Genomic DNA, 144,179 nt, shown 5'->3' on the forward strand with positions numbered 1-144,179 from the left:
TTGGATCAAGGCCTGGTTTTACCGTGAGCAGGCCCAGGTGGCAAGGATAAATGTGCAAGACCCTTTTCTTTCTTAAAAGATGATTTTAATTTCATATTTGGATTTTTAACAAAATATATTTGTAACCTTTTTTTTTTGTTTCATCAAACACAATAAATGTGTTAGCCATTTTTATCCGTATTTGCAACCTGGTTATAGGAGTTATAAATTCTAAATACTTTGGGTGAGTAAATAAAGCCCTGAAAAATGAAATGGTTACCTTGACAATTTGAATAATTCTTGAGTGTAATAGCAGCTAAGTTGCCATTATATTTGAGTAAATTAGCTTCAAGCATCTATGATAGTAATGAAATAAATAAAATGACCGTGTGGTACATTGAAATCTGAACACTCCCTAATTCAATAATGAATGAAGGCTGAGTGACTGAAATAAATTCTTATTTCGATATATTAAAGCAGACACAATTACTTATAAAACAAAGCAAATTTGATCTCTCTAACTTACATACAAGTTGAAAAATGACACTTTTCAGTGATCGATGAGTTTCTATTTCTGCACTACAAGCAATTGAGCGTCTCCAGGATACCCGTCTACACCGTTAACAACTCCGAAACGTTGTAGAGGAAGAAAAGCTCTGTCAAAAAGGCAATACTGCACCCGGAGGAGATAAAGGAAACAGGCCAGGCCAGTGCCCTCAAGCCCATGAGGGCCCATGCAAGAGATCAGGGGATTACACAACAGACTGTCCGGAGAACTATCAAAAAGTGGGTTGTAAGAGCCTTGAGAGGGCGGAGAGGCCACTTTTGAATCCAGCAATGAAAGAAAGTTGCAAGGACTGATAAGACTGATAATAGGAATAGACTGACGACTCACAAACTATAGTGTGTTACTATCTTCTTTTAGAACCGATATTGTACCGAGTGGTCCATTAAAATCTGAACACTTTAAATGAGAAGTTTAAAATGAATAGAATTTATTAATTAACCATATAATTTCAATCAAATTAATACTTTAAATAGATGTGTGTCTGAGCTCTTTTAATAATTAATGTATCCGCCCTGAGCAGCAATGATGCTTTTCAGGTAGTGCCAGAAGGTCTGACACACGATGCGGATGTAATCCTCTATCGGGCTGTCTCAGTGCTAGAAGTCGAGGGGCCGAGCCCCTCAAAGAAACCTTTTGGTCGCATGTCAAGGAAAAGCCTGCAGCAAACACCGAGGCCCTCAATACCATTGTCAGCTAGGAATGGGACACCATGACATAGGACTAATCTGCAGTGGGTTCCAGGCCTTTCGTCACTGCCTGGTAGCCATCATTACCGCATTAATGATTAAAAGAGCTCACATCTATTTATAGTATTAATTTTGTTGAAATTATATTGCTAATTTATAAATTATTTGTTGTTGAAGTTTAACATTCAAAGTATTTTTGGATTTTTATGGACCACTCCGTATAGTCATGAATTACTCTGTCATTGATCCTAAATTATATTATCACATTTTGAATACTTCAAAAAATCCTCAGTATTACTTTCCATCATTTAGATTTAGATGTTCAAGAATTATCATAAGAGTTTATTAATTAGAAAACTACTCTTTAGATTGTCAATAAGAGCAAATATTTGATATTCGCACGTGTTCCAGGTCATATTTGATACAACTCTACTAATAATCTCCCTTCTTTTTTTTTCAAATCCTCCATTTTACTCTGAGTTTTTTATTTTTATATATACTAATATGGTATTTTCTCAATAATTGAAGTTAAGGACAACAGATTGTGAAATAAAGAGCACTTCTCAGATTTCCAACTAAAAAAATTTTGGCACACGATAAAATGCTTAGAATTTTACAAATCAAGTTAATATTCTTTTTCAGTCGTTTATTTGCATAGTTACTTAGATGAAATCAAAGGCATTTATTGTACATATTAATCAATATATCAGATGTATGCTATTATAATTAGTATGTTCATAAATATACACTAACTTACACAGTATACCCCAGTCAAAATATATATATACTATGTTACTACTACACGTAAAGTTGATAACGACTCGTCATCATTATATTGTATTCAAAACACAATTGAACATGTGATGAATAAATATATTTTTGATCAAGTGTTTTAAATTGAAACAACTTCAGACTTTTTTATTTTACATAGTTATAATAAGTGAAGTAATTTAATTTCATTTGATTTTAATTATTATATGTTATGAAGAGCAGTGACTCTCAAAACATTTTACATTGTGTAACTCCTGATAATATATCAAATATCAGGGACGAGTCCGCAGGATTATATATGTATATATAAATATACTTTTTTTTTTTTTTAGGCTTGGCTTTTAGATTTTTTTTTTTAGATCCATACTAATTCACAAAATATTGGAAAATTAAATTTTTTGAAAAAAAAATTCGAGATTTAATTTCAAATATTAAATTAAAAAAAGAAAAATTCAAATATTAAATTTTTTTTTGTAAAAAATTTCAAAAATGTGTAGATATTCACAAAAAATAGATTTTTTTGGGGAAAAAAAATCAAAAGTCCACAATTATTCACAAAAAAAATGAAATTTCAAATATTAAAATTTTCAAAAACCCATAGCTATTCACAAAAAAATTATTTTTTTGGAAAGAAAAATCAAAAGTCCACAACTATTCACAAAAATGAAATTTCAAATTCTAATAATTTCAAAAACCCATAGCTAATTAAAAGAAATGATTTTTTTGGAAAGAAAAATCAAAAGTCCACAGTTATTCACAAAAAATGACATTTCAAATATTAAACATTTCAAAAATCCACATCATTTTTAACAAATTAAATTTTATGGAAAAATATTTCAATAATAAAATTTCAAATATTAAATTTTTTGAAAAATAATTTCAAAAATACATAGTTATTCATGAAAAATGTAATTGCTTCGAAAAAAAAATTCAAAAATAAACAGCTGGTTACCAAAAATTTAATTTTTTGGAAAAAATTGCAAATTTTAAATTTTTTAACTCTATTTTTGCATAATTTTTTTCATCCAGAACAAAATAAATTTAGGGAAGAAGCAAAAGTTCCTTAATTTAGAGGGGGGTGCTACAGCCCCTCCAGTCCATCCCCTGCAGAAGCCTTTGTAATAAAAAAACTATCTTTTTAAAATTAGAATGGAATAATTGTTGAAATGTTTATTTTGTCTTTTCTGTTTATTATTTAATAGGTTGGTGGGTATTAATACAAGCCTCTAAAACAGTGGAGGACCTCCACTTTGGAATTTCCTACACTGGTGAGAAATGTCAGAGTTGCTAAGTAGGGGGTGACCGGTCGTACAGAAGAAACACTTCCTTATCTTATCACTAAATAGAATTTCTAACAATTTTTACAAAATTTTCGAATAAATTTCAAATACAACCATTTACAGACGGTTTGAATAACGAAAATAACCTTTATATGAAGAATTGTAAGTCAATTTTTTGTAAAAGAGCCGGCACAGTGTTTTCGATCATGGTTGAGATAAAAAAACATCGTCAAAACCGCCTGATTGACCTTGAATCTGATGTGTCTGTCCCGATTTCAAAATGTGAACCGAGTAATCAGCATGACTAGTCAGGGAAAAACAAATGCAAAAGTTTCATTAACCTGGATGAGACTAGTGTTGCATTGTTTGTATGTTTTTTATGTTTAAATTCTAAAATAAACAAAATGAATCTTTTCATATGTACTTTATTTATGTACATGTAATCCCTATTTGTTAAAAATATAATTTTGGTAACCAAAAATTAAGGCCTATAAAATGGCACAAAATAAAAAGCATATATTTACCTAGTAAAGACTGCATGAGTTAAAATCAAATATGTGAATTTGAAATTTTATTTTTCAAAAAAAACTTCTTCCCTGTAAATAGCTATGAACTTTTGAAATTTTTTTCCAAAAATGTAATATTATTTTTTTAATTATTGAATTTTTTTCCAAAAAATTTTAATTTCAAAAAATAGGTTTGAATTTTGAAATTTTTTTTTTCCAAAAAAATTAATTTTTTGATAATAACTGTGGTGTTTTGATCTTTTTTTTTTTGTGAATAGCTATGCAACAGATTTTTGAAATATTTTTTTCAACAAAATTAATATATTAAAAATTGATTTTTTTAAAATTTTTTTTAAATAAAATATTTATTTTCTCTGAATATCTTAGAATTTTTGATTTTTTTTCCAAAAAATTTAATAATTGAAGCTTAAATTTTGAATTTTTGTTCGAAAAAAATTATTTTCTACGAACAATTATAGATTTTTTAAAGTTTTTCTACAAAATTTAGTATTGTGTGAATAGTTATGGATTTTTGCAAAAAAAATCCAACCCCTGATCCAAGAAAATGAAGATAGTACATCTTTAATACATGACAGTAGCTCAGTATTTTCCTTGATCCTAATTATATTAGTTTTTTTATTCTTAAAAATGGTGGTTGCTTAGGTCTCCAAGATGACAGACCACAGATACCAGGGGCGTCCACATGGGGGGGCTGGAGGGGCTGTGGCCCTCCCCGCCAAAAATTAAGGATTGTTTACTTTTTTATACGCAAAATAGGGGAATTTTTTTTTTTTTTTTAAATATTACTTTTCTTAAGAAAAATGTCCGTCAGGCAAATTATGCAGCAGAGCAAACAAATTTAATATATTTTTCGTAAATAGCTGTAGATTTTCGAAAAAATTTTCAAAAAAAAAATTAATAGTTTAAATTTTTTTCAAAAAATAATTAATATTTTAATTTTTTTTCTTATTTCATATTTGAAATATTTTTTCAAAAAATTTGAATTTTTTTGTGAATAGCTATAATTTAATATTTGTTATTTTATTAAAAATCAGTGACTTTCGAAATTTTTTCAGAAATTTTATATTTTTTTTTCCAAAAAATTTCAAAAATCGCCTCACTAAATACAATCCTGCGGACACTTCTGCATACGTCATTTCTTCAAAGGTCAACAAGATTAATAAATACCTATTTTCAATAGGTCATTGAATTCCTATGGTCCACAATCTTACATTTCTTTTGTTCTTTTTGAAAGATCAAATAGAATGGATAAATCAATCAAGGCTTCCCTTCCCTGGCCAATACAAATCAACTTTCCTCCCAAGTGCTATCCATCACAATTAGAGGAATGCTTCCTATCTATGTACACATTATATCCTATTCGAATATATTTCTTTATTAAGTTCAATCAGGGATGCATCAGTATAATCGTTTGATGACCTTAAATAAAGTTATTACAATATATTTTAATACATAAAAACGAACATTTGTGAACGATATTTGGACAAGTGTGTTTTAATAACTTTTAAAAACAATAATACGTATAAAAAAATGAAGAGAGTTGATTACACATTCATGTCAATATTTTATACATGAAGGTTTAGTCCTCAGATATGAAATAGAACAATACTTATAGGAGGGTTATAATCACTTTGGCCATAACGTTTTTCTTTGTTAATTCATAATAACAGATTGGGAAAAAGTAATTTCGCATTTTACAATCATTCGATTTAAGACAATTAGGCCCTATTCTGTTTGATAACTTATTGCCAACGAGAATCCAACTTCATGTAGAAGCCCTTCCCTTTATTGGCAAAAAATTCGGAAACCAATTTTCACTGGCCCCTAATGTTACCAAATTTGTACGCTCAAGGGTGTTGTCCATAGAAAGGAACAGGTAAATGCCACTTGGTGTCATGTCTGGACTGTACATAATCCATTAGAACTTCTCATCCGAGCTCTTGGAGCTCAAAGATGTATGCAGTCTGGCGTTGTCTTGATAAAACAAGATTCCTCTCCTATTCACCCATGCTAGCCGCTTCTGTGCGATCACCAGCTTCAAACTGTGGAGTTGTTCACAGTAGAGGACAGAATTTGAGTCCTCCATACTTGACGTACGATAATTCATGACTGAACAGGCCAAGCGGAATATTGTTCAAAAAGTGTTTGTAGTATACACTTATAACTTTACAATGGCTCGTCATATGATTCGATTTAAATAATAGTGAACAAGATATACTTAGTTAAAACAAAAGGCGCGGACAAAACGAAATTACTTTTTCCCCAACTCAATATGTAAATATATGAGTAATTCAACACGAAATTCAAATATAAAAAGAAGGATTAACAAAAATTTACTTTTTTTTTTCTTCTTTCCAATATTTTAAATACAAACACCTTTGTCTATTGGGGTTCCACATACAATGTGATATCTTTATTGACTCTCTCAACCTATCTTCCAAAAGAAAAATTATATAGTTAGCTTGACAATTATTTCCAACTACTACGAAATTATTATTTATGATTATCGGGGATTGTTCACGACTTAGCCAGAGTTAATTCAAACAACACCGGTAGGGCTTAGTGTTGTTTATATATATATTGGTTTGTAAACAAAGTGAAATAGAGTGGCGCCATCTGGCGAGAAAAATAATAGAACTGCCTTAATTATAATAGAGTCAAATTCAAATATGTAGAAGAAAAATACTCTTAAAGTCAACTTTCTCCCAGATATTAATTTTTTTAATCAATTAAATACTTTGTATAAATAAAATATGAAGTAAAAAATCCATAATCAATCATAACTTTGGAACGAATTGAGATACACGGCACAATTTAATTTTAAATGGAGGTTTAAGCTCAACCGTTTGTCCATTCTAGTTTAATACATAAACTAATTTACATGGAAGAGACTCGCAGTCAAATGAACTTTTTCTTCCCCTTTTAGGTATGTGCATCATAAAAACTCATGAGAATGCAGAATTCCCATAAGGATTGGCCTTTTTATAGGTACATATAGTAAGCTCGCGCCAACAATTTTTAAAAATGTATATTTACATTTGAACTCCTTTCACATTGCCAACATATTTTTAAAAATGTATATTTACATTTGAACTCCTTTCACATTGCTTTTCTATGAGCACATATCATGAATGTCCCTCAATAAATACTTTTACTGACAGATAAGCTAAAGTTAAAAGGTAAAATTGATCCCTCGTGACGTATATGCTCGTATTTTAATGAAAAAAATAATATTTTTTTGCAAGATATGTGCAATAATCTTAATACAAATTTCATATATCTTATTTGTCTTCATAAACCATTGATATTTTTATGAACAATCCCAAGGACTGGGCCCACGGATCGACAGTCCTAAAGACCGGTCTTAAGACTGAACTAGACCGAATAATTAAGGATAAACTCGAAAATAGCTAGAACGTATTAATCGGGATGAGGGAATCGACAGTTGAGAGCAAAATACAATGGGTATTTTTGTGTTAATGTGTGAGATACTAACGCTATGGGAGTTGACCAGCTATTTTCACCAAAAGTTTGACTATTATTTATTGTCTTTAAATTCAAATTCCAAAAACTAACAAACAGAACAACATTATAGTTGATAGATCAACAGCTTACAATAAAATGCTTAGTAAATGTTCAGATAAGTGGAATAATGCGTGTCTAATTAATAATTATTTATTAATCTCCCTATTCTACTTTCATGAAAAAAAAGGTAGGTAGTTTGACAATGACGTCATTTTCCTGAAATATACAGCTAATATTCTTTATTTTATAATACATATTATTTACTTAAAGCTTAGCAATATGTAATTCGAATTCGACGGATCAACGTTTCGAACACTAAGAAAACGGCAATGTTTGATTTTAATTTGTTTCGAGACCTTCTAGAGATGATAATATTTACGTCTCCTCTATGACCACTATCAAGAGCGTCAAATGATCTTCTTTACGCTCAGTATAATGGTCACAAAAGTGAAATAAATACGGAGGCACGGACGGACAGGAATGGACATGTACAAGCTCTCTTTTGGACTAGTTCTAAAATAATAAAAAATACACATTTGACTTTTCCAAACCCCTAGGTCTTTGACATGAGTACTAATACACATTTCAATTGAATGCTGATACTTTCAAGAGATAGCGGACGATTAATTAAGGTTTTTATATGTACTCCTGTAGTCAAGAGGAATATACATCTGTTTACGATACAAATTAAGTGTGTTGAGCAATTTGGGACGGGAATGCTATTTATTTGTCTTTTTAATGTGTGATTATTTTTGAACAAAGACTCCAAATGGAATTACGAACTGGATTATTACAAAATAACACCTTTAAAAAAGTGATTAAAAGAGAGGAAAGTCACGCAACCTGGGTCCAACAATCAATTATAGTGTTTTTTTTTTGGGACAATTGCCTTTAGTTATTGAAATCAAGTGTATAATAAAATACATGAATCATACTCCCCACTTAAGTGTTTAAACAGTTGTACTTACTTGTAGGTACTATGTTTTTTGACAGTTTTAAAATGATGTGGATTTTAAGTGGAATGATAGATGTCACAACGAAGTGAAACATTTGGAACATGCAGAGTAGGCCATCGTTTTTTTTTAAACTTTTTTTGTATTGACTACTGTTACCCCAAAGATTTAACAAATTTTATTACACGATCCACAGTCCACATTTTCTGAAGTCTAATATTTTAATAACTATTTCATACATTTTGACTTGCTCGTAAATATCACTTTAAATGCTAAACATATTTGTATGATCTCAAAACACGGAGAAAAATTCTTTTTTGAAATCAATTTTAACAATAATTCAGATTATCAAGAGAATAACATTTGTTATTATTATAGATAAAAGATTACAATTTCATTTCGATAAACACTTTGATGAAATAATTATTACTTTTAACGAATTTTAAGTACATAAAATGTACCCATTAAGTTAAATAAGGTTGATTTTGTGATATAAAGAATAATAGCACATATTCTTACATTTGTAGCAACGCATGTACCTTAAATAGAACAAAGGGAAATAAGATAAGCTACAGAATGACTTAAAGGCGAACAAATTAATCAAATGTACGAAAGTTAATAAAAAATACAAGGTTATACCATAACGTGTTTACGACTGATGTTTGACTTCGAACACGCTTTTAATAGTGACGTCATAGTGTATACGTAGTTGCGTGTTTTGTTTACATTTTCAATCGTATAAAAAAAGAAACAGTCTACATTCTTGATTTTACAATTTGACAAGGTCTTCATTTGATTAAAAAATATTAAAACACATTAAGGAACTTCCAAGTCGTAGTGAAGCATTTGAAGCTAAGTCTCAGTTTCTACAGAGGATCACTTTGCCATAGTGGACTACAGAGAAGGACGAAGAAGATTGTTGGATTTCACTGAAATCCGTTTAGGAAAATTAAATTGAAGGATTATTAGTTATTCTCTGTTAAGTCTTCACCCTTGTCATCATCAATTCTATATTTCAATCCAAGAACAATACATTCAATCCATATATACTGTAATTACTTATAAGTTATTTGTATTGACTGGCATTTATAAAATAGAAATTGCATGATGAAGACTCCATGGAGAATGTGTGGAGTTCAATCTATCAAAAGGTCGTGTTACTTCGTCACTCCCAGCATTAAAGAATAGGTCATTGTGATAAAGTGCAACATAATCACATATACTAGGGATCATGAATTTAAAAAATAAATAATGTGCATTGTTATGTAATGATTTAATTAAACTTGTGTATCTTAAAACGAATACTTTCTTGAAATAGAACTGAGTAATCCATAGTCAAACAGTTCCCATATTGACTCTTTCTGGATTTGACACAAAAAGAAAACTTCGCTCCCAATAGCATTACAGTTATGTTAAAGAAGAACTCTTTTACTTGGGAAAGAATGTTGGCCATCCAATTTCCGAGGAATCGATTGACACGGTTTTTAGACTTAGCTAGAACACAGGTGCTCACATTTCGAAAGTTTATTGTTTAAAATTAAATAATGAGCCTCAAAAAAAAAATTATAATTTCCGTCTCTATTTTTTAACGAGTATCCGAAATCGATCTATGACCTCTATGACATTAGGATGGAAGTGGATTCGTCCAAAATATCTTATTCTTGAAAAAAAGTACTCAATATATTCTTGATTTAAACAAGATGTCAATATATATTGAAGGCCAATTTCATTATTTATATATTGATACAAGGATATCAAAGATTTTGAAGAAATAAAACACCACTTCACCATTTTTATTTCTCTTAATTTGCTTCATTGTTCCAATCACATTGATCATGCTTTAGAAAACATCCTTTTGTTTATCCAAATTTACTCCTTAGGCACATACAAAGTACTTTTTTGATATTGGTATGGAGCTTCATCTTATCAAAGCACAAGACAGCTATTTAGAGTTTCGTTAGATTTGATTTGTTGAGCGATACTTTTAATAATAATTCACTGTTTGACGGTTGTTAACGGAAGTAGACCATTGGATTGAATGTAACGATAGGCGTTTGAGGAAAACGACTTCAGTATCAGTTCTTTAACAAAATTTTCCTCAATCCATTTTCCAAACCTCTTCCACTGATAATGACTTTACATTGAGATCTAGTAAATCTCTTTTCCAGTTCTCCTTTCATCGCTTCCTTAAAATTAGATTTGGATTTTAATAATCTATATTCCGATTGAAGGAGTTTCCTTTTTTCGTGTAAATCTGTATTCTGTTTCCTTTGTGACTCGAGTTCTAGAATGAGTGGATCTTTTCTGCTATTAAAAGGCCTAATAATTTGTATAATCCGGGATACACATGCTTGATTAGATGCGTCAAGCTGTCCTAACACAAGTGTTTCCATTGATTTTATGTTGGGTTTGGATGATTTGTCTAATGTCTCCAAATATATTTCATTAGAATCTTTTTCAAAATGGTATACTATCTTAATTCATTTCGTTTTCCTTGGAGCTTGCTCAAATCTTTCTCCAGGTATGAGACCTCTGGAAGGGATAGCATCTTCTTTCAATTTCCTTTTTTAAAGTTGTCTCAGCAATTCACCTTTTAAATCCCTTTTATAAGCATTTTCCTCAAAATGATTCTCACTAATTCTAGGGTATTTTCCTAAAGGATCCTTTCGATGACAAGCACTTTCCCATTTTTTCCTCCTTGAGGGATCCTTTGGAAGATGATGATATGTTATATTGTAAAGAGAATCACAAATGGTAACTGCACAGCTGACAGTTTCATTACGTGAATACATTATACTTTTTCTGAATTGCGATTAAGTATTATCACCATAATAATAATAATCAGTTAGTAATAATATATTTATTGTAAAATGTAAATAACATATAATATTATACTCCAAGGATACCAAACTTCTCTCTCTTGGGCCACAACGTAGTCCCAGTTCTTAATTTTGGCCTTATGTGAATTTGTATTTGGTACCCTTTCTATTCACTATGACGTCAAAATCTCCTTCTCTTGCCCAGCAGTCGGTACGATTCATCAAATTGAAAATTCTAGCAAGCCCAATTACATGATGGTCTAACCTTGAATTTTTATTAACCTTCAAATGTACCAAACCTTCATACAAAATTGAAAAATCACTAATAATTCCAACTAAGTATATTTTAACAAACACAACAAGTTGCAACTATTCTGAAGGATGTTCTAAAAACAAGGTGAAAAGTTCCGACAACAAAATCTATTTTAATGAGAATTGGGGGAGATTTTTCAAAAAGGAAAATCAAAAAAAATTAAATACGATCAAAGCCTTGAATGTCAAGGAGCTCTGAGTATGATAGTCAATTTTCAGAATCAGGTTAGAAGTTAAACAATAAAGGATTTGTGTCCCCTAATATCGACAAAGTGTTAATTTCATGGTAGTTATTGAGGGACTTTTGTATGATCATACGACCCTCAATTAACTTCAAATAACATACCAACATATATAAAAAAAATCTCAAGATGTGAAGTTCATTTTTTATTTTATTGAAAAAATTCCCAAATTTAAATTAGTGAAAAAATTGAAAAACTGTAAGTTCGCAAATTTTGCAAAAAAAAAAAAAGAATAGAATTTGGATATTTCCATTATAAAGAAAAACACTTTCAAATTCCGTATTTTTTTGTACCTGCAGTAAAAAAAAAGTTATAAACAGTATTTTTTTTTGTAGAAATCTACCATTTCACTAACGAAAGGCTCAGCCGATTTTACTAAAAACTAAGCGTAAAACGGAAAGAATAATTTCCATTTTTCCTACTACACGAATTTAAAAATAAAATCAAAAATCAATGATCATTGTTTATTTAACTGTTCATACTTTCGTTTCTTTTTCGATTGTTTCTCTTCTTATTTTACTACTCTCCTCGTAAAAAGTTCCACAAGTAAGGAGCTCCCTTCTAAAACATAACTGGATCTTGACAGTAAGAGGCTGCATATTTCAGACAACAACTTTTACACGAACTCCTGCTGAATTTTAATATTTTTTTTAAGTAATTGTCCCGGGCCAGTCTGTTGGGGGATGAATAATGATAGTATATATATTCATGAGTCAATTTAGCAACATACTTTATTTTAACTTTTTGAATTCAAAATTTTTTGAAATGAATTTATCATGCTCAAAAATTATGTAATGAACAGGAAAAGTATACACAATTCCAAGCCTATCACAGTGTCATTTTTTAGAAATGAAAATGAATAGCTACGCTTTTAATAAACTATTATTAACCAATATAAGAATGTACAGGATAAACAAGGTAAATACGGAATAACTTTAACAGCTAATTATGACTCTTGTATAGGTTACGTGATAAAATTTTTATTATTTGTGACAAGCTAAAGGTGTTTGCTATTGAATTTAATAACAAGGTTTTTTTAGTATCTCGTCGTTTAAGTATGGAAAAAGTCAGTAGAATATCTATCATTGAAGCTCGCCACGCGGGACACTCTGCTTAGGAGATCATTTCCTTCTTCAAATATCCAAAATCAACTGTTTATGACGTGATTGAGGCCTTGGATGAGGAGGAAAAGACTGAGAGAGCAGCTCATTCGACAAGATCTGATAAAATCTGGACTAAAAGGGTCATAGCTGGCTTGAAACGATTTGACACGCATCCAGACACGTCAATTGCTAAGCTGGCGAAGGACCGTAACGTGATCAATACCACCATCAAAAATGGCATCAGGATTGACCTGGGTTACTTTTCGAGGGTCAGAGCCTCAAAGTATCTGCTAACAGAGCAGAATCAGGGACACAGAATCAACAAAGGTAAAATTCTTAGTAACAAAATAAAGTACAAAGGTGGTTATTTGCGTTTTGTTATTTTTTTCAGACGAGAAAATCTTTCCTATTGACGCCAACCATAACCGTAGAACTGATAGATGGATCTGTTTGGACCCTGATGATTTCCAGCCAGTTATGAAAATAAAAAAATCCGGCTTCGGTTATGGTCCTGGTGGTCATCAGTACGGAAGGACAAGTTATCCCCCACTTCTTCCAACAGGGCCAGAAGGAGACCAATGAGGCTTACAAGGGCGTTCTCAAGGCCGTGGTCATCCCATGGATGAATGAAGTCACTGATGGGAAGCCATATACATTCCAGTAAGACTCAGCACCTGCTCATAAGGCCAAGATTGTCCAAGAGTTATTAGGACAATATGTCCCGGATTGTTGGCCTCCATTATATTGGCCAGCCAACAGCCCGCATCTCAATCCATGTGATTTTACTTGTAGGGCAGGGTGGAGAGGATCGCCTTTATAATAATCTCGCCTCATTTAAGGCCTTGAAGGCCTAAATCGTCCATACAATGAAGGACAGGGATCCGCATAAAGTTTCAAGGCATGCAAGGCATTCAGGTGCCATGTAGAGATCGGGATCGAGAACAAAGGCTTGTCTCATAATTAGCCATTAAAGTTATTCTGGGTTTACCTTGTCCAACCCGTATATATATAACACTAACGATATATAAAATTATGTTTGAAATGCATTTATTACTAATTAAGAATGCTACCAATAACTTCATTCCATAAAAAAGAGTTATTAATATTAATAAATATTACTAATGAATAATTTACTTACAATTTCCGAGACATAATTATATAAAGGATATTGAGACTGAAAGGATTGAAACAATCGTCAAACAGGTAAACTCCGGTATTTCCGATGCTAAAATGCATGAATATTTATTTTTAAACACATATTAACCCAATAATTCTTGCAGTTCATCCTTTTATATATATTTTTTTGATAATGAAGCCTATTTTCTGATTTGTTCCTCCTGGGCAACGTTATGAGAGAAAGGGTTAAATAAATATAAGTTTTGCATTTTATAAGTTACGGAGAAATAATATGACTGTGATAATCTGGAAATGCTTAAGAGATAAGTAGCGGTTGTCTAACGCCCTTCTTTCGGTTTCTACCAAATAATTGGGGCCTTTTTTTTTTTATATTTTACTTTAATTGGTCAGATGGAGTGGAACTGATTAAGTATAATTAACCATTATATTATTACAATTACTCAATCTAACCTTGCAAATATCTTTTAAGTACTATACATTAAGTGCTTCTCTTCGAAAAACATCGAGACGCTAACTTAGATACATTGAGTTCAAGAGAATAAGCTCCTCAGAGTGCGTTCTCTATTTAGCTACGTCGTTCCATAACTCACCGTTATTTCTGTTTACGTTTTGAGGAAAAGTTGCGTGATTTATAAGGCTGGACGTACAAGAGACCACAAGGAGAGTGAGTGTTTGATACAAATGGCACTATTGATTAATGTTTATGTTTAAAAAAAATCAGCTTCCTTTGATACTAAGATTTTTGTACATAGAATATGATGTGTTCCCGCTTTATAATTAATATTTCTATATTATAGATCTTAAAACATTGAGATCTCTTCAATTTCTTCCCTTAAAGTTGCCAACATTATAATATGTATATTATAGGACGAGAAATCAAAAACTAATAACCATGACTGTTTTTATTTTTCCAATGTTTCATCCATTTCTATAAAAAATACTTCAAAATAACTAAAATGATTAATAATTAATAGAAAATATGACAGCTTTAAATAATAAAAGAGGGATTCACACTTTCTCATTGGAATGATTCTGTACTTCTTCTGGAATTATTTGAACCAAATTAGTGTTTTTTAAGAAGCTTTGTAAAATTGGGTTGTCAAGTAGGAACCATATTCCTTTATTAAAATATCCAATTGATATGAAGTAAAAAGCAGGTGACATTTCAGCGGCTCCAAAGGCCTCGTGTATCCATCCATTTATTTTTATTTTATATATATTAGTCTTTATTTGATTTAATTATTACCTAAATGTGACTATTATTCGGTCATTAATCACTAGGTGAAGTTAAAAATAACCACAATTTGTTTTAAATATTGATATTCAGCTTGTTTAGCATTTTCACAATTTGATCCTCTTCGCCAAAATCTCCTCCACCCTCACAAACAAAGGGGGTCGTCTTCTTGCACTTTTTGGACCATATAAAGGTTTCTTCCAAAATGCAGAATGTTCTCGTCCTACAATCCCAACGATAAAAAAATGTTCTCAGAACCAAATAAAATTATTCTAAAATAATGTTTGTTTTTAAAATTTGTCATCCAAGGTCCATCCTCTTGTAAAATACGTAGAAGCCTTTTAGAAAAGATCTTTGCAATTATTATTTTTAGAAAATTGAGCCCAAAACTGCCCAGGCTTTTAGGAAGATTCAATTTTTTAATATTTTATAGAGGAAATATTTTTAATTAAGACCTATGTTAATATCAGCTACCTGTTTCATGATTTTGGAGGGAACTTTCTACATTTATAAAAACATTAGTGCAGAGAAAATATTATAATTATACTTTTATATATTACGCAATTTTAAATCTATTTACACCCAATATTGGCGATAATTCTTCTTTTAGCAACCACACACGACTTATTAAAACTGATTACAAAAAAAGGAAATCGACGAAGCTCATGGACAACGCACTCGGGTGAAATTATTTTCTTGAACTTAATGTGTGTATGTTCGCGCTCAGGGGATTCCTAGAGAAAGAAAAATACTTTATGTATATGGATTTCACCAAAAAAAGAAGAAGATTCTTAGGTTAGATGGAGTAAATGTAATACTATAACGTTAACATAGACATAATCAGTGCAACTCTGCATAACCAATTAAAGGAAAAAGAAGAAAGAACTCACACGTCAACCGTTTTTCCTTTTCTGATAGCTGTACCTTTTTTTTCTTTACACACATCCCTATCCCTTCCTTATATATTGCATAATACTTTAAATGGAATATAAGTTCAGGAGGAACATTGACTTGTGGGCTTGGTCCTCACAACTCTGGTCCACTTTAAAGCAGACACTGTGATAACCAAAAAAATGTGCAAAATATAAGTCAACCAAACAACAGTTAAGAACGTCTGACTTCGACAACTTTATAAATAGATATCTAAAAATATTACTTTCGGTTTGTAACAAAAAAATTTAAAAAAATCCTTCGTTCACCGTGTGGATACTCTTTTTTGAATGTTGCAAAGATTTTATGAAGACCGTCAAAGTCTTATCAAAGATAACACAGTCCTAAATGATTATTTTCCCTCTGAGTATTTAATTAGAAGCATTGTTTACGAACTTTAAACACTCACTTGACCGAAATTTAGTATAAAACTATTTTGTTCTTTCTTTGGTAATCTGAAACTCTAATCCAAAAATGATCTGTTGTTATATCAAGTACATAGCCTCTTATTCATGTGTTAGATTGATTTAAAATGAAATTATATTAATTTTCTATTTGATATCCTTAAATGTGGATTGTATTGTAATAAACATATAACAAAAAAAAGTCAATAAAGATTCTACAAAATAAACCAATCAAATGATTTAATAATACTGACTACATTTCTTAATGTAATTGGTGCAAATATCCAGTTAAAAGTTTCTATTCCTAATTAGCATGGAATGGAATAATCAACATGTGGAATTCGTCTAATATGGGATCAACGTATTTTACTTATATTAGTGTGTAAACAAAGCGACAGAGAGTGGCGCCGTCTTGCGGAAGATTAATACAACTCCCTAAATGATAATGTTATTCAATATAATACAAAAGTATTTTACCTACATCTTAAGCTACAGACAGTCACACCACCTTGCAGATAATATATTTTTTTCTTTTTGCTCATTTTTTTAATGTTCCTTTAATAGGTCAGATGGGGGTGCACTGATTAAGTATCAGAAAACATTATAGTATTCCAATTATTCAATTGGTCCTAGGAATTGTCTTTGAAGTATATATATATTAAGTCCTTCTCTAGGAACGATCGGGGCGTGAAACTACGCACATTGATTTCAAGAGAATAATTTCTTCCGAGTGCGGTTTCCATTTAGCTGTGACGTTCCATTTGCTCATGCCCTATTGTAAGGATTTTTTAATATTTTGATCTCTATTTATCAAGGTTTTTATTCATAGAGCGGACGGCCATTCCAGGGTTGAGAGCTAAATTATCGTACTTCAAATATAAAATTACATAATTCAGCTGGGAAACTCCATTTTTCATTATGAATAATATTGTTTTCTAAATTTTTCAATAAAATAGATCTAAGATGCAATATACAGGGGATCACCTCTATTTAGCAATCAATAAAACAAAACAAAACAAAATATTTTCTCTTCAACTAATAACACAATTTTAGTAATAAACAATCCTGAAAGAAAAGTGAATCCAAAAAAATATTATAATTCAATATAATCGCCTTCACTAACGGTGTCAACTTGACCTCAAGAACCGCAGCAGGTCTTGATGAGAGTCTTCTTTGGCAGATTCTGGAATCCCTTCCGTATCCTGGAGATCAGCTTGCATTTTGGTTTGCAGGATAACCTTTTGGTGTCTTGCTCAATTGCAGCTCACACTAAAAGTCCATGCCGTTGGGATATGCTGAGCTTGGAGGACAAACACTTGATCCAACAATGTAAAAAAAAATATCACTTCATCTTATGATCCACATACCTTTCTGTTGATTCATCATCACCTGCAGACTCTTCTAGTACCTTCCTGGCTCTCCAGACAAAGGACTTGTCCAGATCTAAGAAGTTTGAAATCTCGACAATCCCTCTTCCGGCAAGAATCTCAATAAGGACACTCAGTCGTTTCCACGATGATGAAATAAATACTTTCTTGATCAATGTCATTTTTGTCCGCCGATTAGTTTGTGGTAACCACTGCCAAGTTACGACCTCGTGTGGGGGTTGTGATAGAGGATGGAGGCGCCCATATTGAATAGTTATTGCCGAGATTGATAGCTAAAAATATTTTCTATAGCATTTCTCCTTATAATTTTCCAATTAAAAGTTATTAAGGTTTTGGTTTTGCTTCTTGATCGTTGAAAATTTCCTTGTCGCAATCTGTAGATTATAACAATATCTATAATCATTAATTAATGTAAAATAAGGATTAATGATGTATTTTAATCTTTATTCACGAAAAAAAAGAACTTTTGTATCTTTTAAAACATGAACTAGATGTGTTCCCTAAAGAAGAGGTTATAGGGAAAGAAAATTTTGCATAGGTTATGTCAAATCCTAAATTTTCCAAATTTGTCGTAATCGAAATTCGAAAAAAGTTGAAAGACAAACCGACCTAATAAAGAGCTCTAACATTGATCTACAAATATTTCAGCTGTTTTCACTTTTCAGACATTAGCTTTTAGAGATAAAATCATTTCATGGCACTATAGTATTTAAAGGTCAACCATCTCAATATATATATTTACATATTTATATACATATTTAAGGTTGACCATGAAAAAACAATCCAAATACCTCTTGAATAATAAAATGTGATGGAAAATGTGTTTCCTTTCCTTTGTTAGGGATTGTCCTGAAGGAAAAAATGTACATGTATTTTGATGTCGTTTCTTTTATTGTATCACGCAACCTTTCCTCCCAAAAGAAGTATAAAAAATGCCCAAAAGTATCTGGTAGTTAGATAGATAAGTCAATCATACCAACTGCAATTAATCTCTTAGTTACTCATTTCTGTCATTATCCAGGAGTGTCTGCAGCATCATAAAATAAATATATATACATATTTTTTTTTTTTTTTTGGGGGGTTTGGATTTTTTTTTTTAAATCCACAGCTGGTCATGAAAAAAATTAATTTGGAAATAAATAAATTTTAAATAAATAATTTTTTCAGAAAATTTAAAAATTTTTAGGGGATAAATTTGAAAAATTTATGTAACTCTACGGGCAAACTACCCTCAGCGATGCTTTCATCTCTGTAACCTGTCCAAATAGTACTTGATGTTTTCTCTGCAAAATCATAATTTTCACAAGACACTTCTTGGCTCAATTACTCTGAGTTTGATTGACTTAGACGAGTCAAATTTTAACACAACAAGCCTTGGATGTGTTTAACTTTTATTTACGAGTAATGCCATCTACATATCGTTTTGCTGATGGGGAGAACCTCAAGGGCAAACCCAAGAGTGCAAGGCCCACCATAGTGAAGCCGGAAGACATCATCGAGGCTTTTAAGGTCAACCCAACGATGAAGATGTCAGAATACGCCAAGAAGAAGAAGGTGCAACGGTCTACTGTGGCAAGGCCATCCGAAAGGCAGGAGTAAGGTCGCTTAGAAGAATTGAGAGGCAACTCTTGTCCCAACGTCAAAAACAACTCCGTCTTCAGCGATGTCAACAATTCTTGAATTATCTGAAGTACAACAGCAACTGGATAATTTTTTATCTCTGAGGAAACGACCTTTACTGTTGACCCCATCAATAACAAGGAAGATGATCGGGTAGTATGCATTTGAAAGCATCAGGACAGTCACCAAGATCAAATATCTATCATCTGTTATAATGTTGGGAGTTGTAGCATAAACTAGAGAAGAAATGCTTCCCACTGGGTTTCCTAATGGATATCGCTTACCCGAGGCCGACTACTTGATAGTATTGAAGGAAAATGTGGTTCCATAGATCACTTAGACTATGAAGAAGTCCAACAATGCCACGTATGTATTTCAGCAGGACGGTGCTCCGACCCATAGTGATAATATTGTACAAGAGTGGATTGTTAGCTACATGAATTTCTGGTCCAAGAACCTTTGGCCCCCTCAGAGCCCCGATTTTTATTCACTGGATTACTCCATTTGGTGGCAAATTGAGAAGAAGGCCTGCAAAGTCCACCAACCGAATATTAATGACCTGAAGACCTGTGTTAACCACTAGTGGAGGATCATGGACTACGCTGCCATAGTGTGCAAGGGGTTCTGGAGGCGATCATTGAGGCTGATGATGGCCAGATTCATAATCAATGTGTAATGTTATAGTTAAAAATATTATAAAATAAAATTTAGTATATAGAACATCATCTTGATCAATTATGAGTATTTTAATGACTACGTATGTTAGAGGCAGGTCTCAGTACTTTTTCTACAGCAGGTAGGGTTCAAGACAATCCCAAACAGTATCCTCATAACCCATACTTATAATATTATTATTTCTTTGAACATGTTTTCACATAATTTATTCTTCTTTTTTGTTTTAAAAGTGTTTATTGAAATCCTCTACACAACAATGGATTCTTATAGTTATATACTTATAATGTATAGATGTCAGCTATAATTAGGATCAAAGTTCAACTTGGGTGAAATTCTGGGATATCTTTTTATTTCTACCCCAACATAGGAAATGGAATTTTTATGGTTACCTATTGAAAATATTATGATATTCTTGTATATACTTGCTATGGTCGGGCTTTAAAAATATCAAAATAATACTTTTATTGTTAATTGATAATCAATGTGCTATAATTAATCACTCCCCCATTATAAGAGCCCGTCTATTATAAGTGATGATAGTTTTATGATTCAATGACTCCAATAAATATATTATATAAATAAGGTCCAATAGAATTGTCGCATCAGACTTGATCATGAGCTCTTGACAGACGTCAATCATAATCCTGATTTTCTCAAAGGGGTCATAAAGGATGAGGAATCATAGTTACATGGTTATGATATCAAAAGACCTATAAAAGGACGAAGATTTGCTACGGTTGAGGAGATAAAAACTGCATTGCTGGAAGAGCTCAAGGCTATAACGAAAAGTACTTGTGAGAAGTGCTTCAAGGATTGGAAAAGCGTTGGTACAAGTGTATTGCATCTAAGGGGGATTACTTTGAATGGGACAACATATATATCGATGAATACGTAAATACTTTTTCCTAAACATACCTCGTAGAATAGCTCTAATGATAATTTTGTGTGGGGGTAATATTGGGTAATGTATAGACATGTGATGAAAATGGAGGATATGATCCAATTCCGGTAAAAAAATTAATGGCATTTGATTCACACGCTCCCGCCAGGATTATTGGGTAGTACATGTCGTTCATGTCATAAAACTAAACTTAGGCTAATAATTCCAAGATCAAATGCATTTATTTTATTATCGTAATTAAATCAGTTTCGCCGTTGTATTAGATATACTCCCCACCCGTTGAGAATCTCTAGATGACAGTGTCCCTGATAAATGATCAGTAAGTTAAGTAGTTTGTTAATATAAAAAAACTGCCTTTAAAAATTAGAAAAGGATAAACAGTTTTTCACAATTTTATGTTCGTTTTAAAATCTTTTAATGTTCTTATCAAATATGTTCTATTTTTATTTACAACAATATTAGGTTAAGTAAAAAGTTCGGATTGTTTTTCGCTAGATGTACTTAGTGGGATAATACGATTAATACTTTGGATTAAATTAAGGTTAAAGTATGCTTAAAACTTTAGCATACACTTAAAAAGTACATTTACAGTTTTGTGTTTGGTGAAGCCAGTTGTTACTGTGTTCCAAAATGTAGGTAAAAAAGAGAAAATTCGATGCATTCTGCATTGGTTAAAGGTTAAAAGGCATTGCTGTTTGTGAATCCAATACAGTATCAATTGCAAAAGCAAAGTATTGGTTCCAACGATTATATTCTGTTAATATGGACGTCGTAGATGACTCACGATCTGTTATGTAAATCATCGAAAATGTCCATAAAGTAATGGAAATCGTCGAGTTGGACCGGTATGTGAGTACTTATTACATTACCCAGGAGTTTAAGATTAGCCAGAAGCCCGTTTGGAAGCATTTGCATAAGGCTGGTCTTGAGAAGAAGGTCGATGTATGGGTGTCAGAAGAGTTAGTTGACGCAAAAAAACCCTTTTGGATCGAACTGAGGTTTGTGACTCTTTGCTGAAACGTAACGAAATCAATCCATTTTTGAAGTTAATGGTAACTGACGATGAAAAATGGGTCTCTTTCCAGAACAACAGCCTATAAAGGTCGTAACCAAAGCAAAAGGAAGCGGCTTAAACGATCGCTAAGCCCGAATTAAGTGCCAAGAAGGTTATACTTTGTGTTTGTTGAGATTGGAAAGGAATTATCCACTTTGAGCTACTCCCATCGGGCAAAATGCTAAAATCCGACTTATATTGTCAAAAACTGACTAGATTGAAGGGTTTGATGGATCAGAAGCTCCTACAGCTTGGATGGGAGGTTCTATCACACACTCCGTATAGTCCAGATCTGTCATCAAGCAATTATCATCTTTTCTAGCATTTGCAAAATTTTCTTGATGGTACAAAATAGACTTAAAGAGAGGCTTTTGAAAATGAGGTGGACAAGATTTTTACCAATTGGAACGAAGTATTCTCCAATTGCGGAACTATGAAATTCCCTTCAAAATGGGCAAAATTTATCCAACAGAACGGCGTATATTTGATCTAAATCGGATCATTCTAACTATTTCAATTTTATTTTAAAAATAAAGAGAAAAAAACGCTTAGACTAGTTAACTTCACCTATAATATGAATATTTATTTATTTCGACCAGCGGCGAATAGAAAAGACTAAAATATATTAAAATGTGACAATGCAGAGGAAAAAAAACAAAAAAAGAATTTACTAAAAATCGCTTGAAGTCAGCTTCACTTCCCTGGCGAAAACAAAAAGGTATTGTGTTCCAAAGAATAATAGATCTATAATAGAAACTATGCTTAAAAATCTTTGGTTTTGGTAGGTAGATATTGTTTTGAGTGGAGAGTCTCGTTATGTGGAACAGATAGCCTTTATTTAGCATCCGGATTGGGGGAGATAGGTTAATCTTTTTGCTTAAAATTCGGTGTAGGATAATCATATATCTAATTGCAGGTCTATGAGTCAAATTGATGAAGCCCAGTCTTTTGATTTTGCATTCGTAGTTCTCGTTATCTCCCAATGAAGGAAAAAATGACACAAACCTGACTTGTACCTCTTTTAATGAATCAATCAAATAGTTTCTTGAAGGATTCCAGATCTCATATCCGTACATTGAATTCGGAAGGGCATAAAGCTTATATAGTTTCAGGATAAACAAAGGGTCACGAGTTTTGAACCTTCTTATAATAATTCCCAGATTTCGATTAACCTTCTTTATAATGTATTGTATATGCCTCTTTAATTTCAAATCACGAGAAATGTAGATTCCTAATTCCAAGTAATAATCTACCACCATGTAGAAGGTTCTCCTCTTTAAAGTAGTAATTAATTATCCCTTTAAAATTTGCCCAAATATATTTTCTAATTCTAAAATATCATTGTTGTTAGTTTTATTATAACACTCACCTTCCTTTTGAGCAAAAAGAGAAAAAAAGCAAAAAATAAGTTGGTAGTTAGCCAATTCTACCCGACTATGAAACTATTATGCAATAATACATAGTTTTGAACAACATCCAAATCAACTTTTCAACATTCAGAAATCTGATTAAAGGAAAAGGAAAAGAAACATCCACAGCCGATAGCTAAATACCCGGGATTTTTTTGTGTCTGTGAAATCATGTAACAAAGTGCTGAACGCCATATGTATTGTAAATCACTAAACCTTTATAAAATAGGTAGGTTTTTTAGGTTATCGCATCCAAAAGTCCATAGAGTTAAGGATGATTCTTGATAATATGTTACTGTTAGTACCAGAGGGCTCTGTATATGAGTTTTAATAATCAACATTCAACAGGTAGTGCATGAGCAAATATATCCAAAGAAGTGAAAGATTATTTAAGAGAAGTAACATCCAATTGGTTATCCCTGAAATAGATAGTGCCGGTTGTGAACTACAGGCTAATGAAAGAGTGGAATATAAAAGAAAATGTATCCCTATGTCTTTTGATTCGATACAACAGCATCAAATATTGGAGTTGATTAAGGAGCATGTCTTCTAATTGAAAAAGTTCTCGAGATACCTTTTAACTATTTAGCCTGAAAACCTCATATTTGAAAATGAATAATTAAATATGCATGGCTGCCTATTTATGATAAGAGTACAAGTCCAGAATATCCGATGTTCATGGAACTTTAAAAAATAAGTAACCAATCTGTATTCGGTATTTGGATGACTGTTGACCTTCGCCTCGATATGCACCAAAAAGGTGAAGTCCTGGGGGTTTGCATCAGGGCTGTATGAGGCCAAAAGTGGTTGGGCCAGAATTGAATATTGTTCATCAACCATTCCTGTGCCTTTTTTGAGGTGTGTGCGGGCGCACAATCTTGCTGGAAACCCATATTTCCATAAGGATAGTTTCCCTGCAACTACGGCAAAAGGTTATCCTCCAAGGCAGTCGCATAGTCAGACCCTGTACCCGACCGGGAACCACACACTATGGGGTGCCTTGTCGTCCGAGTCCACGGATATGTTGGGGGCAGGGTGTATTGTGGTACTAAGTATACTCATTGATTCATCTATGTCTCTAATGCTAAAGTAATTGTTATTCTAACTGTTCCTAGCGGAGTCGACGGTCCAGGTCTTCTCGTCGCTGGAGAGGATGACCCTTTTGGCTTGGACCTTCTTGAGGTCATTCAAAAGAGTCTTGCAATCTGCCATCGCTGATGTCAAAATTAGCTTCTTCACCCTCAGAATGATGGACCATCTCGTACAATCTACTTATTCAAGTTACAACTTGTACGCAACATTTATTTTAAAAAGAGTAAGATATATGTAGGTGATTCTTTTGTTATTTCGTTCTCTGGTTATTAATGTTTATAGGACGTTTTTGTTTTTTTTTATAAAAAGTTATGTTGTTTTTAATTAGTTTGATATTGGCTACATTATATATTTTTCCTTATATTTGTTTTCAGATATTTTTAGTGTTTGATGTGTCTTCATTCCAATTTGATTGTTAAAGGGGGAAAAAAGAATGGAGGTGGATCGTACCCCAAACAAAAAAAAAAAAAAAACTTCAAGCTGGTGTGACAGTTTCTATGTGTTAGGGGGCGCAACATAAATAAATTAAAAAGGGGTATAGGGGTCATCGTTAACTTTATTCTATAACGCAACCTTTCTTCCAAAAAGAAACAGAAAAAAGGTCAAAAATCATCTCTTAGTTCGCCAAATAACTCAATCATACAAATTGATATTTATCACTAAAATAACAATAAAGGACTCAAATGAGTCCTTAAGTAATCCGAGGCTATCATTTTCATATTATTAATCCATAACTTTTAAAAATAATTACATATATCACACAATTACCTTTATTCCATCACGCAACCTTTCATACAAAAGAAACAGAACCATTATCTGAAATCGTCTGGTAGTTATCTAAATAAGTCAATCACACCAATTATTATTGATCTTGTAAGTACTCCTTGACTATCGTTGACATATTATTATTAGATAATTTTTAAAATGAATGACCTATTTATATGTTATGGGCACTCTGCAAAAAGCCAGTTAGAGGGTGCAAAATGGGCGAGCAATTTATAAAACTTTTACCCGAATGGTAATTTTTCGATTACTTAAATTGTCAGGTGAAATGATTGAGGATAATTGTATTGTAAAACAACTTAATTTCAAGCAATTTGAGTTTTTTTTAAATGTTACTTAACAACATAATAACATATGTCAACAATGATAAAACAATTAATAATTATATATCATTAACTTTATTGTATCACGCAACTTTTCCTTCGAAAAGAAACAGAAAATCTCTTTATTTCTAATGTTCTTCCCTATATTTTAATAATAATATTAAACCTAACAGGATTCATTCATCCAAAAAATGGAGTATCTGAATTATTTTTAATTACTTATTACTAATTTAATTAATTCAAAAGAGTATATGGTTTCATTTTGCAATTCGCTTTAAGTATATTTCAAAAAAAAAGTATATATTATTTTGATATTTGACCATCTATTTGTCTTTGAAATATCATGTCTAATACCAGCCTATCAAGGTTGTAATATGCATAATATTTTTGTAATTTAGAAGAAAAGAAAGAAAAACTAGATTTCACAGTCTAATATTTCTTAACATTTTTATTCGACAATTGAACATGCATCTGATTTTTTTTTTTTTTTTTTTTTTGGACACACAATGTAAACTTTGGAGCTACTTGGGAATATGCAGTAAAATTCAATGGGGGATCGTAAAACCATGAAGAAATGCATTGATACGGGAAATAATTATAAGATGATGACCTTTTAATCTTGTAGAAATGAATTTCTTCCAATCCATTTCTATCCTTGACCAAGTATAAAGTCAATATCTTGCCAGAAATTAAGGGTAAAATATGTTTTATTAAAAGCATGGAGGCTAGAAAAAAAAATCTTCAATCTTGCTAGATTTTGTGATAGCTTATATATCACATATACCAATGGTGAACAATTTTTTTTCCTTGCATGATCATTGACAAGGTATTCTTTTAGAATTCAGGATGCTGATTCCGAATATATGCTTAGATTTGCCCCATCACATCATGTTTTTCTGCTATCTGATATTTAATATTCATGGAGGTACATAAAAAGGCTATAATGATACGACACGTTCCTGTTCTGTATCTATGTCTTCAAAATAGTACTTGAAGGATTGAAATACCACAATCACCAGAGGTTAATCTTTATTGATTTAAAAATGGTGAACTTCCTTTTGGGTCAACAAGGAGGTCACACAAAATATCCTTGTTTCCTTTGCTACTGGAACAGTAGAGCTGATAAAGATCACTGAGTTATAATTGAATGAAATTTAACATTTTAATCCGTGACTGGAAGTTACGCCCTCTGTAGTTTCGCCCTGGGAAGTTTCGCCCTCATACGTATATTATAGCATAAATATATCTTCGGCATATAATTTAAGGTCTTCTTCCTATACTTCAACTTGAAGTCCTTTGTAATTAATTATAAAATTATGGAATTTGAGTAACTAATTTGAAATAATTGTTGTTTCTTATTATAATGAATTCGAACACTTTAATATTCTCTATTTAAAAAAATATACAAATTGGATTAAATGCACTCATTTTACACTACTGAATGCAAAAATGCATTACAAATGACTTCAATTAGGGGGGGGGGAGACTAATTTTAGGGCGTAATATCCTGGAACCCTTTTAATCAAGGATTTAATCGTGTGATAACCAACATCTATTGACACATTGAAATCAGTAGTAAATATGCAAATAAAACTACTTAAAGCAAAAAAAAAAATGTATTATTTTTCTCTCGTAAATGAAAGATTTTTGGAATGTGTTGTAGTATTTTTCATCACCCCGTTATTCAAAAACTTGGTGTGATAGGCAAAAACTAATAACATATTTGGAATTAACACCCAAAATGCAGTTAGATTCACTTTAAAAAAACCAAGCAAGAAAAATTGTGTTGTGCAGTGTAACGGATTTGACATGCTTTATCACAAAACGGTGTCATGATGAACTTCTGGAGTCTGATGACAAAGAAAAATATTTATTGAGTGCAATTTTTTTATATTTACAGGGTGGTCTAGATAAATTGGGAAAATCTTTAGAGGCTTATAATCTGAGAACTAGATACGGTAAAACTTTTTTTTTTTATATTTGAAACCTGCATTTAATGAAATTCACTAAATTTATAATTACATCCATCTCTTTTGATAACCTCAGCCACACGAAGCTGGAAGCTTTGACGACCTCGTGCAGATCCAGCTTTACCGTTGTACTTGATTCTGTGTTTGTACTTTTAATTTACGTTCTCTTGGGAGATGGAGTAGCCCAATAAATAAATTACACCTTCCAAGAAGACTGGCCCACTAGGGTAAAAAAAAGTGTGAAGTATCTTGGAGACAAAATGTCCTCACTTTTGGAGTCCGGATTTTTGGCCTGCAAACATCTCAGACCGGATCCCATGCTAAGATCAAGTACGAGGCCTGGCCAATTACCATTCGTTTATGGAGGCCCTCAAGAAGTCAATTTCCAGTACAATTGCAAAGGATGATCCACACAATGTCATCTGGGACTGGCAAAACCTCCAGCACCGTGTGGCCAAGGTTATCAATGAATGTGGAATTTCATTAAATATAGCTTTCAAATAATAAAAAAAATATGGTTCTAGTTCGTTCACAATTAGCCTTTATAGATTTTCCCAATTTATTTATATATTAAGTCTGTGTTGCATCAAAAAAGTGCACCCTCTTTAGTCAAAATAAAACATTGGCGCTGCATTTAAATGCATTTCTGTTTTCGTTGACATCCGTTTCATTTTACTGGATGGACAAAATTCATTGTACGCTAAGTAGTTTATGAAAGTATCCATTTATGCCACTAATATAAGTATTATCATGGAATTAAGACAAAAAGAGTATCTATCCACACCCTAATATTAATATCTAAATAATTTAAAAAACAATTCTCACTTAAAATTTAATTCAGGGCGTAAAGGGTTGACACCTCTCTCTACAAATAATTATGTAAATTGATTTAAAAATGTGTCAAATAATATAAAAATATAATCCTAATATTTTCCGGGAATTAATGCCATTTTAAATGTAGAAGGTTCTCCTCTTTATAGGAATAATTCATTTTCTCCATCTAATATCATATAAAGGGCAGCTGATATTTACAGGGGTCTTAATTCAGTAGTACTATACATCTCACTCATTCCTTCCCTTATGCTTTTAAGAATAAACCATCTCCAGACTGTCAAAGAATGAGCATAACTTTAAAAAAAAGTTATTACTAACCATTTTTTCATTTTTTATCCTATAACGGTTATTTTTCTCTACTTTTTGCCCATCCCTTTATTTGGCACTCTTATCTATAACTGCCAAACATGTGTATCATCAATGCATATCCACAGTGATGTAAGGGACGACTATTATTTTGTTTATTACAACTAACATTCCTGGATTAGAAGAACATGAAAAGACCTTCACAAAATCGATTTATAAAAAAAACAAAATATATAAATTATCGTCTATATATAGGAAAAAAATAGAATTAGAAAAAAAATATTCATACTTAAAATAAATATAAAATTGAGTGAAATTACGTGTTGTGTTAAAGGTTTTAAAAATGGGATTTTTTATTTGGGAAAAAGGATCTATATTTTGATCCTTCTCAAGGATTTTAAAGATAAGTCTTATTGTATTAAATGAATCAATGAACCATGAATAAGTATACATAGACCAAGAGAGTCTTGTAATGGTTAATAATTCAAATTAATTAATAAACTATTATCTATGATTGGCTATGAAATATCGGCCTGTATGTAGGTATATTAGGGTGGTTTGTTTTTCAACTTTTTTCGAATTTTGATTACAGCTAGTTCATTAAAGTTGTAATATAGTAAATATTGTTAAATAATTTTTAAAGCCGTTTTCATTTGTCCATATTTTTATTTTTTGCCGTATTTATGGCAAAAAAAAATTGAAGCAAATGTTGGTAATTCAACAATTTTCTACATTTTTTATTCAATATGCTCCCCATCATTCTGAATGATGGCTTCAATACGTGGACGAATAGATGTTCAACTGGCCTTGATGGAGTTCAAGGACAAGTTTTTCCACTCCTCCGTGATCACAACCTTCAGGTTATTGACATCCGTGTGTTAAGTCTTTTTCACCTTAACCTCCAAAACGCATCAAACAGCAAAGTCCAGGGGTTAACGTCGGCTGAGGACGAAGGTCAGATGTCGACCGTCCAAAATGAAGCCATGTTCTCCGTGCAAGAATATACAGCTTCTTAGACGTGTGTGCCGGGGTGCTGAATTTGATCCCCGCTCCCTGTAGTTGTCCCTAAGGAACGTGCTCTTCAACCATGGTAAGACATGGTATCTGAGCACCTTGCTACTGTCAGACACCACGACATTACACCCACACACCCCTCTACCCATAATTTACCCCAAATGGGGTAATTTGCTTCTATTCCTCGACCACTGTTCTAACTTATAATAAATATTTCGGCAGTTTCTTTTCTAAAGCTACTTTATGGAGCAATAAGATAGAATATCATTGGAAAAACTTTTTTCGAATTAAAAGTTACGCAACTCACTTAAAAATTAAATATCAGCCTCTCAGTTTAAAATTGTAATAACCGAGGTAAATGCTTTTGTTATTGTTTAGAATGTAGTTAAATATGGTCCAGATTTATCTGAACGACCCTGTATATATGTGTATATACAATATAAAAACTCAAAATGGCATCAAGAATATATTTATTGGAGTCACTTTGAATCTGTTATTTCAAGCATTTCATAAATAAAATGGTTCAAGGAGAATCCTTGTGGGTGACCAATCGCATTGGAACATTTTAAAGTCCTAACTATTATGACCAAATGACACTCATAATCCTTCATAACCTCCAAAGTAACGCTTGAATCAATGAAAATTGTAACTTATAAGTAGATAAGTTGTTGTAGTGTTTTTCAGCTGCCTGTTAGATGATTTTGTTAGAAGAAAAGGAATAAATTTCTGTTATAAAGAGGAGATTCTTTTACATAGAAGATAACTTTAGAAGAAAGAAAATATTATCATTATATTTAAATTAATATAAAGGGTAGGACAGCTAAACATTAACTCGATAGATGGATTTAGAAATATATATTAAAAAATTTCAATTTTCAATTAGAGACAAAAAAAAAAAAAATAATATTAGCAAAACACGTAAACAAGATTCTTGCAAAACTTTTTTCATTCTGTAGGGCCAACTTCATTATCAATCACAGCCTTTATATGTCACCTGAAGATCATGCAGGAGTTGATGACAAATTGTCCCATAGAGCCGCTATGGAGGACTTCAGTTAGCTCACATTGGGGTGTGAGATCCTGTTGGTTTCCCTCTCCAATGTGCCCATATACAAAAGTCAAGTGGGTACACATCTGGTGAGGAAGGGACCACATCTCTTTGGACCAGAATCGAACCATGTTATCTACACAAAACCTTTGGCACTTGGAAGACGTGTGGGAGGTTGCGCCGTCCTGAGTCAACACGTAGTTTTCTCCGAGTAGTTGGTTTTCACCCATGGCAAGATTTTGTAGCTAGGCACTTTATAGTAGGCTTCCTGGCCAATTTTCTATCGAGCGTTGAAAAAGAACGGAGGCATCGAGGGATCCGGTGAAAACCACGTCTGTTCTCTTTGGGAAAGGAAGAAGATTAGATTAAAACCTCGTAGACTTAGCATTCTTTCCATCAGAGGACATAACACCTAGCACCATTACTTGGGCCAGATATTAGGTATGGTAAACCTCTTGGACCTCTTCTTTTGCTTCCGCAAGCTAGCGGTCGTTCCGGTGGTTGTGGACTTGATCAACTGTGAAAATTTTCTTGTCCCAGAAATATTTTACAATTGGCCCATTTGCCTTGATCCATGTGCTTTATAGCCTTCCTGATGGTCCTAGGAGCGGAGAAGTCGTTTAAGAGGCGATTCATAGACTTAGTGAGATCGTCTTTTACATACCTCTCAAAACTTTACGTTATTACTTTAAATTATACCCCCACTTCCTGACATCCTGGAGAGGTCTTCTACAACTCCAGCATTTAGGAGATCTAAGTTGCACTACCTTTTTACTTGTTGCTCACTCATAATGATGAAATGACTAAATGATTAGTATAGATTGTTTATATATAAAGGACAGTGGAAACAGAATATCAAAAAAAATAATCAGTTAACATTTTCAAAGTCATGAGAAAATAAACATTGATTGTCAGGCCACGTTTTGCAGCCCTATTAATCTTATTATGCATTTTTTAAACAATATAAACCAAAGATATATGAGTTTAAAATGCGAGCGTATTTTTCTTCCACTAATGTTATTTAAATTAATTCAGTTTCTCCCCTTCATAATCAGTTAACAGGTAGCTAATATTAACAATGGTCTTAATTCATTAATACACTATGTCTCGCTCAACCTTCTTCTTGTATTCTTACACAAATCCCATCCCTAATTATAAGGGACTGTGAGGACTTTATCCCCTCGTTATTACTGAACATTGTCTAGTATATTCTTCTTCTTATTCGACTAGGGCCATGATCAAACCAAAAAAGTATATATAATACGCAAGGTTGAGTGATAGTCTGTAGCTGGTTGTTTAGCGCCCTCCATCTATAACAAATACTGTATTTATATAAGAGACGGAGGCATCAAAATTAGTCCGATCTATCTCCATTTAAAAATTTTATGACGTCATTCTTCTTGAAAAAACATATGAAGTCATGTTATAAACAATTTATCTGTAAAATCGGTCAAGACCAATTTTTTTGGACCGAACTAGACCAAATTTTTCCCTTGAAAAAATATGTACTTGTTTTTACTACATCTATTATTTTGTACTTTAGTCTACCATTTATGTTAAACATAGATAGCTGAATTTATTCTTGGAATCCAAAAATTCGTTATGTTTGTTTCAAATCCCTTTTTGAGAGCATGAATTCAATGATAAGGTCTTGTATTAGTGTTATGATCGAATGCAATCTTTTAATGGGAAACATTTTACGGGAAATTTGATGTTAAAAACATTTTAAATGCGCATCAAATAAGAAATATAACCACAATATATTTTATTTCTGCTTCATTTAAGACCAGGAATAGGACTTAGAATACAATAATGGGGACAAATATTGAAACAATTTATATTATCCAGTTGAAGGACTCATTTACAAAACAACTTATATGTTCGTCGTTAGTAGTTGGAAAGTATCCCATCAAATACTTTGTATATACATTAGACCAAAAAAAAAGATGCGTACCTAAAAAGTAGTCTAGAGGGCTCTCATGTGTTGAAATCAGTACACTGATCTCAAGTTTTTAAAATAAAAGAAGTGTTGTAATAATAAAATTATTTTCCAATAGATGGCTTGAGTAATGTGTATCTCGCGTTGTATAAGTACGATTTGTATACACTAGACGGTGTTAGAAGGATTATATTTAATAGTAAAAAAGTTTCTCAGACAATTTTGTGATTGATTCACTCATTTTTGTTTGAGCGCGCGCCAAAGATCGACGCCAGTAAAGAAACAATATGCTATATTTAAGGGTGATAATTTTGGTAAGAATAGAAAAGCGTGCGAGGAGAAAAGAAGAATTACTTATGGCATCATTGATTAAATAATATACATCTTCTTCAATCCATCATGAACGTTATCATTCCCGCCTTTATTATTCAATATTAATATAATATGAGATGGTGATAGTCGATAGAGAACTGAATAAAATCCCCAAAATGACGTCGCCTTCTGTCTGGATTTATGAAAATGGAGGCCCAGGAATTTGGAAAATACTTACCGGATGAGAAACAGATGGTTTGTCGGATTTGTCGATATAAATGTGCCTTTAGTCCCCTGTCTAGAATTACACGCCACTCATTATCCTCATCTCATAACAAGAGTATGGATATTCATCTATAAAATCAATTTGACGATGAATACATCAAGTCAGACTTTAACTTTGATATCACAACGATGCTTATTGCATGTAATATAACCTTATCCATTGCTAATCATCTACGTTCAAAAAATTTATGGAGAAATACAAGGGTAAACATATCCCTTCCCGAGGAACCATCATTAAATTAATGGAAGATGTTGGTACTGATGTCATATATAGAAATACATATAAAAATGTTTTGAGTCATCCACACCAAATGATGATCAAGTTATCAGTAAAAAGTATTTACGAATATCGAAATGGAACTCTGAATTTTGTACTATCTCACAGTAAGTATTCAATTTTTTTCAATCTAACCATAAAATATGATTCTATTTTAGCTAAATATATCAAGAATTATGATACACAACTCAGTAAAGGGCAAAAACAACTGCTTAAATGGTCACAACAACGGGGAAGTAGCTTTGGATGGTTTGCAACTAGTTTGTCTGAGACTACTTACTTCGCTTTAAGACTTGGGTATGATAATTAGGTTTTCCAATATTACATAGTCAATAAATATTACTTTTTTATCACTAAAGGCTTAGCTATGGTTGATGGGCTCCAAGAAATGGTGTTCAGAAAACTCATAAAAGGCAAAAACAACTGTTTAAATGGTCACAACAACGAGGGTAGTTACATTGGGTGTTGCATTAAACAATTGTGTATATCCATCATGATAATAGTATGTTGTTATATAAGCATGCCTAAATAACGGGTGGAAATCTTTTTTGATGCTCTTAATAGGGAGTAATATCGCCGGACATTACTACATAATTAGCTTTTGGTCTAAATCTTTACGATGAATTTATTTATAAAAATTTTTTATTAGTATATTTATTGTCTAATTTTATGATTTTGACATTTACTTTATTATTAATAATTAGTTAGATCTCATCGGTAGAGATATATCTATCCTGTGCACAATTGTATATAGCAACTTCCACATGAAGAAGAGGGGTGATTATCTTTTTGATTAAACTCCACGTCTCGCTTGTGTATTGCAACCTAAAGTTATGACATATTTAACTGAATTCCGATGTCAGAACAAGAAAATATTATTTGGATCAATCTATTATTTCAATATTCTGTATTTATAATTTATTATTATTAATAGTTATATGATTTTAATTGTTTAATTTTGTATATTTAACTTAAATGTTTAATGGTTTATTTTTTAGTATGTAGATTATATTTAATTAAAGCCTTCTTTTTTAAACTTTGAGCTTCAAATATATTTCAAATACTCTACTTTGTCGTTTCATTAGCTATTATTCTGAGAATAAGGTTCATAATGAATTACAATTTCATGGAGTGTGACGTTTTCAAATCTACTGTAACGGATAAAAAACGTCGAAGTCAATTATACGTAGTATATCTTCATTAAACATTTTGCTAATAAATACATTAGTTATACCCTCAAAAATCATAATAAAGCAGGCAGATGATAATCACATCAGTATTTTAAACAATGATACCATATGTCTTTTTTTCCCCCTCCTCCTCGCACGCGTTTTTCTCTACAATATTATCAACTATAGCTATATTATACAGTTTTTATTCGAACAAGGGGAGAACGTAAGCCAGGTGACAGAAAATGTGAACTCTTGGTGATACCAAAAAACAAAAGGAATTGAACCTCATTATCCATACAAATTTTATAATCATATTTCGATATTGTTGATAAAAATTAACTGTAATAATGGATAGAAAACAATTATTTTCCCAAATTATCCTAATTTTCTCGTCCCTAATGGATCAACAAAAAATCAAACAAAATGTACCGATGTAGCCATTTTTATTGATTTTCAGTACATATTACTTTCATTAAATTAAATTATGAACATTTTTCATTGGCCTCAAATATTATTTAATGCAAGTGTTTTGTCTTTTTTTTTTTTATTCTTTAAGCCATTTCATGAAATTTTATCGAGACTGATTAGAAATTTGCCCATTTTAAATAGTAACTTATCAACTATGTGCCCCCAAGATGGCACTGCCTTCAAGTATGATGCTATTTATGACATCAATGAAAAAACATTCTATAGATCAAAATGAAATGCCCGCATCCATCAATAGTTGGTAATTAAAATGATTGATTTTGTAATTGAATAAGGCGTTCTGTCGACTCCAAGACGTGAAAATTTGAACTTGTATTGAATCTCAACTTATGCACAACATACTGGGATTTTAAAATAAAGCAACATACGAATTTGCCTACAGCATGAAACCTACGTGTATAGTATAAATACAAGCTAACAAGTTTTAACTTAACAAAGCCACAATTAATGAAGCAAATCTGTACATCGTTTTTTATAATATATCCATGTTAAAAAATAATAAAAAATACACGACTTTAACGACGCATGGTTAATCGAGGAGTTTGCATATTACGTATATATATCGAAGAAATAATAATTATCTTTGCATCGTATTTTTCGATTGAATTTTCACATGGGTAAAAAATGCGATATAAATTAAACCCAATAATTTGCATCTTTCAATTCAATTTTCAGATACAAAAAAAAAAAAAAAAAAGAGAAGAAAATGACCATCCTGGTTGGATATCAACAGAGTAATTGCAATTTTTTTTTGTCATAAAAAAACATTTTACCAGCCAGAATCGTCAGACTTTTCATTAGTATTTGTTTGTTAAGTCTATTTGAACACTAGATGGCGTATCGCCTTTCAAAACATCGTCATAATAAACATATCAACGCAATCTTATTAATAATAAATAACTCATCTTGAAGTTGACATTATGACAATTGTAATTCAGTATAACATCATAAAATTTGGCCACTTAATATATTAAAAAACCATAGTGAACCTCAGATATATTCAAATATTCCTCGGATCAACCAGAGAGACTTGGAAGTCGAAAAATATAGGCAATGAGCAACTAAATATTAAAACATTCAATGAATTACTAGCTTAAAAATGTATCATATGGTAGAGCTACTTAATCCGACAGTGAATTTTTTTGTAGTGGTGCCATCTACATTTTTAACATACCTATATAAGTTTTGTTCTCTAATAATATCTTTATTGTCTATTATAATTATAATTCGACTACACAAGACAATGCATTGGTATTTAGATTTACGGATTGCATATATTTTTATCAATTATACGCTGTCACGTTATGAATTTGTAAACCATCTTGCAAAGGGGGGTACTGATAGCCAAAACCAGTTTACTATTGGTACGCCTCCAACCTACATAAAGAAGGTAATTCAAGACTTCTTCTTTCAATATTGGTGTGACCGATACAAAAAAGATCAAGGTATGAAACATACACATATGCCGAAGTCGAAGTGTATGCAGCTCGGAAGAGAACCATTGAGACTCATTGTATAAGCCTACACTGGACATGGCCCTTTTCAAGCCCACCTAAGCAAGTGGAAGGCCACAAGGTCAACGTGTTATGTATGTATGGAAGAATTGCAAAGTGCAGACCATCTCATCAATAGATGCCCCGCTCTATCTTACGAGAGACATCAAGCAATGAATGCAAAAAACGAAGACATTCGTTTTTTAAAATTTATGAAGTGTAAAAAAATATTTTTTTTAGAACTGCAGAAATTACTGAGGCCGAAATGAAAGAAAAAGTTCAGTTGGAAGGGTCTGCGTGCAGAATACTTAAGAATTTTTTGAAGGAAGATAGATTTTCTGCCCCCACTTTTAAAAAAATTATTCATGAAGGAAAAGTTATAACTAAACCCGTAGATGTGTTCGACTACTTTCATTCCCATTTCCAAAACATTGTTTGGCACAAAAAGAGGCCAATTTCCGAAAAGAGATGAAATATCCACTGTTCAAGGGAATTATATCTTCTCTAAAGATATTATATTTAACTTTTTAGGAAAGTATTATAAGAATGATAAAGCCTGTATTCCAGATGGAGTCTCGGGTAAAGTCTATTCGAATTTAAGCGATGAAGTTTTTCCGAATCTTTTAAAAATTGGACGTTCCATGGAAAAGTTTGGACGACTATCCAAGTCACAAACAAAAGGGACAATTGCATTGATTCCGAAAAAAGGAGAAACTATAGCCATTGGAGACCAATTATGGTTCTCAATGAATCATATAGGAGTCTTTCTAGAATATTGGCTAAACAGATCCAACCAATTCTCAACAAAAGAATTGGGATTGAACAAAAATTATTTTTAAAGAATAAGAAAATTCCGATGTTTCACGCAATATTCAAGCTGCAATTGACACAGTGGAAAGTAGGAAGAAGTTTGGAGCAATAATAGTAATAGACTTCTCCAAAGCTTTCATCTCTATTTCACATTGGCAAATTCTTAGATCTGTAAAAAAGTTACTTCCGAAACGTTTTTTTAATCCCGTGCGTGCCTTGCTATATAACAGCACTTCAAGGATCTCATTGAATAGACTAGAAAGCCAGACAATCATCTTAGAAAAGAGCTGTCCTCAGGGATGCCCCTTGGCTCCACTTCTTTTCATAGCTGCAATAGAAGAATTCGTTTTAGGTGTTACAAAGAGGTACAGAGGATTTGGGATTAGCTTTGAGGGATCACAGCATATTATTGATTTGTATGGAGATGATGTAACTTTAACGGTAGAGGGGAATTCTGAGTCTCAATAAATTAAATAAATTATACAAATACTAAGTTTGATAACATGATTTTTAGACTGACGAGTTTGTACATGAGCAAGAAGGGTTAGGGCGAGTAACGAGTAAAGCTCGTTATTCCTAGAGTCTTTTTTAGAAACTCGAAAATACACGAGCAGCAAAAATCAGCTCGCAGCACATCACTAAAGAAAGGACGGATGCATATTTTCCCGGATCCGGGTCCGTTCGGATCTTTATACGTAAATATTTGAGTAAACTTCGCGTAGTTGAACTTTTGCATTCAAATCGGAACACAAAATTAGACGGAAACTTGGCTCGAACTTATTACCATTTTACATAAAGTTCGGACTTAAATATAATAGAATCCGGATTATGCTTGCACTTTCACTGATTACTAATGCCGAAAAAATAAACAACCCAATGTTATTACTATTAGAAGATAATTATTAGTTATCATTAGAACTATTGTTAGTATAACATTGAGCATCTTTATTGTATCTCGGAACCTCTCCTCATAAAAGAAATAGAAAAAAGTCCAAAATTGGTTGATAGTCTGCCAATTATTCCAACAATGGAATAATTATTGAATTATCATTGGTAACTATTCAAACCTTAATTAGAAATCATTCGTATCCAAACAATCAATGTTAGCAATTTTAATTAGAGAGACAGAAAAAGAAACTTAGACAGCTGACAACCAAATAGAGTATCCATTTTGATGTTGCTCCAACAATATTCATGATAAATAGAATGTACATTCGAAATAGATATTATCTTTTTTTTATAACAAGGATTAAGTACAAAGCAATAAAATAAGATATTTTTTTAGATAGCTTTTTTAGATTCGAAAAATCCCTCGAATCTTTTTTATGATCTGTAAAAGTTTGGTTACCCGAAGCCGGTTTTGTTGTATCTTGACGAGGATGAGGAGGCACAAACTATTTATATTGTGGAGAGATCCAAGACGACCGAGAGAAGTGAGGAGAAGGAAAGGCGTGGAGGAATAATATAAAGGTTTGTTTATAAGAACATCTATATTATTAGTTAAGCAAAAATCTACTCTAATACATACATAAAATACACAACTATTTATACTTAAAATCAGGTAAAAGACTGTAATTTACCTTGCTCGTCCCTGGGAGACATATCGATCTCAGTCGAAGTACTCTCATCCAACTCTGGATGATCCAAAAGAGAAACCATTGCACATTCATAGCCCAATGATGAGAACGGGAGAGTAGGAACAACGGAGAACCAGAACTTCATAGGTTGAAATCCACTTTGAATGATGTAGTCCCTGACACGGACACACACTTCACTTCTTGTAAGTGACCATGGTTCTATTCCTTCCTCCACTAGGCCCAAACTGAGGCCGTATTGTTCCGCCTTCTGTAGACGAACGAGCGTTCTCCATGTCGACGAAAAAGGGCTACCCAACTCCAGCAGGGCTAGCTTCGCCGACGATCCGTATTATTATGAATACAATATCCTACTCCAATACATATATAAAATACATAACTATTTATACTTAAAATCAGGTAAAAGACTGTACTTTACACATATAGGTATATATGTATATACAAGAAAATAGGAGAAGAGAACAAGGGGGGAAAAAACACTAATACATTACAGTTTTGGTCTCAGATTTTTTTCGGGTAACGCAAGTTTACATATACTGTGCCCGGGTACTTCAGATCTGGGTCCAAGATACGTCCTATCTCTACACATCACTAGTCATAAGTATTAGGTTAAGTAAAAAGCTCTGAGCGTTTTTCGCTAGATGTCTTTAGTGAGCTATATCTCACGACTAATACATTACATCAACAAAAGCTTAACGTATCTAAGGAATATTCAGCAATTATTACATTTAACCTCATCACAAGTATTCTAAATTATTCATTTCCTTTTTTGTATTTTATACAAGTTAGAACTTGAACAAAATCGCACCTTGTACACAATATTTATTTCAAGAACATAGTTAATTGATTATTTGGTATATTATATGTAGATCAAATTTAAAAGGACTTCAAAACCGTATCGAACGAGTAAAAAAGTTACAAAAATTAATATTAGGAAATGGTTTTACAGAATTATCAAAAAAAAAAAAAATTGTGAGTTTATGTTTTGATTTTTTAAGGCTTCCTTAAAATCAGAGTTGATTTTTTTTCCATAAAAACACCCCTATATTTGTAATAATGCAAAATCCATGAGTTAATACGTTATGGGAGTTGAATTAATTTGTCTAATATAGGATGTTCTCTCATCTTGAAAGAGCAATGTTGATAGCAAGGTATTATATTGCAATGTGAGAATGATTCAAATTGACATTTAAAAACTACGACGCTTTTATACAACCTTGAAATTACAATAGATTAGAGAAATAGCTCTTTAAGTCAAATAGAAAATTAAAGTTTAACTCATTTGTATAAAATAAACTACATTACTGAACCCACCGGCTTCCTTCGTCAATTGTTTTTTTTTTCATGTTTTATATTGATTTCTAAAGTATTTTTATGATTCATATTAAATTTACTATACAGGGCTTTGCACATAAATTGGGAATTTTATTGATCAAAACTGATGAAAAAGTTGTTGACAGTGATGTAGTCTTTTGATTCATTAAATTTGACCTCCCCCAGCTTCAATAACCTTTGTGATCCTTGGCCTGAATCCTTCTGCAGCCTCGATTACATTATCATCTGAGATCATCCTACAGTTCTTGGTGAGGCTAGCCTGTAGTAAGCTAACAATGCTGTTGGAGAATTTGTTGACCTGCTCTTGATACCCTACAGAAAGAAATGAACAATGTTTAAATCTGGATTATTTCTAGACAAGAATCCAGCCTTCAAGAATAACAGGATATTCTCAGATAGGAATAACTGAGTTTCCCTAAAAGGATGGCATGGAAAAGGCTTCCACAAGATTATATTTGAGGGGTGGCACTTGGTTTTTGTATTATTTTTTTTTTTGAAAATACTCCAAAAATTAAATTTTTTTAGAAAAAAACTTCAAAATCCATAATATTTCCAAAAAATTACATTTTTGGGAAAATAAATTCGGAAATCCATAGCTATTAACAGAAAAATTATTTTTTTTGGAAAAAAGTTACACAAATCTATAGCGATTCAAAGAAAATTAATTTCTTTGAAAAAGAAATTGAAAAATTCAAATTCAAGTATTATAGTTTTCACTCTGTTGCATAATTTTCCCGAATAAAAAATAAAAATTCCTCAATTTTGTGCCCTACAGACCCTCCAGTCCCGCTTCTGCAGACGCTCCAGCACGGAGCAGTGTCGTCGTATCTGTCAAAGGGTAAAAAAATATCTGGCCGATAATAAAAAAGACTGAAGGAAAGGGACTAATTTGTCAATCTGTCCTAGGACCAATCAAACATAGAAAGCCAAAAAATATTAAAACACCAGTTAGGTCATTTTTGAATTGAACACTTCCAATAATAAGGTTAAAATTGATTTTTTTTTTATATTTATCAATGTTTAACCATGTGTCTTGTGGTGTTTATATCCAAAGAAATTGATCTATTCATTGAGCCGATTTGGAGCACTTATACAAATAAACATAAGATAATATAAAAAATTAAAATCTTAAAAATTATTTATTGGCAAAGAAGGATTAAATATTTTTAATGATTAATTAGTTAATTATTGATGGAATTAATACAACGTCGTTTTACTGCATGAAATCATTTTGCACATTTTAAGTCATATAGTATGATGAACATTTACAACATGTTTAATTTTTTGGTATTTGGACCGTGAATCCTTTTGGTGAATTGTTCTTGAGAATGATTTTTATATTATACGTATATTAATTATATAATTTATGAAAATGTCATATATGCAACAAGATGGGATCAAAGTTAAATTTTGTGTGTAATTGAATCAAGCTGTTAAGGATCGACTCGAGCTGAAAAAGTAGCTAATCATGCCCAATTAGGTAATTACTATTTTTTATTCATCTGAAACCCCTCACAAGTGATTGACTTTTATTTGTAATTTAAGAACATGCGTAGTATTTGTGAAATTAAAAGAAAAAACTCTTCCTTCACGTAATGTAAAATGTTGTATAGATCTATAATTTTCAAATATACGATGGTCGTCTGAAAAGTTTCCAACCTCAACGTGAAGATGGGAACACGCCTTGGGTAACTAAAAGCTTGTCACATCTAACTAACATCTGTTGACAGTTACTCAGCAAAGTTTCAGTCATTTTGGAGGTGCAGTTGTTATGTAACCGTCGTTTGATGTGAGTGGATGCGAGTATTGCTCTGTTGGTGCATTTTAGGGGTAATAAATCCGAGTTTTGGCGCTTTTAATTACGGTAAATGAAACTTGGGTACACCATTATACGGCCAAAACAAAAATAAAGTCCACACAGTGGACTGGAAAGATTTGTAATGTAAATAAAAGTAAAGAAGAAGATAATTCTTGAACAATTACTTAGTAGAAAAAAACCCACCGAGTACTATTTGCATGGGAGACGTGACTCGATGAATTTTACAGAGTTTTCTCCATCTTGGTTTGATCTGGGAATGCCATTCATCAATTTCTCACATCTCCAATGGGGTTTCAGGCTCTTTATTGCCTCACTACATAGTTCGGAAGCTCCTTCTACTTGATTTGATGCCGATGAGAAGTTCTTTTATAGTGACAATATATCTGGCATCAATCATATAATTACTTGAAATCCTCTCGCCATCTAGGGGGTTCCCTTCTGTTAACATCATCCATTGCAACATGATTCAAAACTTTTTGAATATATGAATTTGCATTGAATCAAATAGTTTGTGTCTTCCTTATATACTTTTCATGTGGAACTGTTACATCAAATTTTTTTCTTGCATAATCAGCACAAATGAGATAATATTTATATCTAGTAAAAAATTGTGATGCATCAGTTAATCAGGACAACAACAAAAAACTCAAAACATTTATTGAAATTGACTGATCAAACATAAATTTGGCCGGGTTGTTTTAAATTTAAAAACCAGCTTAACATTTGAGTTGTGTCAAACCGAATAGTATTTTTACCTTTTTTGAAAGGAAATATATTATATTTTCAAGTGGCCATGTTTACTAATATTTTACATATATTTATCAAATGGCATTCTTCTAATTTTCAGCTGTTCTTTTTTCAGAAAAAGACCAGTCTTCTTATCACCTATTTAAACTTGTACGTTATATAGGGTCTACGTGGTTTTAAGTTAACTGTCTCCATAGTTTCCATGAGGTCTGTAAATCCCCTATGAGATACACTAAGAAAGAATGGAATAGCAAAATGAAACTAATGTCGTCATAATAAGCATAGCAACGTGCACTAAATAAATCCTTCAAATGTTTTCGAAATTTAGAGAATTATAAATTATTTGAGATTAATAATATGGTCGATAATGATTTGTAACAAATCAAAATATTTAAATGACAGAAAAAACTGTGAAAACAGCATTAAAATAAACGATTTTATTATTAATATTAGACTTATCTTTAATACACTATTTAATCACAGTGTATCATTCCATTTCGATATTTTTCTTTGAGGAATATTTCTTATCAAAGTTTTTTGCGTAATTACTTTACCGAACATGATTTCTTCAATCTGTAATAATTCTTTTAGTAGTACGGAGACATTTTCCCATCAACGATGCTTTTTTTGCTATCTTGTAGTTATTAACATTCAATATTTATAAGAATGTTAATACTCTAATTCTGCATTAATTAAAAATAGAGGCAAGCACCAAGAAACTATGAGCAAATTTGCATTCGTCTTCTATTTTATATTTATTAAGTCTTAAACCTCCATTTTCTAAATAGTGGGAACAGCAAATATGGATGGATTGCTTTCTGAATTTATAATTAATTTTCTTGATAGAAATTGCTTTTAAATAAAATTACTATATGTTAATTTTATTTTTGGCGAAGCTTCGCGAACAGTAGAACTATACCTAAATGTCCTATGGACCTTTACCCTATAGTTTGTATCGTTGTTCGTGGATTTTGTGGAGTATAATTTCATAGTTATACCTTGCCTTTGTTATACGATACTCAACAAAAAATAAACCTAATGTCTCAACAACAAACGATACCGATAATTGGGAAGGTTCAATATAGCAATCAGGCATAGTTCTACTTTGCCCGTTGCTTCACCAAAAAATTACCTAAGATATAGTAGTTTTATTAATAAGCATTGTCTATGAAGAAATATATAAAAAGGATGTTCTCCAAAAATTAATATACATTTTTTAAGGTTAAAGGGAGTTGGAGTTGTCTTAACATTCGAAAGATAAGTCCAATCCGCACTAAATTTTCAATCCCTTTATCCATTTCACTCTCTCCTTGAGGTTCCGAGGAATTTATTTTAACTAATATATTTTCCGTTTTTTTATATACCGTATGACACTCAAACGTAACTTACCTAGATCAAGTCATATGACCTGTGTTTTCCTCTAGAGTGAAAGAATAATTATAAGAGTTTGAGAAAAAAAAAAGAATATATTGGGAGGACTGAGGAGTACTTTAATGTTAAGAGTGCTCACTAGTAAAACAGACTAAATTAATTTTAACATGCCAGGTTTTATATTTTATTCAAATATTAGCATATTCTAAAAATGCACAAGATTTATTATTTGGATAAGAGACCAATAATAACAAAAACAATTAGAAACAGTGATGCTATTGTTTGAATTCTTAGATACCTTCCTCTCTAACTCCCCCTAAAAGATCCATAGGATTCATATAGGGTGGGTTAGAGGGCCAGATGTGGAGGTGTAAAAATGACACCTTCCTTTCTATGAAAAAGTTTTGGGTCTTGCGGACCTTGTGAGAAATAGGAACTCGACATCATTGGCCTCAGCTTTCATCCAAGATATCACTTGATCAGACATGAGTTCACAGTACCTTTTGGCCCCCACCCTCTCCTTTGACTCAAGATCATATGGTGCATGGTACTATCGTGCCCCCAATGACCCCAAGGGGCATGATGCTGGCTGGGAACTTGGTTTTAAAGACATGGGGAACATTATTTCTCTTTGTGGCCAAACATTTATCGTTCTCAGTGTTGTAGGATCTGTCGATAGTCCATTGCTTCTCATCCGAATAAAAGAAGATTCGGTTAACATGGGACTTGAAATCTTTCCTGTAGTTGTAGACGTCGTAGACTCTCCTCTTTGGATATCTGAGCATATTCTTGATATACGTTGGGCTAAGTTCTAAGTAACAAATTCGATGATGGTGTTCCTCCGGGTCTCCTACATTGTAAATCCTTGTTTTGAATTGAAAGTTGTAGAACTAACTTTGAGTTAACGTTCAACCTCTCACTTTAAAATTGAAATAATTGAGTTAAATGCTTTCCGTATTGTTCAGGGTTTAGGTAAAGATGGTCTGGATTTACCTAAGCTACCATATACATGTTCAATTCTACTCCTGCCATAATTCATTAATACGACTATAATGTTATTTCTTCGATGAAAATATGTTTGTAATAACATCATGGAGTGTTATAATCAATCCACACAGAGATTCGTTTTCATATATTCATATAGACATACAAACTTTGCTTTATTAATTAGATTACCTAATACATTTATAGTACAGTACAGATAGAACTGCCCCTTCTTTTAACGTATAGAGGTGTCCATCAAAATCTGAACACTCTGAATTTCAAACTTTAACAAGATAAAGTTTATTAATTATTAATAGAATATCATCAAAATTAATAATAAAAATAGATGTGTGTATAAGCACCCTTAATCTCTTAGCGGCAATGATGGCTTCCAGGAGGCGACGGGAGCATGGCACCCGCTGCAGATATAGTCATTTGTCACAGCGTCCAAATGCTGGCTGACGGTTGCTTTGAGGATCTTTGAGAGACACTGCAGGCCTTTCCCTCGACATTCACCTAAAAGGTGTAGTCGAAGGGGGTTGGGATCGGAGCTGTAGGGGCCCAAAAAGAGTCAAGAAGAGTCATGCAACAGTGGTAATGGGGTTCTTTCATTGCTAGTATCAAAAGTGTGTCAAAAAGGACGGTCTTGTGTGAAACTCCAAGATCTCTTGCATGGTCTCTCATGGACTTGAGAGGATTGGCCTTGGCTGTTTTATTTAACTCATGGGGATTCAGTTTGGACTTTTTGACAGAGCTATTCTTCCTCTCCAACGTTTCGGACTTGCTGAGGGTGTATGCGGTCGTACTGGAGACGCCCAACTGCTTGGAGTGCAAGAATGGAAAGTGTCATTTTCTCATCTTCTACGTAAGCTAGAGAGATCAAATTTGTTTTTGTTTTCTTCGTAACATATTGTTTATGCTTTAATATATCAAAATATGAATTAACTTCAATCACTCAACCTTCATTAATTATTGAATTAGTATGTGTTTAGATTTTCATGCTTTTTAAATTCCCATCACTCAACCTCATCCCCTTTCGGAATCCAATAATTGAATGGATTTAAATATAAATTAATTATATAATATAATTGTATACTTTGATTGACCACATGGGGTCAAATATGTACCCTCTATTTCTTTAGACCATTAAAACAAAAAACGATTAAGATAAAACCATCCTTGAAATACTACTTACTTAAATAGCATCTAAGTAGCATTTCATTTGTTTCGTTGAGACACTTATGTAGTAGTACATAGGTATGAATGTGTTGAAATCTCAACACGCAAAAAGCAGTGTGTACGTTAGATTTATAAACACAATATACATGCATAGAACCATGTAGGAACCAACGCTGGTTCGGAAATAAGGGCAAAGCGCACTCTTGAATATACATACATACATATTGACGTTTAATAAATAAAATAACTTGGATATCAGTTTTATCCTGAATTCTTTTTGATGAGGAGCAGAGACTTTTAAAAAGAGACTCCAAGGGATTCACTTTAATTAATTCGACATAAGTATAATATGTTGTTATCATTTTTTGAATAAAAAATTGATGTATACTTCACAAATTTTACAGTCAATTAATAACCCGTGTTCTCCAAACCCAAGTTTTTCATCATAGAATATGTATCGAATACTTGCTTTTAAGGTAAATATATCCTTTTACAATAATCATATTATAATGGAGGTTAGTTAATTATGTGTAGCTGTTGTTTATCTAACAATTAACTTAATTAGTTAATTATGAAATTATTTATTAAAGAGATAAATGAGTTATTAATTAATACACTCAATATGATTTGTAAATAAATAAGTTGAATTACTATTAAATGATAAACTTTCCATGCTGTAACCAAACCTTTATCTAAGAAGGGACACTCTGAATTCTAGATGGGATTAAGGCTGTTCCTTTTGGGTTCATTAGCTTGATATGACATTTTTATTTGATTATATAATGAAATTTAATTTAGAAATGACATTTTTTAACAGCCTAAAATTTGATTTATTTTTTGTTAGAAAAGACAATTTAACAATTACGTTATTATAACACCACCTATAAGAACAGCTCATAGGTATGTGAATTATAATAATTTAGAATTTGGTGACAATTCTGTAGTTTTAGAAGAATATAATTCAAAATTATTTTATAAATATTTCGCTTGAGGACTACAAGCATCGTTTTGATCCCCATTGATCCCTCTAGTGCTAAACTTACTTTTATGTTTTGAAAATCCCAAACAAATATGAGTCTTTATCTCCATCGATATTGGGATATTCACGAGCTTAATAATTAGTTATTCTCATAAATAGATTTAACTGATGCAAAATGACTTATTCATCTGTCCATCGATTGGAGACATGCCCAGCATATAATTGATTAAATGTTTATTTATGTTGTTAATAAGAGGGATTTCTTTATTGAGATGTGAGATTTCACAAAATACTAATCGCTTTAAATGCATCAAATATTGCTCTGTTTATTTCGTTTAAGCAGGATTATGATCTTCTTATTAGACATAATTCAACGATGGAACTAAATGTATTTGAAGTTTTAAGATTGTGGAAACATATGAAAATACAGTTAAACTTGCTTATATCATAGAGATCCATATTTAAATCAATTTTTTTTACTTTCTTTTATAGGGATTAGTGATCCACCTAGTCATTTTAACAGCAGTAGAGTCAAAACGAGTGCATAAAAGACATAATCCCCATCTCTTAGTCAACAATGACTTAACATGGACTTCAGATACAAATACCTTCTCAATCATCACTCCATATCCTCGCACAAAAACTCAGCCCCTTCCAAATCTGGAGCCATCCTTGCCCACTACTCCTACCAGTACTAAAACAACAGCTCATCTTCCAATCAAAAAAGAGAGTTATGTTGAGCGAATCATGAAAATAAGAGCTCAAAAAGCACAAAAAGCAGCTCTCAACTATAAACTCAAAAAACATGTGGAGGACATCTATTGGCTCACAAGACTCAAGCGTGGCTCTCGTAATGTTCCAGAAGGTACACTTTATCGTAAAGATACTCGAAAAACGACACCTCCTCCGGAACGTCGATATAACTCAGCAATTTATAAGCCAACAACTCTACTTCCAGCTACAAGTAAGTGAGACAATAAATGAATTGGAGTCGTTAACGGCTCCATCCATGTATGAAAGAATCGGTGGTGGTTGAAAAGCATGGCAAGTGTGTGTATGAATTATTGTAGTTGATGATAGGCAGATTTTTTGTTTGGTAAAAAATCTCATATTCTTTCATTCTAATTTGAGAGAACTCCTTTGATTCCATTCAGTTTAAAAATGCTTTAAAAAGATAATGTGAAATGATAATGAGTAATTTAATAAGATTTTAAATATTATGAGATGTAATATTAGTTAATTAATGTGAAGAGAAATTCCTCTTTCATTGATCAAGTTTGAATAAAGGATTATGATCATGCTTTGTTCAAGGTGATCTATATTGGTATGATTGTAGAGTATAGATAATTAGCTAATATTCATTAAAACTCCATATAAATCATGGATAGATTACAATCACCCAATAGAGAAAAGAAACCAATACATCATTGATAAAATACTCGTATATACAGTGTGCAGCAGCGAATCCTACAGTAATTGATTCCCGTGTACAATTTCGCCCAGATTTTTGAAAATTAAAGAGTTTGGGAATTGAAATTTTTAGTGGTTTATTGGGATGTCACAAAATGGCCTCCCTTGGCCACCACTATGACCTCGATCCTGGGACACAAGACAGAGCACGTTTTCCTCACAAAGTCATCGCTCATGTCCTCACACTTATTGTCCACCGCAAGACTTCAGGGACTTGGGTTGATAGGTCACTCAAGCCTTCCTCTCAATAGCGCCCTACACCCCCATAGTCCAGGGAGTTCAGGTCCGGGCTTGACGGCGGTCAAAAGTCATCTTACCAAAATCCCTTCAGAGGCGTCCGTAGGATTATAATTTGCAGGGAGCTAGCTGGTTTTTGTATATTTTTTTAAATCAAAAAAATTTATTCTTTGGGAAAAAAAAGTTAAAAAAGGATATTTCAAATATTCAATTTTGTGGAAAAAAAAAAGTTTAAAAATACATAGCTTTTTATAGAATTTTTTTTTTTTTTTTGGAAATAAAAATTTCAAATATTAAACTTATTTTTTAAATTTTAAAAATTGGCCATCTTTCTCATGCACTTCATCGGTTCATGTCTATCATCTCCTCCACCGAGTCCAAAAAGGCTGGATACCAAATTTAGTAGAGATTACCTCTTCCAGGACTCCTCAGCTTCTTCACCTTGAAGACGAGCCTCTCCGAACAGCCGACGATCCTGAAAATTTCTGCCACCTAGACATGGGCGTCGAACAAGTAGGATATCTTTTTTCTTTGAGCCTCCATCATCGCTCTCGATCGTAATACCAATGTTTTTTGTTGTTTCTAATGGTTCTAATTGGATTATAGAATAAGCTCATATAAGTTAAAATAGTTTGAAATAAGGGTACGAGCTCTAAACAAGTTTAAAACCTACTGCATGATTCCTTGTCCCACACTCTATATAGACATTAAAATAAGAGCGAGTTATCCAAAGAAAGGAATTGTTAAATCACAAAACCTTACAATGAAATGATATAATTAACTTTTATATATTTTGACACTCCATCTGTTTTTTTAATGTTCAGCCTTTGATCGATGTACTGTTAGAAATATATTTATAATTTATTAAAGTCATGAAGCAACAAAAATGATTTCCTGAATATATATAATGGAAACAAAAGTGTAGAAGTGAAGAAAAGTTTCGTCTCACGATCCCTTTTATTTCCTATTTTTTTATTTAAACTCTTTAGAAAGATTTTCACTTTTTTTTTTTGAAAAACAAAATGTTATGAAGGATCTAAGTAAGGAATATAACATATTAAAGTAATTCAACAACCATAAATCCTCTTTGAACAATGATTTATTCCATGACAATCCTTTTTTTTTTTTGTTTCTCGATATACATACATATAAAGAAAAGAATTCAAATCAGCTGGAATACAAAACAGGGCTTTACTCGTGTGGCATGAATTATATTGAATGATTCTATTATAATTCTGTCAACAGATTGCTCTTCAAGGCTCTTTTAAACACCTTATAATGGTGTTGTTATTTTAATCCTCTAGTTAACTTTGTACAAATAAGAGGTTCCTACATGCATATTACATTAGGCCTTGACGCTGATAAAGGTTCTCAAAAATTAAACTAAATATAATAATTTACTTGAGGGAATAATGTGTATTTTAATCACATTACCCTTTCAATTCCCTTGTAAATTCAAAAATAATTGATTTATAAAGTTGACAAATTGCGAATTCTATTTAAGTAATGAACCATTTATTTAAGTATTATTACGTATGTCTAGTAGATCTAAACGGAGTCTACTTCTCGGTTTTACATATGTTTTAATATGTCTCTGAGAACCTCCTTTAATTTAAATTTATTCTGCCTTATTTTACTACTCCGCAGTGCTATCCAAAAATACATAAGGTATTAAAACACTGCAATTTATGTCTGTATTACTTAGACTTGAACCCGTTCACACTTTTACCGGTCATACTTTATTTTCTTCATTGTTTTTTTTTGTTTTTTTTAAACGAAATAAATGATCAATTTTTGACCAAATTTATATGGCAATTGCAAAACTTATTTCCTATCCTGATATCTCTTTTGAGGTGTACCAAAAAGTTGACGTATGAAATTTTTATTCTCCTTGCAGAATTCAGATTTTGAATTAATTGAGGAGGTTGTGTAGTCAGATATAGAAGATTTTCCCTGATGACATAAATTGTATTATAATTTTGGGGGCTCAAAGTGGATATTTAACAATATATTTGCAAAAGTATGGCATGTACAATTTTCCTATAAATCCTGATGAAACTTCACCCAATGGGTTTATGAATTTAAAAAAAGACTTAATCATGCATTGAATGCTACTTGATGCAAATAAAAATACTAGTTCATTTAATTAAATTTAAGTAATTTGTACTAGAAATCAATAAAAATGGTTAGATTGGTACTTTTTTATTTATCCATTAAGGACGAGAAAATTAGGATAATTTCAGAAAAATATCTTAGTCTTTCCACAATAATAGTTAATTTTTATCTACAATAATGAAATAAGATTATAAAACTGTCTAATAGATATTTTTAATACAATTGAGGGTCAAATATATAATATAACTAGGCAATATCTGAATAAAATTTTAAATAGAATGTAGTGTTAAAGTCCTTTTCTTTAATTGTCGCATTATGACAACCAATAGTCTACTATTTTCCTTAATATCAATGAAAAAAGGGTTTTATACTGTTATAAAACAAGGCCCACAAAATGACCAACATGAACAATGTTGACGCTACGTGAAAACGCATTGTAGAGCAGTTCATGATACCCTAGCACTCTCTATTGAAGAAAAAAGTAATTTCGTAGCCAACTGAAAGTGGGAAAAAATTGATTACGTGAGTTTCGTTTCACTACTTGATTTTAGCTTTGATTCTCTCCTAAAATATATTTTTGGAGAACAATGAAAAAAGAGATCAGAATTTAATTTCTACGTGAACGCTATTAAAAAAAAATCCGTTGAGGCACTCAAAAATAAGTAGCAAACATGGACAACGCTTATTTTCTACTCAATCAACAAGTCTAATATTAATATAAATCGTTAAAACTTTTTATATTCATAGTCTTTTTGTCAAATCTGAATGTGTTTCATGTCCTTGATTAAAGAGTACATGAAAAAAGGGGATTTATACCCAATATTAAGAGTGATTGTTATTTAGAATGCATTGTTTGATGACATCATTATATCCTAATAACCCTTCTACAGTCATGTAAATGCTATTAGAAATACAAATGACCACTTGAGACAACACCCATTTACTTATATGTATACCCCCCTTTACTCCATTTTACTGTTGTCATAACGGATTGCTGTTATATTAAGTGCTTCAAGCCTCATTCATCAAGTCTTTATTTCATTGTTCAAGTACATAATTTACTGGTTATGTTACTTGCCAATTATAAATATTTTACTGGCCGTATTTGCTAAAATATTACATGTTTTTGTATTCCCTGATCATTTGATCGTAATGAAAGGAGTGGAATTTGAATCCTTTATGACATGAGTAGATGTGATCCTTTTATGTCAAATCCCTTTTTTACTCATATATCATTGCCAAATTCAAATGATATCAGATTTGTATCTTTTAATAAAAATTTAGAGCTGAAACAAACCCTTCATTTTAAAACAATGGATTTAAATTCAAGATCGTTATTTACCTTTCATTCATATGCTAAAAAGTCCTGCAAGGCCAAGTTAAGGATCAAGTCTAAGTCCTTGAATATTTTCCTCGAGTCCAGTTCAAGTCCTCAAAAAATAAAGTATTATTTAAAGAGTTTACTTTATATCATGTGAAAAAATGTCAAACCAATGTTTCCTTAAAACTGTCGGTCCTTTTGACTGTATGTACTAGAACTGATTTAAAAAAGAAAAATTAATTTGAGTGGACCAAACTTTATAAGTTTTTAGGACTGATATGCAGGACTGAACTGGACCAGACCGAGAGTGACCTGTACAAGACTGTAGTCTTCAGTCCCAAATAAGAACTGACACAGCACTAGTGACAGGCCTTTTTGAAGTGTCAGTAGGGAAAAATGGGTACTAGTTGGAAAATTTGATGTGATGTACGGAAGTTTTGTAATATTTTTGGTGCAAAATACAGGCAAATATTATTCAATAAAATAGTGTATCTCAAAACTTTGAAAAGGTTAAACCTCCCAAAGAAAAATCCTTTGTACGGTCCTGACTATATTCCATTCAATGGCTTAATAATTTATTTCTCAATATATTTCTATAGTTTATAATTTAGATAACTTATATAATATAATAGGGTGATAAATTTATATTTGGATTCTCAAAAATGGGGACACTTGACTTGAGGAGATGGAAGATATTCTTAATATTCCTTTTCAGTAATACATTGTTCTTAAATTTATTAATAAGTAGCGTTAGTGCCCGAAGTAGCCCGAGTTACTAGGCGTGAACGAACATACAAATCAGAAAGGTTCTCCTCTTTGAAGGAGTAATTCATTTTCTCTGCCCAAAATCATATAACAAGGAGCTGATATTGACAAGGGTCTAAATTAAGTAATACTTTATGTCTTCTCCCGCCTTCTCCTCCCTACCTTACGTAAATCCCATCTCTGCTTATAGTTAATCATTGCAACTCCATCTAAGCAATTAAACTTCAAGGAACATAAAAAAAGGTTTATGTTCGTCAATTTTTGGCATTTTTCTGCTTCTCATTTTCCAAATTTTCGCATTTCGTACACATTTCATTACAGTCATCTCCATATAAAGTATGTATATTATAGCTTGTATTCGCAATTTCAAAAAAACATCCTTAAGTAGATCCCCTCATCCCCTAGAAAAGTGATGCATAGAGCAGAAAAAATAATTGACTGCAGACTAAACATTAAACTGTACTTGTGGGTTGTTTTAAAAGCTGCATGCCCGGGTGTGTCTGGATTATTTCCATTTGAAACATTGTATATATAAGATATTTTGAAGTTTTTTGATTGATTTAGTGAGATAAATGAAAAAATATGGAACACCAATGGTAGTCTCCCGCCAATTGTTCTGAGACTTGAGAGCCCTTTAATTAGTGTTGTATCCGTCCTTATTTAGTAATGAAGACTCTCCAGCTCAGTCCTGGATATCAGTCGTAAAAGTTTTAAAGTTCAATCCTTGATGACGTTACTTCATTTTATTTCTTCTCTTTTTGACCAGTTCTAGTACCCACAGTCCGAAGGACTGGTCCTAAGACTGAAGTGAACCATGAATTAGGATTGATACATCACTTTCTTAAATTCATTTTGAAAGGGATCTCCAGGGTCCTTCCGATTAAAATTTCAGAAAAAAGGGCTTATCATAACTGTAATAAAAACTACGTAATCATCCTTTTATTTAGCATGTAATTAATTAATACATGACAAAGGATATTTATATCTATCATTATTTCTACGTAATTATATATCGAGGTCTTGAACGGGGATACGGACTCATTAAGAGAGTTTTTTTTTTTTTTAATGGATTTATGAACATAGTAATCAAAATGGAGGTAAACGTAGGAACTTGGAGTTTCAAACTTGTTCTAATGAATAATGATCATTATTTCATTCACTTCTTCCCACTTTTTCAAAAGTTTAAATATAGATGATTTTACATATTTAGCATCCATGACATTCTATAAATAAATATTTTCTTTTTTTAAATTACGTATCCATGTTCTTTATTTTGTCAACCTTGCTTCTTCCAAATAAATGATGTGTTGTTGTGTTGAGTCGAACCGAGTCCATAACTTAGAAAAAGGAAAATATTTTTACTTAATTACTTGCTCATCATAAATGGGTTGCTTTATTGTTTCGATCCTGGTATCTCATTCCCAAGGAAGGAGCCCACTCTACTCTCTTATGAGGTCTGGTAGTTTTCTTCGGAGGAATTCTCCTCCCGTTGTTACTCATAAAATTCGGAATTTGAGATGGATGATCAAGTTATTTGCTAGTACACCCCTATAAAAATTGGATCACTAGCATATGGAACAAAAATCCTTGGAGATGCAAAATTGAGTATCAAGCTGTCATTAAATATTTGTTTTTGAAAGTGTAACCTTTAAAAAGATTCAAACAATGGCACACATATAGAGACTTGTTGTGTTAGAATTTGACACATCTAAGTCAATCCAAATCGGAGTAGTTGAACCAAAAACAAAAGGTGTCTTGTGATCAATTATTTTGCTGAGAAAAACGCATAGTACTACCTCTTTGGACGGGATGCAGAGATGGGAGCATCGCTCGGAGAAGTGTGTTTAGTTAAAAGTAGACTATTTTGAAAAATAAAAAAACAGAAAAAATATCCTGGTTCTTTGTCAGTTGGGAAACTTTTCAGACCACTTATTTATGTATATATATAGGATGTGTACAAGATGTCACTTCATAAACAAATTATACAATGTGGAACTAAAAATTGAGATGAATATTTTTAACTAAGGCTTCACCGTATTTGGGAAGAGAGTAATGCAATAATTGAATTGAAGACTCCATATATATGCACGTTCGCGCCCCGGTGATTCCTAGAGAAAGAAATATACTATATGTATGTATATGGATTTCACCAAAAGATTCCTAGGTTAGATGGAGTAATTGCAATACTATAATGTTTACTTATACTTAATCAGTGCAACTCCATCTAACCAATTAAAGGAACATTTAAAAAAAACCAAAAAAACTTTAGATTATTTTTTAAAAAAAGCCCACTAAAATGTAAGTATTATCACATTATAAAGGTCAAATGCCCACAGTAATATTACTCATAACCATGTAATTTTAAAATATCAAAATGAAATGATCGTATAAGTGTATAGTTGGTATTTAGTATGCCCAATGTTGTATTTAAATTATAGATTTTAAAACGAAGAAATTGAAAGTTGCAATTTGGACACAACATACATCAATCATTAAAATATATTGATATTTTTTTGAGAATAAAACAAACAAACAAGAGTCTTGTCAATAATAATTTTTCCAACCTTGCTTCATTCGAATACAAATCCGTGAAAAATACTCTGATTAAAATAAATAATATGTCAAAATATACATTAAAAAATAACGCAAGGAATCATCCCATTTTTGAAGGTCTTTATTGCCCGATTTCCATTAATGTTTCACATCATTTAAGGCAAGCAAACATCTAATTACAATAAGATAATAATTATTCCTTGAACTACATAGTAAGGACGAAATAATTGATGCAAATGTATCATTATGGATGCACCTCTAGGCTTTGAGGGGGAACACATATTGTATAGGCATATGGTGATATACAATGAAAACATTAATTTAATTTAACTTGAACCAAAGTGTTTTTTAAGGATCTTTTGTTCAAACCACGTCATTGTTTATGGAAATATCATTCCTATTAAATATAATAGTATTCAAAATATATGTATACAATATTTTATGACAAAGATGGATTTCTTGATTCACTTCCTTCCTTGTCAGTGAATATTCAAGATGAGGTACTATTAATCAAATAATTTGTTGAATGTTTTCTTATAAAGCGTTTTCTCTGACGCTATAAATTGCATAATAATCGAAGGACATGCAATTTTGAGGGCAGATAGTTGATATTTTTACTACATACAACGGACAAATTTCGAATAAATCTTCATAACAATTTCATTAAATGGCTTAACACAGGAATGTCCAACCTGTGGCCTGCGGCCCACTTAATGTTTAATTGCTGCCACTACTCCTTCTCAATTCAATATTTCAATTTTCATATTTAATTGTCACAATATGATCAAAAAAGAAAAATTTATATTTATACAGGGTGGGTCAGCAAAGCGTGGACTGTTAATTAGTGTTTATTGGCTCATTACTATGAAAAATTGTAGTGATTATTTTTTAATTTTCTGTTTCCACCGTCCTTTTTACATAAATAAACTATACTAATCATTTAGTCATTTCATAATTATGAGCGAGTAACAAGCAAAAAGGCAGCGCATCTCAGATCTTCTAGATGCTAGAGTTGATTTGATGAAGATCACGGACATTGTTAAGTGTTCTAAGAGCCTGGTTTTTAAGTTTGTAAATATGAAAAAAAAAAAAAAAAATGGAGAAGACCTCTCCAGGATGTCAGGAAGTAAAGGCATAATTTAAAGAGGGATTCGAAGTTCTTTTTATATTTGGAGAAGAATATAAAAGTGGATCCACCTAAGTCAATAAATCGCTCTGTAGCTCCTAGGACCAGCAGGAGGGCTATAAAGTTAATCACAATTTAGGATTAGTTTTTTTTTACAAGGACCAAATGCCACCTTCTGACAGAGGGCATGAAAGCAGGAAGCTCAAGAAGTGGAAGAAAATCCTCACATGGATCAAGGAAAATGGGTCAATTGTGATGATCAATTCCACAACCTCCGGAACGACCGTTGGCTTACGGAAACAAAAGAAGAGGTCCAAGAGGTTTACCAAACCAAATATCTGGCCTAAGCAATAGGCATTGGCGTAGTGGCCTCTGATGGAAAGAAGATGTATCCGTTCTTTTTCAAGGGTGGACAGAAAATCGGCGAGGAGGCCTAGTATAAGATGATTATGTACACCATCTTGCCATGGCTTAAAACCAACTACCCAGAGGGTTACAACGTGTTGAATCAGGACGGCACCTCCTCTCACACGTCTGCTATGTACATAAAAGTTATGTCCAGATAACATGGCTTGATTCTGGTCCAAGGAGATATGTCCCCGTTCCTCGCCAGATTTGAACACACTGGACTTTTCCATATGCGGTACATTAGAGAGGGAAGCCAACATGACCTCACAACCAGCCAGGGGGTCCCAAACTTTACTATAACAAGCCCCCCTACACTAATAAATTTTTAACTGAGACCCTTTTTTACGAAAAATGTGTACTATATATGTGTAGACTGAAATCAATCCCTAATTCTCCATTTTCCTGCACCTCCACCCCCTCCCTCACAACCTCCACTTTGAAAACTATTTTCTTAAGCAGCTTTTGTTTTCGGGGGCCTACTGGAACTAGGGGAACTACGTACTCTGTCTATAAGGTAGCTGCGTCCCTTTGTATATCTAATATCATTTCCGGGGTACGAATTTTCTTGGGATGTATGTTACCAAACTGAGCCTGTATAAAAAAGAACCGAGACGGTTAAAGCTACACTGAGACCGAAAACATTGAAATTGGAAAAATACGAGACCGGGACCGATAAAACCGTTGAACTTGAACTGGGAACACATTCTTGGCCTCCATATATATTTCTTACTTTTTTGCCAAACATAAAATTGGAGTCATTTGTAAATCAAATTGAAAATTGTAAAACAGACTAATAAAAAAAAGTACGGGATCTTTGATTGTATGATAAGGCAAGCAATCATCATTTAAGGAATGATTTTGAAACCATTGAGTGTTATAAACTAAATAATAATATTAATAATGATTTTAATCAATTGTTCGAATCATCGAAAAACAGAAAGAATCAATATTTCATCCTTGACCGACTTTACTTGAATGATAATGGAACTCTTTTTCTCAGAGACTCTTGCCAAAAGAAGTAAAGAGACAATTTATTCGAGTCCTTTTGAAAAAAGGAATCTTGTTTGAACAAGGACAACCCTGAAGAAGTGAGGTAGAATACATTCCAAAAGGTTATATATGTATATATATATACTTATTATAAGGAAACAGAGAGTTAACCGCAATCCATCTTTCAATAAATACATAATATTTATGTACATCCGCACATCCAAGACAAAGCCGCAAGACGACATAAATAAGTTCGATGCTTATTTACCATTAAGAGTGGAGTGATTCATTGTTGATAAATCCATCATGGGATAAAATAGGAATCTTAATCTGAAATAAATTACATTAATATAATGTTTACCAAAGAAATATTCCAAAGTAGTTGAAATGACGGATATTCTCATACCACACCCTTTATCACGTCTGGAAAAGTCATTTTGATGAATTGTAATCTAAATTGCCTCTACTTATAGCGTAGAATTCAAGTACTACTCAACCCCCTCCCCCCTCCAACACAACTAAACTTTACTAAAGTACACATTTGTATTCAATTACTTGAACTCTCTTAAAATATTATTTTGAACTGGAACAGTTTATATTAATATTTTTATTAGAGATATGCAACCGGGCATGTTGAACTTTAATAGTTAAAACTCGAAGCATTCGAGTAATGATTCATCAAATTGATAGTAGTGAATTAAAAAATACATCTTGCGGATGTTGTTTCACAATGAGCTTTGAGTGTATGTATGTAGGACATTGTTTGTACTTTTGAAGGTTAGTCAAAAGTGTTTGGGGTCAGTAAAAAAAAAAGCATTGATCAACAAAGTATTGATTGCACAATCGTGGAAAAGGTATAGTATTATTGTTGTGATCTACACCGGAGCTGCAATGATGAAATTGCAAGCTTCTTAACCCTACACAGGTCCTTTGCTTGCATCGAGAAAGTTGCAACTAGAGGGTCATTCCTCTTTCAAAAAGCTCTACTCCATCCCACACAACAAAGAAAACGTTGACTTGGTTGTTAGAAATTTCTTTAGAATTCGTTGTTATTGTTTGGTTTCCAAACTCAGGAGACTTCTTTGTGTAGGACACAGTTGAGCGACACACCAACAGATTCTTCCGCAACTAAAAATACGAGCTGATCTCTAGGATCCTAGAGGAATTTCGGAATATACCAAAGGAGACTGTCATCAAAAACTGCTCCCGTTTCCAAGTTTAATTAGAGGCTGTTATGGAGCCAAAGGCGATTATATTAAAGTAAAATATTTTTACTTTTAGTCAGCTTTCTTTGGAGTTAGTTTAATGCAAATCAAAGTATTAGTTTAGGAGAAAATCCTTATTTTTAAATCGTTTTGGTTGTTAAATAGATATTGTACACGGTAATACTAGGATAATTACTCAATTACCATTATCTATCAAAAAATAATATAGTAGCGTCAACTAAAATTAGAGTACTTCAAGAATATTTCTACATTCAGTTTAAACAGATCTGTCCTCGTAATAAGAATCCCTGACCATTACTAAAGACTTGCGCATATTACGTCAACAAAAGTTTGTTGAAATTCTCAAAAATTCGAGCTTGATTGATCTCGAAAATTAGGAGTTTGAAGGAGGTCTGGGTCCAGGCCTCCACTGACCATCTATTGAATATGCTATTGGCTGAGGGTGCCGGCGTTGAAGGGCTGAATAGAAGGGAATAAAAACAAAGAAGAAAAGTGACAAATAGGGGGATGAAGGAAGAGAAAGAGGGAAGGAGAGATAGAAAGAAAGAGAGAAGGGAAAGGAAATTGAATATTTGTCAAAAACACCCTGTTATATACCTCGGGGGCCCAAATAAAGTTCTTAAGAATCTGCTTTGTTATTTTATTAGTCTACCTGCTAAATTTTAGACTGATCTGTTCGACCATTTTGGATTCCAAGTGTAAAACATCAAAAACCGAGTTATAAACATAGTTAAGATGTAAATAATAATAAAAATTGCCCTCCCACAAGGTACAAATTTCAAACTTTGTCGAAGATACTGAACTCAAATCGATTTTTTTACTCGAATCCAACACTACTTTATGCATCAAAGATAATGAAAAACTCTGTCGACAAAACAATTTCATAGAAAGACAAAGCGATAGGACTGATAAGCCAATTGACCTTTACAACAGATGTTATTTCATAATGTGAATATTAATTACAATTAGAGTCATTAAGCATTAAGTCATTTTATTTTTTTAATAACTACATATAAGTATTATAATGGTGTGATTATTATTCCTGCATCTTGAGGATTGTTTAACATGCACTCGGATGTGAGTACTAATAGTTAAAGATATACATAGATTGCATGACAATTTTTAGTTGTTAAAGTAATTCGTCAAAAAAAGTTTTATGGTTTTTATGAAACTCTGTTGATATAGATGATAGTGCAAAAAAGCTTGTCCGTCTCTGAAGGACCCATATTAACGGTAAGCTTAAAATCTTAGAAATATGTGACAAGTTATACAATAACAATGTAGCAACAAGCGTGTATACTTAAAGCTTAGCGCGTCATATTGAAAAAGAAACAGGGAATATTTATCTATATTAAAGGAGTCCTTTAGTTTATATTAATTAAGTAAACGTTGTTTTGTTCATCGAAGTCTAATAAGTCCGAGCAATAGCATGTACTCAAAATATAGATGCCCCACAAAATGGCCCAGATAAATTGGGAAAATCTTTAAAGAGTTATAATAAACAAACTAGATTGGGTAGACCTATATTTTTTTAATTATTTGAAGCCACATTTTATGATATTCTATTATTCATAATAAGATGCAGCTTTCTTCATAACTTCGGCCACATGGCAGCAAAATCTTTGGTAGGCCCGGGCAACCTCTTGCGGATCCAACTTGATTGATGACGTCAGGAAAAAAAGTATAGGGAATATCCCCGGTTTCTCATATGCAATACAATTTAGGAATAATTAATTTTTGTGTGTTACTTCCCATCTTCAATACTAGCAAGGACAACAAAATACGTAGACGTAATTAGTCTTGATGCAATTTTTTGCAAAAAATATAACCTTATTCGATAAGTAAATCGTCTTGAAAACATTTTCTTTATTTGTAATGAAGCTATAAACATACTCCAAAATATATAGCATCATAATTGTGTAGATCTTTGATTATTTATCATTTATTCATTTCATAGCACTTTGTGGTAACACTGCGCGCGCTATTTGAACAAAAAAAAATTCTCTCTATATTAACTCTGAATGACATTTATATTCTTTGACGTCATAATTATCGTTCATTTCTATCAAAACTTGATTCTTAGCTTTTGAGTTTAAGCCATGTTGCAAGCCTTTGAGTGTGATATCAAGCTGCAAGTCCCCATCTCTCTACAAAATCCAAGAATGAGGTAATTCATTGGGCTTTATGAATATATGGGATGAATTTTAAATGTAATAACAGTACTATTATGAGCCTATCCGTTCCACGGACACAATGAGGCGGAGACACATTTGGACCGAAAATGCATGTGGTCAAATAATTTAAAAATTTAAATAAATAATGTTATTCATAACTTATGTTTGTCTATTTGAATCGAATGAAAAAGTACATCATTTATTTCAGAACAATAATTAAAAAAACCAAGAATGCAAAAAAAAATTGTAACAGTAAAGAATCAACTGATGGCTATGTAACAATCCTCTCAGTGTGTAGCTAAACCTAATTTATGATTAATATTTTTTTTTCATTTTTTTGTTAATGTTTTTTTTATCACAAATAAAAAGTTTATTATGAAACCTTAATAAATTAAACCCTGTTCAACCCCATGCCAATAAACTAACCTATTCCGAACTTGCCTAGAGTAAAGATCGCTTAATACTTGCACCAACTATGTACATAACAACTCAGTTGCAATCAAAATTAACAATTCATTTTATCAAATACTAGCAGTTTTATCCGGCAATAACCCTTTACGCCCCTACGTGAGTAATTTGTCATACTATACAAAAAAAAATACATATATCAAGAATAAATAAAGAAGTGGAGGTTAGAAACAGAACGTGGCATTTAGAGAAAAGATTCTGTTTAAGTAATAAATTAGTGTTGTATCAGAAAAGGGCACTAATTTTCAGTAAAAAAAAAAAGAAGTTGTGCTTTACGTGCATTTCAGTTATCTTTGACATCCGTTTCATCATACTGGATGGACATAATAATTCTGGTACCCTAAGTAGTTTTAAACAATCATGTACGTTTATGAAAGTATCCATTTACGTGACTAAAACACATAATCAGTTGAGATTGAGACAAATACAAATACAATTTTTCAAAAAAATTTAAATATAAAATTTGTTCCAAATGATTTAATTTTTGTGAATACCTCTAGATTTTTGAATTTCTATTTGATAAAAAATTTGATAATTGAAATTAAATTTCTGAAATTTTTTTGTAACAAATTTATTTTTTGTGAATATCTGTGGATTTCTGAATTTTTTTAACAGAAAATAAGAATTTAAATTTAATTTTAAAACAAATAATAAATTTTTAAAATTTTGTTTTCAAATAATTTAATTTTTAAAATTTTGTTTTCAAATAATTTAATTTTTTCTGAATACCTGCAAATTTTTGCATAAATTTGACAATTGAAATTAAATTTGTTTCCAAAAACAAAAAATTTTGTGAATATCTGTAGATTTTTTGAGTAAAGCAGTGAATTTTTGAAATTTTTTACAAAAAAATTTATTTTTTGTGAATAGCTGTAGATTTTTGAAATTTGTTTGAAAAAAATTTGATACTTGAAATATAATTTTTAACATTTTTTTCAAAAAAATTATTTTTGTGATTATCTGTAGATTTTTTAAATTTTTTTTCAATAGCTATATATTTTTCCAAAAAAAAATTATTTTTTTTAATATATGTGGATTTGTGAAATTTTTTGGGTAAAGCTGTGGATTTTTGAAATTTTTTTCCAAAAAGTTTGATTTTTTGTGAATACCTATATTTATTTTGGCTTCTTTTTTTTTAACATACCCATTATAGACACGATTTTCATCACTGGCTATGACCATAAATATATAAAGTAAAAAGAAAACCTTTAGAATTTCTCTTTTTCTTAATTTTTAGTCAAGATTATTTAAGCGTTAACTCCCACAAATTTATTTTTGTGTCCCTACAAACCAGGAACAATTATTTATTAATTAAAGTATTATTATTAATTACTTGGTGTAGTCTATTCATACCTATTTTACAGACTCATTACTTTCAAGGATGATGCTTTATTGTTTGTAGTCAACAACTCAAGTGTTTTTCGTCAAAAGTAAGGAAATGACTTGATTTATGTATGTTTTCTACAAAAGAACATACATACAATTATAATGACGTCTTGGTTATTGTTATACAACCCTCAATTCATGACTAGTTTATACATATATAATGTATAACCTCTCCACTTTGACTTTCCATTTTGTGGTATACTCCCAAGTTCTAACTCAGAGAGTACCGGGTGGTCCATTGAAATGTGAACTCTTACTAATTCAATAATTAATTAACGTTGAGCGATTGAAGTTTATTCATATTTCGATATATTAAAGCAGGGGTGGGCAATCTATGGCACGCAGAAGCGTATTGACTGGCACATGCAATTTAGAACATATTTCCGTAGTTTTTGTGTATGTTTTACCATTATTGTTGATAGCGGCACACTCATTGACTATAAATGTTAAAGTTGGCACTCCATGTCTCAAGAGTTGCCTACCCCTGTAGTAAAGCATGGACAATTATCGACAAAACAAAGCAAAGTTGAGCTTAACTGACGTTCAAGTCGAGAAAATTACACTTGAATTATAATCGACGAATTTGCATTTGCGCACTCCAAGGAGTTGGTTGTCTTCAGGACCACCTTCAATGCCGTCAACAAGAAAGGCTCTGTCACAAAGGCATAACTGGACCCGGAGGAGCTAAAGAAAAACAGCCCAGCCAATCCCCTCAAGTGCATGGGGTTCCATGGAAGAGATCTCGGAGTTACACTCCAGACTGTACAGAGATCTATCAAAAAAGTGGATGGAAAGAGCCTCCCGGAGGAGCTAAAGAAAACAGCCAGGCCAATCCCCTCAAGTGCATGGGATTCCATGGAAGAGATCTCGGAGTTACACACCAGACTGTACAGAGATCTATCAAAAAGTGTATGGAAAGAGCCTTGTGAGGGTGGGGAGACATTCTTGACACCAGCAGTGAAAGAAAACTATCTCCTCTGTTGCAAGATTATTTTAAATGAGTCTCTCGGAATCCTTCCGCAGGGGGTGCCAGACCTTCGGTCATCGCCTGGCAGACAACATTACCACTAAGGGTGGCCACATTAATGTTTAAAAGAGCTCAGATACACATCTATTTATAGTGTTAATGTTGTTTAAATTCTAGAGTTAATTAATAAATTATACCTTGTTGAAGTTTAAAATTCAAAGTGATCAGATTTTAATGGATCACTTGGTATACTAAATCCTAACATTAAGAGTACAATACAGTAGTTAAAACTTTGTTATTTAACTGGGATTTTCTTCACCCCAAATTTGATGTAATTGTTTTAAATCTGTTTAAAATTTTGGAAACAACATTAATATGCTTCTGAAACATTTTTATGAATAAATGCAACTTATTGTTGTCGCAAAAATGTATTTTCTTGGAACTATTTGCAATTTAGAGTCAAAGTTTTGGTGAATTTGATTAATTTGCTCATTTTTAAGTCGTTCTTCAGCTTTGCTCAATTCCCTTTTTTCATTTTAAAGATTACACATTCCAACAAATGTAATATTTTTTGTAAAAAAATTGAAAAATCCATTACTATTCACACAAAATGTCAAAAATTAAATTGTTTGGAAGAAAAAATTCAAATATTAAATTTTTGAAAATATATTGCAAAAAAAAAATCAAAAATTCAAAGTTGTTCACAATCCATTAATTTTTAAGGAAAAAAAACTTTTAAAAATCCATAGCTATTCATAAAAATTATTTTTATAGTAAAAAAATTTGAAAAATTAAATTTTTTGGATAAAAATTTGAAAAATTATTATTTTGGGATATTTGGGGTGAGCTACAGCCCCTGCAGACCCCACCCTACGGACATTTCTGCACAAAAATCATAGGTATTTGTCATTTTTGTTCAACTTCGAATAAGTCGAGTACTGAGATGATTGTCCTGTTCCGAAGTTCAACTGTAATTACAGTAAAATGACTTAAATACATTACTCAGCTCACAAGGATTTTTCTTTTCTCATCCCTGAGAATTAAGGCATATTATACTCATGCGTGGAAAAATGCTTAGAGATCCTTAGATAAAAATGCAAAGCTTATAACTTTGTATTTATTGAAAAAATATTTCTAAAGGTTAATAATACTCCCTGAGAAAATCACTGGCTTTAAATGTCTAATTGGCTTAAGTATATACATAATTATATTAAGTGAACAAAGCCATACGCATCATTCGAATACAGAAATACTATTGTGGAGTGCTTCAGATGATTTTTAAGGGATTTTTTCTTTCAACCTTCCATAACTTTTTCAATACTTCATTCTTTTGTTTATACCTGTTATTTGTGATATGTCAATAGAAAAGCAGTCTTAAAAAACATTAAAAATATGATAATTTGCCCAATTTATTGTTTTGTTAATATAATCATTATTTAAGTGACAATAATTTGATCAATAATGGGCAACATATTTTAATTTATACCTCCGGATTGAGATACCATGGAATATAAGAAATTTAGCCTCTATATTTCATTTGATATAAAATTAACTGAACAATCTTGAAGAAAAATCAAGAAAAGGGATAATATAAACCAACAAATATATCAGGGGTGTCCACAGTTGGTTGGCGGTAGCCAACCTTCCAATTTTTCAAAAAAAAAAGAAATTCAATTTGATTTTTTCAAAAAGTTTAATTTTCTGAGAATAACTATAGATTTATAATTTTCTTTACAAAAAATTCAATATTCCAAATAGAATTTTGAAATTTTTTTGAGAACAGCTGTAAATTTTTGAAATTTCTTTCCAAAAGTTTAATATTTGAAATTTCATTTTTGAAATCTTTTGTGAACCGCAGTGGATTTTCGAATTTTTTTTTCAAAAATTAACAGCCGAGGATTTTTGGAATTTTTTCAAAAACATATCATTTTTTGTAAATAAATATGAATTTTTTGGAATTTTTTTTTCAAAAAAATAATTTCTTCTGAACAACTGAGGATTTTTGAAATTTTTTCAAAAACATTCTATTTTTCCCAAATAATTAAATACTGGATGTTTCATTTTTGTTTTGTTTTTAGAAAAAAATTTATTTCTGAATTTTTCTGTGAAAAGCTATGGATTTTTGAGAAAAAAAAATTAAACTAAGACCCCCCCAAAGAAAAAAAAATATATATATATATAGATATCTATAATCCTGCGGACGCCCCTGTAAATGGACTTATTTCAGTCAATTATAACCTTTGTATGCTAATTTCCTGTATAAATTGAGATACTCAATAATCTTGGCCATAGTTTAGAACCTTCATTTATGATACTTAATTGGGGTCCAATCGAGCCTTTTAAATAAATTCTATCAATTTCTAACTATTTTGGTATGATGATTATAGTTTGTTAATTGAAATTCGACAAAAATATAAATGTAATTCATACTAAAATTTGATAAAATCATTCTAGCTTGATTTTGTATTGGTAGGTCACATATGATACTTTATTAAGTATGATAATGGCCTTTCAAATATATTCTATTTTATCTTTAAGGATGTATTATAGTAATTTGTCAATATAAAAGTTAGACAATTAGATTAGGAATACAAAATTGTAATTCAGACTCACTTTTAAGAAACATCATCCCATCTTCCTTTTATGTTGACGGGCCATATTTGTAAACTAAAAACCAATTACTCCACCTATTAATTTCTGTGTTTTTTTCCTTCCAGAAGTGGATCCCAAGAAATCATCAGGACCTTCTGGATTAAGAAAACTCGACCCAACAAATTTAATATCCTCAGATCATAAAAAAATTCAACTTAACTTCATTTCCAATGATCTTGAAGACTTCTTAGAACAGCCCTTGAATGAAATAAACTCTGCGCAAGCCTCCAAAAAGGTTTACTCCTACATAACCACAACTTTTACCACGTCTCCGACTACCAAAAGTACCCCTACAACAACTTTTGTTCCTTCGACAACAACGACTACAACCTCTGTGATCAATACTTCCACGGAAGCGTATCCTTCTACGCAACCTCTCCCAACGACCACCTCTATAAGAAATGTGATTCTACCTACCCCAGCCTATGAGCCTGTTACAATCCCAAGGAGTAGTGATGAGGAGGACGAGTTCACTCTAAGGAGATCAACTCCGACTTTTAAGGTCGACAACTTCAATCCCTTTGATAGAAGGTTTCCTATTTACTATAAGCCCTCGTATTATAATGATCCACAGTGGTACAAGGCAAGACTGCCTCAGAGCCATAAAGGCAGGGAAGAACAAGAATATGGACACGAAGGCTTTTTTCTTTTTGGAAAAAAGCCAATTCGGTTTCCAGACTTTTAAGACTTTGACAAAATATGGACATTTATTCAACTCGTCTCGCAGTGATTGCTTTAGGTGTGTTGTCGTTTCTTCATATTTTTATGAAATTAAAATAAAGAATATCTCAAACATTGCAAAATTTTGATTCTGTTTTTGTTAATTATTATATACGAAATGCATTTAATCCTGAGTGTATAACAAATCATTGGACACTCCAGACAAGGTGTAAAATGGACACGTCCGAGGGAAAAGAGGATGACGATTATATACTTACATATTCTATTGTAACTTTTTTTACAAATATATATTATATTTTTTCGTTAAATTGATTTATACGAGTTTTCTTTAGGGGTTGAAACCACTCATTTGTAACTTGAAGTGATACAATTAACGTCCTATGCTTCGTTAAAGGAGAAATCGTTCGCTATAAAAAAGAAACAGTAAATCATTAACAATGATTGTCGTTTGAGACATGCTCTTGTAATGGTTCATATCCCTTATTCTTCTAAAAATGTTCTGGATAGCATGCTACATGATATGTTTCAAGTGAACTAGTTAAAAATGGAACTTGAAAGCAGGGCCGATATTAGGACGTACTGAGCCTAATATGAAACAATTTTTTTGTAAAAATTGTAAAATATACACGAAAAAGAATTTATACTAAAACGACAATGCTAATAAAAAAAAGGATTTACCTTTTTTTACGTATAAAAATGGTCAGTTTACAACTGATCAAAAAATGATTAATTATCCGTTAGTTACCATAACCATATTATAACGCAGTTAGTTAGCGGGTTAAGAAAAAAAAACCCCAAAAAAAACCATATTTAATTACAGGATAAACATTTCAACGATATTAATAATGACCTAATTTAAATTGTGTATCATTTTGTAGTCGTAAATATCAATTCAAATGCTACAAATATTTGTAAACAAACAAGATATAGAGAAAATGCAGATCACTTTTATATATATATATATAATCGAAACCACATGAGTTTGTGGGATTCAACAAGATATAATCTATTATTCAAGACATTCAATTATGATTTTAGATGCAAATTTCTATGAAATATTAATAACTTTTTCCGGCTTCCCAGGAATCAAATTTGTAAATCCATCAGTTTTGATGAGGTTGCATGTATTATATTTTATAAAAGCCTGTATCCATTTAGATAAAGTACATGGAGGGATGATGTAAAAAAGTAGTTGACGAAAACATTCGAATTGTAATAGTTAGGTATGTTAAAAAAAATAGAGGGTGCTTCAAATATTTTTATTTTTAAAATATTTATTGCAATATTATAATTTATTACCATAATTATAACTCTTTGATACGAAAACAAGGATGATCCTGTATTAACTCAATCTAGACTTGAATACTTTGTATGTGAGTCCAAACATGATACTCTTAGATCTCAAAAATGGTCTGGGTATAGATTGGCAACTTCGACGATCTAAACGGACATTAGACGAAATATCCCTGAGGATCAGATGTTTCATTTTTGTGGGACTAACATCGAGAATTCTTTTATGTTTGCTCTCCTATCACCCTTGTTGTGAAATTCGTTGAAGCTTAGATATGTAGGCATTATAAGGGGAGATTGGACCCCTCCGACTGGTTGCTCTCAATGTTGGCAAATATGATGGAGGCATTCAAGATAGAGTTCGTCAGGGCCAAAGTCCAGGGGATACTATATGCGGGAAAAGTCATCACTCAACCTGTCTGGGCGAGGATGCGAAAATTAGTAGAAAAAGTGATAATAGATCTTGACCCCTTTAAAAATGAAGGATCTTCTGTTGACAAACAATAGGCCTATTTAGTCAGAAGGAGGATTGATTTTTTTGGGGTAATAGAAGTTTAATTATACCAGAACTGGGTACTTAAGATCCGGGTCCAAGACGCGTCCTTTCTCTAGTAACGAGCAGACTTTTATGAACATTGTATAAACAGAGTTTAAAAAACAGAGACCTGAGCCGGCTTTGGGTACCCGAATTTTTACAATTTATAAAAAAGGTCCAAGGGATTTTCCAGATCTTAAAAATCTTATGCAGTCATTGTATAATACTTAATCTTAGTCATAAAAAAATATTTTATCAATATCGAACATATACTCTTTTTAATTTAATTAGTGATTGGAGCTACATAAACAGTTGCCAGTTGCATCCCATGGTTATTCCGCTCGGCGTATCTCCCACATCGTTACACTTATTGTATCACACAACTTTTCACCCGAAAAAAAACTGAAAATGGTTTAAAAATCTGTTGGTAGTTAGACAATTTTTCTCAACTATGGAATAATTGTTCAATGATTGGTTATAACTGTTCGCAGTTTAAAAGGGGGTAATTATAATTTAACCAATAAACGTTCAGAAAACTGATTAGGAGAAAAGAAACAAGAACATCGACAATTTATCACAAAATACACTGGTTATTTTTCTGTTAGCGAGGTAGCACCATGCACACAAACACTAAAATGTAGATCTCTATTTGGTTGTAAGCGGTCGAAGTGCCTTCTTATTTTCCTCTAATCAGTGTTCTTTACACTGATTGGTTGGATACGAATTAATTCTATTTACGCTCTAAATAGTTACCAACTATTAATTATTCCATAATAATTCCATAGTAGGAAGAATTGGACAAGTACCAATTGATTTCGGGTTTTTTCTCTTTCATTTCGGATGAGAGGTTGTGAGATACAATAAAGGTATTAACGTAATCATTATAAATATAATCATAATAATAACTAATAAGTATATATTATTTACTGTTTTGGGATGAGTCATCCGGGAAAATGGAACCTTCATCCTGATTCTACTTTATTTAAGCTTGAGCTTTTGATTAAATTCATATCGAAATCGAGACAAGTATCTGTTAAATTTCAGTTTCACAACTGGATCTGAATATTTGGGTACTCGAAATTTATCCACGTATTTAGGTCTACAGATCTGACCAAATCCAGATCTGAGAAAATGTGGATCCGTCCTATTTTATGCGTCACTGTCGGGCGAGGGTTTGAAAGGATGAACAAAAAAAACTATTTATTTTATTCTTAAAAAATCAAATTTTCAAAAGAAAAAAAAAAGGGTCTACATCTAAGAATTTTTTTTTTTTTTTTTTACCCTTTCACTTGAAATATGGCAAAATATTAGAGTGCATTTTGTTAGGAAAATGCATCGTGGTAAAATCTTACGAATAGATAGAGATGGATTATAATATAATTCCTTTGTTCCTTTAATTGTCCATGTTTCTTCCCCTATAATTCTTGTAACCTTAGCATCAAGGACCTTTGTACGAGTAGGATTCGCTCAATCCATGCTCTTTCAAAACATGAAAATGACATCAAAAAAAGCAAACTTAATCAAAATCAAGAAAATGAGGCATTCACTATCTATTGTTTTATATCCTCTTATTTAATTGAGATTCTGTCGTTCAAATATGGAATTTATACATAGTCTAGTGTCTGGGATGGATTAAGTTCAAAGGCAGGGGTGTCTGCAGGATTATATTTTAGAAAGGGGCTAGGTTTTTTTTAAAACAATCCATAGTTATTTTCAAAAAAAAAATTTTTTTTTTTTTTTTTTTTTTTTTTTTTTTTGAAAAAAAAATTTCAAAAATTAAACTCTAAATATTAAATTTTTAGAAATTAAATTATCGAATAGTAAATTTGTAGGAGAAAATTTTCTTAAATCCATAACTATTCACAAAAAATTGAATTTGTTTTATAAAAAATAATAAAAAAACAACGCTTGTTTACACAAAAATTAAATTTTTTGGGAAAAAGAAAAGAAATTAAATTATGTGGAAAAAAAATGCAAAAATTAAATTTCTTTGAAAAAATTTCCAAAATATATTCCTATTCACAAAAACTTAGAAAAATCCACAGCTGTTTACAACAAATTATATTTTTTGAAACAAAAATTATACTAATATCTCATTTCGAAAAAAAATCAAAATTCCCAGCTACTCACAAAAAATTCATTAAAAAAAAAAAAAAAATTAAATTTTTTGCTCTGCTGCATAATTTCCCCCAAAGATTTTTTTTAAAAAAAGAAATCTTTCAAATAAATTTTTTACCCCTATCCTGTCCTGATAATTTCTAATAAATAAAAATGAATTGGGGGGAGGGGCTATAGCCCCTCCAACCCAACCCTACAGACGCCCCTGACAGGAATGTTAGTTATAGTTTGGAGTCTTCATTTAATAGATACTTCATAGGTTCCGAAAATCCTTTTAAATATACACAATCTTATCCATTTTCTGTCACTGTCCCGACAATTGGAAACCTTTATGTACAATTTGCAGCATCTTTGAAGGATGTATCAAAAAAGGAAAGAAAATAAAAAAAAAAAGGAAATAGAAAGGAAAAATAATTTTATTGAGAATACCAAAGTGGTAGAGTCTCATTTTTAAGAAACATCATGGCTGTTTCTTTTTGTGCTGATGGGATAGCCCTTTATTTTTTAGGGATGCATTGATCCCAAAGTTTTGACGTCTGGTCCGTCCTATATTTGAAAGAATGTGTCTAAATCAGACGCGAAAACCGTTCCATACAATTTTTTTATTAATTAACGTCATCATCAATCAATATTTCCGAAATTTTATAAGAATAATGAATACATAATAGGTATGCACCTATGAAATGATACTTTCAGCTATTGCCAGTTAGACATTATAAACCTGTCCAAAAATCTAAATGCTTATTTCAACATGTGTCAATAATATTTAATCCATTGTTTGTGTAGTTTCATTCACCGACACACTTTTTTTGCTCGTAAAATTGTCCAATTTTGTGCCTACAAACTAAGATGCGCGGACATCATTGATTTTCTGTTACCAATTGAAGAAAAACGCTTCTCAAGCCCATCAAATGTTTTTGGAAGCTTACAGTGGACATGCTCTAAGCAGAGAATAGTGCTTTAGGGGGTTTGAAAAATTCAAAATTGGTGATTTTGACGTGAGAAATTAAGAGCCCGGAAAGAAGGCAATGATGTGTGTGTTCTGTGATCAGTGTGGTATCATATGTCATACCTTCTACAACCCTGTCGAACTGTTAATGGTGATCGCTACCAACAACAATTGGCCTATTTGAACCATGTTATTCGCCAAAAACCCTCAAAATATGAAGCCAGGCAAAACAAGGTAATTTTCCTTGATGACAAAGCACCACTGCATCGCTCTACAGCCACTCACTAGCTTGTTGAATCGTAAAACTGGGAACCTTATGCTCATGCAGCTTACTCACCAGACCTGGCGACTTCCGATTATCCCTAATTTGCATCGATGGGCCACGCACTCAATGATTTACACTTCGATTCTCGCGCAGAAGCCAAAAAAATTGATCAATTGCTGGTTTGCAGCCAAAAATGAAGAATTTTTTTTAGAAAGGCATCACTAAATTGGATGAAAGATGGGACAAATGTGTGGCTAGCATATTTTTAAAAAAAGTCTTATTTCATAATCGCATACCTGGTACATTATGCCTAATTTAAGAATAAAGACAAACTATTCAATATGAAAGATCCTTAAAGTTATACATAACTAATTTAATTACTAAACTGAGGTACTTTACTATGTATAACATTGGAGACAATTAGGGCATGCAGATGTCTATTATACAATATACAATTTTATGCTCTGTCCAAATGACATCGTTTTCAAACGATATCTGTATTTCGGATTTAAAAAGCTTTGCATCCACACGAGAAATAATTCTGCATAATCTGAGCCAAGAATGTATCTAGTAGGTAATGAATACTGGCTAAATTGAGGTTAGGGGGGAAAAGGAGGCCTGAGGGAATGTCATTAAAAATATAGTAATTTTAAGAGAGGCATATCTGCAGACTCATTGATACTTCTGAATTTTCAAAATAGGGTGAATCTGTATTAATAAATAATAATTTGTCTGTTTGTATGAAAACGAGTCACTTGGTACACTGTATATAGTGCTCCCTGATGTATATCATTAACATATTTTTTATGTAAGAAATAACAATGTAGTCCTATTAATAAAATATTGTAGCATCGAACTTGTAGACAGGGTGCAGCACTATATATAGTGCTAATTAATTAATCTATCTTGAACCATCTGACAGTGTTTTTGTGAGCACTTTGTCTATTTAGCATTCCCTGTCTTCTAAAATTGAACAACATTTATTTTTCCATTATTTCTTTATTATTGATTATTACATCATATATAATATTCTTAGTTTATTTTCCGATACAATATTGAATATTATAATAAACACTTTAATTTGAAAATATGAAAATCAATTTGTTTATTTTTCTTATTATTTTAATATTATTACTTGCTTTATTTCTGATTCAAACTTATTACATAGTGAGTTTTTTGATAATAAGTATTCTAGTTTTGAAGCAGAATCCCATAATTATTCCAACAGAAAACAAGACTTTAATGCTTTTTATAGAAATAAACATTACATATTTTGATTAAAAAGTACAAAAGAAACATCAATTTAAACTAAAATAAACAATAACAACGAATAACACTCATTTATTTATATATTAAGGCGAAATGACCTTACGGCAAAAATGTCCTAAGGCGAAGCAGTTTAAGGTAAAATGTTCCGAGGCAAAATAGTTTGAGGCAAAAGTACCGGTCGTGGCTATTCTTCACTCTGAAGAATTATGTTACTCTGATTTTGAGGTATTCCAGCTGTCAGCTGATGCAGAGAGAAAAAGATGAAAACCTGTTATTTAAAAAGAGAAAAAAGAGTCATCCCTGATCATAGCCATATTATATTTATAATAATATGGCTATATTTTATCAATAGGTAAGTATTTATTATTACTCTTATGTTTAATTATAAGAATGATATATTTATTTACTTAATTCTAAAAGTTATAATTTAAGTTTATATCGTATATTTACATGAGGAATAATCATCTTGAAATATATGACGTACTCAAGATTATTTTTATTCATTCTCATAGCTAGAATTTAATAATATAAAAACAAAGGAAATAATAAATGATAGCTAAACCGTATAAAAATTAGTTCTAGCCAGATACCTCGTTTTTTAAACTTCAGCTATCTTGTCTCTGGGAAGAGGTTATGTTGAACAGCTGAAAGAACATAGATAGTAACTACGTTATTTCTGTTTGTTTTAGTTACTACAAGAAAACGATAAGAATCGGCCCCTGGAATAATAAATTGGATTAAGACTGGACTTAAAGGACTTCAGTTTTTTAAATTGATGAATTTCAAAATATAATTATCATAGCATGTGACTTGATTTACTTCCTAGCTGCTGTATGTCACGATTCCCATCAAATTACTCATTTTTTGTTTGTTTTTAAAGAAATTCAAAGTCATCACTTGTTGTAAGGAAATAATAATAAGTATACGGAATCAAGGTTAGAGGCACATTCATAACGTATGTCAATAAATCCTAGAATGTTACTTCTTATCCTTATGTGGAGGTATGTGTTTGGGAAAAACCATGTTCTTTTGTAGAAGAAAAACACATTCGAGTCCTGGTTTTATATCCTGTTCCAGATAACTCAATTACAGAAATTGATTCAACCTTCACTATGTCCAATTTGAATCCTTGATAAAGTTTGATTTCTAATAATGGATCATAAATCATAATAGGCCTAATTGAAAAACAATGCATTAGATATGATTACGATACTATGATTTGATTTGACAAGACATAAATACAGGGCTCTCATGTGTTGAAATCCGTTTAGATAAGGAGCACTGTACATTTGGAGAGTACATGCATAAACAATCATTTCTAGCATTACTACGTGGCTAAGAAAACTGTTATCCATATTTAGATGGTAATGTTAGAGAAGTTCAACCCTGTCATATGATCGACCAAGGTCTGACTTACGAAAAAATGAAAGAGCTCATTGATTCCAGATTCTGAGGGTTGAACGTCTTTTACATTGCCATCTAAATGAGGATAAGAGCCTGTCAAAACTCATTTAGGAACTCTTTCCAAAGAAACAGTAAAATGAAGGCAAGGAGACGAAAAACTAGACTCCTATTGACAAACGAATAAATGTAATAAATTACTAAATATAAAGTCGTCAACTAGAATAATTAATTTAAGCACTACACATAATCTGGTAAAATCAATTAGTTTTCTTAGCTACGTTTGTTTATGTCAACCTATGCATTTCCTGAAAAGGTGTGCAACATCCATGTATATAGTGCTCCCTGGTTTAACATGAGATTATAAATCTTACTACGTGACGTCATTCAACCAGGCTCTCAAGCTTCTAAATAAGTTTTTGATAAATTAAGAGCAATACATCTAAACAAAATTCATATTTACTTAAAGATAGGACAGATTCTCAGATTCGGGTCGGTTTGGATCTTTAGACGTAAATATTTAAGTAGATTTCATGCACCCAAAATTTCGCACCCAGATCCGAAACCAAAATTAGACGGATACTTGTCTCGAACTTTATGAGTACTTTACTCGGAGTTCAGAAATAAATAAAATAGGATACGGATTAAGGTTACATTTTTACGGACTACTGATGCGGAAACCATAAATTACACAATGTAATTAATATTAAAACATCATTGTTAATTATTATTAAGTTATTATTAGAATAACATTGGACACGTCATTACCTTTATTTTATCACGCAACCTATCATCCGAAAAGAAACGGGGGAAAGGCCCAAAATCAGTTGGTAGTTTCCCAAAAAATTTAATTTTTTGTGAATAGCAATGGATTTTTGAAATTTTTTCAAAAAAATTTAATTTTTGGATTTTTTTCAAAAAATTCCAACAACCAATCTCCCCTCAAAATATAATCCTGCGGACGCCCCTAGGTCAGCATCAAGAATGGGGGGGGAGGCTCAGCCCTAGAAACGTTTAAGAGCCAAATAGCATTTGTTGAATTTAAAAAGTAAAATATTCAAAATCTGTTAAATTTTATTCTAGGTTGTGAATCATTCATGAATCTGTGAGAATTTTTTTTTACTAGACATTCTCATTATTTGTGGCCAGTGTTCTTTTTTCTTTGTATTCGTAGTCGTAACAACTGAATATTTACGTATTTAATTTTTTTGGTGTTCTATAATTTATAAATTATTTAAAATTGAGTACACTATCTTTTAAAACGTAATGATTTTACAAAAAAGCGTACAGACAATAAATATATCGGTGCCAGTGATTAGAAAATATTGTAAGAAATATTTATTACATTTTTCCACCTGCTAGTTTATGGGTCATTCCACGTCAAGTGAACACATTTATTTGCAATTTACGATTTTGGTGAGATGGCTTTTCTATATGAAAGAAGAGAGTGTATGAAATATTAGGGTTATGTGACTCACCTGGGACGTTCTATACCCGCTCAAAATTGGGCCTTATGCGTTGGACCAGTCTTATACAGAAGTCCATAATTCCTTTCATAGTGGATCGATTTTAATAAGAAATTCCATCAAAAGATGCACAAGAACACAAACTACCTATAATTTATATTAATTCATAATCTTATTCGAATCAAAAATAAAAGTTTGCAGCTCTGGTGCGGCCTTCAAAAGGGCGACTCCATGAAGGGTCTAATTTGAAAAAAATACGTACAGAAAAATTTCATTCTAATTCATTTTTGTTATATTATACATAATAGCATAAAACACCCTCTAAAGGGTCATTAATCATCCACTAATGTGCTTTTTATATTGTCGAATAATTATCTTTTCATATCGTACGGAAATCTGTGGGAAGTATTTTATTCAATCCGATGCATAATTCCACGTAGTCCCATAAGAGTTTGGTATCTTCAAAGAGAATGTAGCATACCTTACAGCAGCGGCTATAAGTATAGATCTTATATAATTAAGATCTACAAACCCGGTATACATTAATTTCCTATAATTACGATCAGACGCGTGTATTGCCTTTTGCTCTTGAGAAATTTCAGCTCTTCGAGAGGAAAAACCAAACAGAATATATTCTTTAATTGCTTCTTCTTTATGGTTCTCGATAAATATTTGATTAAGCATAAGAAACTGCTTAATTATTGAAAGAACTAGACAGGCAATAAAGGCATGGATACTATTATCAAAAATTCGTCCACAGTCTTTGCAAGGCTTTGAAAACTTTAATAGCTTTGCCGTTATCAAGAACTGAGCCATAAATTTTCTCCCATCATTTATCTTCAAAGAGTGTACAATTTGCTTTTCCCAGGATTTATCAAGTTTGTGAAGAGATAGAAAATGAACGAGTACTTCCTTAGCCTCTTTGAAAAGAGAAATTCTCTGGACAAATTTTAGGGATCAAGGAGTTAAGGGTAGATAATTTACAGCCATTCTTTGTAAATGGAAGAAAAATTTACCTCTATCAAAAATTGGTTTGCTTTTTAGGTCATGGAGAGTAAGGACGTTTTCGTCCGTAGTGATTTTTTAAGCTCACTTGTGTGTCGAAGATTCTTAATAAAAGGTTTTTTGTTCAGGTTTTTACCCATCCTCTGATAGATAGAGAATGCGAATATTTGAAATGTCAGTCTCAAACATTAAATAATTAAAAGCATTAAATTCGTATAACAAATTTCTTCATTCCTGATCAGGCTTAGCAATTGATATTTTGAGATCGATTTTAGTTAAAACATTAGCTACTAAGACAAGTCTTCCTCCAAAGTGAGACCGTGGTCTCTTTAGGGCTGGGATGTAACGTTTATCGAACAATGTACCAAGCCATTTATCTTTCATATTTCAATGAAAATATACCAGAGAATCAAATTGATAGTAATCAAATTGGATCAAAATCAAATCCTTAAGAATCAAATTGTTTAGCATTGAATTGTTTAATAATCAAATTAGCCACAATCATTTTACCTGACAATGTAAATGAAGTTAAAATGACCATTGACCACTCTATTGGAAATTTTATAAATTGATTGGGTATTTTGCACGATGCCTACTTTGAGGGGTATTTTGTACATTGCCGGCAACACACACATACACATTACAATGACTCTTAATTATTAATTAAATTTAAAGTGAAGAGATAATCGATCGAGCAGACAAAGGAAGGAGGAAAGAGGAGCCGTTTAAAATTTTAAGAACCAATTGAGTTTACATGGAGCGGGTGAGAGAAAGTTTAATCTATAAATATATTTATTAACATCTTGAGTTTCGATATGTCCCACAAGAAAGGAAACTTTTGGACTGGGGAAGAGGCTCTTAACCTTCTCGAGTCGGAACTAGGCTTGGTTCATGAAAGCTGTTTGGATGGGGAAATGGGTGCACCAACGAATGCTAGCCTCGCTGTGGCGATTGGTGGGATCGACCCATCGAGAGTCAAAAATAAAAGGAGGGCGAGGGAGTACAAGGATGCCTTGCAGCTTTGCCTTCAGACCATTCTTCCTGGGCATGGGCTGCAACAAAGGGATCCAGATGGTGTGAAGTTCCACGTTGGAAGGTGGACTACTGCAGAACAATCTGTGGTAGCAGCTTTGCTAGCTAACAATCCCGGTTACAGCACAAGCGTCATGCTGGAATTACTGGAACAACAACTTGGGGGGATATCCCGGGAGAGTATTCTCAAAAGGCTCACAAATGTTCAAGAGAGAGGATTGAACGAAAGGGTAGCCGAGGCCTTAGGTGGTGCCCAGCCAATAGGCTTCTTTGACAGTTCCCAATATTATGATGATGACGCAGGACAGAAGGGCGCGGAGGATGTTGAGGGCAGGCAAGCCATCCTAGATTGCTCGACCAATCGGGAAGTAATGGCGTTGCTACAGCGTGCAAAATGTTCCGGGGGTGCGAGGGGCACGTGGTGTGCTGCTTGCAGGTGGTCGGGAGTTAAGGTGAACGAGGCAAAGGAGTCATTGGCGTTGAAACTACAGGCTAAGGCAAATCGCTCTTGTCGTAGGGCAGGCAAGAGAGGAGAGACAAAGAGTATAGTTCTGAATCGAAAAACCACGGAAACCCTCTAGTTTGAGGATTTTATATTAAATTATAGTTTTGTGCTATGAGTTTTTTTAAGACCATGGGGGCATGTTGCACGAGACATCAGCATCAGTAATTGTATTGATTTTTTTGGAGTTCGTAATCGTAAGTCATTGGTTTTTGTTAGAGTTTCGTCAGTGTCATAATATAATCTTCGTCAGATATCTCAATTGTTTCGTCGTAGTTATCTTTTATTCGTCGGAGTTTCGTCTTCGTCAGGGTTTCGTCTTCGTCTGTTTCGTCTTCCTCAGAATTTTGTCTCTGTAAGAATGTTGTCGTTGTCAGAGTTTCAAATTTGTCAATTTCGTCTTCTCATGATTTTTGTCAGATTTTCGTCTTCGTCTTGCCTTCGTCATGATTTTTGTTAGATAATCGTCTTCGTCATAAAAAAAGTTTTGTTAAGGAAATTATTTCGTGTCGTCAGACTTGACGAAGTTAACATTGGTTGTCTCCATCCAGGTGAGTTTCCACATATTCCTAAGTGTATACTCATTAGATTATCCTTCAGCGAGTTTTCCGGAAATTCCAAGATTAGATACTAATAAATATTTTTTTCTGATGAATGCATAAACTTTAAACTAGTCGGGAAAGATCTCAAGTTAATATATGTTTCCTATATTATAAGGGGCAACTATAATTAAGTATTCATTTGTACTTTATTTTGTAGTAGTATTTTTTCGATGCACTTATCACATCAGAACACTGGAGTAATAGCATCAATCGTTAAAAAACTTTATTTCAAATCACATTTTAACATACAAGAGTGGTCTGAAAAGTTTCCGAGCTCAACATGAAGATGGTAGCACTTGTAAATAAAGGCTAGGGACATCCAAGCTTAATAGCAATACAATGTTAGACTATCTTGTAATCGGTCTTGCTAGAGTTTTCAATTTGATATACAACTGCTGACAGATAGATTTTGACGTATAACAACGGTATATTAACAGCATATATTACTAAAAGTTATATGATTAAGAGTAACAATATGTACTCTTTGACGTCACTATTAAAAAGTGTGGTGGAAGTGAAACATCATTTGGAAAAGCGTTATGGTATAGCCTTGTATTTTTAAAAGCTTGTCACATCTATGTAGCATCTGTTGAGAGTTACTCAGCAAATTTTCAGCCATTTTCGATGTGTAGGTGTTATGTAAGAGTCGTTCGAGTGAGTTTGTGTGATTATTTTTGTGAAAATGGAAAAAAAATCGATCATCGCTCTGTTGGTGCAGTTTAGGCACAATAAATCCGAGTTTTTGCGCAGATCAATAACTGTGGATGAAACTTGGATACACCATTATACGCCTGAAAGAAAAATACAGTCCACAGAGTGGACTACAAAGATTTCCGTCAAATGAAAAAGCAATGAACTTTGTGAACAATTATTTTTCAGAGAAAAACGACAAGTACTAATTGAACGGGTAACAGATTTGGGAGTATTGCTAAAAAGAGGTTTGAAGATATACAAGGAGACTGGATATATTGTATCTTTGTTAGGTCGGAAACTTATCCGAACACCCTCGTTCATTCAACACGAGTTGTCTCTGTCCTTATTTAGAACTGAAGACTGAAGTGCCGTTCAGCTCAGTCAAACATATCAGTCCTTAAACTTATAAAATTCGGTCTTTGATGACGTCGTTCAACTCGTTTTCTTCTTTGTTTAATCAGTTCTATTACTTACTGTCCTAAGGATCGGTCTTAAGACTGGACTTTTCATTTAATAAATTGTATGAATGAAGCTTACACTTTTACATAATCAAATATGTCATTTCCCGGGAAATATTATTTTATCAAGAATATATTGTAGGTGTAAAATCCCCCCCAAAAAATCCCAGGAAAAGCTATTGTACACGTTACAACAGTTTGGGAATGAACATATAGAGCCTTTTCATGTGATGTAGGCCATATTGGAGACCTAAACGAGCAAGATTTATAAGAATAAATACCTTTTTGTCATCATTATTAAGGAAAAGAGTCAACTATATATGTATGTGTATTTAGATGTTAAAATGGGACCAACTTATAAGAGGACTTAAACCTTACCGTCTATCAAAAATGTATCCCTCTAAGGGCTAGTTTTATTATTTTTCAGATCTAAACTTGTGAAGGGAACACAAAATTGAACGGCGTACAATGAACGGAAATAAATTTTATTTTGAATGCTGAACGCTAAAAAATAGATTGTAGCGTTCTGTTCTAATAGTACTTACAAAAAATTCAAGTAATTAAAGTTAATATATATTTTTGCTTTTTTTTAAATATGACCTAAAGGGCTTATAAAGCAAAGACGATCGCCTTAGAGACATATTTTGTGGCAGTGCCACGGGAGGGGAGAAAGAGGGCCCCTATTTTCGACATAGGCCCAGACACAAGGTCAAGAGAATTCTTCTCGGGGGAGGAGGGAGGCCAGAAATCGGAAAAAAATTCCTTTAGCCTTTTGCGGCGTGGTAACTCAAAAAAAATATTTGGTGAGGGAAAAATGTTTGTATAATCATGTAACTCCAACCCCTGAATCCGGTCTAAGCTTTAGGAAAAGAACCATCCCAAAATTGTACACCTTTTATTATTGACCAAACAAAAAGGACCATCCCATAAAGGGATCTAATTAAGAACTATTGAATCATGAAACTAAATAGGTATATAAGTAATTAAAACACAATGATTTGTTCAATTTAGTCTTTAAATATCGTGATTTGCATAAAACCTTAATGAGTATCACCGTCAGGAGATTATGTTCATTAGATCCTGAAGGAAAAGTTTTTACAACTTTTAAGCCTTTGTTTTCGTGGATACTGGATTTGAGTAGTTTTAAAGGAAAAAAATTAAGTCTACATTGTTAATTACAATCCCAGGTTTTATAATAGAAATATATCTCAGCAAACACTTATCTAAAACTTTTACTTTTTGTGTCAAGTATTTCAATGTCGAAATTCTCTATAACTCTAAGTATTAGACAAGCAGAGTTTTATGTTGACTTGATAAATAAAGAAAGTATTACCAATAAGGAAAAATTTCAATTATTGTTAATTATTATATGTGGATATTGAACATTATATTATGTTATATACAAGTTGCTAACAAAAGATGAGATTAATAGTTTTTAATGAAGAATTGAGAGTATATACAATATAAAGATAATGCTAAAATTGAATGTTACATAGATAGTCGATATATTTATGCCCACCGATATATTAGTCTTTAACACTTTATCGGATACTCATAGAACTCGATTGAATTATGAAAAATCAACTCAAGGATGTTGTTTTATGTTACAATGGGACTAAAATTGAAGAAAAAAACTATATATTTTGGATGCTTGACTAGTATTGTGACTGTCTGTATTCATTCAATCCAGTGTCCCAAGGGTGTCTGCAGGATTATATCTATATATATATATATTTATTTGGGAGAAGGGGGGAATTTAAAAATACGCAGCTGTTCGCAAAAATTTATTTTTTCGAAAAAAAAGTTCAAAAATCCATATCTATTCACAAAAAAAAAAAATATTCTGCTAAATAATTGGCCCAATTGCCCTTCTTTTAAAGAAAAGTAATCCTTAATATAAAAAATTGCATACTGAAAAAAGTAATTCCTTATTTTTACTACAGAACATCCCCCCAAGCCCCTGATGACGCCCTTGATTCCATTCTTAGGACTAGTTGTATCAGTTCTTGGGACCGGTACTTCGGATAGTCAGTAATAGAATCGATTTTTTTTAGGAAAGAAATAAAGTTGATTGCCATCAATAAGATCGAACTTTAAGAGTTTTTGGACTGATATGCGGGACTGAACTGGACGAGATAGCAGTCTTCAGTCCTAAATAAGAGTGTTAGGGGAGAATGAGGATACTTGTTACGGAGGAGACATGTTACACTGCCAATAACACTAATATGTAAAGTTATCTAACCACCCTGTTCTTATACAATTGAATGTCTTTCTTTGTTTATCAAATCAACAGAAAACTCTGTTTGCCTAATGTTTACAGTTATAGATAATTTCCACATTGAAATTTTTGACACAAAAAGTAAACATTTTAGATAAGTATTTGCTGAGATATATATATAATAATCATTATAATTTATAATGTCCGTCATCCAAATACTGAGGTCTCAAAGCTACAGTCAGCCAGTACTGGACGCCATAAGAGAGGACAAAATCCGCAGTGGGTGACCTGCCTTCCACCACCACCTGGAAGCCATCATTGCTGCTCAGGGCGACTATATTATGATTAAGAGAGCTCATACACACATCTATTTAGTATTAGTTTTGTTGAAACACTCTTGTTAATTAATAAATTATATCTGCTTGTAGTTTAAAATGTAAAGTGTTCAGATTTTAATGGACCACTACGTAGAGCATTGTACAATATAAACACTTTAATCAAAGCTAAAATCTAATAATGAGGCCTTTATTTTCCCTTACTAAGGGTACATTATCGAATATATATACTATACCTACATATTAAAAAGGATCACGTGATTACGATACATACGGATGAAGATTCCTTCCCTCTCTTGATCTCTTAGAGATTACGCTCATTATCTCATATTTGATCATATAATTTTTCCTTTACGCATGAGACCCTAATTCACCGTCGATGCTCATTCACTTCATTTCTGAATATTCATTGACTTCATTATCTAAATATTTTAACAAAAAATCATAGGGTTGTGAAGAGAAAACACGGGTATGATGTTTTCAGCTTCATTCTATCCATTAAAAGAAATGCATAGCGATAAATAAACTCATTTATGCGCATGAATCATAAATATTTCGGAAATATCCTCGAACGTCGAACACACACACTTTGTATTAATAATATAAATTTTCTTTATTCATACTGAAAATAACTCTCTCCTTATCATCTTTATTTTAGCATGCAACCTTTTCTCCACAAATTACCCGAAATAAGCCACAAATCGGTGGGTAGTTAGTCAAATAACTCAATCACACCAACTGCAATTGATATTTTCAGTACTCGCAGACTATCATTATTAGGTATATGCCTCTCCACAATTTTTAAAATGAATTATAAATAATTATATATATATTTCATAATATTAAAATCCTACATAGTATTTTATTTGGGATTGCAACATGAATGCCATGGGGTCGTCACTTGATTTTGAGACGAATGTGAATATTAAATTAAACACAAGAATCAATAGTGATGTAAATCATGCGTATTTTTTACCTGGTCTGTTTTTTTTTTGGGAATTGCTAATCTAAAGAATTAATTTTCTATTCCTCAGCTGTTGTCATTATTATTTAACTCCAGAGACGTGAACTTCCCTTCCTACTACAATCATTTATATTTCAAACCTGAATGAAAATTCGTGTGCGTGCATAAAAGCCGGAAAGTACTTTGGGGATTTGTTGGAGAGTTATTATTGTAAGTCCATGTTAAACTCAGAGTAGAGTCGAGGCTTGAGGTCGAAGTAATTCTTGCCCATGTCCTTGTTTATTTCTTTCTCTATCCTCTCTCGTAACAGTTGATTTTTGGTATGACTCACGAAGAAAGCAAAGAGTTCACATCGTTTTGTACCCTGTGAAGGTCCAAAGTATTAATTGACCAATAAACTCTCTAAATTGGGAAAAATACTGTCAAGAATATCAGAATGAAATACATAAATAAAGTCCTTAAACTACAAGTGTAAATCTAGTTTCAAGTCTTTGATCACAATTTAAGTTATTGAGTCTTTGTATGGAGTCCAATTCGAGTCCTCGGATTTCTTTTAAGCTAATGTAAGTAATTTCGATTCCATAATTATAATATTGGACCTATACTACTAAGGCTTTTTATGAGTCCAGTTTCGAGTCCTCAGATTTCTTTTAAGCTAATCTAAGTAGTTTCAATTCCATAATTTTCGACCTACAGTATTAAGGCTTTTAATGAGTCCAGTTTCGCTTTAGCTTTAGAGTCTAAGCTGAGTCACGAGTCTTTGATAGTTAAACCAAGTCCAGTTGCAAAGTCCTCAAAATATGAACCAAGGTCTTAGTTGAGTCGCAAATCTCGAGTCTTATTACCTACATCTAGAAACTGATAGTACATTGGTCAATTATTATTTAATACATTGAACCATCACAGGTTCTAACTAAGGTAGGTAGAAAGTTGGATTTTCTACGTTATCCGTCTTTTCGAGTACTTGCAGTATGAGGGTCGTTTGAAAAGTCCGTAATAAGTCCAAGAGATGGCACTACTGGTACGTATCGAGGTTATATTTGGTTAGTAGCATCTCTTGGAAGAACACATACCAACTTTCAGCCATATCAGTCTATTTCTTTCTGTTTGGCATTGATTCCTTTAATGAACCCCAGCCACAAGGTTGCACAGTGATCTAGTACCCCTCTAGATATTTATAGAAGTACTCATTAAGCACGCATAATTTCTCCCTTTTTAATATTATTATCCTTGAAACCATTTTTACTATAAGTCCTTCTATTTTTGCGGAAATTTTGACAAAACCTCTCTTTTTCAAATATTTAAAATATTTTTTTAAGATTTATTCTCTTTGAAGAGAAGAAAAAGAAAATACTAGGGAAATTTTGTAATTCAATATTTTCATAGTTTAATTTTATTGGATTACTTCTTTAAATATTATTATAATATCAAAGATTACAGATAATTTTTGTTATATTTTATGTACGCAATATGTGTACTATTGTCTAATTTAATAAGATAAATTGTATCAGGAAAGTGATGATGAGGATTCCAACAGTTCTTCAAATAAATGATTAGAAATGAAGGGAACCCTTTTTAAACCTATGATTGAAAGTAACAATAAGGAACTATTTTTATGTTATTAGTTATGCATCCGTCACTACGTGTCCAAGATAGTTAGAGACAAGATACTCTAAGTATCTTATACGTGTCTAGGAGTTATTGATGAAAGAACTATATTATTATTATCTTGAAGCATCTTTCGTCCAATCCAATCCTCATTCAAACCGATAAGACCTCTTCACTTTCTTCAAGATTCACTCCTTGGTCCCTAATGAAACATAGTCCAAGGGTTGAACTTCCTTTATATTACCATTTGAGAGAAGATGAGGAGGGGCAGTCGAAATTCATTCCTCAGTATGAACTATATATGACTTTCGTCCAATTCAATCGTCATTAAAAACGATAAGACCTCTTCATGAGTCATTCCTTGCTCAGCAATGAAACATATTCCGACGATTGAGCTTCTTTTAGATTAATAGAAGATACTTCTTCGTCCTCTTCGATTAATCCATTAATGGGCATTACTCATCAATTACCGTTGCTTCATATTTTATTTTATTTTAATATACTCTGTTTCTATTATAAGGCACATTATGTAACTTTGATAGCACAAATACGGATTTATCTAGAGCTTTTGATCTGGATCGAGAACTTCCACATGAATCAGAAAAGGATACGTTTACATTACGGGGTAAAAAGAAAATGTTTTTTCATGAGATGGGTGTAATTTACACAGTAAATATTTGAAAAAGGAGATCAAAAAAATGTGGATATTGCATACATTGCATAAAAAAGCATTACAATAAAATTGTGCAAGAAATTTATTGTACAAAATACGAGTCATAATCAATATAAGGAATTAGAATTTTATTTTTGTTCAAGGGTTTTTTTTTTTGTCTACCTCCTGCATTCACAATAATTGGTTATGGATATGAACCCATTATAAAAGTATATGGTTATATTAAATTTTCTTTATTAATTATAGTTGTTAATAAACCAAATATTTATTTTTGTTTATTATTAAATTGATGAATAATTTTGTTTTTATGTTGATATATTGCACAGGAATACCAAATTTATAACAAAGAAATGAAGACAAAACTATCATTTATGTTTGAGAGTAAAATCCAAAACGGATATCAGTTTCTTTCTGGGACTTTTATTTCAGGAATATTTGAGAATATATTAATTCGGTACTATTATCGTTCACAGATATTTTTTATAATTAAGAAAATCTCCAAATTGAAGTACGATGTATAAAACTGATGTAAAATAGTTTTTATGATTATAAAAATGTTTTTATTGATTCTGTATCGTATTCTGAACTCGACATATTTCCATTTTTAGGCTGAAAATGATAAAAAATGACACTTTGATTTAGACACACAAGTTATTCACCATTCATAGTGATAAGAAATATCATTGTTTATATTATAGAAAAATATTCAATGTTGCTTTAAAAAATATGCCAAATACAACATTATCTTAATAATATTAACCATTTCAATGTTATGATAATGACGTCATACCCTTAATAAAAAATAATAATTAATATATATATCACAACGCTGAATTCTAATAGTATCTGGAGGAGCAAAAGCTCTAATCACGCAACCTGTTTTTATTATTTAGAGAAATTCGACTTTATGAACTCTCTACACTTATAAGACTATAATATTGGTCATAGTTGTAATTTTATATTAACATTTGGGGGTAATGTGTATTTGAAATCCTAAAAAAATTATTTGAGCTAAAAATGATGGATTGACTTAATTTATACAGCTCAAAGTAAAGGAAAATATATATATCGAAGCTTGTCTTCTTTATTTTTGGGTTAGCTACCGCAAGGTTAATAGAAAACAATAGAAATGTATTTCTAATAAGTTATTAGAAATACATTAGTATTAGTAATAAGTTATTACTAATAACCTGTAGCTACCGTATATTTTTTCTATTTTTTCCTTTTGTCAGTTGAGGTTGAGAGAGGGTATAAAAATGCTAGTCGTTAATTGGTAAGAAAAAGTTTCAGTTGTCACCATCATTGTTACGTTTGTACAAATATTGATCACGTGATATTTCAATTTATTATTTAATTTGTTGGTTACTTTAAGTTTTTAGTTGTTTTTTTTAATGAATTGTAAAAACTTTTTACAATTATTTCAATCCTTAATTCGACCGTGCTCTTCTGTAGATTAGTAATACATTTATACAAAATATTATAATTGCTATGGATTCCCCGGGTTCTTCCTCATCTTCTGACGACATCTCAGATAACAAACCTCCGGAACATGAAGACGGTACATTTCGTTACGTGGATGTAAAAGAAGGACGTAGAATTGAAAGGTTTCTCGAAAATGGTTGTTCTTGTTCTCTTGGACCTTCGGATCTATTTGGAAATAACACACCTTGTTTTAATCGGTTTAGCTACGAAAGAGTTGCTTATCAGCGAGATCAGTGTTTAGAAATGTCCTTTATATCTCCGTTAAGTCACGAAGCCTACGTCTTTGGACATTTTGCCCCCTTAGATAAGGAAGATCAAAAGTTCAAATTCCTGATTGGTGGACTAAGAGTTTGTTTGATTACTTTTTCTTTCCTCTTGGCTATGAAGGAATCCACAATTGTGAGACTCTATACTCATTATTTGGAAAATGGATTTACACACAAACAGCCCACGTTGACTGAAAAACCGTCGAAAAACCTGTCCAATCAAAGTATAAATGAAAAGAGAGAATGTATTAAACATTTTTTGGAGAAGTTAATGAAGGATTATGGTACTTTTGTAGAGGGAAGAGCTTCGTCTCATTATGATTTCCCAAGTCATTGGACTAGAGAAATTGTTTATAATAAGTATAAAGAATCCTGTTTGGATCAAGGACATGATAACTATTGCAGTAGATCCACTTTTATTCGTCATTGGAAGACTGTGTGTCCCGAATTGTGTATAATGGTACGAGGTAGTAATTTACCGGAGAAAAAAATTGTAGTGAAGAATGCCGTTTCTTTGGGTTCTTCTAAAGAAACAAATAATCCCCTCTTAAAATCTATAAAAAAAGAACCGGACTTATCCAGGACGGAATTCATTAACATTCCTTCTTATGAGCATAACGATTTTGTGGCTCCGTCAACTTCACCATCTATAGATGTATCTGAAGATAGTAAATCATTTTTTTCTTCAGAAACTAATTGTTTAGCAGGAGATTCATCATCATCATATTCTATTAATCCATTAGAAGGTATTACTCATCAGTTACTATTTTTTCATATTTAATTTTAATCTACTTTTTTTCTATTATAAGGCACATGATATAGCTTTGATGATACTAGAAATACCGATTTATCGACATCTTTTAATCTGGAACGGAGACTTCAACATGAATCAGAAAAGGATACGTTTTTACCGGTGAAAGGGAAACATGAAGAAATGTTTTTCATGCAATGGATGTAATTTGCACGATAAATATATAAAAAAAATTGTGGATAGTGATTAAATTACAAAAATAAGTATTTTAAACAATCGTGCAAACTCTTTACTTGTACAAAATACAACAAATAGACTTTAGAGGGAATTAGTAGATTATTCTTGGATATCATATTTGAGAACTATTCTAAGAGAAGGGTTTCTTTTTTATCAAAAAAAACTGCTCATATTCCTTCCCATCGATGGTTCGATTTCATAATTCTTCACCTCATGCTTGATTTTATAGAAGATGATATTCTTTCATATGAGGAAATCCTTCAGTATTTATTCTTATAAAAATATCGTTTTATGTTATGAATACTTTTGTTTTAATGAAAGAAAATATTGTTTATAATAAGATGTAAAATACTAATTTTTGAGTTTACTTTAGTGGTATATTTAGTTATATTTTACACTAAGAGTTGGTGAAATTTGAACTAAAAGTCCTCATTTCCTACATGGTCCTATGACTCTGCTACAAATCCTACGTGTTTGTGTTCATCTTTCATTCACTGGTGATTAATTTATACTTTGACATCCTTTCTTCAAAAATATAATCATAGTAATAACATCTATGTAAAATAAAAAACTCTGTTCAAGCTGTACCCACAAATAGTCTTTCACTCGTTCAATGCCATATTTATGTAAATATTCAAATTATCCTACTATGGAGCGGCGTATGCTTTACTATTTTTTTGGAGGAGCTAAGAAATTAAATTCGGGAATTCCGGCTCTTTCGGCTCGGCTCACTAAAAAGAGCCGGCTCTTCAGACTTTGCTATTGTTTTAATAGATGTATGTTATATGTATTACAATTACACAGGCGTCTGCAAGGGGGTAGCCTAGATGGTATGTAGCCCCCTCAAATATCCGAATTTCCGAAAAAAAATATAATTTTTTGTGAATAGCTTTGGATTTTTTTTTGTTGTCCAAAATAAAACCAATTAATCAAGAAAATAACATAACGGAGAACTTTTATGAATATGGAATGTAAATTTTGAAGAATATCATTGACACTTTATTATTTTTCAATCAATACTAAAACAATCGTATTATTATATTGTTACATTTTAACTATTGTTTTCCGTAAAACAACTTATATTTATCTAGTATAGAAAACATTTAATAATTTATTTATTCGTGTTGAGATCCTAGATCTTTGCTAGAGTAATATTCCATATATAGTAAACGTAATTTGGCTGTTTAGAGAGGGATTCCGGACTCAATAAGTTTGGGAATATCAGATATTTTAACATAAGTCTACAGAAGTTAAGAGGTTTGTTATATATTTTGTAAAACACATAATCACTTAACAGCTACGAATAACTATTTATATATAAATATATTTGCATATACAAATATCGAGAAAAGAGAAGCACACTATCAGTCTAGAATAATGTTCCACTTATTTTCCAATGCCAAGTGACTATATATAATTATCAGTATGGATCGTATTGTACATTAAAAAGCCAAACTTATTAAAGGAATTGATACAAATGTGCTAGGGATGAGTGAGTTATGTAAATCCAGGAAATGGAAGGACTCTTATTAATGGAATAGTTTTCTTAGAGTAGGAGACGAAGCAGAGTTGACTTTCAATAATTTCAAAAGAAGGAGCTGTGGGTGGAGGATCACTATTCTTAAGTCACCTTGATATGAAGAGGTACCAGCACAATGAACGATCTTTCCATTAAAGGAAATGAGATTCACGGAGTGAAACACTTGTTCATTGGATCTCGCCTTAAGAGTCGAGATCCCTTGACCAGACCATTACATTGAAGAGAGTTATATCATTCTCAATTCACGTTGTTATATTAATATTATTGTTTAAATTTTTGAATGAATACAACATATGTAATCTCACTCAGCTCAACCAATCAGAATGCAGACGCTAACCGACGCACCTATATTATCCACTACCTTGGAGCGTTGCAGAGAGGACGTAAAAATTAATGACCTCTAGTACAAATTTCCAACTCTGTCTATACCTATAATTACAGGATATAGTGTTGTCCGTCCTTATTTATTCATTCCAGTCTTAGGACCGGTGCTATCAGTCCTTGGGAGTGGTCTTTCGGACTAACAGTACTAAAACTGATTAATCAAAGAAAACGTAAAGTTGAGTGACGTCATCAAGGACTGAACCTAATAAGTTTCAGAAATGGATGCATACGGAATTGCAGTCTTCAGTCCTAAATAAGGACAGAACCTAATAAGTCTCAGAAGTGAATGCAGACATATTTTTTTGTTATTTGACTACAACAATATTAAAATATATATATTCAACAAATACAGCCAGAAATAATAATTACATAATTAAAAAACTATTAATATAGATGAATACCCGCACATTTTTGTTTTGGCTAAACAAATGACAATTTCAAAATTAAGAAATATAGGACATGTCCATAGACTTTAAGATAAATAAATATAAATTATTCATATGAATAAGAGTATAGGGTTATTACCCATAACAAAATACAACAATACTAATCTAATTTCAATTATAGAATAATATGAAGACATCATTTTTTAGTTAAATCTCCTATAAGGGAGTACTTTTCATAATATTCACCAGTTTCTAATATTAATTACTTTTCTTTATCGGTGGACGGAGTTTGTTTTTCCGGATGAATGTATTCATTCCACCGAACACGTTTAACAGGAATGGTATTAAGTTCCTTATGTTTGTCCACCGGCTAAAAAATAGGGACATACATTGAAATCGTATTAAAAAAATCTCTATATAAATCCTCACTTACTATTTGATAGCGAACAATTTGACTTTCAGCAATTCTTAGTTGAGTACTAAGTTCAGATACTTTATCTGTACATTCTGCAATTGCCACGTTCCGCTTCTCCAGCTGAATACATAGCCTGGAGTTATCCTCCTTTTCTCTCTTGACATCATTTTCTAATAGCTTTATCATTACATATTTTTTAGCTAAACTATCTTTTAAAATGTCTCTCTCTTTTTCGAATTCTTTAATCATTTTGAAGAGCCTCTGGACTTCTTGACTCAATTCCTTGTATCGTTTATCCGTTCCTTTCTGTCTTATAGTAAACCTGTTGGATTTGGACGTAATCGTGGTTCTCAGTTCATGAATTGTTTTGTCTTTCTCTTCAAGAGTGTTACTTAAAGACCGTTGATAAAAAAAAGAGTCTTGAATAGACTTCTCTAATTGATTAATTTTTTGCAACTTTTCCCGAATCAAAGAACACCTTTCTGTCTCATGTTTTTCCCATTGCTCTTGATATTTTTCTTCAAGATAATGTAACTAAAAGAATAAAATAAAAGTTTTATGATATCTTAAGCAAGAATAATTATTCATATTCACTTGTTTGCGATTCCATTCCTGTATGCTTTCGTCATTTTCAATTTCCAAAGTAGTACGTTTATTTCCATTCTCACTATCATTCGAATCCACAAAGAGTGACACACTACTCCATAAAGATCCAATTTTTCTTTGACATAAGTTAATCACAGATGAGGTAACCTCCATTTTTTTAGACTCGCTAGGACTGGAGCCACCATGGAAAAGACTAAACAACTCAATAATAGATTCTCCAATAATTTGAAGGTTCTTATTCACGTCTAATACTTGAATTACTAAAATTTTAAGACAAGAAGATTCTACTTTAAAAGCAAATTTGCAACCCCCATATGGAACAAACGTTCGTGTACGTGGCTCAGTCCAAAAATCATAGGAGTCAACCTCTGTATCCTTGATCAACCGTGTGTATTTATAACGAAGTCTAATATTCCTCCCAGGAAGTGAGTCAAATTCAATGGCTTTTAAATTAATAGATAAATTGTAGGATCCTTTCCTACTAAAAAATGAAAAAAAATACAATACGAAAATAAGTAAAATAGTAAAATTTATAATACTCATTGGAAGTAATCGGTTGAGAGCTCATTGGATTCTGTATTTGAGATGTACTATACAATATGTCAGATTCAAGTACATTAAAAAAATCTTCTTCATACAAATTAGTATTTTCTGATACACCATACACATTTCCCAAAGGAGTATTTTCTAGTACAACATCCGCATTTCCCATATTAACAAGAGAAATAGAAATCCCTAAAGATGCATCTTCACTATTATTAAAAGAAAAAACCCGATTGGATTCAAGAGTCTTTTTTTTAGTCAAATTTTCCACAGTTAACGTCAAAAATTCAGCCAGAGAAAAATATAATTTAGCGAGAATAAACTTTTTGGAACATACACGAACACAGAATTGAGATCCATTTGTAAAGTATTCAAAGATATCTGGAAACGAGGAATGCACTTTTATAACAGCTTCCTCGACATTGAAAAAAGGATCTCTGAGATCTGTGAAAGGCTTTGTCTCAATTGTTTCCCCAAAAATATCATATGAAAAATAGAAAAATTTATCTTCCTTGTTGATTAAATCCTTATTTACAGCCTGGACGTGAAAAACAACTAAATTAGACGCTATAATAAGATAAATGAATAATACAACTACCAAATCAAGTTTTGAAGCAAAATAAATTTCGATTTTCAAATGGAACACTTGGGTTGGATTAGATCCCATCACAAAGAAGCCTTGATTTTCATTTAATGCAACTTTAACATTATTGGAGGAGATTGATCGAGTCGATTTCTCAGTGGTGGAGCCTTCTTTCAGTTTCTTTTTTAAAGTGAGAAGCCATTGGATAGAGGGATGATCTATAATCATTAATAATAATTAAGATATCAAATATGAAATCACAATTTCCAAAGACGCTTGAAAAAAAAAGAAATGATGTAATAGAGCTGAGTTACCACTTAAAGTGGCCTCCTTTTTGGATTCTATTAGACACGACCATTTGGATTTGGACTCAAAGAAATCCTTAGGGCTTGTTTCGCTAGGAAGAGGAAAAACATCGCACAAATCCAACACCAAGGCTCCGATCTTGCTATTCCCTTCAACCACTTGTATTCGAATAGGCACTTTGTTACTCCTCAGAGTATGATACGTATTCCTATCTGTGGCCCAAGCCAAATCCTCCACAAATGCCACAGAAGAACAGGAACTCAAATTTACCTCTTTTGTCTCATGTTTAGACTCTTTGAAGGTGGCAATCACCTTATATTTTCGAGGATCTGATTGGCCCATACAAGTAGGAAGACCCCGGAGTCCAATGATGGAGAGGATAATTATATATTCATCATTCATAGTCACATTAATTTTGACTTCAGTCCCATTCACAAGATAAAGTGTAACGTTTTCAAATATTTATGCCCTCATAATATTTTTAGTAATACTAGAGTAGGTTTGTCCGGCGTTGCCCGGGACATTAAGTAATTAAAAATTAATTAAAAATAAAGACTGCAAAATTTTAAGAGTTATTATCCCTGCAAGTTGGTTTTTGTATGTATCTAATGACATTTTTTATAAGGAGATAGAGTAGGTTTGCCCGGTATTATCCGGAACATTACGAAATTTGAAATTAATTTTGAACTTTTCCTTTTTTTAAAAGGAAATTATAAGATTTAGAGCAGAAAAAATATTCAAGTTGAACTGTATCGTCACCTTTCATATTATTGTCAAAAATCCTTTGTCTTATTCTCTCTCTTTTTTTCTTTATTTTTTTAAATCTTATAAAATCTCGTTATTTTTTTTTTTTGCATAGATCAGGGGCGTCCCCCCCCCTCTCCCCCAAATCTAGGAATTAAAAAATAATCGTAATTCCTCAAGTTTTTTTTTATAGAAACTCGAAAATACTTGTGCACAAAAATTCAGCTCGCGGCACATCACTATTTAATATGCAAAAGAAGCCGATACCCGATAACGTTTAGGTTGAATAAATAAACTGCAAATCCACAAAAAAAAATTTACCCGAATTCATAGAAATATTCAAGGTAGCTAGAAATACGATTCTATTAAATTTTGTAGTAAAAAACAAAAATTCAAATATTAAATTTTCTTTGAAAAAAAAAAAAAGTCGGGTACGTTTACTAAAATCTACTATCACCACTTTCTCTTTCTGATTATTCTACCTTTTTTTTTTTCTCTCTCTCTCTCTTTCTACACCAAGAACTTACTTTTTACATAGACTCAGGCATGATGCGTAAGCTAAATGTTTTCAACACTTCAAGAGATCTCTTTCCCACCTATCTCCCAGAGTATACGTGGCGAAAGAAATTATCAAAGGATAAAGTTTTTGATCACAAGGACATTTGCTAAAATTAATCCGATGTCGATCCCCAATTATAATCTGAGTCCAACAAGGACTTAAAATTATAACTCCGCAAAAATCCTCAGGGTTGCTCTCCGTCTTTTATGAGCACACACTAATGTTCAAACGGGCTAGCTAAAAAATACGCACGATTTGCATCACTGGTTATAAGTGTAAGTAAATATTGGGTTTTGAGTATAATTGAGGATCGGCATCGTAGTAATTCTAAGCAGAATGTCCTTGACATAGATTCATATAATATTATCATTAACTGGCCCTGGTTTTTTTTTAATTGGTAATCTGCAGAATGAGTTTTCTTTTGGACTCAGAGTAGAATTGGGGATGGACATCTTAGTAATTCTAGCAAATGTCCTTTTTTATATCCTTTTCTCCTACCTCACAGCTGGTTGTAGCTGATCTATTGAGACTTCTTAGCTAAAATAATTAAGAATAAGCTGCACAATATTTTTTATTGATTAACCAAACACTAAAAATGTATAAAGTATAATTTTGTCTCATAGCATCTTATTTGCCACGGTTGCACAAGAGGCCTAAAAATGGTCAATTTTGAAACAAAATCCCTTAATTTTGTAAATATTAAAATGGCCTGTACCATGCCAAACATGGTTTGAGAGGCCTCAAACTTTGTGCAATTTAGTTGTTTTTATTGTATCTCACAGATAAGAACTGAGTGAAGTTGGAAAAAAAAATTGATCCGAAAGCAGGAATGTCTAATTATATATATATTACCCATATTTATTTTTGGAGAAGATTTATTGAGAATAGCTTCCCTACGCTCGATACGTCAACTCAATATAAGACTTGCCTTTATAAATTAGGATTTCCTATCGATTGCTGGTTATTAAATATTAATTAATTCATGAACATGATGAGATGGAAGCACGACTCATTCAAAATCAACAATTTTGATAACTGAATAATCAACCCTGAATGAGGAGCAAAATCTGAATAAGGTCGTAATTAAATATATTTACAATTGATATACATATTTATATACGAAATCTTTACAAAATACGATAAATAAATGACATATGTTGTTGAGTCGTGGTACCCTATTTAGAGAGTAAGTAAGATTATATTTTGAAAGGAAACATTATATCATTTTTCTTTGTCGATATCCGATACGAGAACGTATGATATTAACAAAGGATCTATGATGGGATTCATATAGACTATAGACAGTATAAATAATGAGAGACATGAATTGGAGAAACAAGAAGGCTATACTAACGCAACCTCTTATTTGTTGCAGGGAAAGTATATTCATTCCTTATTTTGTTCACAAATATTTGATAACTGGCTTGATTGGATAATAAAAAGGAGTCACTGCATATATTTGAAGATTAAATTAATGTATTTATTATACTATTATATTCCAAATCTATCTCTAAAAATGTGGAGTAGGATTTTTTAATCTAAGAGGTTGCGTAATTACTATTTGAGTATTGCTCAAGTGACGTCACGTATCCTTTATTCTTATTTGACATACTCTGCAGGGCTAAATATACTCTTCACTTTAATTCTACTACTACACATACTGACAGTAGGATTCTAATATAATTTTAACATTACTCGACCAATTCATTTCATTGGGAATCAAGGAAATAAATATTTAATTTTATAGCAACGATTAAATAGCGGAGTATTTATTGGTATGGGTTTGATTCATTTGTGATGCTACATGATGATGAACGTAGAGCCTGGAGATCAAGGTGGTGGAGGAAGTCGGAAACGTCGATCTCCAGAGAGTTTCAACAACGAAGAGGAAGTGGACGTTCCCCTCTCCAAAAAGATTCATCGTCTCAATATACAGCCTCCAACTCCTCCTGTGACTCCCACAGATTTTCAGGACAGTTACCCCTACCACCCAGAGTCTCATTACTTCTCTGCCAATCACCTACTCTTCAATTTGCATCTTGAGAGGACACAAAGACTGAAGGAGAGTTAACTGCCTCATCATCACCTACTCAAGCTACTCCTAATAACTACTATATAAATTTATTAATGATTAAGCCAAACTTCCCACAGCATTTATACAAATTAGGTCTTCACAGACCTAAGTTATCAAATTAATCTTTAGTATCAAATCAATGGATGATTATTTAAAAGAATATATCAAAAAATAAAGTAATATACTACGTTGGGCTTTTAAATGACGACTAAATAAAATACCTTTATCCAAGCCATGACTTTCTCTAGTCGTCATATAAATTTATCATTGTATATTATTCAAGAAATGAATCCAAACAGAACATGCTTCTCATCCCCACCGGAGAAAGATACTGTACAAAATATTATCATTATTTCTTTATAATGCTCAAAAATTAATTTATTCATTTGTACGTCGATTCTGTATACTTCCATTGATTTTGTGAATCCATGTTTGTCGAAATAAATCATTGATAATTGCTACTATGCATGTTTTGTTTTCATTTTAATTATAATAAATCAAATCCGGATGTGATAAAAATTCGCTAAAAAGTCACTTTTTCATAGGCACATGGAAGTTTAGGTAATAAACTTATTTGCATAAAAGCAACATGTTGCTAAAATATCCATTCTATTCTATCATAATGTGGGAAGAATATCCCCCCTTTAAGAAAACTGAAAATCCTAATTATTATCAATTTAGCAAGAAATCAGAGATAAATAACTGAATAAATATGATCATTAAAAATTAATATTGAATTGTACACTTCTTTGATAAAACTGTGGAGTTATTCTTTTTCGGATTTGATTGCAATAGTTAAAATGAAAGCAAGGAAGTATTTTAAAACGAATCATACCTGCGCGTTGTTAGAAAAATATAAAGAATACTGTTATTATCAATTAATTATCATGGTTCTCGAAACAATTTGGGATCTAGCTGTGGATCTAAAGAAAAAAGAAAAAAATGATAATCACAAGGAGCACATCCTTCTACTTATTGGGAATCAGAGTGTTGGTAAATCATCAATGATGTATAGATTTTTGGATCGTAGGGAGAGTCCTAAGCCAACTCTTGCTTTGGAATATAGTTTTTGTCGAAAGAGTAATCAAAATCTAGTCAAAGTATGGATTTAGTAAAATATGTGAATGATTTATTTATCTAATATTTTCCCACCCCAAGGATGTCTGCCACATTTGGGAACTTGGTGGAGGAACTTCATACACGAATCTTTTGTCAACACCTTTGAGTCCCAAAAATTTAAAAAATATGAAAGTAATTGTTATGGTAGACTTATCTGATCCTAATAGGATCTGGTATACCGTCGAAACTCTTTTAGAAAAACTCAATACACTTATAAAGAAATCTCTAAACACTGAATTAGCTAAAAAAATGGGAATGGACTATGCTTCCATTAAGAGCTTGAATACAAATGAAGAATTGAAAGAACATCCAGACAGGTCAAAAATAGATCCACTGCCTATTCCCCTTGTCATCATTGGAGGGAAATATGACGAATTTCAAAACTTTGAGCCTGAGCAAAAAAAAGTAATATGCCGAGCCCTCAGATATTTGGCTCATCACTATGGTGCATCCTTGCAATTCTACAGGTTTACTTCTGCTATAAATCGAGAGTCACATTTGATACTCTCGATATTCAGAAGTATATAGAATAATTAAAATTATCTTTTAGTTCCCGAGATCCTGGCTTGGTAAAACGTGGGCATGATCTTCTCAGTCATTTGGCTTTTGAAACCGATCATTGGAAAGGTCTTTCTCAAGATTATAATAAACCACTCTTTATCCCTTGTGGATCAGACTCATTATCTCAAATAGCAGGAACAAATTCAAATGGGGAAAGGGAATTTTTGGGAAGTTTTACGATGGATGTCTGGAAGCAACACTATACGACCTACTTTCCACAAAATGTAAGCATTGTCAAAGGTTTATACTACATAAAAATATAACGGTTTATTAACTACTCTATATGATAGATATCTGAAAGAGGGGATTTACCACCCAATCCTGCCAATGATTCAAATTTTCGTGAAACAATCATAGATCAAATTAGAGCAAGAAAAGATCAGGAATTAGAACGTTATAAAAAGGAAATAGAAATGCGGAGCGAATCATGGAAAGCGTTAGATTTGGATAGTATTTAGCCCATTAAAATATCATTTGGGGAGTGGTAATAGAATGAAATTATTTTACTATATGTATATTTAATAAATAGTTATAATTACAGATGATTAATTTTGCCTAAATTCGACATTTTGAGATTTAACTTTTATGCATTAAAATAAAATATACACAGCCTCGATAGTTGAATTTTCTGTGATATTTTTTTCAAAATTTTATTTTGAAGCACTGAAATTTATTTTCTAAATCAATTAAAAAAGTACAATTAAATCAGAAATGTAACAAACTTTATTCACAATAACTTTTCACGTACATTGACACAAAAAACGAAATTATGTTGGTCCAACATATCCAAATATCTCAACTTTACAATCATGTTAGACATACTTTAGTGCTGGATTGGCAAGACTTTTTAGATGGTGTGTCACAAAACTTTTGTTTTTGTGGTTTTTCTCGTCATGTGTCACTTCTAAAGGATAAATAATTTTAGGTATGGTTAATTCATAATTGTCTATTATTACTATTACACAACCTAACTGTGGCATCATCAATTAATATGATATAATCATTATTCAAATTCATTATAATATTTTTAAAGCTTTATGTCATTTAAGCATTGAACAATGACGAATCGTTCAAGAAATTTTTTTTTACTGAGCCGCAGGGGCGTCTGTAAGGTTTTATTTTGAGGCCTACTTACTTTTTAACTGAGACAAAACAAAAAGTAAAGAATACAATTTCTTGAGATGAGCTTGAATTTTACCAACTGTGGGAGGGGGGTTAAGGGACTCTTAGTAGTTTCTTCAAGTATCAATGGTGGGTACCCGAAAACACCCCAACATTTGGGGGTACAATGGTGGGGGTTCTTAGTAGTTTCTTCAAGTATCGGCGATGGGTTGCATCCCGTTCTTGGACCCAGCGGTTCCCCGAAAACACACCTAACATTCGAGTACAATTGGGGTGTTGTGAGGAGCTCTTAGTAGTTACTTAAGTGTCGGCGGTGGCCCAAAACACCCCCAACATAAGGGGTATAAAATGACAATTCATACAGTCTATGCCCCGTTTCCTCATGAATTTATACGGAATGGTTTTATACGAATATATTTTATACAAAGTTACCTATTACTGTGACACGCGTGTTTTGCCATAACTGCATGTATTCATGATATTTATAGAAATAAAAAACTTAAGTAATATGCAACACACCTATATATATTTTTTCTTATTATAAAGAAGTTATGCAGATTTGATCATTCATGGGTTGTCGATTCCTTAATGCACCAAGAAAAAAAAAACACATAAAAACCGAATTATTGTATAACAGAACATATATAAAATACGAATTAAAAGAGGCAAGGTTAATAGAAGTTTCTATTAACCTTGGAAAAAAGGATTTAGGAAGAGAATGGGCGAGTTAATCTTAGTATGTATCTCCAATTTCAGCATGGTTGAAGAAGGAACATGGCAAGTAGGCATGTAAATGACAATAAATAAATCACAGGGTCAAATATTTGAAAAAAATGCTTTATATTTACCGAAATTAGTATTTTCACATGGTTGGGGGTGCAGGTTTGATTATATTTATGTCAAATGGACATACACAAAAAAAAATGTTGTATACAAGGAGGTTTTACAATAGAAATTTACCTATTATATAATTATAGTGAATCGTTTTAGATAAGAATTTTAACATAAATAAGCTAAATATGCTTAAAATATTTTTAATTTTTCATTGGGTATCTTAAAGATAGCGTGTTCGTGCTAGTATTATTTGAATAAACTGCAAATTAATTCAATTCCGTGAATGGATTCCACTTACTGACTCCAGGTTCAATTAAATGTTATAACTAATTACTTATAATCATCATGAAGGACTCAATTCAAGTCCTTAATTCAGAACTGGCTAGTCTGCTACGCTTAAAGCTATATATTAATTATTATATAAATTAAGCGCGCCTTCTCTTTAGCTTGAGGAAAATTCCTTGGCTAGACAATAAGGCCTTTCGCTCACAAGATTGTCTCTCTTGAAATACCACATTTGACACTACTTTTTCATTTTGCCTCTGTGATGCATGTAATTTTTTATTTCCTTTCCCGCAGAATCCACCTTCTTAATAATATTTAATCAGAGAAAGTATGATTCAATCAAAAGGGCGAGTTCAAGGAAGCTACGTAGTTAATTATAGAATTAACTATATAGCTTCCTTGATCTCATGAGTCATGACATCTTTAACAACCCTTCGAGAAATTAAAAAATACTCTCGTATCTACACTTAAATGGTCAGTTTGTTATATATATAGCCAGTGAGTTCTTATGCTATCTATAGCCTATGGCTATAAACAGCTTTGGACTAGCTAAACTACTGTTAATGCATAACTATAAGATCACGTGAGTTGAGTCTTACAGCTGACGTCATGAAAAGACTGTCAATATTTAATTTTTCTTAAATGACGTTTCGTTTCCCGGTTTTTTTATTCACTTTCATCCTATAAGATAATTTATATAAGGAAAAATATAAGCAAAGCTAAGTTTTCATCATTCTTTAAAAACATGACGGAGACAAATTGGAAGGATCGTTTGGAATGCCTTTTTGGAACTCAATGTCCTTATAAAATCCTTGGTCTTAAACAAGATTGTCCTCAAGAGAGCATTCGTAAAGGATATCATAAAGCGAGTCTTCGTTGCCATCCAGATAGAGTACACGATGAATCTCTCAAGGTTTGCTTAAACTTAGAGTCATCCTTAAGTATTATAAAGTTGTTTAATGATGTCAAATTATAATTATTATTATTAAGGATGAGGCAACTGAAAAGTTTCAAGCCCTCGGAGCCATTTACGGAGCATTGAGTGATCCCGACAAAAGAAAAGTCTATGATGAGACTGGAGTACTCTTTGATGATCAAGAAAATATCTCCAATTGGACAGAGTATTGGAGTTTCTTCTTTAAGAAAATAACAATTGAAGACATTGATAACTTTAAAAAAGAATTTCAAGGGTCAGAAGAGGAGGCGGAACAAATCAAGGAAGCTTATTTAAAAGTGTGTTATTCTTTTGTTTTGGAAAAGTTGTCTAACCGCCAACAATTTTTTCGTAAATTTACTTTCTTTTCCTTTTCAGAATAAAGGCTCAATGACTAAAATTTTGAATGAAGTTATGGCCTGCACAGCATCAGATGAGTCCAGATTTGTGGAAATAATCCAAAAGTGGATTGATGATGAAGTAGTTCCTGCATTTAAAGCATTTACAAATGAAACAGATTCTGCTAAAGACACAAGAAAAAGAAAAGCAAAAAGTGAAGCAAAACGAGCTGAAAAGGCACTTAAAGAACTTGGAGTTGGATCTGACGGGGATTTAGCTCAATTGATTGCCAAAAGACAGAAACAAAGAGAGGAAGAATCGAGTAATTTCCTTGATTCCCTGGCAGCTAAATATGGAAATGACTCCAAGAATAAAAAGAAAAAGAAAGGATCCAAATAAATTCGAGAAATCCTCGCTCTTCCCTTCTTTCCATCATTTTTTGATGCTCAATAGTATAATCAGTTGATAATCAATTAATACATCCAAATTGATCTCCTCTGGAATATATTTGTCTCAATTTTTTTCTAACATTTTTTTATACAAGTTTTTAATTTAACTTTCGAGACTTAGTGATTTAATATATTTCAAAGTTATATTATTTATTTATGGATTAATTCATTTATTAATCAGTGTAGTATTCAAAGTAATAACTGCATCCTCTATTTTGATTTGCTGTAGTTTTCCCTTCACTGAGCGTCTGCGTTTTGCTTCTCATGGGTGCTGTAAACACACTTTATCTTAACAATAGGGGATAAAGGAATAAACTGACTTTCTATTTATAATTTTCATTAGAGAATTCGTATAAATGATGGTAATGATTGTTTTTAAAAACACATAAACTTTACAATAAAAAATTCATTTGATTCTTTTCGTTAATTTTTGTCTAGTCAAACAACATCCTACAATCAAGTTTTATTGTTTGTTCCTCAGGTACATATTACGTATTCAATTCTTTGTTAAAAGATATAGAATGTTAAATCTTCTTCAGAAGAATGGAGGTCTTGCAATATTTAAAAATACATTTATTATGTTTTAGCTTCATTCTCAGTGCTTCAGGTTTGACAATGGAGTCGATAATTGAGGTAAGGATCGAAAGGAATCACATGTAATTATTGGATGCGTATAATATGACATTTTATTTACTAAAGTATCGACCTGGTAATTCAAATTTAATATTGAGTGTTCCACATGGAGGAAAAATCATCTTAAATGAAATTCCAGATCGTCTCAACTGTTGCAAAAATGATACAAATCCTGAGGCTAAGTGCTTCAATACAACGGACGGAAACCGTTGTATGGTTACATTATATCCAGACGTAGGAACTATTTGGATTGCCAATGGTATTGCCAAAGAGCTGACCTCACGAGGAAAACGTCCTCATATGATTATTAACTATTTGCATCGAGTCAAGTTGGACGTGAATAGACACATAAATGAAGCTGCACAGGGAGATCCTTTGGCAACTGAAATATACCAAGATTATCATTCAAAGATTGAAGAAGTAAAAAGCAAAGTACAAAAGGGGTTATTGTTAGATATTCATGGACAGGTAAAATGATTGCATATTTCATATATCATTAGATTGTAATTAACCATATCCTTCTTCAACCCTTTCAACTTAATTGAAGTGCAGTCTCATAAACACAACTTAACGGAATTTGGATACCTAAGAGTCACTAATCAACTTAATTTAGGAGACTATAATGCAACCAATTCAAGCATACGTAGTTTATCTGAACGGACAGGAATATCTGGAGAAAAACTCATGATTGGTCCTGAAAGCTTAGGAGCTCTATTAGAAAATAGAGGATTTAGTGCAATACCATCGCCTATTAATCCTTCTCCAGGTAATAAAAAGGGACAAATCTAAGTACATTAAGTGGACGTTTTTTACTATAGGCAATCGGAAGTATTATGCGGGCGGTCACATTACTCGTATTCACGGATCGAGAGAAGAGGGAAGCATCGATTGTATACAGATAGAAATGCCACTAGTAGCTCGACATAATACTAGTTCTATTAGAGAATCCTTTACAGCTGCTCTAGCAGATTCAATCGATCTATTTCATGAGCGATTCTACAAGGAAAAATTATAATAATTGCAATTGATTACTTTTATAGTAGCTGTTCAAAAAATATTTTTTGGATAATAATAAGTATATCTTAAGATTTGATGTTTATTCACTGATATGAGTAACAGGATATGCGATAAGAGTTGTTTTATAATAACTGAGATCTTGAATAAAAAGTTCATTATTTTGTGATGGAATTTGAAGCTCAATGGCATGCTTCTTATTAAGAAGTGACAACTCGTCCAAACTTTCTTCTTCTATTTTCTTATCTACGCCAATAACCTGGACACTCAGCTTTTTAACGGTACTTACGTCTAAAAACATCTGTTTCACGATCTCCTTGAGATCTGAGAGAGTGATTTGATTATTTTCATAGAGTGAAGCTTGTAGCTTGTTTCTCTCAAATAAATAGTCTCTGGATATAATTTCTTTCCAGTTACGATTCATTTCCTCTTCCAATGTTACATCAGCAGTTTTCTTCTTTTTAATCATTGTTTTAAGATATTCGGCAAATTTCAAATCGTCCATGTTAGAAATCTCCTTGTTGTAAAATTCCTTCAGAAAAGCTTCGATCCTTTCTTCCACGAAATCCACTTTGTACTTATTTTCCTGCGAATTGACAGTAACTTCAATGCCCAAAACTCCTTGAGTATTTCTTAGCACAGAGAAAACGAAATAACCGAGCTGCTCTTTGGTACGGAGTATATCAAATACAGGTTCATCCATGACCATACACAATAATTCAAAAAGTGCATGCATCTTTAGATCACCAGGTCCATACTGATAGTAATTTGTCACAAATGTATTATTATCACTCGGAAGGACTCCTTTCATTCTCATTCTTTTTTCCCCTTTAGGGATCTCCATGCAGCATGTCTCTTTTGGGATTGAAGTCATATTGTCTGAGATCGCACTACTGATTTTGAAAACTTCGAGGGCATCAGATTTAGAGATATTCCCTTGAACTAATCCTTGAATATACAATTTGGACTTGAAAGCTTTACTAAAGGACGTTAATACTTCCAGATCTATCGAATCAATTATGGAATGCCTCATTTGTGCCCCAATATAACAGTCTTGCAAAAGAGACAAACGAAGATCCCGAACCAATTTTGATGCTTTTGTAAAAGTATTGAAATAGTTTTTCTTCGTTAGTTCCTTGATGGCATTGAATTTTTCCTTAGATACCCGACTTTCAAAAGTGTTTATGTGATCCATAATTACAGTCAATAAAAGATTCAGCTTATCATTGAATCCAATTATTTGTAAAGTCATTCCCTTCTCACATGAAGTTAAACTGAAAGTTAATTTAGCAATATCAGCTGCATAAGTATCCTCCTTCATTAATTGTTCTAAATAATCAACCATTAAATCCAGACAAACTGAGTTCTCTGGTCTTTTTTCATTGAAAAGATCTGAGCAAAAATGCAAATAAACCATGGCCCTCGGTAATTTGAAAATTTCGTCCTTTTTATAGAACAATTCACCGTGGCTTTCAGATATAATTTTAAGGGGATAATGTTTTGCATTTCTTTCAGTCCCAGAAATAATCTCAGTATTGTGAGGAATAAATTTGTTTTCTTCCGGTAAATGAAAAAAGGATGAGAGGGATGGATTTAAGGACTTCCACTGATCTAGTCTACTCGAAGTAATTTCTTCGGCGAAATACTTTGTTTTGAACCACGGCTCCACTTTATTTACCAAATTACTAAACTCCTTTCCCGACAACATTATATTCACATTAGAAGTATCAAATAAATGATCCAGACACTCCTTAATCAAAGTTTTGTCGAATTCAAACATTAATTTATCACCATCAAGATATCTTTTCGGAGGAAGGAACTGCATATTTTGGCATATGGTTTGTACATTATCAATTGGACTACATTCCTTTCCCAAGTCAAAATCTAATTGCTCAATTTTTTGAATTTCGTCGAAAATATGTTCTACAGGACCATATTCTTTTAGCATTGATAAGTACGAATAAACAATTTTTATTACATGTTCATAATTATTAAATCCGGACTCAGTTAGTTCAATACCAATGCTAAAGAGGGAACAGGTTGAATTCATAGAAAAACCATAGCCTGAATTTCCAGCAAATAAATCCAGTGCTAGATTTTTTTCACGTAAATAAGCAATTAAGCTTCCTTTTCCTAAGAAGAAAAATGTTATAAGAACTTTTACCATTAAAAATAAATAAATAAAAGTTACCTTCGTGCCCAATTATCCATGATAACCAACGAATAGGCTTGACTCTAAATTTATCTATGAGCGGTGCTAAAGCCCAATTTATCTCCAGTCGATAACTATTTTCAATTGGAACAATTTTATATATCTGATTAAAGGCCTTTGTATCAAACGGATGTTTCAAATGATCAAACGTTTCCTGTTCGAGTCCATTATTAGGAATGTTAGAAAATAGTTCTTCAACCATTTTTTGAAGATTATCCAATGTATCTTGAGATTGAATGACAAGTGTCATGTATTGAGCAGAGTAGTGTCTATCTTTGAACTTGACAAGCAATTTATGTATAGATTCGTCATCCATCTATTTAAAAATATATGTTAAGCACATCATCCTTTAGTTATATTAAAAAAAAAAAATTCTTACATCCTTAGGAGAGAGTGAATCAATATTTCCCCAAAAAAATTTTCCCATGGGATGCTTATCCTTGGATAAACTACCCAGAAGAATCTCTTTTTTGTTATCGTCACTTTGAATCGCCATGAGGGATTCGCTGTCCACAGCCTCTCTTTCTCTTGTCATTGATTCTTTTTTCAATAAAGGAGATGTAAAAAACTGAGCCAGACGGTCGAGTCCTGAAAGTAAAATTAATGACACACATTAATAATAATACGTCTATCAAAAAAATATGGTTGACCAACTCAAGTTAATTTCAGGAGTGACATAAAGAACTACCTTGGTAGAAAGAGTTGCGTTGAATATCAAAGTAAAATACAGTGGATTCAGTCATTGTAAAGGCGTTGTAGGTTCCACCATGATTCGCTATAAAAAATGAGAAATCGCTTTCATCCGTATATTTTGCACTTCCCATGAAAACCATATGCTCTAAAAAATGAGCAATTCCTGGAAGACACTCTAAATCCGAGAAACTTCCCATTCCGACGCAAAGACTAGCTGTGGATTTTTTGAGATTGTTCTCACCATCACCATCCTCCTAATGGCATAATAATATTATACGTAATTTATTAATATAAGTTATAACTAATAATTAAGGCTATATTATATGTTAGTAAAATAATTATCTACCACAGATCCATTTTCCTCTTTCTCAAGCTTATCCAAAGGAACACGAGTATCAGCAATGAGCAGGACTCTCAAACCATTGTTCAACTTTATAGTACGATACTCTTTCAAATCCCGATATGAACTCTCCGGTGTTTCCAAATTTTGTACTGTCATTATTTTGTGTATTTATCCAGTATTAATGCTCACAGTTATTTTAAAGTATACAGTATATATTTTATTTATAGCTAGAAATAGATAAAAATATTCTAATTGTATACAAAGGATACTTAGAAGTAATAAATACTCATACAGATAGTATCTTATAGTGTAGGTATTTAAACTTTATATATATAATTTATATATATATATACAGCTGCTACCTCGTGTTATTCATCCAATCCTACGTACATGAAGTGTACCTCTAAACCTATCTTTATTAGTAGAGGAATCATAATTAGAGCAGTATATTAAGGTATTTCATAGTTTTTCTCACAAAATGTTGAACAAAAAAATTATTGCTCAGTCAATAACAACTAACAGTTTTTCTTTCCCACAGTAAGGGGTATTTGAATTGAACTAGCTTGTTCAAAAAAATCATGTGTGGCCAAACATTGGAAAAGTAAACAAGCAAATAATAACATCGTTTCCTTTTTTTTTCCAAATAGGGTAGACTTAGATAGTTTATCAGATATATCTTTTAGCTTACCGTTTTTTTTGGAGGTGGTAAACAGAAGAGTCATTTTTTTATACGTAGCTGTTGTCGTCAGTATTTGATTCCTGAGGATTGAACTTGCTTTTTAGTAAATATAATAAGGGATTAGCAAACTAAAAAAAATACTTCTTATCCGCAAGGTAGTGTGACAGTCTGTAGATTGTAGCTTGTTATTTAAAAAAGAAGAATTTTAGCAGCGCTCTCTATCGCTTTGTTTACAAAGGAATATAAGTAAACAATGCTCATATCTCATTATAGACATTATATTTTCACAATCGGATTAAGTAGACCTACCATAGGAATATTTTTCAAATTTGTTATTCATCGAGTTGTTTATTATTTAATGCATGGCTTATCATTGATTTGAATACAAGTTAAATTACAATAATATATTTAAAGTATTCTTAAAGATCCCAACTAAATCGCTGTCCAGCAAATTAATAAACTTCTTGAGTTATAACTTCATTATTTCGTCATTAATATTCTGTTTTCAAATTCTTGTCCCCAATATGTTTAATATTTTTATACCTCCAAGTCTCTCTACTTTATCTGATATTACGTATTCGTGACTCCCTTCCTACCACCTCTTCTTTTAGTTATTGTCATTATTTAATATATGTATAAAGTACTACCCTTATAAATAACCGTGCATGGTGTATGTTCCTCAGAATAGTAATGATTATGTATTAATAAGAATATATACGTGTTCCTGTTAAATTACATCGTTGTCTTATTCCTCCACGTCCCTTCTCTCGGTCGTCCTGGATTCCTTTACTTAATGGTTTGTGCCTCGTCAACCTTCGTCAAGACACAACATCTGAGAAATATTTATATATATTTGAGATAAACTATAGTCTTTAAATATAAAGTGGCCGAATTTTATTATGCCATACTTAATGGCAGTAGCCATACTTTCGATTGCAAGATAAATGATTTATTATTAATAATTATGTGTTATTATGAAGACGTTTTCCAATTCCTTGCGCCATCTAGTGTTCAAATAGACAAATACTCATAAAATTGTTACGATTGCGAAAGATAAAAATTTTTAACTTTTTGCTAGGGGAAATTGTAATTACTTTATATCTATCCAACCAGTTAAGGAAATTTTGACATAATTGCAATTTCAGCTAAAATTAAATTATAGTTATTAAATAAAAAATACAACATTACAATTTTTTGAACTTTTCTTAACATACCTACCTACAAGTCATAAAAAAGATGACTCTGTGCGATTTTCATTACTGTCTTTTTCTATATCCAACTAGGTAAAGCAATTTGGGCATCATAGCATTTTACAGCTAAAATTAAATAATAATTATAGTATAAAAAATACAAAGTTATGTTTTTTTTACATACTTATATTAAGGATATCTTCTGGGTTTGGAACTCGTAGAAAAAATGACCCTGTTTGGAACTATTTCAAAAAATTATCAACACCATCCGGAGAAGGATTCTGTGCTAAATGCAAAATTAGGATTTTTTGATTTTTGTTGCGTATCACTATGTTTTATTTAATTTTATAAATATGACGTAGGGATTAGTTTTAGCCAGAGTCAATCAATGTACCTTTTTACTAATTTAAATAGTAATCCCTAACAAAAATAAGCTAGGGTTTAATTCTCCACTTTATTAGGTCTTCCTCCGGTCCGTTACTTCCATACTTAGATAGCGTTCTTTGAACACTACAAGGGGCAACAAGGAAGGCAAAATTATTATCCAGGGTCACGTTCGGGGAGCTTAAATAATTTCGTGTGGGAGCTGCAAGGTCTCGCTCGAGGACAAATTTATTCTCGACATGTGGGTCAAGAAAACTTCGTCCCTTGGGATCCGCTAAACTGTCTTGGAGAGGGGCAGCATAAAGTTGACAGACGTGCTGCCAATAGCAAGATCGTTGGAAACTTTCATCAGCCACACCAAAGAAATGGGATAAAGTGAATCTGTCATAGAATCCGAATATAAGGACTCAACATGTCTCTGTTGTTCCAAGGGATGTGGTCTACTTCCAAGGCTAATCCAAAGATGGACGGAGAGAATTGCAAGTTTTGTGGGAGAAACCATGTCTTCCAGAAGTCAAAATGCTCTGTGTTTGGCAAGGAGTGTATCTGGTGTTGGTTATTGGCCAAAATAAACTAAAAAGGTCTGCAATCCTATCAGCCTGATCCTAACAAAATTTGTCAGTTCTAGAAGCGGCCTTATCAGTCTTTTATGGAACCTACAAAAGATGAAATGATTTAATTATTAACTACGTCATTTCAGTCATTGAAGTTTTATCATAATTAATAATCTCTTGCAAAGAGACAAGATATTTGAAGTTAGAAATAGGAGGTGTGTCACTAAAACGTATGAGTTATAGCTATGATTAATAATTTTCTCAGTTTCTTTTTTCTTTAATCCTACATAAGACTGAAGAAAATAAAAATACATCAATAACAGTTGAATGGTAAAAAAGATCGGCCTCACAATAAAAAAAAGACTGATTATGGAATCAGTCCTTGGACCAATCCGACACTAAAGGTCTCTGAATGGGTATCTCTTATAGTCACTGTGCTCAAACCAGATGGAAACGTTCGCATCTGTGTGGAATATACTCAGACCATCTCTCCAGTAACAAACAAATACCTCTACCCCTTGCCTAACCCGAACGAACTGTTCAGAGACCTTGTCTGGTCGAATTTATTTACTAAGCTATATTTTCTACACTGCTTTGAACAATAAAAACTCAATGATCGTTCTAAAGACCTCCTGACCATAAACACTCCCTTCGTCCTCCTGAAATATAATGTCCTTCTCGATGGTCTGTCATCCACCCCAGTGATCGTTCAAGCCGCCCAGGAGAAAATCATTGAGGTTATACCCAATATCAAAATTACAGCGATAACCTCCTAATATATTAAAAAAAACACTGCCTTAACACCTCTCCTCACTTGGGTTGGTTCACGAGCTAATCAGTTCCGGCTTGAGCGCGCCTCATAAAAAGCAAGGGTATATTGAAAGCGATGGACTTACCTACCTAAGATTCAATGTATCTGAGGGAGGCAAGTCAAAAGATCCAGAACCGGTACGACCTGTCCTCGGGTTCCTAACTCCGACAACTTCCTCTGAGGTCAAATCCTTCCTCGGACTCGTCTAGTTCTATGGCCAATTCATTAAAGATCTCTCATCAATCGCAGCTCTTTCATATGAACTTACGAGGCAAACTGTGTACTTTACGTGAATGGATGAGGGTAAGGTGAGTTTTAGTAAAGAAAAAAAGTATAAATATATTAACTAATCCTTGCCACTATGATCCTGCTTTGCCCTTGTTCCTCTCAATTGACGCATCACCTATTGCACTTGGAACTGTCTTGTCCTATCTGGTAAATGGGGAGGACTTCTTATTCATCCCAGAAGCTGAGAAGCGTGTAGAAGAACTACTCGCAGATCGATAGAGAAGCCACTGGAATCATATTCGGCCAGAGCACTTATAGCACTACCCTCTCGGCCGAAAGTTCTCCATAAAAAACCTACCATATGCCTCTCCAGTTTATTCTTAACCCTCTGAAAGAGCTTCCCACTGTGATCAAGGCCCATTTCTCCTGTTACGCCCTTCACCTTGTTCTGTTCGCTTATAACATCACTTCAAAGGGATTCACAACTTACACGTAGACGTTCCTGAACCAATCATAACCCCGAATCCTACTGATGAGTTAATGGGCCTGGTCATATCTTCTACTAGTTCAAGCAATAATGACCTCCTAGCAGCAGTGAAATAGGATGTATCTCTTTGCCTGCTATGGAACTAGCAAGAACAGGTGACTGGTCCAAGGTAACAGAAGATTCATAGAAAAGAAAGTCATGCCTTCTCATTGAAATATAAAGTGCTACTTTGAGAAATCTCCTTAACCATAGACTCTTCTCTCCAACGCAAATTCCTTGACAAGCTACATTTATCGCATCCAGGAATCGTGAAGATGAAATTTGTCGAGCAATTTAAGCTGTGGTGACCTAACATAGATAATGACAATTATGACTTTGTAGCGGTCTGTTAAACATTACAAATCTCCTCGTTCTAAATTCATCTCCTTCCTGCCTTCAAACCCTTGGGAACGCTTTCTTATTAATTATATGAAAGACAGGATACTTGACATTGTTATCTTTATGGATGTGGGCTCAAAATTGATTTAGACCACCCCGATGTCCCGCACCTCAACCAAAAGTACCCTCGCCCAGCTTTTTCACTGGTTCACTAGATGGGGGTTTTCACTATAAATACATTCCGACAATTGTCCCCAAATCTCAAGCTCATTCTTGAAAGTGTCCTTTTCTCCTCCCTACCATCCCTAATCTAACGGGCAGGCTGAAAAAGCAGTGAGGATCGTCAAAGATCTGTTGCAGAAGAATCCAGGAATATCACTAGATTAACTCCTCTTCACATACCGTTCTACTCCTCTGTTATTGTAACTATATCAATCATCATATTTCCGGTCTTCCTTTGGGTATTTTTTTTTCTGTTAAGAGTTATATCAGGCAAGCAGGCATTCTTCCTCTTTGATTAAACATTAATATCCCTTGGTAATAAAGTAATACACGTAGCTAAATACTGCTTATATATATATGGCTACTTAGGTATATAAGAAAATACATACATAGATGGATGATTATTGATAGCTCTCGCATTTTGACAAGTTTCCCTGTTCTTACACATAGTCATACATTTTTATTATACAAATATACATATGAAGCAAGTACAATACGTTAGAGTGACCACCATTTTGAAATGAAATAATATGTAGCTGTCCTAAAGTATGGATTTGACATGGCCAATAATTACAAAAATATTGTTTACTTCACTCTACATATACGGAGTGTAACAATGAAATCTGCCACGTCAGAATTCATATTTTAAATGGCATATATTATCACGAAATTGTGCAATGGTTTTTAGTGGTGAAATATATATATAAACATTTTCTTTAGTAGCTAAAATACTGCCAAATTTGATATTAACAGTGTCCAGGTGTAGTCGTGGGGATTAACATCTGGGCATTAGGGGGGCAAAAGTGAAAAAAATGCTAAGCTCAAAATACTCATTCAAAAGAGTCTTGCAACGGAGGAGAGGAGTTTCTTTCACTGCTGGTGTGAAAAAGTGACCTAGTTACCCTCATATGGCTCTTTCTACCCAATTTTTTGATAGCTCTCTGGAAGTTCGGTGTGAAACCCAAAGATCTTTTGAAAGACCCACATGGACTTGAGGGGATCAGCCTGGGTTGTTTTCTTAAACACACCCAGGCCCAGTTTGGCCTTTTTGTCAGAGCCCTTCATCCTCTTAAACGTTTCGGGCTTGTTAACGGCGTTGACGCTTGTCCTGGAGATGCCCAATTGTTTGGAATGCGCGAATGGAAATTCATGGATCACTTTCAGTGGTCATTTTCTCGACTGGTACGTAAGCTAGTTAGCTCAGATTTGTTTTGTTTTGTAACTAATTATTCAAGCTTTAATATATAGAAATATTAATGAATGTCAATTACTCAACTTTAATATATTATCGTATTAGTAAGTGTTGAGTTTTCAATGAACCACCCGGTAGAACATTTGCTAATGTCAATCGTAGAAAAATGTCAAAGAATAAGAAACTGTTAAAAATATTTAAGTAGATATATTATTTGTTTTTCTGGTACTGTAAATATTTGATATACAAATATTTTTCTATATAATATCTGATTAAAAGTCACATGTCCAAATGATTTTTAAGGCCTATGTAGCTTTAGTCTACATATAAGACATTTTAGCAAATAATATATTATACGTATTTATTTGCTTAGTATACATATTTGCATACATTATAGAAAAACTTTTTAGTTTTGAATAAACTTACACCAACTTAAGTGTTTCATCTTTATTTTTGCATTGCTAACTTTTTTTACTTTTTATCCCCAAAGAGATTAAAACCTCCAAAGATTTAACGTAAAGCTTAAAATATAATTATCGACATGTGAAGATGTTGGATGTATGCAAAGGCCTTAAATCCTGTATCGTACAGAGAAGGGGCCCAAACTCGCAGTAACATTTAATAACGATTTTATTCCCCTTATCTTTGATATTGAGGTTTCATTACACAACCAAACGACAGCTGAAAAACAAACAAAAAGTTTTTTTTAAATCCCAAACCTCTATGTATAAAAATGTCGGATCAACCACAAAAAAGGCAACACCTCTGCAATCTTCTTCAAGACGCTGTCAGTGCTAAGAAGGCTGCAGATATCGTTGGCGTCTCTGTCTGGAATGCCTACAATATCAAGAAGTCAATTACAGCCCATACAGCCAAGAAGAACCAAAACTTATACAGCAACAATATGGCTGCCTTCTGGCCTACCTCCATGTGACCCTTCTCCACCTCTCACTATAACCCCTGAACTTCGCAGTTTGAGGTGTCTGAATGACCTCAGAGGCAAAAAAAAAAATAAAAATATATATATACATAAATAAAATCAGTCGGCACATGCTTGTTTATTTTTGCCAGTCTACTTCCTAAATCTTAGAATGTTCTGTTCTACTAATTTTGGTTTCCACGTGTTATATATACAAAAAAACAAAAACAAAAAAAAAAGACAGACTTATAAATATATGTACATAATATATAAACGTTTAAGGGGGCTCAAGTCCCCCAAAAAGGTACTTGCTTGCCACTGAATTTACCATGCAGCCTCAAATTTGGGCCTTTAATGGTCTTTTCCATATTTTTCGGGATATGAGCACTTAGGAAGACAGCAAAAAAATATTTGACATTGTGTTGCTTTGTGCAATTTCGGTACTTATAACCTTATGATGTATCTATGTATATACAGGGTTCGGAAGCAAAACGGGGACTGAATGACTGATTTCAGAAAAATGTAAATCATTTTATTTTTTGATAAATAATTTTGAAATTTATTAAACCAAAACTTTGAGACACGATCTTTGTGACCATGTTCACTCGATATGGCCGCCCTCAGCAGCAATCTCAGCCTCCACACGCAGTGGAAAGCCTTTCAGGAGCAGATGATTAACTTCTCGGACAAGTTGTTCCCCTCCTTCACAATGGCTGCCTTCAAGGAGTCCACGTTTGGGTCAGATGTCCGGTTAGTCTTCTTCTCCAAAGTGCCCCACACAGCAAAGTCCAACGGGGTCAAATCCGGCAAAGATGATGACCACATGTCCTCGGGCCAAAAATCAGCCATGTTGACACCGCAGAACTTCTGACATTTGGCTGATGTGTGTGAAGGTGCACCATCTTGGGTCCACGCATAGTTGGCTTCTGGGTAGGTGGCCTTGAGCCATGGCGGTATGGTGAACCTCAGCACCTTGCAGTAGGACTCCTGACCGATTTTCTCCTCAGCCTTAAGAAAGAAGGGAGGCATCTTCTTGCAGTCGGACGCCACGACCCCCAGGACGATTGTTTGGTCCGGATGTTTTGATCCTTGATCCTCGTACGAACTTTCTTGCACCTCTGTAGTCTCATTTCCTTCAGTGTCTATCAACAGGTGGCGTGGAGTCCTTGTGTAAGTGGACAACCCCAAGTCCTCCTTCACAGCCCTTCTGATTGTCCCCTCTTCCATGTCAAACTCGTTAGAGAGGTGATTCATGGATTTTGTGGGGTCCACCTTGATATTCTTCTTCTGGTCCCCCAGAAATTCAGAATCCCTTTTCAAGTTATGTCCCCCACTTCCTTCTTTGCTTGATAGATCTTTTCCATCCTTTTTTATCTTGGTCACCTTGAAAATGAGGCTCCTGAAGCACTTCACAATGTCCATAATCTCTGCCACATCAATTTTTGCATCCAGAAGGTCTAAGATCCTCTGACTTTTTCTTCTTGCTCACTCATGATTAAAGATTTGAGAAATGGCTATTATTATTACTTATGCAAAAAGGACAGGAGATTCGGAATATTCTAGGAAAAAGTCACAAAACATCTCGATTTATTTACATAATTTGCATTTATTAACAGTCCACGTTATGCTTCCGAACCCTGTATATAGATAGAAAGCAAGCCATTTTTTATATCCTTGTCCATAGCCAAAGGAGCATATACATATATGTTTCTACTTCAAAAATACTTATCATAAATTAGATTCAAGCACTTTGCTCCACTTCAATATGGCTACTTAAGACTTGTAGAGATTTAATAATACAAAATATTCATATTTTTTGAAGTATGAATATCCCTACAAAGATAGGTATTCGTATCCATATACTCAAAATACCTAATGCCCCAAATAAAACCATTAATCAAAACCAAATCTCTCTTTCCCTCTCTTTCAAATGAGTATAATCATTAAAAACATATATTTTCTTGGCTTTTAGATTCTTTTGAAGTCCACAAAAGGATTATATAACTTTAGTTTCTTCATTATTTGAATTTTTGAAGAAAGTCTAATCAAGTTATTGTTTACTTTACCTCTACACATTTATACAAATATCAATATTATTAATTATTAAGGAGTTGTCATATCATTGTTTCCATATAAACATATCACCAGAGATGTAAAAAGTGTTGAAATCTTGGTGTAGATTAAAAATTCCATTGAAATCTGAACACTTACTATATGACATGTTAGGAGAGAACATGCCGTTTTCTGCTGTTATGCTAAACTATAAAGTTGATCAAATATATTCTAAGAGCTCATCAGAATTTTTGGAGATCATGAATGGAGGAAAACAAAAAATCATTCTCATATAATTAAGATAAGATAAGGAATCATCATATCCTTAATGATATTATATTAGGAATTTTCGTTTACTCTTTTGTAAATATACTTATTTTAGATGATGTAGAACCCATTCCCTTCACTTGAATAATTTATTTACTTTTACAGGGGACAATAGTCAAACCTATAAGGGTAATTATGAAATTGAAAAATTATCATTCTTAGTTAGGTAAGAATATTAAAATGTAATATTAACCTAAAAGTCAAGGTTAATAGAAATACAAGGTTAGACTATCATGTAATCAGGCTTGCTAGAATTTTCAATTAGATGTATCGTACCTACTATGGGGCAAGAAAAACAGATTTCCATAGAGCACACAACCACTCATCTTCTATGATGTCAATATTAAAAGGGTGGTGGAAATGGTATTTTTCTCTTAATTTGAATGTTTTATAAGAAGTGTGACAATCATCCAATTTAAGACGAATATGCTACCTTCTGTTGGATAACTTGTTGGAAAGGAAAATCCAACTTCATAATGCCCGTCTCGTAGAAGCAATTGGCAAAAAACTCGGGCACCCAATTTTCACAGACCTTTATTAAGGTCAAATATGTACTCCCAAGCCTGTTGGCCATATACAGTAATAAGTGGTAGTCACTTGGTTTCAGGTTCGGACTGTATGGTGAATGAATAATAAAATCCAGTTTAAGCTCCAGGAGCTTCTGGCGCGTTATCAAAGATGTGTGCGATCTGGCCTTGTCTTGATGATGTCTTGCTGCCATCCTATTCACAGAATGCACGCCACTTATGTTCGATTGCCAGCTTCAAACGGTCGAGTTATTTAAAATAGATGGCAGAATTATGAGAAAAAAATAATTGTTCGAACCGCTGTTGTACAACATGAACCGAAAAGTATCGGCCCCGTATATATCACAAATTTTCCTTTCAGGTAGTAAAGATGTACAATATGGCGAATTTCTTCCTATGAGATTTCCATAATTGACGCGTGATAATTCACGACTGAACTGGCCAGACACAATTCTCTCCAAAAAAGCGTTTGTAGTATAAACTACACCTTACAACACAATATAGTAAGATCCAATATGACCAATAATTAACAAGATATACATAGTTTAAAAAAGAGCGGTAAATACAAAATTACTTTTTCACAACATGATATATATTTTACACACGAAAAAGAATTAACTAACTTCCTTGACAAAAGTATATAATTCCAAAGACTAGCCGATATATGATAAGAACTATGCTTGAAAATGTATAAATTTGTTTTTGGGATATATAAGGGATTATGATCAGTGAGTCTCATTTCGTGGAAAAGGTCCCCTTTTTTTGTATCAAGGGTGATAGGTTTATCTTTTTTATTAAAATTCGATGGATCATCTATGATGGCGTCAATTATTCTTCTTTTAACTGTTATATGGATCTCCAAATCATCTTCCGAGCTATGTGGATCCGGCCCCGTTCTACTGGAAATATAGTTAACTTTCTTCTAATTCTTCATAGTATAGCTGATACAGGAAATAACTTTTTCTTCCATAATATCAAGAAAGCAATCTTTTGATAAACGTCCTGATAATGTTGTTTGCTCTGACAAAGTAAGGCTTCCAATCCATTTTGGATAAAGTTGTAGAAGGAGTTTTAGCAGAGGTTGGGACAGAAGAAGACAAATGTATGTGATCGTTTTTTGTGTATTCGTCTCCATTGGAAAATAATTTGAAGTCTGTGACAAGATAGTTAGGTGATGTGTTAACGAAGATCTCAAGTCTTAGTCTTACAAGATACAAACCACTCAGATTTGTGGCCCCCAACAGTCCTGATCTTAATCCAATGCATTATTCGTCTGGGCTACCTTAAGGTACACACTAATATACGTCTTCACAAAACTAATTCAAGTCTGGTGGCCACCATCAAGGAGCGATTTGCATCTATGCCAAGGGACCTTGTCATCAAGGCTTGTTTCCGATTCAGAGGCCATATTGAGGGTGAGGGCGATTATATCGAGTAAGTGTCTAGACCCATGACAAACATATTTCAAATTGTCAGGGTTACCATATTATTTTTTGGTTTATTTCAGCATTCCGGTAGGTCTTATTTTCTACAACTGTAGTTCTTATGGATTCAATGCATGAGGTTTGATTGTTAGTAATCCAATTTATAATATTGGTTTCTTTTCTACACTTCTTAACAGTTTTAGAGCATGAAAGTGAATGCAATGCAATGTACATATTCTTTTTCAATAAATCAAATTAATGATATCCGTTGAAAATAGGCAAAGGCCTCTATGTAGGCCTCATATGTATATTGAAATTTGAAATTTGATTTAATAATACCATTAATATATTCATTAAATGATTAGAATATGCATATAAAAACTCTCCCTATTTGGTAGATTGTCCTTAGACAACCTCTTCTACTTTGTTGTCCCTCGTAATGAGATGTTTTTTCTTCCTCCTTGCTCTTAATTTTGCAGTGAGAATAAAGTAAAGATAATGTCCAGTGAATAATAAGTGCCATCTTAAATGATCCTTCATGGTAACATATTCAAAAAAAGGTTGTCCTTAGACAACCTCTTCTACTTTGTTGTCCCTCGTAATGAGATGTTTCTTCCTCCTTGCTCTTAATTTTGCCCCAAGCCATCTTAAATGATCCTTCGGGAAGTAACCTCGCTCACGCTCATCTTCTTGGCCATAACGCGAATCGTCTTCATAGAATTTCTAACAAGGGGGTTTTTGACACGCATAATCACGGCCTTTGACATAATCACAGTTCGTTTCCAACCTTGACCAGACTTTTTGGCAACTGTTCTATGGATTTCAATTTGCTTTTTAATGCCATGTACGTTGCTTGTTATTGGTAATCTCGTTTGGGATGTTCTGGTGCACGAACATTTCCAGCAAAATAATTCTTTTGGCTTCCATTTTGATGTCTTTGAAGAATTAACTAATATTTATAAATACAAACTATTGTAAAGGATTATTAGACTATAGCACAGCCTCACCTTTGTAAAAATTCATAGCAAAACTACAGCTGTGAGCATTTATATTGGTGTCAACCTAAATATAACGGATGGTGTATATGTAAACAAAGTGGCGAGACACCCTTTCTTGGCAAATTGAATTTTTTTCTCCTCTCAAGATGTAGCTTTTAATAATGCCACACATGACGTCATTTTCTCATTATTCCTTATGACACAAATCATTTTTTCTTTCTTTGGCAGAATACTAAAAGAATATTAAAAGGTTAAATTTAGGAATATTGTATAGTTAGTTATATTAAAGTATACAATACGCCTCTAGCGGGAAGAAAAGTTATAAATTTCCCATAATAAAAGTCCCATAAATTTGTACAAATATTGCTCACGTGGTCTTTCTATTGCTACTTGGTGTATCGCTTTGGAAGGACCACGCGTGCTCAAGTACGAAAAACACCTTTTTCTATAGACATTGCTGCTTATTGGACTGGAATATCACAAGATAATTGATGAATGAAACCATCTTTTGGTGAAGAAAAACTTACTAATTAGAAAGCGTGACTAATTATATGAGATAAAACCAATGGCAATAATAATTTTTTTTTAAACTTTTATACTTTAGAAGGAAATAGTAAATTACAATGTGAAACTTTTCTTTTATCATATAAAAACTTTTTTGTGTCAATTGATAATATATTATAAAGGCTTACTTTGTACTTTTTTTTATAGGTTTGTTATTCTTTCTGGAATAAAAGTATGAATCACGAGCCTTTGTAGAGAAAGTAATTAAGGCATTTTTAATTGTGAGAGAGAAAACAAGTTTATTTAAATGATACGTGCATAACATCTCTGTTTTAATATATTTCTTTAGTATCAAAATTTACTGGAACAAGCTAATTTAACACACCAATCCTACATCAGTTTGTTTATTGACCTAAATAATAGTTGCAACATTGGACGGCCAAAAAGATTTGACTGGTTATATCTGTAATTAGATGTAATTAATAGGCGATTTAAATTGGTATGTTGAGGTAATAACAAAAAGTTTGTCCCTGGTCATCCCTATCTAATTAAAAAGAAAATAAAGATAATGTAGTCATATCAATGAACTATTGCAGGTGTGTTCGTACAGCATCGAACCTATATACAGGGTACCTTTTGGACCCTTTGTCCTTTTGGAAACGGAGCATAAGTACTAGTGTTGGGGTTCGATGTTTCGGTCTGAAACCGTTATATTTTTTGTTGGACCAAATTAGTTCGGTCAACAAAAAAGCCCCGTCTGGACCGGTCTCATATAAAAATTCGGTCTAGATCCGTCCATAGGAAATTTTTTGTCTAGTTCGGTACCAAAAAAATCAGTCTAGACTGATTTTATAGATAAATTGTTTATAAGATGACGTCATATGTTTTGTCAGGTACAATAAGGTTATACAAAGTTTAAACAGAGATAGCTCGGATTAATTTGGATCTCGCCGTCTCTTATATGTATACAGTATTTGTTCTAGAACTGATTGTGTCCTTTTGATTTTTTTTTGGAAAAAATAAATGACAGTTGATCTTGGAAAAAAAAAAAAAAAAAAAAAAAAAAAAATCGGTACATAAATTGAGACAGAAAAAAAATCAGTCCATAAGTGAGGCCGAATCAAAATCGGTCTACAAAATGAGATCTAAAAAATCGGTCCACGGTCTGAGTCTGGGGTCTGGACCAAAAAGTTGGTCTAGAAAAAATCACTTACGAACGAACCGAAAATTAAAAAAAATTGGTGCTGGACCGAGTCTCAACACTAATAAGTACATCACAGCTGATTACTTGGTTTATTTTTCAAAAAGAATAAATTATTAAATAGTCATGACTAGGGGTTTGGGAATTGTGTTTCGAGCAAACACGCCCGCAAATAGAACTTCCCCTATCTGGTTCCTCTGTTTTCTTTCGTACATAAACAAAGCTTGATTCATAAATAAAACTTGATGGCCGATGGGTAATTTCGAACATACTTTTAAAATATCTTAATTATGATTTTTTTTAACATTAAAACTTATCTGAAAATTTACTACACATAAAAGCTTTCTTTTATCAAAATATACCTGTAATCTGGTCCTATTCAATCAAAATTATATTATCAAGAAAAGGTCTTAATGTTAGTTATAATTGATTGTATTCTACAAATAGTATTAAACATCATAACATAAAAATTAGGTTACAAATATCAATATATGTACAAGGTGGATATAATGCAACCTATATTAATTTGTCCATGAGCCTGTAGATGTCGATTCCTGACATGGGGGGCGTAAAACCATTTAGATAAAAACATACCTGTCACGAAAATCTAAGTCTAAGGGAGAAATAGTCTTAAATTTGGTCAAAATCGCGAGGAAGAAGTTGCGTATAATATTATACAATGACGCAATGGTAATGTGTGAGCCCCTAGAATAGAAATCATCTTAATGGACGTCTCGTATATTATTGATATATATTTTCCGTATAAATAAATATATATTATATTATGTAAGACAAAATATGTTGACATTAAATTAAAGAACATCAAACCCATCATTATATGGGACAATCGGTAGTGCTTAAAAAGCATATCTAAGAAACTGTTAGACCTGAGATACAAGTACAAGTCATTCTTGAAAGAACATTCAAGGCTGTCGTCTGATAAGGAGATCAAATTGACCAAAGGCTGGAAATGATTTAGGCATCGTATTAAGGCAATTATTAGAGCTGAGGGCTCACATATTCAATGGAAATTGTGCCGAGCACTATTTTCAGATGAATTTCTTTTATGAATGTCCTCACAAAAGCTCTTGTTCAAATTTTACTCTTGGGAAATTGAAAAAAATAACATTTGTACCACATGATATGATTAACCCTTTATGTATATGAAAAAAATTAAATGTTTGATATACAAATAAGGGATGATTAAGTTAGTTAACATAAAATAATTGATGATTTGAAGATCAGAAATCACTTTTTGCATCAGCAGAAAAACTACTTATTCTATCTTCAGTTGTTTTTGTCAGTTGACATTTACCAATTTACAGGAGCTGACTTTTCATATTTACAAATTCAAAAGGGTTCACTTGCCAGAGCTTAACATAGTAAACATAATTTATTTTTAAAATTTTCCTTTTCTATTTAAATTTGAGGTTGTGAGTGGAAACAAATTTCCTTGTGGATTAGGTTGTGAGTAATCCATTTTTTGCACTTATACTCATTAAAAAAAAGAAAATTCAATTTCCTGTGTATTTCTTAGAAATAAAAATATATAAATCTCCTAAAGAAGGAATTTAAAATCATTGTCGAGAGGATTTGGCAATATAATTGTTAAGCATTAGAGGACAAAATCCGCCCCAACCAGAAAAAATTCATTGCCCCGGGTGAGGCTCGAACTCACGGCCTTCAGATTATGAGACTGACGCGCTGCCTACTGCGCTACCGAGGCTTGATGTACTTATGTGGTAACTTCTTCTTACTAATAAATACAATACCTGCTTTATATAAGTCCGCAAATTTTAAAACTTTAAATATTTTAGTCATTATAACTATTGAAAATGTGCTTATTTGAATACCACCCTTACAAAATGTACAATTCTCTTAATGTGGCTCTTTCATTGGAAAGTTTACCAACTCCAAATTTAGTATTAGACCCATTATAACTTTTTTATTGTAGCGAAAGATCTCAGATAATATCGATCACATTCTGTTAGTTTAATAGTATCTCTCTCTCTCTCTCCATATAATTTATTTTTCTCTTTGAAGCCTTGCCTGGTACATGATATAATTTGAATATTACCTTTCAATTATTTATTTGGTATCATATATCACACAAATGCTTTTACCAGATTTGCATTAAAAAAAAAAAACTATTCATAACCTTAAATTGGTATTGAAACTGATCACAGCGCTTCTTCCCAAAAATGCCCTATGAATTTTGTTGTCAGCTGTTGATTCCCTCCCCTGACTTGATACATCATGGCTATTACAATTTCTCATTATTTATATGAATAAATTTTGGCTAACCACAAAATGATTTTGGGCCTTTTTTTGGTTTTTTGAGGAAAGGTTGTGTGATACAAGGTAACGACTTGAGTAGAGTTATATTTGATCTAAGAAATAAGAATGGAGTCATATCATATGCCTTATAGAATTAATTTATATGACTAATGTTAATGAAAAATGATAGGGTCAATTAAAAAGATTGTAAGTAACCTCCTTCTATACAACATTTTTTTTATTTTCTGTCCATTTCACGTAAATATAATCCAACCTTCACCCCCTTTTGACACTCAGGAAAATACACAAAAAATGGACAATGTGAAAATACTGATTTTGGTAAATATAAAGCAACTTTTCAAATGATCTTGTTATTTATTTATCGTCATGTTTCTTCTTCAACCATAATTAAGATACATATTAAAGCTAACTTGCGAATCCTCTTCTTCCTGTACTTACTTAATTCCCTTTTTTAATTCGCATTAAATAAATCTTCCCCCTTTTACGTCAGTACAATAATTCCTTCTTTTTTTTTTTTTTTTTTGCATTTCGAAAGAACTTTGAAACGCGGGGAATCGATCTTGTTTCCTGAAAAAAATCAGCTCATTATCAAAAAAACAAGCTTGCCCTCCATAGGCCAGGAATATGGTCTGATCAGAATGAAGCAAAGCCCTACAAAGCAAAGTAAGTAACTCAGAATTCTGAACAACTTTTCTTTTATGTCTAAAATATGTATCTGTCCCAGGTTTTGAAGTTTTTATCAGGGTTTTCCGAGCGGGGCGAACCGAAATCAGACACACACATAAATTATTATAATATTATGTAGGACAAAATGATGTAAGACAGTTTAGATTCAGTTTAGTAACGGGCTAAGGCTCAGCCAGGGAGTACTTTAGAGACTAAAGTACTCCCTGGCTCATTGCATTATATTATTTTTTTCTCTCAACCTGTTATCATTATTCATTCATTCTATAGGAGAGAACATCCAAGTATTGAGTAACACTCAGTATTTTTTTTGGAGTTATCATCAATTTTATTAAAGTAAAGTTTGTTGCTTCGTCAACGACCAATAACTTCGGGTAAAGTGGTTACTACCGCTAGACAATAAACATTTATATTTCTGTTTACTGCATTTGAGGAAGTATCGACATATTAAATGGTTCTTTAAAACAGAAACTTTCAAAAGGAACTTTGACTTTTCCAAATGCTCTTATTCATCGTTTATAGATAAGGATAGAACAGAAAAAAATAGAAATTTCCTTATATTTGTTGACATAAGATTGTGTTTTTCATCTTTTTTTCATAATATATTGAACAAATAATAAAGAGATTTTTATTTCTTCAAAAATGAAATATACAGTAATATCTTTAGTTTACGAGTAAACCAACATACAAATTTTTTGAGCTACGAGCAGGATTATGAGTAAGAAATTTATATTCACATTCAAACTGGTCGAGAATTGGTGACGGGATGAAAGAGCCCCTTCAAGCTTTTGTATTATATCTATATACAGGGAGCGGGGATCAGATTGTCACCTACTTTAAACCTTGATAACTTGAAGACGACATTATCAAATAAAAAACCGGTTACCAAATAGGAAAGCTATTCTCGTCAGCTGACGATACATAGTTCAGTTAGCATCATGCCGTCATCATATGAGGAGATAAAGAGCTATAAGTGGAACGAGGAGCTTTCGAGGTCCACCGTGTCATGGCATTGGTTAATAATGGAGGTGAAATCTCCAATTCAACGATTGCTTCAACCTTAGGAGTGAATTTACGGACTGTTCAGCGTATCCGTAGGAAGCTAGAGGACACCTGGGATGTTGATGCTACCATAAAGAGGACACCCAAGAAGGAGGGCGCCGACAGGAAGGTCAGGGACATAGGCCAAATAGCTGAGGCGACTACAAGATCTAAGTCAAGGCCTCGAAGGTCGGACAAAATGGTTGCTGCCGTGAAAAAGTCTGTTGAAGACAAGAGAGGCAAGGTCACCGTCACCGGCCTCTCCAGGGAGTTCAACGTCAGCAGAAGGACCATGGATCGGCTAGTTAAGAAAGATCTTGGCCTTAAGGTCTACAAGAGAACCCCACGTCAAGCTCTCAAGCCTAGAGAGAAGGAAATACGCCTCGCAAGGTCGAAGATTTTTCTCAACATGCTTAAGAAAAAGGCCTCACTCGCCTGATTGTTAGCCGCTTGACTTCACAGTGTTTGGGCGTTTAAAGAGGATGCTGTCGGGAGTCCAATACAAGTCCAAGGACCAACTGAAGTCTGCCCTCAAGAATGCCTGAGCCAACTTCGACCAGACCTTCATTGCCAAGTCATGCAGCAAGTTCCGGTCCAGTCTGGACCTGGTAGTGGCGAACACTGAAGGCCATATTGAGTAGACATGTGTCTAAGACTCTCATCTTTCATGTTAAATAAATTAATTTGTCGACCACGTCAAAATTACAGAATTATTTCACTATTTTTAAAAATTTCAGAGTGTTCAGTTTTAGACGTGCACACATGTATAGGACCTTTATATTTAATGAAATGTGTTATTTTGAAATTTTAGAAAAAAGTTACGTTATCAACTTCAAATATCTTACTCACTTATATGTACTAAAAAATTGTGGAGATGAGACGTTAATCTTTTATTTTTGTCAAAGAATTGCCAAATCGAAATTCACAAAGAAATTAGAAAAATGTTTTGCACTAATTTTGCAAAAAAGTAATAAGTAGCGTTAATTGTCACTCTAAAGAGGAACACAAACCACCCAAAATTTATTTTCTCGAAAAAATAACACTCCATAACTTGCTCATTTTTGCAAATACTACAAAAACTAGTTAATAAATAGTTTTGAAAATTAAAAATATTTATAGTTATTGTATTCAGATTTTTCAATTTAATTATCAAAATACATCATCGTTTAGTAGCACCTTTTCTTTAAAATTGTAGTTTGATTAAATAAAAGAGTATAAAAAGTGAAAAATAGAGAAAAAAATTGTAACATTATTCAGAAAATGAGAGATTACACATCAATTTTTATGTGTCCAATTTATATGCAAACGAATCTGCAGACAAATTTCTACCAACAATATTCTATTGAAAATCCATTTTTTTTGGACCAGAAATACAAAAAAGTTATTCTTATTAGTATAGTTCTTTGTTTTTAAGACGGGAGTCATTTTTTGATTTATAACTCAACCACATCTCTAGTCTCCTTGAGCTCCAAAAAACAACAACAACCTTTGTTTCGAGTATTAAATAAGGCTCCCTTATATGACCCTTCAAAAATCAGCATCCCCGTTTTTGCTTGAACAAGTTCAAAAGAGACACGTAGGCAAAGTTACAGTATCCTAGGCCCAACGGGGTGTGTACAAATAAAAGGCACACACACACAAACTGTATGATATCTGTATACAAATTATAATTAATCTGTATAATTCCAATAGTAACACACTATTTTGTTCGAATAGTAATAACCGTGGGTTATTTATCGATTCTTTCGGAATTAGTATTCAGTAGAAATCTAAAAGTAATCCGGATTTTATTTTATTCAGGTTCGAAATTTGAGTCAAATTCGAAACGAGTATGCGTCTAATTTTTGTTTCAGATTTGGATCCGAAAGTTGGGGTCCCCTCAATTTACTCAAACATTTAGGTCTAAAGGTATGACCCTAAGTTCAATAAAGACTTACACTCATTGCTCCCAAACAAATCCCCAATTACTATCCGTTTTTCACGTGCATACTTTATACTTAAATGTTCTCTCTTCAAGAATTAAATAATAAGGATGACAGTTTAAAAAAATACGAAATCATGTTCAAGTTCTATTTAGAACTTGAACATGATTTCGTATTTTTAAAATACAAAAGTATAGAAAGTAAAACATATCTTATACAACTCTAACTATCAAAATACATATTGATGAAAATGAAAACTTACCTTTATGTGGATTTACTTCCTATTCCATTGTAGGCATGAAGTTGAAAATGAAAAATGTAGCAAGATTTAAATGAAATATAAATATGAAAGTAAAAATAACAAAAAACTTCAGTTATAAAGTTATTTATATTTTTCATCTTATAAAATATTAATTTACTTTTCTTAAAATTATAAAGCAAAAAAATAAAAAAAATACATGTATTTTTCTTTGTGTTCTCCTATGTTATTAGAGTTCTACATAATCTAAGAAGCTTCTTTAAGTAGAGTAAATCAATAATCTCTTTAACAACAAGGAGGGAATGAAATCCCAATACTATTACGTTTTTTTCTAAGCTGATTAATATTAATATTAATAAAATTACCGCAAGAAACAAAAATACATACAAAAAAATAGCTAAAGGCCTTAAACCTTAAGGCCTCAGACTGATTCCTCAGATATATTATGTGCATCTTTTTATACGATATATCTAATTATACTATTTTATATCTTGAGACATATAATCATTGTACATTAGGCTGGTTTGTTTTGTTTCACATGCGTTTAGGAAATAATCTATACAAAATGTCATTGCCCTACGATGATCCCCCCCAACATGTTTAGATAGTACATTTAGTTCAAATTTTGAAAAGAGACAAAAGTTGGTTATTTGTCAATAAGGATTTAAATACATTATTAGTCATTATTTTGCATAAATTACACAATGATAAGTGTTAGATCGGTCCCAGGACTGATTTCCGAATCCGTATTCCCCCTCTCTCTCTTATCGGTATAATCTTTTTTTACCATTGAACGGTCATAAAGATCGATACATCGATCTTTCATTCCAAAAGTCCTAGCTATCTGTTTATTTTCTTCAATCCTAGCTAAGATTAAAGAATATACGATAATAATACGTTCTAGTCACACATTTCCAAGAGGTAACTTATCTCTTTGAAAGAGGCTATGAATGATGATGAAACTCGAGCGACTTAAATGACGTAGTTAGTAGTAATTTCAGCTGTTGTACCTAGTTTACATAAAAATCGATAAGAACTGGTCCTAGGACAGACAAATTTTATTTGGACCGAACTGATAGGACTTCAGTCTTTTTTTTTTTTAAAGAATAATCCAACACGATAACTATGATAGTCATTATTCCGAACTAAAAAAAACTTTCATGAAGTAGAATAGAGCCAATAGAAAGAATACCATAAGATAATTTGGATCTTTCCTTTTTGAAAATGTAAAAAAAGGATTCGTGCTATATGCGGAGAATCAAATTTTCCTTACCTTTGCTCTCTTCTTTCATTCCATAGAACAATTTTAGAACAAAAAACTTTCTTTACAACTTTGTATAGATTTTAAAAATATCTGTCAAAATTATTAAATGCAAAATAATTAAAAATATCTTTTTAGTATCTATATTGACTAAGTAAAGAGTTTTTGCCTTTTTTTCATAATTTGATCGAGATGTGTGACCTAAAGATGACTCGTAGAAGACTTTCATCATACCATATGACAACTTTTCCGCACTAGCCCTAATCGAAATTCGAAAAAAGTTGAAAATCGAACTGCTCCATTGTATATATTATAGTGTTCATTTCTTCAACTATGACGAGACGAAATGTACTTGTCAAAAAATGTTTCTGTTATTATAGTGTCAAAACTAAAACATTTTTTTGAATGTTTTGTCAGACTGTAATTTAGGAGTCTAAAATGGACGAAACAACATGAAACTAATATATATGAATATATTTAAACCTTTTTTCTAAAAGAGAAGGGGAAAAAGCATAGACAAGTGGGTACATAGAGGGCGCTTAAAATAGTTTTTCCTGTTGAAGGAAAGTGAAATCATTTCTATAAATTTAATCATTGAATTAATATTACGTATATATTTTTCTCGTTTTTTAAAGTATTTAATTTATTAATATTTGCCTCCATACACAAATGTTTCAATTATCATTTTAGAAAATTTTATAAAGCTGACAATTACCGTCTAAGCGATATTTTATTACGAAAACAGCTTTAAAAATAAAAAAACCTGGTCATATTATCAAGTCAAACGACTGTTATTTAACGACTACAAATCCAGAATGATTGAAACTTTGGCGAGTAACTGTCACCAGATGATAGAAATGTGACTAGCTTTTATTTATGACTTTTTGGATATTATCACGTTCAGGTCAGAAACTCATCCAATCACCCTCGTAGATACTTTGTTCGGTATCATTTTTTTGTGGATGCACCAATTTAATCGTCAATAGCCTTATAAATTTAGAATCACGATAATTCCCTCACCAGGTGATATTTTAGATTTCGAATGTTAAACTATTATGATCATCTCTGTTCCACGGATGCATGGGCAGCACTTTTGGACACCAATGTTGGTGGCGTGTTTTTGTCTGTCAAAAAATTGAAAAAATTCAAATTTATGTTTGTCTATTTAACTCGAATTTAAAAGTACATAATTTATTCCGGAATAATAATTAAAAAATCCAAAATTCTGAATACAATAAAACCCAGAAAATAAGTAAAATCCAACGTAAAATTTTTGTGTGATGGTCTCTTGGGGTTGATAAAAAATAGTCTAAATTCGTCATAATTACTAAAGGGTATTGTGTATGGCAATACTCCCATAGTTACGACTGCTTCGAAGATGACCGAAAAAATTTGCATTTACACGTCTTAAAAGTTAAAATGTCATGATATAAATTGCTAAAGTTCGGTAAATTAAATAGTCAGTCACAATAAAAAATCAACAGATTCCTAAGTAACAATCCTCTCAGTATGTTGCTAAACCAAATTTATGATTAATAATGTTTTGTTAATGTTTCATTTTTTATTTAAAAATAAAAAATTTATTTTATTACAATATATTATACTAACCTTTGTTTACTAGTTTTATGTAAATTAAACCCTGATCAATCTATTGTAGATAAATAAACCTACTCCTAACTTGCCTTGTCACAAATGTAGATCAAAGTGAAGATTGCTGAATACATGCACCAACTACATCTTCTCTTGTGCCTCTTTGTACAACTGGAAGTATTTCTCAACAACAAATAAAATTACTTTACCCTCAAATAAATTAGTATCCTGCGTAATATCTTGAATAGAATGGGGTATAACTATTTCAAAATATTACCAAAGTATTAATACACTTTTTCGAATTAGTTCTGCAATCTCACTATTTGGCTTAATTGAACAGGTTGAATTATCATCAATATTGATTGGAATCTGTTCCACCACCTTGCAGAAGATTTATAGCAATCCTAGACGAATCAGCTGGTTAATGAAATCTTCCCTTTACTTCTAATTTTTAATAGTAGAGTCTTATACAAAAATGTCACTACCTAGAAAACGATGCTCATGACTATCTAGATAAGTGTTTCTCAATTTTTTTGAGTCAAGGCACCTTTCATAATTGCAACCAATTCACCCCAGTTTGAAATATAATTAAAAATGACACTGCAGAGCCTAAATGCAAATGCTCTGTTTATTTAGAAGAGAGAGTACCGAACAGAGCATAATATGAACTGAAAAACATAATAAATTTAAGTATTGTGGGAACCATCACTTGGTTTGACAATTTTATGCCGCATAATTCTCTCACAAAATAAGAATGCATGCTGCATCCCCTGTACTAATGAAGCCAAATTTGAGGACATTGTCGTTGTATGACCTCTTTTTAGTCTTACCCGTATTTAACTTTGCAACGTTTGGTGAAAACTCAGAGCTGGTGTACGAAGGTTTGCCTGAAGTAGGCTGATGCTTCATTCCAAAGTCAATCATGTCCAGTTCTTGTGGAATCTTTCTTTTTAGAAAATGATCCATGATAATGTTTCTTTTCTTTATAGAAATCAAATATATTTTCCTCTTAAATGATTAAAAAAAATTGCACTGCCGTCACGGTGAACAAAATATTGCTACAGATATTTAAAGATACTTTTATATATGAATTTAAAATTATATCCTTTTTCATGTAAAGAGTGAGTACTTTTATATTCAAATATTTATTATATACAGGGTGTCCACAATAAATTGGAACTACTTTAAACTTCATACAGATCCAAAATGTGGATATTCGGGGTTAAATCAGAATAATATAAAAGGTTGCGTGAACAATACACTATAACTTCCACCACAATTGTTTTGACAACAAACAATAGTCATCATGGAACAAGCAAGGATAGATGCCATCCTAGAATTGGCTCGCGCGGGACACAAGCCCTCTGCTATCTACTAGCTTCTTAACTACCCCAAGACCACGGTGTACCTGGTCTTCAATGCCTGGGAGGTTGAGGGGAAGGTCTGTCGCAGGGCCCACAACATGCGAAGTGACCGAATCCGCACTCCCCGCTTCCTTGAAGGCCTGCGGAAGTCCATCAAGGCTTCACCGGGGACTTCCTTGTCCAGGTTGGCCAAGAACCGTGGAGTGAGCAAGCAGCTGGTCTCCAAGGCTGTGCATGAGGACCTCGGTCATACTGAATTGCCAAACAACACATCCTCACGGCATCCATGAAGGCCACCAGGCTCACCAACGGTAAGCGTCTCCTCAATGACCTGAAGAGCCATGGAGGAAGAATCATCTTCTTCTCCGAGTAGAAGAACTGGACTGTCGACAGAAGCCTCAACGTCCAGAATGACAGGTGGCTTGCCAAGGAGAGAGAAGAGGTCCGTGTGGTCTTCACCACAAAGTTCCGGGGCTCCATTACGAGGGAGTGGAATGCTGTCGATTCTGCGGAAGTCATCAGGGTCTGCAAATCCTTTAGGGGCAGGATGGAGAAGATGGTGGCTGCTGAGGGAGGACCTGTTGAATAAATTTATTGTTTAATATCATGTATAACTTTTTCATATTAACAAATACACTCCAAATTCCATTTTTTTCAAGCAGGTTGCATTTTAAGATAGTTCCAATTTATTGTGGATGCCCTGTATACATGCAATGTGAGATTTATTTATTTTTGTTAAGTTAGATGTCAAAATACTTTTTTTTTTGTTAGTACACTGCAATGTACCATGGCACTCACTTTAAGGAATTCTAATCTAGATAATATTTTATTTTATTGGCCTTTGGATAAAAGTAGTTTCAAAATTGATATCTGCAGCTTTATTGATGGGATTTAATTAAAAAATGGGACACCAGAAAGCTTAAAGATATTTTTTATTGTATTTTATTTTGTAGATATATTTTATAATATTAGAGTAATCCATATGTGTAGAAAACTTGAGACTTATAGATTAACTTTTTACTGAACAAAATACATTATTAATTGAATGAGTTATTATCAACTTTTATACAACTTGGATAGCACTTTTTGTAGTTTATTTTTATGTTACTTACTACTATACAAATAGTCAGTGAATATGTGTTCAAATTTTGGAACACATATATCATTTCTTTATTTAAAAAATTACCATTTCAATAGAAGAAGGTGTGGTTAGGTATATTTTATGTCACTGCTTTACTTGATTAATTGTTTCTTTGAAAGAAGTTCAAAGAGTTACAATCTTGAAGTTGAGAAAATTAATGAAAAGCTGTAGTTTTTCTCTTTCAGACGAGATGTTGCAAATAAATGTTTAGCACTTCTGGACATTTCGGGCCAACTGTTATTATTTACTCAACTCTATTATTATTATTAGTCTTCGTAGAGGTATGCTAATCAAGCTAACCCCCAAAGCTGCCAAGCTTTTTTTGATTCAAATTCGGCAATTTTCATCTTCAGTCTCTAAACTGATCTACCTGTTCAAAGGTAGTCAAGGCTGCCGGGGAGAAGTCAAAAAGGTTTAAGGAGAGGTCATTCTTGATTCAATAACATGAATAATTCCATATGGAGCGGTGTATTAGTACTTTTAATAAACATCCCCTCAGAGTCCGCTCATCAACCCAGTGGATAACAAAATCTATTGGTAAGTGGAGTCCAAAGACTGTCGAGCCTGCCACCATCACATTGCTAACATCAAGCCCTCTGCAAATAATACATGTATGACAGATTCTTCTTTTTACATCATTTTCGAAACAGAAAATATTGGGGGGGGGGAATGTTTAATTCGAAAGTTATATACTATTATTTTTTTTATTGCTCTTTTAAATGGTCTGATGGAGTTTCACTGATTAAGAATCACATTATAGTATTACAATCCCTTCATCTGACTTAAAAATGTTCTTTTAATAGGTAATTAAAGGTAACTGATTTTTTTTGTTAGATAGCCTGTTCAAACTTGCATCTGTTGAATAAAAGTGGAATTAGTTGAGAAATTCGTTGTGCCAAATATTCGAAAAAGGCACGGAGCCCTCTTTGGAATGTGAGCCATACTAATTGCTCGAACTCTGGGACACAATGAGATGTTCGTTTACAAGGTTAGGAAGGAATTTGAGTCCTTTAAAGTTGATTTTGAGGCAATAACAATATAGACTGAAGGCGAAGTGACAGTCTGGAGTTGTAATGCCTCCTCAAATGTCCCCCTAGGCCTCAAGGTCAACAATGAACCAGGACGTACTAAAGACCAAGGCAAAACGCTGAAACAATATGGTTGCCAATGGGAGGCCTTAGATGTGTCAGGTGGACTCGGCTCCCTGTCACACCTCGAAAAAAAATATCAAACTCCCCAAATTTGAATACGATAATTTTTTGTGCGGGATGCAATCGATGGACAAACTAACCGAATCCTCTGCTGCACCACAGACGAATTTATCAGTCAGATCAAGAAGAAATTCCAGGATTTGCCAAGTGACCATGTGGCTAGGGTATGTTCTCTCTTTCGGCCTTTTATAGAGAATATAATTGAGGCTGGAGGTGATTTTATTAAATAAAATAAATATGAAGTCATCAAGCTTTCTAAATCTGACGTTATTTTTTTAAACAAATAACTGGTTGAAAAGAATATTGCATTTGAAAACAAATCCTTTTTACACCACGGATAGCTTGTGCATTCTGTATTTCATTCTCCGGGAAGGATTGGGAATCAAATCTACGCACATTGAGTTTAAAAGAATAATTTCTCATAGCATTATGTAACTGATAGTGATTTAAAAAGAAAACATATTTTTAATACGTTTGAGACTTCATAATACAGAATTAAAATATAAAGCTTGAAAGTATTTGATTTACAAATGTAAAAAAAAAAAGTAAACATACTTATAAAACATTTTGGACTTGCTCTTCTAAGTGTTGGATATGGACCAACACTCCAAAATATTCCTTTCGTGAAAAAACGAGCATATATAAATTTTGAGTCATATTTATCTATGTTTAGAGATTGAGAAAAACCTATTATTTCCAAGAGGAGTTAAATAAATTTGTAAAGAGGCCATTCTTTACTCAAAAGCATCCACTATTAATTAAATTATGGTCCTCCAAGCCTGGACATCAACCGGGTGGACTACAACCTCTGGTGGCAAGTGGAGTCCAAAGCCTTTCAAGTCCGCTACAGAAGCATTAATGACCTCAAGTTCTCTGTGAATAAGGAATGGAAGAATCTTAGCTACGTGCACGACCATTTGATCCCTTTTGGAGGCTGTCATCAACGCCAATGTCAGCCAAGTTATGAAATCGAGTTCCTGACTATGTATTAAATAAATATCTCTTTTAGGTTTACCATACCAAAGTTCCTTTTACTTTATTCAGATTCAAATGAAGTATGGAATGCAAGACGGTAGAAGACTTATTCACCACGCGTTACATAGATCTGACCAGTGATGGAGTTCAAAGTGGAAGGGACAGGAGACTCATAGCCTCTTCTTTTGAGTATTTGATATAGAGCCAAAAGTTAGAGTGGGCCAAATTTAGAAAAATAATTTAAAATAGACGAAATTAAAAAGCAGTCGCTTAATGGCCATTAAAAATTCTAAAGAAGCACTTAATCGTTAAACATTCCATTCACTTTCTTGAATTGGAAAATCAGCCTCTAAGTTAAAGACAGTACCTTCTATGAAAGTCTTCAAATACCTGGAGATATGAATAAGATATAAATTAAGGGGAGATGAGATATTCGTAAATGTTGATAAAAACAATATACAATGGTACGTCAATACACCAGTTTAATCAGTTACGTGACCGAGCTTGTTTATCAATTAACTTGTATCAAGGGCGTCAACAAGTGGTAGGCTGGAGGATCTGCACCCAATTCAGAAATTCTAACTTCTTACAGAAAACGTAATATTTGAAAATTAACTTAAAATTCCAAAAAATACAGCTATTTTTTTTCTAAGAAATGGAATTTCGTGTTAATAACTTTGGGATTTTTGAAATTTTTCTCCGCAAAAATTTAATATTTTGTTAAGAGCAAGGATTTTTGAAATTTTGTTCCTAAATTTTTCGCAATTTTCTGTAGATTTTTTTTTTTTGCAAAAAATTTAACTTTTTGAAAATAGTTATGGATTTTTGAAATTTGTTTCCAAACATGAAATTCTATGTGAATTAATGTGGACACCCCTGTTTATATTAAATCCATACCTAGTAATCATTTGGCGACACGAATACCACGTGACACATTTTTGTTCAAATTTAACCTGGAGTTGATGAAGGGATTATTATTTAAGGCATTAGTAGTAGTTGTTAATTTTTTTACGAATGATGCCGATTTTTTTTTTTCAAAAATTTCAAATATCAAATTTTTTGGTACAAAATTTCAAAAATCCACTAAATATCTTTAAAAAAAAATTTTAATTTTTGAATTTTTTTTCTAAAAAATTGAATTTTTTGTCAAGAGGTGTTGATTTTGAAATTCTGTAACAAAAAATTTGATTGAAATTTTTTTCCAAAATGAGAGATCTCGAAAAATTCAACTTTGTCATGGCCTCATCTCTCTTGGACGTTTTCCTTGGGCGCCCTGTTCTATTTTGTCGGTATACATCCCAAAGTTTTCAAAATAACTGATGTCAGTGTGAACAGTTGTCTTTCTAAAGGACATCTTTACGGCAATTTTGCACGCAGAATTTGTTTAACGCCACTAGTTTAGCCCTTTGAACATCAGAAAATGTGTTTGTTTTTTTGCCCATTTTTGAAGAATAGCAATTACTGCTAATATATGCCCACAACCTTCTCCTGCAAGCGTCATTAGGCATCTGATTGACAAATACACATGCTAGTTCCAGTGGAACATGACACAGATATCATAAGTAGTCTTAAACTTTTGCAAATGACTGTACATTACTTTTTCTAAAATGCATCACTGAAATAAACGCATAAGAGAACACATTTATATTAATTTCTTCTTTTATTTTTTTATTTCTTTGTTTTTCTAGAAAGCAATTAAGAAAAAACATATTTATATTAAAAAAAATGTAAAGTGTAGTAAAAAAGTTTTCATAGTTCATTCCTTGGTTGTCCAATTCATTTAATAATTAATTTTATGAAAATAAATGAAAGATATTTTTCTGTTATTATTATATTTCCATTTCAATTAGCAATGAAATGCAGTCCTTATATAAATACAACTTCCGTTGTATAAAATAAGATAAATAAATGTATTTATTTAACTAAATACCATTATACAGGGTCGTTCAGGTAAATCCGGACCATCTTGAACTGCATCCTGAACAATAATACAGAATTCAACTCAGTTATTTCAATTGTAAAGTGAGAGGTTGAATCAAGTTAGTTTTGATTTCTTCTAAATCAAAGCAAGTATTTACGATGAAGGAGACTCGGAGGAACACCATCATCGAATTGGGTTACGTGGAACACAGCCCAGCATACATCAAAAAGATGCGCAGGTATCCAAAGAGTACAGTATACAACGTCTACAGGGTGAAGACTCAAAAATTAGAAGATTTTAAACGCTGTTTTACTTCTCCATATTTTTATTTTGTGCCATTTTTATTGCAAACTTTTGCAGCAAAAGATGGTAATTGAACAATTTTCAGCACTTTTTATTCAATATGTTCCACTCCCTTCTGAATGAGGGCTTCAAAACGGAGGATGAACAGAAGTAAAGCTGGCCTTGATGAGTTATCCCTCTTCTCCTTGATCACGGCCTCCAGGGCATCGATATTCGTGTGAGAAGTCTATTTCGTCTTACCCTCCAAAACGCACCAAACAGTTCAAAAGAACTCAAAAGACTCCTTCAAAAGAATCTTGCATGGAGAAGATGTGTTTCTTTATTTGCTGGTGTCAAAAGTGGCCTCTCCACACTCATATGACTCTTTTCACCCACTTTTTCGATACCTCTATGGACAGCCTGGTGGGAAATCCGGCGATATCTTGCATGGACCCTCATGGACTTGAGGGGTTAGTCCGAGGATGTTTTTTTTTAACTTCTCTGGATCCAGTTTGGCCTTTTAGACAGAGCCCTTTTTCCTCTCAAACGTTTCTGACTTGCTAACGGGGTAAGCGGTAGTTCTAAAGACGCCTAACTGCTTGAAGTGGGTGGTGAATGGATATTTGTTGATTAATTTCAAGTGTCATTTTCTCGACTTCTACCTAAGGTAGAGATCTCAGATTTTCTTTTGTAGTACATTGTTTATGCTTTAATATATCGAATTATGAATTAATTCAATATCTCAACCTTCATTTGTTATTCAATTGGTAAGTGTTTAGATTGTAATGGACCACCCCGTAGTGCATACAAATAAACATCAAAATATTTTATAAATTTTTATTTTACAAGCATAATTTATTTTGGTAAGTTTGATGCATTTGATAAGACTTTTGATTTTACTTACTGAGGAAACTTCATCATGAGAAATTAAATCTAATATTTGTAAAAAAATTTAAATTAACTATTCCCTTATTTATTATTGGTTCTTTTATTAAATTAGTCATAATTAATTTCTTTAAAAATACTTTTTCCAGATTAATTTCAAAATGTTAGTGCAGTCTACCATAATCAACATTTCTTACTGTAAACTTTCTGCATAGAAAGATATTTATTGCACTTTTTGACACAATGTTTTTTCTAAAGAGATAACAAATGAAACACACATAAATAATTTTTCCTGTCAAGTGGGTTTTATGGTAGTCGAATTCGCCTTGAGTTATTTTATAGTTCATTGCCAGTCCGATGCCTCTTTCGATGTTTATTATTTTAGAAGCAATTTTTCTGTCATTAATGAATGTTGACCCAGGAAGTTGATCAATCCCTCACATAGGAGTTTGAGTGCTTACTTTAACATTTTGAGTGGAAAATAAATCCTGCACCATAATCCCTCTATCTGCTATGATTGCATCTCCTAACAACAGTCGTTTTTAATTCAATTGGTCTGATATTTCGATTATTTGGCAATAACTACAGGAGCCACCATACGCAGATGATATGTAGGTGACCACACCTCTTGGACTAATTCCTATCATAACTTTTAGAGTATTACTATTTTTGTAGGAACTCCATCTTGCTTTTTGATCTGCAACATTACTGGGTTTGTTGATTTTTACTCAGTGGCATCGTAATAATTATCTTATTTGGGAACTATAGGGTGCGTGGACAAACCCTGCCGCTTCAAAAAACAACAACTACAAGCTTATTTTATAACATTTATTGATAAAATAAAAACGAATATCTTTATTAGGATATAGAGCAGCTATCTATTCAATGTAGCCGCCGTCTGCGGCCAAAACCCGCTCAATGCGGCTACGAAACCAAGAACAGGCATTTTGTATCTGCGCTGCTTCTATCTCACTGAATTTCTCCTTGATGCAGGTGATGAGAGACTGCTTGGTGTTATGGGAGGAGTGATTGGCCATGTTCTCCACGTAAGACCAGACAAAGTAGTCCAACGGGTTCAAATCCAGTGATGAGGGAGGCCAAGAGGAGAAGGGTACGAACGCAAAAGCATTGCTTTTCAGCCATTCTTTCGTCCGCTTAGCTTTGTGGGCCGGAGCCGAGTCCTGCTGCCACTTCCACGGCCTGTCGCAGACAACAGACTTGACCCACGAAGATGTGGGGCGGCATGACATGACCCTCACTTGACACGACCCCAAAGACCATGACAGTGGCAAGAAACTTGGTCTTCATGACCCAGGTGCTCTTGTCCTCCTTCTTCTTCCTGTCAACAACGTCCATCGGGTCTGAGGACTCCTCCAACGGCTTCCTGAGACTTCTGACCGTTCTAACTGGCATTGCCAGAAGGCCAGAGATATCAGCATTGCTTAATTTCATGTGATCACTAAGCATAATCTGAATAGCAGCGCACCTGCGATCTCTCTCATTGAACATAATGACTTTTCTTCGGAACTTAAAATAATGCTATTGCTACAAGTGTAAGCAACAATAACTGAAGTCGACCCAGGAAGATTTTTAACACCAAAAACAGATGAATCAGACATCAGCTGATGGAGTAATGTTGTCTTTAAAACGCGGCAGATTTTGTCTACGCACCCTGTACTTCTTAAATTAATCAGACATGTAAAGGTCTATGATATAATTGGGCAAGAACATATCATTTTTCTTAAATTGATAATAAAAAAGTTCAAGCATGTTTTAAAGACTTTTTGAAACAAATTATGGGGCATTTTAAACATGGGGCCGAACTGAATATCATCCACATAAAGATGAGCACCAACTGTCCTCTCGAGTTAAAGACTCACGTTTATAGTTTAGATCAGCGTTTCCCAAAGTGGGCGATACCGTCCCTTGGGGGCGGTGCTTTGATGTTGGGCAGTAGTACAAAAGGGGCAAGGGGGGGGGGAGGGTGTTAGAGCAAAAAACAATCAAACAGTGATTACATATTATTACATAAAACCAAAAAAATGATCTACAAAATTTTAAAAAGGTATCAGCAATGAATATGTTTAATATTATCCAGTTATATCGAGACTGAATTATCGTACTTCATTATTGGTGCCTTTATATTTTATCCTATACTCAGCATACTATTACTCTTAAATACAAACATACTGCTTAGAGTAAATACTTATACTTGAGTTAAAAACGTGGAATTAAAAAGAAGTAAAATTCATAAATTAAAACCCAAATGATGTACCTTCAAACATCAAGCAAGTACTTAAAGGACGTACAGTAATTATAAAACTATATTAAGATATTTTTTGCATCAATAATCATTTATTTCTTGAACTATTTAAGCACAAAGTACCTGAGAGTCATGAAACCTATTAGTCTCCTGCTTGGAGAAAAGTTCAATGTAGGAAAAACTATTGGAAATATGGTTTTAATCAGTTCACAACAATCCACTAATGGTTTGCGTGCTTACTATAACATATCTTTGCTAATTGGTAATTCTAGTAAGGCTTACACGATTAGGCAGACAGAAAGATTATGCAGACAGTTGTACATAAGTCACCAGGGCAAATTATGAAATCTATACCTCTCACTAATAATTCAATTCAAGGAATAATAAATTAAATGTCTCGAAACATAGAAAATAAATTGTGCTGCTTTGTTGCTCTAACATAATTTAGCTCCCAGTTAGATGAGTCCATTTTAGTAGGAAATGAATATTTTGTTCGAGTTAGTTGTAATCCCATTTTTTATGGAGGTGTTTTAGCAAATAGTCAACATTATCATCAAATTTTTCGGATTTCAATGCCAATTTCATGACGTCTTGCCTCGTAAAAGGAAGATACTTCTAACTTGATCATCCATCTTAAAAGATGTTCGAATTCGAATTCCAAATTCCACGAGGAACGACAAAGGAGTAAAGGGGACTCCTTCCTTGGGCATGAAATATTAGGATCGTACCATTCAAGCGATCCATTCACGATGAGAAGATAATTTTCATATTTCAGATAGGGATCACTTAAAAAAATAGAAAACTTAATAAAAATCTTTGGAAATGCATATATTTTAAATAAATTAAAAAATAATTAAACATTGAATATTTTTCTATAATATAGCCTATAATATTTTTCATCACTATAAATTATGAATAAGTTATAAGAATCTAAAGAAGAGTGTCGTTTTTCATCATTTTTTGGCCTAAAAATGGAAATATATTGAGTTCAGAACAAGATACAGAATCAATTAAAACACTTTTACACAAATTTGATTAATCCTACTTTTAATTTGGGGATTGTTTCAAGGGTACAAAATGACTCTGAGCGAGAATAATCCAAACAAACATCCAAAAAAAATCAAAAAACAAACCAAATGCTAACTTTTTTGTGGTGAATATAGGGTGCACATATCCATGATAGGTTGTCATCGTTGCTTCATCAGTTATTTGAAAAGCCGTACCTGGTGTACTTGGAGTGCTTTCTGCAATTCACAAACAGTATCTCGTAGAATAAAATCTAAATTACTTTACTTTGTGGATGCTCACTCATGTTATTCTGTCCATTTGTTTTGTAAGAACATATATGACTACTTTCACCGTCATGTTAATATATTAAATACTATTCACATATCTTCTACAAAACAAAAACCAATAGTATACATAATCTAAAAAATAAGTACAAAATTATTAATTGGTTAAAAGTTTTTGTTAAATCCACAAAGTACGTATCTACATAAAACTATATAATCTATTTATTTTAGCCATTTACATTACATTATACAAAAATGGTAAAACATTTACTCTAGAAAAACTTTATAGAACTTAAGTGATTACATTAGAGTGGTTTGATTTTTGACTCATTTCGAATTTAAATCACGACTAGTGCGGAAAATTTGTCAAATGGTATAAAAATACCAATGCAAAATCTTGATCCAACTATGAAAAAAGAAGAATAAATCATCACTTCGTGAATGTAGATACAAATAAGACGATTTTAGTTACTTTGCATTAATTAATTGTTGTAGACAATTTGTTAACCTATAATAAACGTATAAAAAGTTTTTTTCTAAAATTGTCCTATGAAACAAATAAAAAGAGAAAAAAAAGTTAGGAAAATTGGATGATCCACGTATGGCGCGTATCCTTTTTTTTTTTTTTTTTTAATTTTGATAAAAGAAAGATCAAAATTTCCTTCTGTTATTTTTACTTTTTGATTCTTTACAAAACAATTTTATAT

At 32.4% G+C, this 144,179-nt stretch overlaps 7 protein-coding genes, 1 long non-coding RNA gene and 1 other non-coding gene across 13 annotated transcripts; 6 read left to right on the forward strand and 3 right to left on the reverse strand.

Moving 5' to 3' along the window:
* Nucleotides 1–8,246: 8,246 nt before the first annotated feature.
* LOC121132362 (uncharacterized) lies at nucleotides 8,247–68,517 on the forward strand. 2 transcript variants are annotated; one of them, XM_071886660.1, is made up of 3 exons: nucleotides 8,247–8,400; nucleotides 48,163–48,634; nucleotides 67,594–68,517. In XM_071886660.1, the coding sequence occupies exons 1-3, from the start codon at nucleotides 8,365–8,367 to the stop codon at nucleotides 68,211–68,213; spliced, it is 1,128 nt and encodes a 375-aa protein (XP_071742761.1). In that variant the 5' UTR covers nucleotides 8,247–8,364; the 3' UTR covers nucleotides 68,214–68,517. The 2 variants fall into 2 exon arrangements, with proteins under 2 accessions (XP_071742761.1, XP_040583695.1); XM_040727761.2 differs by lacking the exon at nucleotides 8,247–8,400 and adding an exon at nucleotides 46,949–47,167.
* On the forward strand, nucleotides 33,125–34,155 carry LOC139907658 (uncharacterized). The gene is made up of 3 exons (XR_011784383.1): nucleotides 33,125–33,807; nucleotides 33,859–33,997; nucleotides 34,060–34,155. It is a non-coding gene; the product is annotated as an uncharacterized lncRNA (long non-coding RNA).
* A 20,129-nt stretch (nucleotides 68,518–88,646) lies between the features above and the next one.
* Nucleotides 88,647–90,923, forward strand: LOC121132363 (uncharacterized). The gene is made up of 3 exons (XM_040727762.2): nucleotides 88,647–88,723; nucleotides 88,769–90,086; nucleotides 90,150–90,923. Exons 2-3 carry the CDS (start codon nucleotides 89,081–89,083, stop codon nucleotides 90,155–90,157), a joined length of 1,014 nt encoding a protein of 337 aa, XP_040583696.1. The 5' UTR covers nucleotides 88,647–88,723; nucleotides 88,769–89,080; the 3' UTR covers nucleotides 90,158–90,923.
* A 1,795-nt stretch (nucleotides 90,924–92,718) lies between these two features.
* LOC121132364 (uncharacterized) lies at nucleotides 92,719–95,721 on the reverse strand. 2 transcript variants are annotated; one of them, XM_040727763.2, is made up of 6 exons: nucleotides 95,100–95,721; nucleotides 94,801–95,003; nucleotides 94,199–94,740; nucleotides 93,648–94,140; nucleotides 93,072–93,587; nucleotides 92,719–93,008 (listed from the first exon to the last, which is right to left on the reverse strand). In XM_040727763.2, exons 1-6 carry the CDS (start codon nucleotides 95,491–95,493, stop codon nucleotides 92,901–92,903), a joined length of 2,256 nt encoding a protein of 751 aa, XP_040583697.1. In that variant the 5' UTR covers nucleotides 95,494–95,721; the 3' UTR covers nucleotides 92,719–92,900. The 2 variants fall into 2 exon arrangements, with proteins under 2 accessions (XP_040583697.1, XP_040583698.1); XM_040727764.2 differs by having other exon boundaries at nucleotides 93,648–94,137; nucleotides 95,100–95,690.
* A 2,309-nt stretch (nucleotides 95,722–98,030) lies between these two features.
* Nucleotides 98,031–100,772, forward strand: LOC121132365 (cytoplasmic dynein 2 light intermediate chain 1). The gene is made up of 4 exons (XM_040727765.2): nucleotides 98,031–99,568; nucleotides 99,627–100,054; nucleotides 100,138–100,372; nucleotides 100,439–100,772. The coding sequence occupies exons 1-4, from the start codon at nucleotides 99,269–99,271 to the stop codon at nucleotides 100,604–100,606; spliced, it is 1,131 nt and encodes a 376-aa protein (XP_040583699.1). The 5' UTR covers nucleotides 98,031–99,268; the 3' UTR covers nucleotides 100,607–100,772.
* Nucleotides 100,773–102,974: 2,202 nt separating this feature from the next.
* On the forward strand, nucleotides 102,975–104,523 carry LOC121132368 (dnaJ homolog subfamily C member 9). Its single transcript, XM_040727767.2, has 3 exons — nucleotides 102,975–103,302; nucleotides 103,380–103,622; nucleotides 103,702–104,523. Exons 1-3 carry the CDS (start codon nucleotides 103,135–103,137, stop codon nucleotides 104,059–104,061), a joined length of 771 nt encoding a protein of 256 aa, XP_040583701.1. The 5' UTR covers nucleotides 102,975–103,134; the 3' UTR covers nucleotides 104,062–104,523.
* Nucleotides 104,346–105,832, forward strand: LOC121132369 (uncharacterized). 2 transcript variants are annotated; one of them, XM_040727768.2, is made up of 6 exons: nucleotides 104,346–104,473; nucleotides 104,550–104,592; nucleotides 104,699–104,744; nucleotides 104,811–105,212; nucleotides 105,297–105,510; nucleotides 105,563–105,832. In XM_040727768.2, exons 3-6 carry the CDS (start codon nucleotides 104,727–104,729, stop codon nucleotides 105,757–105,759), a joined length of 831 nt encoding a protein of 276 aa, XP_040583702.1. In that variant the 5' UTR covers nucleotides 104,346–104,473; nucleotides 104,550–104,592; nucleotides 104,699–104,726; the 3' UTR covers nucleotides 105,760–105,832. The 2 variants fall into 2 exon arrangements, with proteins under 2 accessions (XP_040583702.1, XP_071742763.1); XM_071886662.1 differs by having other exon boundaries at nucleotides 104,550–104,744.
* Nucleotides 105,827–109,584, reverse strand: LOC121132367 (nardilysin). Of its 2 annotated transcripts, XM_071886661.1 has the most exons (7): nucleotides 109,482–109,584; nucleotides 109,299–109,419; nucleotides 109,010–109,233; nucleotides 108,659–108,917; nucleotides 108,350–108,558; nucleotides 107,950–108,286; nucleotides 105,827–107,891 (listed from the first exon to the last, which is right to left on the reverse strand). In XM_071886661.1, exons 3-7 carry the CDS (start codon nucleotides 109,160–109,162, stop codon nucleotides 105,841–105,843), a joined length of 3,009 nt encoding a protein of 1,002 aa, XP_071742762.1. In that variant the 5' UTR covers nucleotides 109,163–109,233; nucleotides 109,299–109,419; nucleotides 109,482–109,584; the 3' UTR covers nucleotides 105,827–105,840. The 2 variants fall into 2 exon arrangements, with proteins under 2 accessions (XP_071742762.1, XP_040583700.1); XM_040727766.2 differs by having other exon boundaries at nucleotides 109,369–109,545.
* A 15,152-nt stretch (nucleotides 109,585–124,736) lies between these two features.
* On the reverse strand, nucleotides 124,737–124,809 carry TRNAM-CAU (transfer RNA methionine (anticodon CAU)). Its single transcript has one exon. It is a non-coding gene; the product is annotated as a tRNA-Met (tRNA).
* Nucleotides 124,810–144,179: the final 19,370 nt, after the last annotated feature.

The sequence above is a fragment of the Lepeophtheirus salmonis genome, chromosome 2, assembly GCF_016086655.4.
Source record: "Lepeophtheirus salmonis chromosome 2, UVic_Lsal_1.4, whole genome shotgun sequence".
Lineage (NCBI taxonomy): Eukaryota > Metazoa > Arthropoda > Copepoda > Siphonostomatoida > Caligidae > Lepeophtheirus > Lepeophtheirus salmonis.

Coding starts and splice junctions, on each gene's coding strand:
- LOC121132362 (XM_071886660.1), top strand. CDS start 8,365: ATGTCACAACGAAGTGAAACATTTGGAACATGCAGA. Junction 8,401..48,162: donor AAACATTTGGAACATGCAGA/GTAGGCCATCGT, acceptor TTTCTTTTATAG/GGATTAGTGATCCACCTAGT. Junction 48,635..67,593: donor AACTCTACTTCCAGCTACAA/GTAAGTGAGACA, acceptor TTTTCCTTCCAG/AAGTGGATCCCAAGAAATCA.
- LOC121132363 (XM_040727762.2), top strand. CDS start 89,081: ATGGATTCCCCGGGTTCTTCCTCATCTTCTGACGACATCTCAGATAAC.
- LOC121132364 (XM_040727763.2), bottom strand. CDS start 95,493: ATGAATGATGAATATATAATTATCCTCTCCATCATTGGACTCCGGGGT. Junction 94,141..94,198: donor CAACCGATTACTTCCAATGA/GTATTATAAATT, acceptor TTCATTTTTTAG/TAGGAAAGGATCCTACAATT. Junction 93,009..93,071: donor AAATTGTTCGCTATCAAATA/GTAAGTGAGGAT, acceptor CCTATTTTTTAG/CCGGTGGACAAACATAAGGA.
- LOC121132365 (XM_040727765.2), top strand. CDS start 99,269: ATGAAAGCAAGGAAGTATTTTAAAACGAATCATACCTGCGCGTTGTTA. Junction 99,569..99,626: donor GTAATCAAAATCTAGTCAAA/GTATGGATTTAG, acceptor TCCCACCCCAAG/GATGTCTGCCACATTTGGGA. Junction 100,055..100,137: donor GCATCCTTGCAATTCTACAG/GTTTACTTCTGC, acceptor ATTATCTTTTAG/TTCCCGAGATCCTGGCTTGG.
- LOC121132368 (XM_040727767.2), top strand. CDS start 103,135: ATGACGGAGACAAATTGGAAGGATCGTTTGGAATGCCTTTTTGGAACT. Junction 103,303..103,379: donor TACACGATGAATCTCTCAAG/GTTTGCTTAAAC, acceptor ATTATTATTAAG/GATGAGGCAACTGAAAAGTT. Junction 103,623..103,701: donor TCAAGGAAGCTTATTTAAAA/GTGTGTTATTCT, acceptor TTTCCTTTTCAG/AATAAAGGCTCAATGACTAA.
- LOC121132369 (XM_071886662.1), top strand. CDS start 104,655: ATGGAGGTCTTGCAATATTTAAAAATACATTTATTATGTTTTAGCTTC. Junction 105,213..105,296: donor TGTTAGATATTCATGGACAG/GTAAAATGATTG, acceptor ATTGAAGTGCAG/TCTCATAAACACAACTTAAC. Junction 105,511..105,562: donor GCCTATTAATCCTTCTCCAG/GTAATAAAAAGG, acceptor TTTTTACTATAG/GCAATCGGAAGTATTATGCG.
- LOC121132367 (XM_071886661.1), bottom strand. CDS start 109,162: ATGACAGTACAAAATTTGGAAACACCGGAGAGTTCATATCGGGATTTG. Junction 108,559..108,658: donor ACGCAACTCTTTCTACCAAG/GTAGTTCTTTAT, acceptor TTTTACTTTCAG/GACTCGACCGTCTGGCTCAG. Junction 108,287..108,349: donor ATTCACTCTCTCCTAAGGAT/GTAAGAATTTTT, acceptor ATTTTTAAATAG/ATGGATGACGAATCTATACA.